A 129662-nucleotide genomic window follows, 5' to 3' on the forward strand; every position below is an offset into this window, starting at 1 on the left:
TATATACAACAAATGGCAAGGCGCTACGCGAGTTGTCGGAAATGTTGGGATCAGATAAGATTTTCATTGCTGTTGGATCAGAAGGTTTAAAAATGTCTGATCTTGAAGAAATTATGGAAGAAGTTCGTAATTTGCCTGGAAATAATGGCTCTATTTCTCATGGTGCATCTAGTTTTGGTAATAAAAAACCAATTTTAAAACCAATAGGCCAGGAAAAAAACAATCCTCAATCTCATCAACCTGTAAAAACCGATGATTCAACTAAAAGAGCCTCAAGAAATCGAGTAGCAGATACCGCTGACATATCAAGAGTTTCCAATGCCAACGATTTAACTAAATCCTCAAATAACAAATTAGCTGATACTACACAGAAATCAAGAGCTTCAAGTGATACACTTTCTGAAAAAATGCCATTAACAAATCAAAATATTGAGAAGGATACTTATGAAAACGAAAAGGATATTGATGAAAGTGAGAAGAATGAAGATCAAGTTGACAAACAAGCATCAAACGACGATATCTTTAGTCCCGTCAAGGATACGGTTACAGATGGCGATGTTGATACACACTCTGAAAAAATGCCATTAACAAATCAAAATATTGAGAAGGATATTGATGAAAACGAAAAGGATTTTAACGAAAGCGAAAAGGATATTGATGAAAGTGAGAAGAATGAAGATAGAGTTGACAAGCAAGCATCAAACGACGATATCTTTAGTCATGTCAAGGATACGGTTACAGATGGTGATGTTTTCGATGCTACTGCAGATATAGAAAAGGAGGAAGAAAGCAAATCGAACAAAGATAATCTAGATCGATCTTCTATCCATGGCGAAGATAATCACGAGCGATCCTCTGTCCACAACGAAGATAATGGAATAAATTTAAATCAAGAAAAAGCGGGCGATAACGAGGAAAAGGAAGACACAAACAACGTTAAAGATCCTGCTACGCCTGTAAAACTGGGGGATACGTTTATAAATAAAGTCAATAATGAAAATATTAATAAATCTGCTGGTAGAAATACCCCTGAAAATAATGAACCTTTACCTAATCGAGAGGGAACTTATGAAGATTATTATGTCAAAGGGAATATAATTGGGGATGGTAATTTTGCTGAAGTGTTTCACTGCGTTGAGCAAGATACATTGGTAGAATATGCCTTGAAATTAGTCCATAAAAGCAAAATCAAAGGCAAGGAAAGCATGATCCAAGATGAGATTAACATCATGAAAAAATGTCGTCATAAAAATATTATACGATTGATTGAAGTATTCGACACTCAGATAGAGATCCAATTAGTTATGGAACTAGTAAAAGGTGGTGATTTATTCGATCTTATCTCCGATGTTTCAAAATTTACCGAATTTGAAGCTAGTGGATTAATTGGAGATTTGGCGGCTGCTCTGCAGTACCTCCATAAACGAAGCATTATTCATCGCGATCTAAAACCAGAAAATTTATTAGTAAGTTGTGGTAATTCAACTGATTCTACTTGGATATGATAATTTGTGACAATCTGTTTGGCTGCTTAATTATTCGATAAGTTTATCCTCATCAATGCATGCTACTCAATAAAATTCTGTTCGTTAGTATTTGATAGACTTGTAGGATATAGGATGTTGCTCTATTCGATTTATTGCGAAAATTATTGTTAGTTACATCTATTGGTTAGGCAGACTTCCTATTACATTAGTATCATAATTAAGAGTTTACTAATAGATAAATAAGATATTGTAAACGAGATTGCAATAGTCACTAATCATATAGTGTTCGACTTCTTCTATACTCTATGTATTAGATACGTTAAAATATAAATATTCATAAATTACCGCTACGCTATTTAGTGATAAGATGTAGACTTCATTTTTACTAGGTAATTATTATAAAGTACCGTAGTAAGTTAAGACTTTATCATCGCAACATAATATTGTAAATAGATAGAATATCAATCACATAATTTACTATGTACATACAAATTAAATTAATATTACTTCTACCAGCTATATTGAATGTGTTGTCTCTGTTATTGCTTCATTACTAGATTACACAAAACTTTGACGATACTTTTACGTTAAAACTTGGTGATTTTGGTCTAGCAGTTGTGGTAACTGAGCCGCTATTTCAAATTTGTGGTACACCAACATATTTAGCTCCTGAAGTTCTTGCTGAAACTGGGTATGGTCTTCCAGCAGATATGTGGGCAACTGGTGTTATCAACTACATTGTACTATGCGGTTTTCCACCATTTCGTAGTAAAGATCGTAATCAAAATGAACTATTTAATATCATTAAGAAAGGCGAATTCGAGTATCTATCACCATATTGGGATGATATATCCGATACCGCTACCGACTTGGTTGATAACCTTTTGATGGTTAATCCAGTTGATCGTTATACCGCCGAGCAAGTACTAAAACATCCATGGATTGTAAATAGAGCTGGATCGATATCAGACGTTGATCTTAAGGACAACATAACCAATAATATTCGAGAGAATTTCGATCCTAAGAAATCATTTAAAGCTGCTGCTCTAGCTGTTCGAACGGCAAAATTACTTGATCAAACTGTAGAGTCGCGTGCAGAATCAAGACAAGACAACGATGATGACATATTTGGCGGAGATGACGAAGATTTTGGATTATAGTGAAATGGCTTGATTTATATTGTATGTTATCTCAATCCACGGTAAACATGCTCTAATAAAAATGATCAATAGACTAGAATTATGTATAGCTTTAGTTGAAGACCCTATAAAGTGATGTAAAATAGAGATGATTATCATGTAATGTCTATAATCGAACTCTATCTTGAATGCTGGCCTATCATTTAAACTCTTTTAATACAATGTTTCATTATTTGGTGATGTGACATCATGAATGATGCTAGGACCTCATGCTATTTATTGTTTTGCTATCAAAGAAACGATCTGAATTTATATTTCAGTAATTCATAGTGATACCTACCAGGTATTGGTTACTAGAATGAAATATGTCCATAGTGATATTTTTCTTGATATTTAAAAGACTCAAATTTGACTGATATTTAGACACTCTGATGGAAATTGTAGTTTTGCTGACTTTTAATAAAAAATCGCTACTTTTACTGAATTTGTTGTTATAACTGAGTCAAGGAAAGCTGGCAGTAATTGGCATTAAGAACGCTCCCACTGTAATATTAACGCGGTGTTGATTACAGTTACCGTTTATACAAAATATAGGCCAAGTTCAACGAATTACGGTAGTTTTTACTACACACAAAGCAGTAGAGAACTATTGATCGCAGATTTCATTCAATTTAATAAGGATAACATCTTGGAAATATTCACATATAAGTTTCCTGGCAGTCATTTAGTTACTAAAGTAATTAGTATCTTTATAAAATTATTTATTGCCATTGTTCGTTATAGTTGCGAGTCGTAAGTCTAACCTTAGGTTACGTATATTACGGTATATAGGATTTCATTTTTGTGTGAATCTTATACGCGTAAAAGACTAGGAGTTGGGTACGTAGCTCGATTCTGTATGTGTAATGTAACGGTAAGATTGATCCGTACAATTATTGGTCGTCTATTAGCTTTAGTAGACATTAATGTATTTGAGTGTTTAAAGTATATGGTTTCGCTTACTGACGAATGGGTAGAGGTTATTAAGGGAAATATATCCTTTGCATGAAATCTATAACACAAATACAACGCAAAAGACCAAGTATCATATCAATGTGCATTTATTTTTGTTTTACATCTACTGCTAGTACAACTGCTAAAAAATGCAACCCGATGATGCAATAGGAATATTATGCGAATATTATCTTGATAGAAAAGATACAGCGATGAATTAGCGCTTCATTTTAAGTTGATTGACAAGGCTTCTATTTCGGACAAATTGACTCAGTTTAAGCCTTAGCATTTCGAAAATTATTAGCTACGTCATTCCAATTAATTACATCAAATATTGCATTGACATAATTAGGCCTAACATTCTTATACTGCAAGTAATAAGCGTGCTCCCAGACGTCAATACCAAGTAATGGAACGTAGCCTGAAGGTAAAAATTTTTTCGATAGTTACTAACATGTTAGAATAGAGATAGTAAGTGGAAAATATTTTCATTCGAATGGAAGCTTAACCTGTCGTTGCTTGCAATGGATCTTGGTTTGCACACGTAGCTATCTTAAGAGAGTTGCTTTCCTTACAATATCCCTAAATCGAATAATACATTTTAAGTTATTGGCATCGATTGGGTACTACCGTATTGACCAATCTTAAGGTAAATGTCTGCTTCAATGTTATTTACCAGCCAACCCCATCCTGAGCCTTGAATAGCAATGGTTGCAGCAGATAATTTGGATTTAAAGTTATCAAAAGATCCAAAACAGGCATTAATAGCATCGCCTAGCTCTCCTGTGGAGTGATGAAAAGTGTTAATGAGTAATGATTCATCCCACTATGACGATGATCCAAATGTAGTACACGTATATACGTACTGTTGATTTTTAAGATAAGTGAAATTATGTCATGGCTATTAGTTCATGACGATATGAACAAGCATTATTGCGTTATCGCAACATTAAAATAGCGTATGTAGGCATTTGTAAATTAGCACTACAGATTACAGTATGAAGGGTAGATAAATGTTAACGTTACCTATAAGGAATTGTAATATACTGTACACTGATTGATTTACCGGTTGGTAGTCCGCCGCCATCATTGGATAGATTTTTCCAAAATATTGAATGATTGATATGACCACCACCATTGAATCGTAGAGCTCCTTGTAATGTAATGACTCCGCTGATATCATCTAATTAAGTTCAACAAATTAGTACGAGTTCTCCTAATCTTCTTAGAATAGGCTACTCAATATTGATATGACAGTGAAGCCGCTGGCACGAGTACCGAGCAAAGTTTTATTCATTCGCTACGAAATTATTACTAGACTATTACTACAACGACAAGAAGGATCATGGACTGCAAGATTGAATTTTATCTATGATATTCAATAGGTAAAAGGAGGAAAGATGATGCCTACTTTTGCTTGTTGCTTCAGCTAGTTTTTCTTCAGCAGCATTCAAGTTGGTAACGTAAGTTTGATGGTGCTTGCTGTGATGTAGTTCCATAATCTCAGCAGAAATGGTAGGCTCTAATGCATTGTAAGCATACGGCAGTGGCGGTAAATCATGCTTCCTTCTAGCTTGAGTGATGAGCAGTGCACTATGGCAGCTGTTTCTTCCTAAAGATTGGCGAAGAACGTTGGCTAACATTTCGTTTATTGTTTTTCACTCGCTTAGCTTTAGCTGCTTTTCCTGGCAAGAAAAGGTTCGGCGTATGTGATTTGTTGTGTAAGGCTGCTGGCTGTCATCTTACAGTACAGTACAGTACTGTACAGTATGTACTGTACAGAACGTACGGTACATTATTTTACAATGGAAGTACTGTACACATACATACGGATTGACGGACGTGCTCCAGGCATACTGTACAGTGTACAGTGTACAGTACATTACTCCAAGTTTTTACACACAACTGTGTACTGTACATTGTACAGTACATGGACGTCTTCGCGGTCTGGTCCGGTTCGGACCTTGGTGAGTACAATACTCTTCTGTACAGTACTGTACTGTACTATAGAATTCAAAGATGGTAACTGGTACCGGTTAGCTGTTTCTGGAATGTCGTCACAATTCGTGACATGGACATTGGACATTCGGATATGGACGCACTAGTGGCTAGGCTACTGACTACATGAAGTAGACTGTAGTAAATGACTTATTAAGTGAAATCCTATTTGGCCAAAAATGTCCAAGTGACTTATTGGTATCAAGCCCTACGAATGTTGTATTGCCACGATAGTACTATATAGTACTATTGCTCTACTTATCCTCACCTTCGATGCTCTATTTCTATTCACTTATTCACTACTATTCATTTCAAAACATTGTTGACGTTCAATAACCGCTTTCAAGCAGAACTTACTGCAGGATTCAATGAAATAATACTTAATTTCGAGGCTAAGTCATAAACAGAATGGAGCAATTCTATATACAGTATACTACAGTAGGTCTCGAACGAATAGAAAGTATTTGGAACACATTCCTTTTCAGACGAGATGAGTCTCCATGTCCAACTGTCCGAGGACCCATCGAGTCGATGGCCCAAGACAATAAAACTCTTTCTACAGTACAGTACAGTGTACGGTAAAGTACAGTACAATGTATGGTAAAGTACAGTACAGGACAGTTTAGCGCTAGCTATACTGTACTCTGGCTGCCTAGTGTACTATACGACGTCACTGTTCCATTCAAGCCAATACGGCCATATTCGCAGTAATGCCATTGGCATGAGATAGCACGTTGACCACCTTTTGTTGTTGGCCATGGGCCTTGTGCTTGTACCATGCCCAGTAGTAGTAGCATACAAATGTGACAATCTTTCCGCGCTTTAACCTAACTTCAGTGCTAATTCTACTGTATGTGCGGCGGTAATGGCTAACGCTTCTTCCGCCACCAACGGATCCGGCACTGCTAGCGGTCCGACCAATCCACCCAAGGTAATGTTGGCATAAATGGATTGAATATTCTATTTTTCCATTTGCTTACTGTTAGAACTGCAATATTGACGATAAGGATGAAGGTTAACTCATCCATATCCAAAGTGATTATTTCCTTGTTGGTTGATATACCTGACTGTAGTCAATTCCTTTGTCGTTTGCATCAGGCCATCCACTGCATTGTTGTTTCACTATCGAGAGATAGAGACAGTGCTTGATTCATCCATATTCCAGGATAGATCTGTTCTGATGGTTGTATATTCTACAGCATGATGGACATCAACAGTTGGATACTATACTATCTTCTCTTGCTAATGATTTCTAGCATATCAATAACTTACGTATTGTTCTGCATCCTTTTCATTTTTCTCATACTATCTTATTTTATCGTAGCTAAAAGCAATCACATCTCTTGACAGTATGTGTATGTTATTAGAAAGAATCAGTGGAGTTGAAAGTAACGTTGTTTTAAAGAATGAAATGATTCACTTAATATGCCTATCCATTTCTAGTATAATGATCCTAGAAATCTGTTGTAATATCTTGTAATGGCAAAAAGGATAATTTGATTGGATGAAATTGACTCCTGTTAAATTGCTGGAAATATTAATCAGCACTGATATATTCATTAATTGCGGTTGTTGTTTCTTTGAATGAACTTATAGAAACCAGAATATGCGCTAAAGTATACACTATCTGGGCATACTAAGGCAATTTCATCAGTTAAATTTAGCCCTGATGGGGAATGGTTAGCCAGTTCGTGTAAGTAATAGGGAACAGAATTCAATTGAGATGAATACGTACTGCTTTGAATGCTTGGTAAGCATCGTACGTCATCATTCATGCTTAGTGGCTTCATGTTTATACTACCATCGGTGATGCTTGTACATGCGATACAAAATTAGCGATCACTGCATCTTCATTCAAATAATCGTACTGCAAAGATTCCAATAACATTTATAAATAGATTATTCATGAAAATAGTGAATACATTTTATATTTCCTTCGACGATATAGCTGCTGATGCTACCATTAAAGTCTGGGGTGCCTACGATGGCAAATACGAAAAGACCATGCAAGGACATAAATTAGTATGTTGAGATATTTTAAAAAGACTTTGAAGTGAATTTCATCAGTAAATCATGACAATACTATCCATGATGATGACTATGTCAAACGTGATGATTGCTGTGATTGACTCATACAGGGTATTTCAGATGTGGCCTGGTCATCAGATTCGAGATTACTTGTATCTGCTTCCGATGACAAGACGTTAAAAATATGGGATTTTCCAACGGTAAGCTCTCATTACAACTATTGCAACATCATCATACAACGCGAGACAAGTCACAGCTTTACATTTTATTTTAGGATGATTACTTCTTACCTAAATATTTGATGCTCGTGCAATCTTTTATACATTCGATCAATAGTAGCTTTCAATAGAGGACAACTGACGTACTGCACCAAAAAGTCGTGTACTATGTCTAGCTGGTGTAGTATGAGCGATAGTATAATTAATATGGAGATGATAATGGTCTCATTATTCCAGTGAAGATTGATTACTGTATAATGCATGTACAATTTTGTCAACTTTCTATTAAGTTGATTATAGGATCCCAACGTTGATATTGAATGCAATAATCAAATTGTGTTTTTAGGGAAAATGCCTTAAAACCTTAAAGGGACATAGTAACTATGTCTTTTGTTGCAATTTCAACCCTCAGTCTAATTTGATCGTATCTGGTTCAGTAAGTACACTGATAACTTTACAAGCAATTTCTTGAGATTTATAACCCTTGGTATACACATTGCTTATTGTTTACTAAGCTGATGAGTGTACTATATTTGTTAATTTCTCAATTATATTCTATCAAATTTGGTAATAGTTTGATGAGAGCGTTAGAATATGGGATGTTAGAACAGGAAAAACGTTAAAGACTTTACCAGCCCATTCCGACCCAGTCTCCGCGGTAAAGTTTTGCTTATCAATGATATACAGTATAGCATAGAATGCAAAAATAGTTGTAAAGTTATCCAATGTTATTAGCATACGTTTCTCTTTGCGTGATTGATTGATTATTATTGTAATTCCTGCAATAGGTTCATTTTAATAGAGACGGAGCTTTAATTGTTTCTGGAAGTTACGATGGATTATGGTATGTACTGTAATGTAAATCTTTCTTTCTTACAAGAAATTACTCGATCTGGTGTCAATCTTTCTAATATTGCAATTTTGAATACTAGTCGAATTTGGGACACTGCTTCTGGTCAATGCTTGAAAACTATCATTGGTAAGGATGGATAATATTATTGTTTAAGGGTAATTCAAGATTGACAATATAAAAGACCAACATACACCTCTTATTTCAGACGATGATAATCCTCCTGTTTCTTTTGTAAAATTTTCACCTAATGGCAAATATATATTGGCCGCTACTTTGGATAAGTAAGCCTTTAACTGCAACACTACTTTGGCTAATCCGAGTAGTTATCTTCATTAATAATTTCTGTAGCGATTAACGATTAATCGTGAATTTTGTATTATTGTATCAACAATTTAGCACACTTAAGTTATGGGATTATAGTAAAGGCAAGGTATGTCGTTAAAATGAGATGATTTGACAATGGAGACTAAGAAATTGAATATTTATTCTAGTCAATGAATTCTTACTATCTTTGTCCAAACATATATTACTTTAGTGCTTGAAAACTTATCGTGGTCATAAAAACGAAAAATATTGCATTTTTGCCAGTTTCTCTGTTACTGGTGGCAAGGTTTGTGATAGATTTTATAGATGCTATGGCATAGTGTGTCGCAATTTAACAATATTAATAGATGAGGTAATAAATCTTGACATGGGACTTAATACTATATTCTTATCCTGATAAACCCTTTTCTTTAGTGGATTGTTTCGGGCTCAGAGGATAATATGATATACATTTGGAATCTTCAGTCGAAGGAAGTAGTTCAGAAACTTTCAGGACATTCTGATGTTGTATTATCGTGTGCATGCCATCCGACGGAAAACATTATTGCTTCAGCAGCGTTAGAGAACGATAAAATGATAAAATTGTGGAAATCTGATGTTTAATCTATTGGACTGATGCCGTGAATCTGAAAATGACCGGGATCTAGTTTTTAGATTGTGGTAAATGTACTATAAACATGTTGTAATTATCAGCTGTGGTAGCATAAAATAGTTCATCAAAGTGAGCGCCAGGACACGTATCATCCATCATACTATCATGATCTATTTAACTATATATGTTTACGGTAGATGATAGTATTTATTAAACTATTTGATAAGTCAGCAGCTATTGCATTCTTTATCAGTTATTATTAAAATACAATGAACTCTTCTGACGCTCCCTTTGATAGCAAGTAACTTTAGTTTCACTCTTAACCTGTGATAAATTTATAGTGTATAAAGATACGTAGACTCATTAACACGCGATTGGTTTATACCTTTAATAAACTATTGCTTACTTCGATATTAGATTCTGACGTTATTCTATATTATAATATGTATATTTAATATACTGTAGCTGCGTCAAAGTTTTTGATCCTATCGATGTATTTATTTATTGTTGGAAAGGCTAAGTATCTTACGGTAGTGCTGTAGCTTCATACCATCAGGATTAACCTCAACGTATATGTACGAGTATATATATAGTACATTAGAGGGTCTTAAGGATTTACAGTACCTACAGTGTGGTACGCTGCTGACAATAAAATTAATTGATAGTTATTGTAAAAAATGCTGCTGAATAAATGGATTATCAGTATTGCTGAAGATGAGGTTACACTATGCGAAAGAAATGCGAAATTTTTAGCTAATTTTAACTACTATGCACCCATGTATGCATAAACGTGTCTACGTACGTGTGCTAATGTTGGCTTTAGATATTGAAGTAAAAGAGAAGGCGTGTTATTGCTTGGCTACTGTAATATTACCAGGGAGCACAATAAAATGGTGTTTTCTTCCCCCATTACTTCATCATAGCTAAAAATTTTCCAGAATGATACGTTATAGACTTAAATACTTAGATCGATGGAAGCATAAACGTAAGGTACTGTATTCTTTATGTAGTGAAGTATGCTATTAAGTATTCATGCATTAGCGAGTGCAAATGTTAGAAGTAGTAGTATCCTGGTAAGAGATATTGTATACTGAGAGCAGAGACTACTAAAAAGAAAGAGACAAGATAGGAAGCGATCATTCACTATACTAATGATGTAGGGACTTACTGTTTTACGGGTCATTTCAACTGTATCGCATGTCTGCAATAGTACGTATACTACTGTCTATACTGTCCACGATTGACATCCAAATTAGCTACGATTAGCCTGCTAAATTGGTTTTGTGTAGTATGGCATACGGTTTCATTGGTACTGTATAGCAGAATGATTGAAAAAATGATAAGTCTTCACATTATTTGGCACTGAAGGCCGCTTCCTGTCCCGTCCCTGCGAAGTGTTAGCCAGTTGTAAAACATTATGAATTACAGGATATAACGTAGACAATCGAATAACTACGATTGTAATTGATTGTGTTGTATCGTAAAATATCGTTCATTACGATCGACTAAAGGCTGATCAATCGAATCGTTATTGTGCTGCTAGGTCGCTAATACAGTATATTACATGCAAGTATATTGGATATTGGACTCGCATTTATAGAAACTACGGCTGAAATTGCTAGCGTGATCACAACGGCATGATTGGCGTTCTTTATTATTATTACATCAATATGAGACGAATAGCTTTTTTAGTACTGGTGTGCTGTACTATACAAGTGTAGACAGTTTACAGTGCAGTGCATCAATGTAAATCTGAATAACAACCAGGCTGCCTTGAATTTGTACGTCGAAGTTTGATTCCTCGATTGGTTTTTAGATGCTGATTGCTGCAAAAATTGAAACTGAACGGCAGTTATATCCTGTAGACTGTACAGTGTACAGTACTGTATGAGAGCAAGTGTATTATCAGGACTGTACTATACTGTAGCAGTATTATGACCAAGCTGCACTATAGACAACTAGTTAAAACTTACTTTCTATTGTAAGCACTGAGTCACCGACAGCACACTTTACTTACACTACAATACAGTACAGTACTATCAAGCTGACCATGGTATTGTGCAAAATGAGCTGTCGCCCCTTGAGTCTTCTTCGGGAATTTTTATTCTCCATCCATAGCATTCATCAATCGGGTCAGACTATGGCAAATTTCCCTACATAGTTTTACCCCATAATCAAAAGTGGTCATAAAGTTAGAGAGGCAACGATGACAACTTATTTTGCACAGAGTAGTAGCATCGTAGGAGGTAATTGTCTTCCCTTGTCACATAGTGCACACGGAATAGATTGCAATTGTGGAATGTACTGTACACTGTACAGTACAGTAGAGACCCTTATTATTTGTATCCAGTACAGTAGGTAAAACCGCTCAAAATGGATGGAAGTCTGAATGACGAGCAAATTCAGAAGGTTAATTATTAAGTACTCTTGAATTGTAATTCTGATTTATTCCTGATGACAGATATAATGGTCTATTGCATTATTATCAAGTAGTATCTGCTCCTTGATATTCTATCCAAAGTGGAATATGTATGTATACTGTGCTAGTTGATGATATCAACTGTACTGTAGGCGTATCATATTATGCGATAGTCTACTATTTCTTATGGAAAAGCAACATATATGGTATCATGATGGCATCACTTTGCGAGCAGCATGCATTATAAATAAATTTTAAACAATTTTCGATCGTTATATAAATCATGTACAGTGATTCGGGGATTATTTCAGGTCTGTTGATATGTTAAATTCACTTTGTTTTGTTTATGATCTGATCTTTAGTTTAATAAAGATGGATGCTTAATCATCGAAGATTTCTGCAGTGAAGAAGAGGTCCGATCGCTTCAACTAGCATCGCAAGATCTACTTCATCAACTAGATATGTCCACTCATCCGAAAGCAGTTTTTAGTACCACGGTTGTTTAATATTTTTATAAATACGATCACCTATTGTAGCGTTATTTTCAGTCGTATGGTAATTGGGCGTTGATATCTTAATCTATAGATCTAGAAAGACTTTAGAGTAATAAATCAATCTTGTTACTTATACGCGTATACTACTGTACGCGGTACGTACATCTTGGATAGAAAAAATAGTCTATTATCCTAAGCAAGACTTTATTGTTTACAGTTACCGTTAGCTATGACAGCATATTCTAAACGCAAATTGTTTTTTAAATGCAATGTGATGATTCAATTCGGTATATACTCGTATTGTATGTACATTGTACACCTATCTATCAATATTAAATAGCCCTTATTGGATTATGTGACTGATTGGCCAATGATGATGATTAGGATAATATGCGAAGATCGGATGATTATTTCATGACAAGTGGAGATAAGATTAGATACTTCTTTGAAGAAAAGGCCTTCGATGAAAAGGGTGAATTAATACGTATACTGTACAACCAATACCATAATAAGATCTAAATAGTAAAGTTTATTATTGTATTGACTCATCAATGAGCAGAATATGTAAAATATATGATAAGTTAGTTATTCCTAATGGAGCACTATTCCTGTCTTGCATTTTGCTGAAGCCTTTATGCAATATAGCGGTCGTGATTGGTTGTACTTTCTTCTCTAATTTAATCAATAATCCAGTATTAATAGATTATGTAATGTAATTACCAATCATGTGTATAGATCTTGTTTGACAAAATTCATTTTTAAATTTACTTTTAAACGATGTAATAACAAATCTTTTACTGTAACAACGTTGCAGGTAAACTTTTGGTAGATAAATATGAAGCGTTGAACAAGATCGGTCATGGTTAGTCAAATGACATATTAGACTGGATAAATAGAGTAAAGGTTTCCTTAATAAATTTTTGACTATTGGCAACTTTATCTAATGATTGGAGTATTACATTTTACATATAATTCGGTTCCCAAATCAAAATTATTCCAGCTTATCATTTTATGGTATTATTAACTGACAAAGTTTATGTTATTAACTCAATTATGATAGCTTTACATGAATTAAATCCTACCGTTAAATCATTTACTTTCAGTTCCAAGATCCAAGTAAGTGATAATAAATTTAGATAATGTAATAGTTGTGGTATACGTAGAATGCCAATATTTACTGCTTTACTGCTCAACTTATAATATTAAGATTCGCTGTTTCTCCTATTTATACAGAATATTGTTAGGAGTCTTGGCTTCGTAGAACCTAAAATATTGCAGAGTATGTTTATCTTTAAGGTAAGAATACTTGATAGTAAAGAAAGATTGCCTTAACTATATCGATGATAATATTTAATTAATTTGTACATTATAATTACTAGCCGCCGCACATTGGAGGAGAAGGTAAGATAATCTGATCCGAAAAGTTTTACAGCTATCGTTATAATTTAAAACCAGATCTTTCCAGCGTTATCATACTGTATTTATATTTTACGTGCTTTCATTTGTATTACGCGTAGTTGTAGCACATCGAGATGCAACTTTCTTACACTCTACCCCTGTGAAATTAATGGGTTTATGGTTCGCTTTAGAAGACGTAACACTAACTAATGGCTGCTTATGGTTTATTCCTGGATCCCAAACAGGTGAAATATATTATTATGAATACTTTATATCAACTTTCTTGTCTATATATAATATAGACAATACTTGCTATTATTGTAGAGGGTACATCTCGACGAATGATAAAAAATCCTGATCCGAACGGTTCCTCCGTTATATTTACTGGTGGCATAGAAGACTTTGAGGAGAGCAAATTTGTTCCTTTGCCAGTCAAGAAAGGTTTATTTGCTTCGCTGCTATTTATTTTGTTTAATGTAAATTATTCTTACCACCCCATTAGCTAAATTTCGTTATATCTAAAGAGATTTAGCTACATGTATGATAATACAACTCAGTACAACTCTCTTCGGTGCATGAAATTGTTTCATTAATTATACGTATTATACTTATTTAGAGCTTTAAGCTTAATTTAAGAATATTATTAAAATATTTTACGTTTATTGCTTCTAAAATTTAACGCGTGCCTAATTTTTATCCCTTAAATTAGGCTCTGTTGTCTTAATTCATGGTGAAGTTTTACATCGTAGTTTAAAAAATGAATCTCCAAAAGCAAGACCAATCTATACTTTTCATTTATATGAGTCAAGAAATACTACTTGGAGCAAAGAAAATTGGTTAGTATTATTTTGTTTCACTTAAGCTGTTGATACGCTTATCTCATTTATAACTTGCTAATTATATGTCAGTGTAACTTTATAATAGATTCATTGCAATTTGATAATAGGCTTCAACCGACTGCTGAATTACCATTCCCAAGATTGTATTGAATAAATTAAGTTACAATAACTATATTTGTATTATACGCATATGTATTCATTTCTGATAAAGAAATTTTATAGTTTGCATATCTTGCTACATTACGTAATTATCGTATGTCGAGTTGCATATTTTTAAGAAGGAAATATTCTTCTGTAAACAGATGACTATAAATTTAATAGCCTTCCAGTAATAGTTATTATGACATATGATATTAGTTCTCACGACCTGCAGATTTATTTACATTACATATAAATTTAATTGTAAAGTAGATTGATTAGTAACTTCTGGATATACAGATTATAGTTATTATTACGGGTCTGATAGTGGCAAGATGTAAATGAAATAAAATCTGGACGTAAATAGATAAATTTTAAGTAATACTGGAATTCAGTAAGATGCCTGATTTCAGTGAATCGTTTGAATATGGTAATCAAATTCTGAATAATAATAAAGCTGGTTTTCTTAACTGTTGTCTCTGTCCTAAGCGCTGTTAAAATGGTTATTAACTAACCAAACTATTTAAATGATTCGTAATTTAATAGCAGCGACAGCAATAGATCAAAATCTGATGGTAGCAAGGTTTTCTTTCTAACTGGCTAACCAACGTTAAATAAGTCTTCGTTAACGATATACAATGACTATTTTAGTAGTTCCTAATTTTGTGATACTGTACCAAAATTCGAGTATTTCAGAATAATTTATACTAAGCTAACTAGGCCTAACTTTTGTAATTGTAACACTTTAATACCAGCAATAACAAAAAGCGATATCGTATACATTACATACTTGTATAAATTAAAGCAAATACGTCTTTGATTATAAGTTTATTCAGGCTGGTTTGTAACATTTTATCACCGTGGGAGTATCATTGTAAAAATATGTAGAAAATTTTGAAATCCTTACTTATCCAGCTTAATAATAGTCGTAAATTCCACTTTAAGAATAAATGATAGTCAAAGGCGCGGTCTGAATAGATTTTATTCTCTCATGACAATAGTTTGTATTGTAATGTTATATAGATAAAACTATAGATTAGAAGGTGATAAGCCGTGTATATCATGAAGATGATAAATTATGAAATAGATTTTCGAGTTCAAGCGTCGTTGGGAAAGTGTCTGTTCAGCCTAATCTTAGCGTTAAAATTTTCTGATTTAAAATCAATACTGAGATATAGGGTGATGATTATGAGTCAAGGTAGAATGGAAAGCGTCATCAATATTTAGTATCTACTTATTAAAATATTGACATAATAGAATAGCGGACAGCTGTTGATTTCCCATATAAAAAATTTTCTACCTATTCATTCGTTCACCTCTATTGGCCAACCCACTACTCATGCTAAATTTATAGGCTACCTTTTGATCTTGATATTATGAATACAAAGTTAAATGTTACATAACATCAATAATTTCGATCCAATACATCCCTAAAGGGATAGCTTTGATGTTAATCGATATCTAGAAATTTATCTTCCCTTAATTTCAACATTGTAGCCAATTTCTAACGAGATAATTACAGTTAACTTAGCTAATTTAGTGACTTATTCGATGGTGATCATTCAATATAGTGAACATTATAAGAAAATATTATCATTGTTTACACGTTAGATTGTGTAGACGGTAAAAAATTTTTAGAGGGCCGTTGCTAGCGTTGTTATTTCATTTAAAATGGAAGCGTTAACTGTATTATAAATTCTATCATGACGTCGTAACCAATGAAAATAATTAACAAAGCCAGCTGATTACGGCCTATGAAAAGGACTGCAAGAATGTTTTACAATCTTATCGAAATGATGATAATCATGCTTTTGTTGTTGATATTCTTTCTTTATGTCGACAGATATTGTTGAATGTTAAATAACCAGTATTTATTGATGATGATTCAAATTGAACAGTAGGGCGATACAGTTAAATGTCAGTGCGATTAAATTTAAATACGAGAAATCGTTATATCATCATCAAAGTTTTTCTATCGCTTGATCTAAGTTCAACGAATTGCATTAAAGGATGAGAATGCAGCGTAATCAAATGATAACTGTGCTTGGTGGATTATTATTGCTATCGATTGCCATCATTACGTTGACCATTTTCTGTTTCTCTACAAAGAACAAGTAAGTTTTGAAGTGATAGTTTTAAAGGTTAAAATTGTATTTAATAGTCCGATATTATGAAATCCAACTAGTTCTATCGATTATTTGATAAATGTACCTGATAGCATGAACAACAGGCTATATTGAGCATGAATCAATTGATATACTTGCTACATTTATATCTTCGATTTATTTTGGTATTATAATGAGTCAAGTAGCCAATGTGCACTATTTTAATCTTTGATAGCTTAGGTGTTGAAATTTAATTTAAAATATTAACATTGATATCACGATGATGTATTAGTTTATCTACTATTCAAAAATTTGGGGAAAGGCCGCAAAGTATTCACATTCATTAGTTGTAATTATGAATTAAAGATAGCTTTTTGTTGGTAATAATTTGAAACTAATCCACAGTGAAGTTCATGCTACAGCTAATTTACTATGATATTAAGGAAGAATCTTTATGATAGACAATTAATAGAATAACCACAGTCCAAAATCAATTTGTCATCAGTTTAGATATTCGTCATAGTGACTTATTATGTGTTTGTTGCATGGGATTAACTTCGATTATCTTTCGATACAATTAATCAAGTCTGAAACATTTTTAACTTTCAAGATAGTTGAAACTAAAATTAAATACTTTACAATCTGGATTCCCAGTCACTACAGTTCTTCTATCAATTGTCCTGATCGTATTCATGTATTGCCGATATTTGATTAGTCTGTCATGGGCCGATGGTTGATGTTGACAATTCATTAAAATTTATATAACGGATAAGTTGAATTATGTGTACAAACAATTTATTTGAATTACTAATTCAGTCCTAGTTCAAATAATGCTATTCTACGCGCACACTAGAAAGTTAACTCCACATACTTATTTCAGGCTTAAAATAAATCAAAAACCGAAGCAAGATATTTCTATCTATGGTGATAGTATCGCTTTTCAGTCTCAAGCGTGTAAAAAACTACAAACTTTCCTCTTTTTTATCGGTTATCCACGCAGTGGTCATTCCCTTATTGGTAGTATTATAGATGCTCATCCCCATGCTATTGTAGCGCATGAATATGATGTTATTGGTAAATGGCCGCAATTAAAGTCATCTAAGAATGATCAACATCAGCAATTACTATATCAGTTGTACAACAATTCTAGATATCATGCTGTAAGTGGTAAGCGCGCTCCAACTCTATCAAGTTCAAATATTTATTCCTACCATATCCCTAATGAATGGCAAGGGAGATATCAAGGAGACATCAAGGTAAGATAGCTTTTTCTTTATTTTTTATATAATATATTAGCTAGCAGTAGAGCTGAATAACGCAAATAGATTATAGAGGATTAAAATATTATTTTTTGCATAACTTTTCCACTGAAACTTTCTTTACTTTAATCCGATCGTTATGAGATAACCGCCAAGTATACGATCTGATCGCTCCATTAGCATACTAATCAATCAGATTCAAATTTGAACACAAATTTAATAATAGAATTATTAGGCATTTGTGTTTTATTACGTAAGTTCAATAGTTTAATTAATTATCGTAGCTGAAGGATCATCGAATGCCGTTTATTAAAGTAGACTTAATCCAATCTAACTGTTCGATGACTAAGAGAAATAAAACTATATCCTTTGTTACTTCCATCTAAAATAGTATCACTTTGTTTTTATGGCTTCTAAAACGATGCGATCATTTCAAAAAGTTGATAGCTAGTAGTTAAGTACCCTTGAAATTGAATTGATGGCGATAACAGTCAACTGGATATTATATGTCTACTTAAAACAAAAGAAAATGACAATTAATGTAGTCACCGTGGATTGCCGTCGGCAATGTCAATGCTAGTTGACTAAATTGAATTGTCTTTGGTCAATCTACGGGGCGATTAGCTTAGCCAACTTTGTAATTAATAAAACAATAAAATCGCCTTGGTTGTCCTATTGTATTTTGACAATTTCAATACATCAATAGAGATGAGGGGGGGAAAATTTCGAGACATTAAACTTGTTGTTGGCGTGAGATTAACAGATTGTGACATTATGGCTGCGCCATTCCAAAAGATATAGTGGTAGTTTCATAGCGATAGTAAAGTAATGAAATAGACTAAACATTTTTCTTTTCTCTTCTGTATTTATCCTAGGTAATTGGTGATAAGCAAGGTGGTAAAACTACTCGGCATTTTCGTCTCGATGAACAAAAATCGACAGCTGTTGTTGATTATCTCAAGTTAAAACTCCGTATTGATGTTAAATTTATCCACGTTGTACGCAATCCTTACGATGTTATCTCTACCGCTTATATCAGGCGCTATGGTAAAAGGCAGACGGATCCGACTAAACAACAGGTTAAAGATGCAACAGTAAAATAATGTCGACAATATCATATGTAGTAATACGGAGTGAAAGAATTTCATCCTATAATTAAACTGAGTTGAAAACCTTTTAATTTATGATTGTATGTAATTCTGAGTTTCATTTTAAGAAATGTGATATCATGGTTGTATCAGTTATTTAGAATTTTACGAAGAAATCTATCGTTTATTGCAATAGTTATGAAGATAATATCAATATTGCAGTATTATTTTATTTGAGATGGAAAATTTTAAGTATATATACAATATAGTGTTTTAATTACCTTTAAAAGAAAGAATGCCTAGCATGATATTGCTCTATCTTGTCGCTGTAACTTTGATTAATATTGTATAGTAATGTTGTGTTATTTCCACTTGCAATAGGAATATATTTCCAATGTTGATATGAAGAAACTACGTCGGATAATTAATCATTTCTTTGCCGATGCTAAAATAAATTGGCATCTTAAAGACCGCCTTAATGATACTGTCTTGGATATTTATACCTCTGATGTTATTGCTAATCCTAAGAAACAAGTTATGAAAATATGCCTATTCTTGCAATTAGAATGTTCTCAACAGTATATAAGTCATACTACCGGCATTATCCATGCATTTCAATCTAAAACAAGGAATTATATTTATTGGCCTCCTAATCTAATCAAGATGGTAGCCAAACGATTGATACAATATCCGTTTTTGTCACAATTTACTTTTAAAAATTGACCTTTAACAAGGATGTATATTAATTATATATTGCCCTAAATGAAGACCCAGTACGAAATGATAGAAATCTATTCCTTTTCCTGAATAGAGAGGTTATACATTTATCGAATTCAAATGTTAATATATGAACCTTCAAATACTGTATATACCTATATATACTCGAAAGTTAAAGAAATGGATATAGTAATAGAGTCTTTATAAGCTGATAGTCATGCAAAAAATAAAGTAACAACATAACACATTTAAATATTACTTACGCTGAATATTAATTGATGGTAATCTTTATAAATATTAGCTTTTCAGTCGATTAAATGAATTTATGATAGCAGTGGTTGTCATTTAGTAATATTTGCTGCCGTATACATTTACGAAACGATAGTCAATTGGATCTAAGCCATATATGCAGTACCTACATATAAAGTATACCGTCTATAAATATACACAAGTATCTGACTGTCTGTCTACATATTCGCTTGTCTAACTTATCTGCATATTCATGATCTATACGTATATATCCATAAATCTAATATTTGTAATTTATATCTAAATTATCATGATTAACAACTTGTTAATTTTCTTATCAATCATTACGACTAGACGATCTACGTCCATCTTTCCATTATAAAACATCAATGTTATCAACATTAGATATTGAATTCTACAATCTAATTTGATTCCGCCGATCGCGATCATCACAATAAATTTTGCGAATATAACAATATGACATGCTTTCTGTATAGATGATTTATTAGCACAGTATCCTGTACTTTCAAAAATATTTTATGGTTAGATTATCCTTACTCGTTAAGTATGCTTGCTAACGTCGGCATAACCCTACTTGCCTACAGTCCATAGGAATATGCATATGCCTATACAATTGAAAGTAACCAATTTTATAAACACCTAACAATATTTACAGTTAATATATCTCCAAGATAAAATGATTATAATCAACGCTATTATTATTAATATAGTTGTAGATCTACATTATTAAGGCTACACATTAGTATAGCATAACGCTATATAGAAAAAAGTCTGCATGATTATAATATTATCATTTGCCATAGATCTTTTGATATAAAACACTCGATACATCGAGTGACTGGAGACCCTACTTACTCTAATGTAGTGAAAAGTAGAAATCCTTGGTGAAGTTGATACAAGTTTGTCCGTCGTAAAAGGACGGACGATGGACAAAGAGGGAAAAAGGAACGGAAGGGACGAGCGATGGACAAAATTTATGGGGAAGTCTGGGCTCGGCCTGTGCTACAATACTACTATACAGTGTACAGTACTACAGTACAGTACAGTACAGTACAGCATTGTACTGTCACCTGTACCATAGTTTCATGCCTCTATGAGATTCAGGAAGGAACGGTAACATGGCGACTGAAGGAATTAGCTCATTGGAACTTGCTGCATTAGAAAGGAAAGGAAGATTAAAAGCTTTAGCAAAAGAAAAAGGCGATAGTCATGGCAATAGTAAGGTAAAAATTGTAAGTGATAGCTTTGATTACAAATTGCATGACATTGGATAGAATAAAATGATGTAGGACCAGTTCTTACAATGGAATACGACTGTGCTCCATTCGTGGCTATAATAAAATACAACAAGCTTACTTCTCGCCAGTGGAAAATTTCATCTTTATTATTCGTAGGAGCTTAGTTGATCTGGTTATTTAACTTTATAAGAGATAAAAATTAAGTTTTAAAACAAGCACTAGTAAAATAATCCGGTTAGAATAACCTACAGTATGTTGTAGTCACCACTGGAAAGGAAATCCATAACAACGTCGATGTTCAATCGCGTTGTCATGTGCTGTGATGAAACTTATTTTTTGTATATGTCATACTTGTTATAGCTGTTGATATATTTGTAATGTAGAATCACTGAGTCATCATTCATGATATGTTGATATTAATATTAATCAGGATCGCGGTGAAAAAAGGCAGCTAGAAAACACAAGTTCCAAGTAAGACTATCTGATTGAATAAATGAAATTAATCATCAATGACATTTCAAAAGAGTTGTATGCTGTCGATTGAGATAACTAACGTGAAATGTCCAATTTGGGCTATACATCTTGTTGTAACACATTTCTACCGTTCATTATTAGTATGCCGAGAGTCAAGTTTAGGAATTATCTACCCCAAGATGACAGTTTAAAGGATCAAAAAATGGAAAAGCCGTCAGCACCAACAGGTATTTTGAAAGATAATTTCTTAGTAGCCAATGCTCGTCAATGAAACGATATTGTACAGTAGATGTAGGCATTGCATCATTGTCTTGTAGAGTGATAATTAACCGATACTGTTATGGGAATTAAACACTGCTGAACGTTTAGAAAGTACACTTATACATGGACGTGATTTCTATCTTATAAATGTTTGTCTAATGTAATCTTATTCAATATCATAGCTCAGGAAGACGTTGAAGAGATTCTAAGTTCGACTAACGCGAACACTAAATATGAAGGAGTGGTAATGATAACAATCCCACTTTTCATATGAGACCCAATTTATATGGTTATAGGTATCCTCGAATCCTTATGCAATGATTTTTTATTCGCTTTTCATTCGATTTCTACCATAGGATTTGGTTAATCTAGCCCCGAGAAAGCCTGACTGGTTAGATTCAATGACCGTATCTTCATTTTGTCATACTATATTACAAATGGATACTGCAATCATTTAATATGATAGGGAAACAGCTAAAAATTTATCAAAATATCTACTAGATTTAATTTATTATAGCACTTTCCAGTCGCTTACAATTACTATCCTTCTGTTCTTTGCAATACTAATACCAAGGATTTATTTAAAAGAAAATTTATAATTTTCATTTCAATTTTAGGGATTTAAAACGCACAATAGAAGATAAAATGCAAAAATTGGAACGGAAAACACAAAGGAGTATCGTTGATATTATTAGTAAGTTAAATATTATTTACTGTAAACGAGAAAAGAATTCTTATTATCATTAGTTTTGGAAGACCCATTAATTTTATGCTTCATTTTGCAGGAGAGAGACTCCGAGAAGGCAACCTAGCGACTGCAGTAGAAACGGTTACTAATAATGCAGGTTATGAAGGCGACTCTGATTAATTTTTCGCTAATGTAAATCTCCCTTAAGATGTACATTTTTACTGTTCCGGTTTCTACTGCTATAAAAGTTATTGCTTAACAAGAATTAAACACTGTAATGTAGAATAATTCGAGATTGTATTTAAATGTATTTAATTAGCTTATGATATTTGTTTTTTACTTTTACTACTGGAAAAATTTTCATCTAGTAAAACCCTGTATAGATTCTAATGGCAAGTAAAAACATGTTACACTAACGTAAATACCATATACTATACATGCATATGTACCAATAACGTTACAGTACATAACAAAGAATTGTTAAATTTAGTTAAATGTTCTTGTATCTTCGTACTGCTATGTTTTTTACTTGCTTTATTCGTCACTACGAATGTCATTACGCGACCTAGTCCAGGGTACATTACTTGCTAACAGTTGATTGTCTTTTTCCGTACACACTACTGGTATTTACAATCACGGAATTTTAATAAAAAGGTTGCGAACTACAAGAAATGGTCTATTCCTATAGTTCTCGCTTTCAGAATGATAATGACTTTTCTCAATAGCCACGTACTGTTCATCATTGTACATATACATGCTTTGGTCGCTGCTTGGCGATAATGCAGCTTAATGCTGTATAGATGCGAAAATAGTAGTTGTGCAAGGGTAGCTAATACTAGTTAATATCGATGACATCACTTACATTAATGTCCGAATATATCGCATAATTGAATTGACTACTGTAGATGGTATAAAATAAAAATAATAGTAATTATTCCATGCAGTAATTTGAAACAGTAGCCCGAAAATAGATTAAAATACTGCCGCAAGCGTCTAACATAAAATAGATAGTATACTCCTAAATATGATACATCGTACCACTATGAGGTAAATATACAAAAGTATCACAGAGAAAAAGTTACGGTCTCTGGTAACCATTAGGGATAGCATTACAGTACTTACACTAAGGATATGATATCGTTGTAACTTTATAAAGATCTCAATATTATCTTGGAGTATTTTTACCATTTGCTTGAAAAGTTAAAGTTTCTTGAATTTTAAAATTTTATTATTTCTGAAACTGTTTCTGCCACAATACTTCGAGCAACGTGCAGAGTACATGAGGTAATTCTTTATTGAAAACATGTAGATATCACTTAAAAATAAAATTAATGCATCTTCTGTTTTATGAATTACGTGAATAGAACCAGACTTATTTAATTTCTGGATTTTATCATAAGTTCAACTTTGCATAATACAACTGATAGCTCGTAAATGGTAGTTCTATTCCAGTAAATTGTGCTTCTAGTTAACAGCTAAGCTCATGCGGATTGAGTATGTGAAACAAGGTCTTGATCCTAAATAGAAAAAAATAGGAAATGTAATTATTATATTAATAATCATATCGTCAATTTCTTTTTTGCTACAATAATCATTTATATGTATGTTAGCCATTTCGTTAAACTCTGCTATTATGTAATATTGTTCATTATTGTAATTTTAAAAAATTTAGATTATTACAGCAGTTAATTTAGAGAAATAGGAATGGTTATAAGCAATTTAACAGAAACTGACTATGATCGTTACCATGATGATATGAATATTAGGTGTGCGAAAGAATTAAGAGGGATCAGTAGGCTTTCGTTAGCAAAATAATGAAGTGATGTGATATTTATAAAGAATAGCCCACTTGTTAACAGCTAGCTATAGTGAATTTTATGTCATTAAAGGATAACTTACTATAGATATATGAATACCAACAATTATCTGAATAGTAATAACAAATACTATCGTAATTGATGTAAAGGTATATATACAGTATAAGTGTAATATCTTAATCGTATTATAAAACGGATATATTGAGATTGTAGATGCTAACTGTAATAGACTATTACATTTTATGTTGATTGTTCTATGTAACTTAAAATCTAGAAATCTAATTAAACATACACATGAAAGATAATGTTAGATAGATTACCTACAGTTAATGGGTAACTTTTATAGCAATTGATCCACTATAAAAATTGCGTATTATCAGAATAGTTTGATATGTACAAATACACTAATTAAGTGATGTATCGCGTGATTTCGTCATGATACAGCAGCAAAATGATGTTGCAATTAATAAAAGTGATTGCATTAATGATTTATACCTGTGCAGTGTAACTCCCAATTCCGCTTGCGTAAGATCAGTAATGTTTTTAGAATGGACTTTGTTTTCCTGGACGCCTAAACCGTTTGTGCTGGTAAGATGATACAGGGTGTAGGGCTTGTCGGACAATCCGTGAATTATTGGGGAATCAGTTATCACATTCATAATCAACTGTGGCAAAAATAATAAGCATCGTGCTAAGATTTAAGATTATGAATAAAATGAATTAATTACTCTCTTATATTTCTACATGTGCGAGCACAGCATAATTCGATGTGTATCGTATCTACTGATAATATGATTTATAACAGTATATGGTATCTGTTCGTTCTAACATCCTGATTAAAATTTCATTTGTAAAAGTAGCTAAAGTATCGTCTAATATTAACATGTTTTATGTCATAAATAAGCATGACCATTATTTCAGAACTAAATGCAAATGCAATAATACATGTGTAAGAAAAATTCTCGAATAAAAATTCACAACTTTGTTTTATTAATTTGTATTAAAATATCTATATGGGCTAACATAGTTGACGATGTTAATATCGTAGCTTAACGTTATCAACTGGTATGATAAATTACGAGATTAAAGATACGCAATTTCAGCTATCGCTACGGTAAATAAGAAGTTACCTACCCGGTTACTATCTGGAAGATTCTTGGCAATTAATTGATAAAGATTTTTTCGAAATTCTTGAGTGACCACTGATGATGGTAAGTTAGTTTCAAGGTTAAGGTAAGCCATGTCTTTAGTTTTAGCACGAACCTGATGAGAAATAGCTTGACAACTTTGTTAATATGCTAAACTCTAATTTTTCTATTATCCCTGTTTTATATTACATCTGAGCATGCAGCAACTAATGTTAACGTTAGTTTTTATTTATTTAGTTTTAATTACTTGAGACACGTGATAGATGTGGACAAGTAGTTACTATGACTCAATTATTAAGTTAAAAAATGATACCATAATATTATGTCACTCTAATAATCTAATGATACTTTATTATTATTTTTAATCGGAGTAGATGATGGACATAAATGGATAATAATAATAGCAATAATGTAAACATTGGATCTATTCATGGTACGAATTCTAGGCGCAATAACACAATAATGGTATAATACTTTGTTAATCGACTAATGATCTGCAGCATTGTTAGTTTTTTCATGATGCAAATATAGTATTACCATCTATTCAAGGAAATTAATAAGCTGATGTCACAAACCAGCTTCGTGACAAAGATAACGTAAAACAAATTTTGAAATTGCTATAGTCTCCGGGATTCAGTATCCCTTAACCATCTCACAAGAATTTAGACGCCTTTTCTTCTTTGTTAAACAACTATAGAACTCTTCTTTTATTGACTATCTGTCGAGCTCAAATACCCTTCGGCAGCTGCTATCATGTATGAGTCATAATTGTTCAAGAAATTTAGTTCGTGTTGGATAGCTAAATTAATGCAGAAATTATTCATAATCTTAGACATGTACTGAACGATTCTAGATAATTAGGTTACAGTATATCCATGCACAGAATTATTTATAGTACCATCTGTAATTGGATATCTTCAGGATATTCATCACAAGCGTTACAAGACATAGCACTATAATCAATTAACATTAGTTACCGTGTAAGAACTCTTACTACAGTACAGCATAATTTACTATAACAAAATAATAACTACCTTAGTTTTTACTGTACTGTAAGTCATTATTAGTTATCTCCATAGATAAATATTAACCACTAAATTTAGTCATTTACTTTTCACGGTAGTTCCTACCGTGACTGCTGAAAAATGCGATAAAAGCACTAAATGTTAAATGACAAATATTATTGTACCTATAACATTTCAATTTTATAATTTCGTGCCCTCATGAAAGCGATTTAATTCTTCAATGCTCCATCAAAATGATCGATTTCGCTCATATAATTAATATTTTCATATTTGAAATATGATAAACTATCGATCGACATTTGCGTTACTTTACTATTTCATTCAGATGAATGTAGTAGCTTTGTAAGCTTTATTAGCTAAAAATTCATTTGTATACTCTCACTTTATAGAGCTATAAGGTTTGGATATTTCTAATGGAAAGCCTCCAAATTGTAGCACTAGCCAATATAAATTTATATCTTCAATATGGGTACTATTAAAACTTTCATGCATTGCACTAATTGACCTTATTTAAAGATTACAATTTCGTATCTGAATAGTTATATTATACAGTGTTTATCTAAAATTTTGCCATTTTCTTTATGCTATAGTTTGTAAGCGCTTACATTAAGATTTGGTTTAAGGACGTAGTACTGAACAATTTCTGTACTAATAGTATGTCCTGTATTATCCGAAGCATAGGGGTATGAATTTCGATGATAAAATCCTTTAACAGTTCCGTACGATTATCATCATCTTCTGCCCATGGAAACAATGAATTAGTTGCTAGACGAATAAGCCAATACTAGGATAATGATTTATGTAATTTAATGACACAAGGTGTTTTCTATCATTTCTTATAGATTGGCGTTATTCGATTAGTTCAATCATTAATACCATGAATTCAAATCATATAAAACTTTTCAAGACCCACAATATTTTAAGAATTACACGATGTTAAGAGATATGGTTTTTATTAGTTATGAAGAATTGTAGTAAAGTTTATGATTAAGGTGGAAGCAGGTCAGTAATCTTTCTTTAAAATTACTGCTGGTATCCGATAAATAAAACAGGGTGCACTAACACTCTAATTTTTCAGGTGAAGGGTGTTTCTCGTTACTCCTATTAACGGATACAGTATTTTTACATTGCTAGTAAACGAATTCCTTCTTCAATTTCAAGCAATTGCCATATAAAGTCGCCTTAAGCAAATGTTGAACCACCATAGCCTATGTCCTGTTCAGCTACATCCAAAAATTGAATGTACATTCTAAAACGAAAAAATAATTTCATCCAATGTAGCTAAAATTAGTTGGAATCACTTGATATCAAGAATACGATTCTAAAATGTAGAAAATCTAAAACAGTTTGGCAATACTACGATTTTCTATTACTACGTTACCTCTTTGATGAAATTTTAAGGTGGCCTTCAATCACATCTGTTAAGGCTTTGCTGTGGAGTTTATTTTCTGCTTCGCCTAGCTGTCCAATTGATATCACTTTCACAAATGCTGCAGGATCATCAGTACCACCGAATATGAGATTAGCGCCACCTTTTGCCGATACCATGACGTACTAGTATACGTATAACGTGAAAAGCTCTTATTTAATAAACATCATAGTACATTGGTGAAGATTTTATTGATTGTTAACACCTAACCATAGTATAAAAATGTTGTAATCTCTTAATATGCTACAATGCATTGATAGGGATGACGTACAAAATGTTTTTAATCTGTGGATAAAAAAGACTTCAATTGGCTCAACTACAAAAAAAGTTAGATGTGAGGCGTTATATATGCCCTTCATTTAGAGTTGATCTAATATGTAATAGCGTAAATGCCTCAGGTTGTGACTACAATTTAGAATATAATGTAACATAGGTAACCCATACGCGTCTACTAATTTAATCTATTTATATATACAGTAAGAAGGCACTCTTTGATGGTGGAAACAGGTAAAAAAAACGAGCTCGCTTCATGACTGATGCTTTCTCCAATTGTAAGGTGCAGATTAGTTTGATAATTTGTAGTAACTAAGTGAAAGGATTGAATAGTGAAGTTCTATACGCGTATAATAATAGTAAAGGAAAAACGGGAAGGATAAGAGCTAACTGGAGATAATGTAGAACAATCAGAGAGTAGGCTACTGATTGATAGCTGCGAGTAGGCAGTAGCCCAAATAAAAGCTTTTCAAATAGAGAATCTTGGATGATTCTGAAAGTGCACTATTTAACAGTAGTGAAGTAACTGCTTTTCCTTCCAAAGATACTAGCGAACCGTAATATTTGCTATCGCATGCACTAAGAAGATGAAGGATGCTAGACCGTAGGGTATAATAGGTCAGCAACGTCATGAATGTCCAATAAAATTCTTGAAAAGAAGAAGTTACCTTCTATCATTTAACTGCAAACAACAGCTACTGTTGGGCACTGTAACTTGATGTTGAAAGGGACTATTCCAGTAACTAAATACGTCTATAAGAGTCAATTACTATTGTTTTTCAGGAAGAAATTGGCAGAAAAGAACTACTCTACTACGAGTACAGTATATATATCTTTTGCCAAGGTGTGTGACTACATGATTCAACAGTATTCTTACACTTTCAGGCTTTTGCAACGTGGCTGCAAGGGTACTGGATAGATCTTTAAGAAGCTTTGATGAGATCTGATCTTCAGGTACGTTGGTCTCAATTGCTACGATAGGCATTTTCGATTGATGAGGATAGAAAGGGAATCAGGTAAAGCGAAATTTTGCTTTTTCGATGAAGGTTTTTAGCGTTTCCAGCTACTGACTATAGTGCAAATCTGCAATCGCTTTCATACAGTTCTATAGGCGCTTGTAAGCTCCACCCTGGTTCTGTATGGAATACTGAGCGTTTCAACTTGGATATTTTTCTGTCTTGCTGTTGCTAATTAAACTGCTATTGCAGGTCATATTTGGGTAGGCAAGGTTAACTAGAAAATGCAATCGTCATCTCTCTCGTCGAGTGGTATGGCGAGAGAGACCCAAACATGGCTTTGAATACTAGAGTACAGTAGGCAAGAGCAGTAGTGTAACAAATTCAAAACGACAGCATAAAACCCCGATTCATTAATACTTTACGTCATGGACCTTGTTGACAATAATAATCATAATAGAAGTATCTAAAAGGTCCATGATATGATGGATTTTCTGTTGACTTAGCTCTTTTAATAGCAGATGAAGAGGATTAACCTCGTTAAAGAACTCTATCACACCAATTCTATCAAGTACTGTACAGTATTTAGTGATCAAATTACTCATAGCAAATGGAATTAGTTCACACTTTCCAGTACCGGATAAACGCGTACTGTACAAACCTCGTCTTTTTCCTCATGATTGGACTTATGCAGCTAGTTATGCTCTTCATAGTTCAGCATCTACAGACTTTAGTCTATCGTCATAGATTTTAATCATTTCTATAGCCAATCTTACGTATCTCTCACAAACTGAAGAGCTCAAGCACTCAATGAATTATTATACCCGTGCATTAGTGTTCCGAGTAAAGAAAATTTGAAAATTGACCCTATTTCCATGTTGACATTGAAAGACGATCTTAGCCACTATCTCGTCCCCAATACGTATATATCGATTTAACATAGGTGTATTTCAAGTTAAACTTCGAATGAATGAATTGGCCGATTACTTTATAAGTCTATGAGCTATGGGTTACTGAAGCAATTCAATATGAAGAGGCCATTAAATTTGCCTTGGTGATTTATAGCTGTATAATTCAAATTTTAAATAAGTAGAGATACTGTATTGAAGACTAGTAAAGACTCGTATATCCACCAGAAAAAGCACATGTTATAGTGACTGCCTAATGTCTTTATTCACTAAAGAACTGTCTACTAACGTAGGATACATATTAGCATTTTTCATTAGTTAAAAGATATAAAAGTAACATCTCAAAACTACTGCTTGTTAGTGGTATAATAGCATGTTGGATAGCTGAAATAATTTCTGTACAATTTGCATAAGGTCACTAAATGATAAGAGATATCAAGAACAGATGAACGAATAAAATGTGTCCATTTCTTCAGCAAATCTATATGGCCCACTATACGTCTTTACCGACCTTCTTCTAAGATTGAATATTTAACAACATATATAGCCAATAATGATGAAATAAAACTAATGCAACTATTAACGCCTACTGTAACGTAAGCGTGATAATAATTATATACGACGTATAATCACGAGCATGATATTCACAGGGTGCGGCTAATTTAGCTTGCTAGATAGAAATATGAATAGGTTATTTACTGTTGGGTTTATCATTAGTCAGTAGTAATAGTCGTGGGTAAATAAACAAAATCGAGATTGATTTCAGGTTTTTATTGCCTATATCATATGATTTTCAGTTTACATTCTTATATGCAATATGAAGCAGAAACATAGTGAGTTCTCAGTCGGGCAATGGCCAGTGTAGAGGGCTGTTAAGTCGAAGACAAAGACTATGCATACTTTTAATTCTTGAATAATTAATGCTATCCTATGATGAGCTAGATTAAATTAATAGCTCTATTACCGCCTACTAATATGTTGTTTTCAGTTAGGAATCCATCAGTTAACATTATTATTGTTGTGGATAAATCCTGTGCCCTATCTTAAGACAATGCATCTCAATGACTAATTGAATACATATTTTATTCAATAGCTACCACATTGAATAAATGATAACTAAAGGATTATACTTATATACTTATTAACATTATCGCATAATTAGCCTTTTAACGAGATGGTTTGGCGCAAAACGTTAAGTACACAAATGCTCGTTATCGAGTTAATAATTTAGCATAAATTTGCACTTTTTCGTCAGCGATCGCTTTACATCGTCAAGCAAACGAAGTTTGAATTATTGCAAGACTTCCCTTACTTAATTTTCCTAACTTAAATACGTATACCGAATACCTGATTAAAAATGTCTCATAAAGTTATATCTACTGTCTACTATGTAGGAATCTATAAAATGATAAAGTATACTATACGTAGTTACTGGCTGTACAGGATGACTAGAGATTTTTATCCCTTACTTCATACTTTATTCTTTTTAAGATTATCCTATAAATCAGTGGAAGATCGTTTCTTACGAAGTTTGATATCTTTAATAGTGCAATTATTACAGGTTAAGATAATCAATCATTATAATTATAATGCCAATATAGATATTTTAAACAGTTCAATAATCACGCTATAATAAGCTATAACGGTTGAATTACCCATTTTGGAAAGTTAATTGCTGTACTTACTACGAGTGAAGTGCGATGATATCACGAAAGCTAGAATTACATCTAACGTAATAGGACTATGTCTTATGCTGCAAAAGAGCTACTTTCACTCATAATTTTAACAGTCCATAAGGAAGATGTCCATCAGACGATATCATTGTTGAAGTCATCGTTTCATCGTAGTTTAATTTTCCAATTCTTGTTTTTTTTCTAGCTTGAAAGTTATATTCGCATTGCGTCCACGCAACAATACAGAACAAATGATTAAAACGTTGACTTCAATTAAATAATGACCCTTTACTGTAATCGATTAAATTGAATCATGCTAACATAATTCATAAGTTTTAAGCCAACAAATCCATCTTAGCTGCATTTCTATTGGCCATCTAATGTCCCTCCAAGTACTCCAACGTCTTTTAGCTGTATAGTATTGAAGTAGATGTAAAATCTGGAAAGACAAATACAGAGGTATTATTTATCATTAGTAGCCTAACTTGTACATCACAATGATTTGGCATGTAACGTTATGATATAGCATTAATTTTATTTGAAAAACATCAAGTTTGATTATGGTATTAATAATTGAACAATAGTAGTAAATCGCAAATCTTTTTACTATGCGTTCTTGTTTCGCTGTAATGTAAAACTGAAATATTTTTAAGTAATAGTTTAGTGAAACGCTGTAAAATCTTTTCTTTAAATTAACAAGTAACTTATTAACTACCTATAAACGACAAGATAGGTAGTATAACATATATATATATATATACGAGTACTAACGGTAAGGAAAGATTATTTCCTAGTGAATTGACATCTAATCAATTAATTTTTTAATTACAGTAACGTAAGGGTGAATCTATATTTTCAATCAAGACTTTAATTCTAATTACCTTTCTGGTAAAACACCGAGTTCAGCCTTCAATAGTTCGGATATAGCTTTAGAAGCAGCTTTGTTCTCCTTTTTGCCAGTGCCATTAACTGTTTTTATTTCCATAAAAGCAGCTGGATCCTGGGTTCCAGCGAAGATAAGCTTAGGATTATGATGGATTGTTACGGTGATGTACTAAAAAGTTAAATGTAGTCGGATAAGAAAGCAGTTATTACGCTTAAAGGAAAAATGACAGATAGTAACAATCAAACTGTTGCGGCTAGTAGGTGGATAAGCAATAGGGTGTTAGAAAAGAAATTGTTTCTAATTACCATAATAGGATTCTCATAAATTTCAGAAATTAAACGGCTAATTTTTTTTTGAAAGCCTTGATTGCAGACAGTGCGGTCTACATTAGTTTTAATGATGACGGTAGGCATGGCTGATTGCTGCGATCGATAATTTTTTGAAAGGAAGCTACCTACCTCAGGATTGACTAATTACTGTATGTAGGAAGGTATTTATTGCTTACGATGAATACTGTAACTATTTGTTTACTTTTTAATAAATTTATTGCTTTTTTAATCAACTATTAATGCTATTATTATGTAGATTAGTTTCGAAGTTCTTTCTATTCTTGGATAAGTGGAAGGAATATACGACAGTATATTATTTAGTTAAATTAGTCAAGAATTAGAGATTATCAACTTGAAGGAATACGTAGTAGTATACACCTTTGACAAAGATGTGTAACTCTTCTACTGTTCACCCTAAACTTATTTACTTCATTAGTGAGTATCCACAAATTATTTAGAAAATTATATACGCATAAACTACCGTAAGCAATCATTTTCGTCCGTAAAATTGACCAATGAATAGTTAACATATGGGCAATGCATACAAATGCCGGCGATAATCATTTTACGTGTTCCAATCAAGTTCTTGCATGATTTGATGCGAGAAATCGATGATAAACAAGCTAAAATAATTTGAATCCCATAAACTAATTTTATTGTAATGCTACAGGTAGATTGATATATTTATTGCTCATACGGATATACAGAAGGATTTTACTTGCTTAATGAGCTGATGAGCTGATCGAAACCTTGTTATAACTTCTAAAACTGCGAGTGCATAGACTAGAGTATTACTCGACCAGGATACTGAAATACAAAGTTGAACTATTCGATTAGCATTTAGCGTCCGTCTGTAATAGGTCGATCAATAGAATAAATACCATTCCATAACAGTAAGTATTGGATTATTAATAATGGAGTAAAAATGCCAAAACCGTGTAATTTGCCGATGTAATAATTATATGTAATGAATGAATAAGCGACCAATCTGGATGCTACAATACTTCAATAGTAGCAAGGGAATTCATGAATACGCCAACAATAGATAACAGAAGAGAAATACCTTAGTAGAACAATTAATCCATCAATTATTTCCGATACATCAGTCATTTAAATATATGATCATTTTGCCCATAACTTAGGTCAGAGATTCTTTAAAATAGAAAGAAGAGAAATGAGACCTGATTAAATAAACTAAGCTATGGTTGCATAGTACTGCAGTACCGCATACCCGTACTCTGTAGCATCGAACCATACCGTTACTGATCAGTAGGAACTCCAGAAGACATACAGACTACAATGTTAGTTCAATACGATAGCTGGAGAATATTGCACTGAATTAGCTATCGTTAGGATATGTCTTAATGAGTAAGAAGTTAGAAAGGAAATGTTTAGATGATATTGACCTCTGGATAGAGGAAGTAGCTCATAGGAGATCGATTATCATAATCACTTGTTGCAAAGGATGCATGTAAAATGATAAGTAGAAATTCCAGAAAGGTATATAGACTATTGTATTAGTTTGATACTACAGTTGAGGAATATTACACTGCATTAATTAGGTTAAGATGCTAAATGAGATCGAAATTAGAAAAGAAATGTCTGCAAATAATATTTAGCTATGGCGAGAGTAAGTAACATATAGAAAGCTAAAGCGACACTGTTACTTATACTGAATTGTACTGTAATAGGGTATAGTTACAGATGTCTAGTTATGCAGGTAGGGTAGTATTGCATACATCACTATAAATGATCTACTTTACGTTATGTATTCTTAGCCTAGAAGATTTCACTACCGAGTCCCAGCAAAATAAAGAAGATGGAAATATCGTTTGCGCATGGTTAGATTACTTTACGGTTGCTATGACAAAATGGGTTCCCTACGCCTTAACATCAACTACTACTACTACAGTAGAAGTTGGGCCCTAACTACAGCAAGGAAAAATTCTTCATCGTATATTCAAAGTAGTCAATTGAATTTTTACTTCGATATTCTAAGGCTGGTCGGTTAGTTGATATCGTGTATAAGTCGTTATCGAACGTTATTAAAGAAAAATGGCGTCAGGCGATACATATACCCTGGTCAGTCTTAACATTTCCTTGCCTTCTTAAGTGTAGACGTAGATTGATCTCGTAGTTACTCATTATATGTTACGTCGCAGACTTATAGTCAAACAAAGGTTAAAGAAGCAGTTATCAACATTAACTCTATCAGTACTATTGCAGTTACGATATGTTGTCTTTAATCTTGATTAACGGTGATTAGTCGAGAATGAAATAACAGATGCGCTATGGGTATTAAACGGTAAATTATGGGCAATATTCTTAACATGAATATCTTTTACAGGCCTTAATTAATTTTTACTGCCGTGAAAAGCTTTATAATCATGTTTGTAAAGTGGCTACCGATGCTATGAAAAAATATGGCAACGATAATATTTTACACTTTTGGCATGCATTCGGTCTTATTATGCAAAGTAAGAATGGCTCTAAAACAACCATCAGTCATTTCACACTTAATGATCATAATGTATTTCCTCATGATAATTTATTGTTGTTGCCAATTTAAATTGATAGATCGTGTATCTGAAGGAATGAGAGAATTACAAGAAATTGAAGATGACAAAAATGTCGTCTTATGTACAATTTTGTGCTTAGTTTATGCACATAAGAAGAGCAAACTCGTTGGTAATTTAAAAAATTCACACTAGATCAAACTTTTATTTCTGTAATATAAACTTCACTGTCTCTTATTCAAAATTAATTATTCTGATTTTTATTTAATGCTAAATTATCTACAGATCGTGAAAGTGTACAACAATTAGATGCTAGGCTTAAAACAGAGAGACAAAATTGTAGCGATAAAGTATGTTTCATTGCGATTACCTTTCGACAGCATAAGACTATCATCATACTCACCATCACTTTATCAATAGGCACTTTATTTTGCTGCAATGTATTTATGGCATATGAATAGAAATGATAAAGCTCGTGAATATATCGACAGAATGTTAAAAATATCCAATGGTGCATCAGAGGTAGTTCAATTTTAATATGTTTACAACAAGAAAGCAGCTGCAACTTTGAATCTTAAGACAAGTACAATCTCCCACGAGACTAACCTGACTTAATATGATTGATGTTTCTACATAGGGATTAATTTTACGAGGATGGATCGATATTACAAGTGATAAAGAGCAATATGTCAAAAAAGCTCAAAAATATTTTGAAGAAGCATTAAATAGGTATGAAATGAATAATGCAAATACTGTACGCTATCATCCAATAAAGTTCATATTGAAAACACGAAGTATTCTCTGTATTTAAACTGGAACTTTAATTTTAATAATGTACTTTAGATCAGAATCATCTACTGAAATAGATGCCTTATTAGGCAAAGCAAAATGTTTCGAGCTAAAACACAATTATACTAATTCTGTGGAGCTGATCAATAGGGTAAATAGAATTAATTCTCTTACGAGCTATCTTGGTTATTATTTATTAAGGATAAATGCTTAGATATTAGATGAATTCATTATATTACTTTTGGAATGTGTATCTAAACTGTAGACCATAGCCGCCTACCCAAAGTATACTCCTGCCCTAATCGAAAAAGCACGGATGCAATTAGCTTTGCAAGAATGGGATCAAGCCGTTGATACGTCTCGCAGGTAAATTAAATCTTAATATAGGTAATCATGTCACATTATCATATTTATTATCAAATGATGATTTTATTCTTTTACTTTAAATAAGAACTCTCATTCAGGATAGTGATAACATCGCAGCAACTAACGTATTGGTCTTGCATTCACTGTGTCGCATTGGTGATTATACACAGGCTGTTGACAACTTGGGAGAGTTAATACTTCGAATCGATAAAAATGAACCAAAGAATGCAGAGCTTTATTATAAATGCGCAGTAACATTTTCAAGATTGGTAAGTCATGTAAAGTTATTCAAATCACAAGGGCATATGTAGGCAATGAAGGTCATCAACTGATAAAATTCTATTCATTATGCACGTAAATCAGTGTGGTCGACAACTTCAAGTTATACATCAAACCTACACGCTAACTGAGCGAGCGATGACTCTTGCTAAAAATAACTCCAAATACACGACAGAGGTAATAGATAGCAGAAAGTATACTTGTATGTGAGAACTACTATATTTTGCATAAGCGATAACTTTTATTTGCATTCCGCTAGGTGGGTAATCAATTGCTATTAATGGGAAAAACAAAAGAAGCGATGAACTATTTTAGTAAAGCTTTAACACTTGATGGAACAAGTGTACCAGCATTAATTGGTAGGTCATAAAAGTATATATATTCTAGACTTAGAAATAATACACGTTAAGCAATCAATAATACATTCAACTTTCCCTTAGGTATTATTAAATGCCAAATTGCTGAAAATCAATTCGATGAGGCCAAGCAGCAGCTCGAGCTACTTCAAGAAGTACAACAATCAATAGGAAAAGTAGCGGTAATCAAAATTCTGGTCTCTAAAGTTAAAATAAATTAGTCATTCATGAACTAACTAAAATGAAGTAAACTTAATATAATTAGGAAGTACCTTATTTAAGTGCAGTCATGGCGCACAAGATTAATAGCGATATTGAAAAAGTCACCGGAATGTTAAATTCAGCGGTTGATATCCACTTTTCTTCATTAGGAGTAAGTTGATGTAACAAACGTTTTCCATAGTCGGACTTATTTTTGATAATTACGTTTTCATCTTACTAAATGAAAAATTATAAACAATTTTGATCAGAGGCTACCTCTTGGAATGGAATATTATATGAAGCTAAACCCAGATTTTATCATCCAAATTGCAAAAATGTATCTAGCTATCGGCCCCAGTGAGGTAACTGAAATCAATTGATAAATTCTTTTTAATTAATATTATCACTTTTTCCGCTAAAGTTAAATCATACTTTCATTTGCTTGTACAATTATAGCCCGATACGTTTACCCAACGTATTCCAGTTAGTCTACGCCGTTGTGGTTCAACATTGGATCCGATCTCTAAGGGGTTGCCTGGACTTCGTGATGGCCATTATCTGCTTGCTAAAGTAAAATACTATTCCGGTAAGTTACGTGGTTTCATTTATCATGAAGTAGTAAAAATTTGCTATAAAGTGAAGGTACTTACTTTAAATTGGATATTTTTTCAAACGATACGCTATGATAACGGGATTGAAAGAAATTTGGTTATAATTATGTTAATCCCTCTTATGTATTTATAAAAATGCTAATTTCTAGGTGCTTTCGATGCCGCTCAAGCTACATTACAAATATGTCTAGACAATGATCAAACATTTTCTGAAGGCCACTTACTAATGGCTCAGGTATTTTACTCATTGAATTGTGACTTCAATTATATTTCGAGTAATTCAAATTTGCGTTGTATCAAAGCTATTTATAAAATCCAAATATATAACAGTAATTAGCGGTAAATTTCGACTTTATACTTATCAACCTCTACAATTTTAATTTTTTTGTAGATCAATGCCTATCAAGGTAAATTTAATCTGGCAAACCAAGCATTAGATATGGCTTTAAGCTACAATTTCGAGGTATCTTTAGTGCTAGTTCGCCTTACTATTTCTTTTAGAGCTATTTTTACGATTAATTCATAGTTATTCAAGTATCCCTTAACCGTTACAATTAAAATTTTTGCAATCTTTAATGTAACTCATTACAGATTCGAGACTCTCCAAGCTATCATCTAATTAAAGCTCGTATTTTAAAGAAAAATAACGAGTACGAGGAAGCTCTAAAAATTCTAAAGACAGCCATGAATGTTAGCGGTGTCCGTAAATCTGGTAAGTAAAATAATAGCAGAGTAATAATACCTATAATTAATTGTAGCTATGTGTAAAATAATAGCAAGAATAGGACTAGTTTTTGTGATGTGCGGATGGTAAGCGCAGCTTAAAGATTTTTATTCTCTTATAATGCACTTATACGATATCAGATTGTGTAAATAACATATTTACAACGTGGAGTAAAAGAAGATTTTCCGTAAATGAATTATACTACTAATAGGATTAAGCGGAGAAAAACAACTTACTGAGCTATATTGCTATTCATAACGATCTTGTAATCGACTCTTTATATCTTTTCTGTAGATTCTGCGAATAAAAAAAGCAAAGCACCTCCAATTTCTATATCTGATAGGGCATCGATTTTCCTGGAACTAGTGGAAGTTCATATCACACTTAAACAGCAAGTTAGCCTACTATATTGCAGTAGATCGCCTTTTTTAATAATGTAGTTTTTATCGTAATTGTAGAAAATCTTACAGGAATGTAATATTCGGCTCTGATAATTGTTTTATAGCCCGAAGCTGCTAAAGTTATGCAAGACGCACTACATGAATTTGCCAATACATCCGAAGAATCCAGGTCATATTTAAATTCAAACTAAGTCAATGAGGGCTGTAATTAACTTTTATTAAAAAATTATTGCCCTAGACTATCAGTGAATGAATTCAAAGTTATATATTAATATTGTATCTTTACTTAAATAGCATTAAAATCATGTATCTTCATATTTATAGACTCAATATCGCTAATGCAGATTTAGCTCTGGGGCGTGGAGATATCGATCAGGCTCTTTCTATTCTGCGCAGTATTACGCCTTCACATCCGTAAGCCATTACTAAGCCTCCAAAATTTCATTAATCGTATGATAAACTACTGATGTCATGCATTTACATTAGTATATAATATCGACTAAATGAAATGACATTAAGCTGGATAATAATTGCCATTACTGACTTATCCATTACAGATTTTATGTTAAAGCACGGGAAAGGATGGCCGATATTTACCTTAACTATCGGAAAGATAAACGTTTATATGCCAGTTGTTACAGGTTTCGATTCTATTACTGTATACTTTAATGTCTACGATGTATGGATGTTATTATAATGAAACGAGATAGCATGAAAGCCAACATGTACGTATCTTCTACAGAGAATTAGCTGAGCAGGAGGCGAATCCTCAAACGTATCTTCTTCTTGGTGATGCTTACATGAGCATTCAAGAGGTAAGCCAAGAACAGTATTAGCTGCAATCATAGACCAAAAATTAGATTCCTAATTTCGACTAAGATCGTACTTATCGTAGCATACACTGTAGTACACAGTAGATCGTGGATATCGGATAGCCAGTGTAAAACTACGCGACAATTCATTAAGCTGTAGCCAATTCTTTTTCTTGTTGAAAAAGATCCAATACGATCGTCTAAAAATTGCTAATAACGTAGACAATATTAGTAAGATTTGAGCTTCTATTTACGGATAAATCTGAAAAATTTACTTTGTTTTAGCCGGAAAAAGCAATTGATGCATTTGAAGCTGCCTTAAGAAAGAATCCACACGATGCATCTCTTGTCAGTAAAATTGGTCAAGCCTTATTTAAAACTCATCAGTATATCAAGGTATGATTGAAATTAAGCTGGAGGAATATTATAAACCTAAAGCTAAGCCCATAAGCTAAATATATTACGATATTATTACATTACGGCCAATAATTATAATTAGTAGTAACTTTTTACTGTAATATCCCTCTTTAGGCTGTAAACTATTATGAAACGGCCATAAAATCGAATAATCAGACTTCTCTTAGGTACGTATGTCAACTACAATATCAACGTCTGGCATATTCGCATATTTTAATTCTATAAGTTCCATCATCTAAGCCGATAAGTTATTCTCAGTAGTCGTAGATATTGACTTTAATAACAGTTTGCAATCCTTTATGTTAACAGGATGGAATTGGCAGAACTTTATCTGAAATTAAAGCAATATGAAAAAGCCGTTAGCACCATTACGGCGGTTGTTAAACAAGAAAAAACCTCTCATGATATTAATAGCCTAATGGAAGAAGCTAAAAGTGTTATGCTTTTAGCTCAAATCTATGAAAGAGTCAACATGCCAAAGCAATCTCTGGAAGCTCTACATAAATGTATAGATGCTCAAGAAAAGTACGTTTATCATCAAATCTTTTTGTTATGTTTAATCAATTGTTGGCTTAATGATTTGATGTTGATCTGTTTGTAAGAATCCTGAAAAGAGTAGGTGTTGAGCAGCCGGAGGCTAGAGAAAAGCAAAGGGAAATTGCAGCAAAGTAATGACTTTTCGTTACAGATACAGATAACATAAGCTTTTCTTAGTTTCTACATAGATCACATCCTTCATAGCTTGTTAGCCTCTTTTAAATTAGCTATATCTCATGCGGCAGAATATTAACGGATTTAACGTATCATATGCTTACACGATAATAGATTTAATAATTTAATCTTCTCAATTTTTTCAATATCGCTTACAGAATTTGTTGTGATATTGCAAATCACCTAGCAAATGAAAGAAATACTGAAGATGCTATCTCATTTTATAAAAAAGCTTTATCTTATTGTAATGATCACATGGAATCACGCTTATCTTTAGCCAAGTTATATTTACAAAGAAACGAAATTGATTTCTGCCAAAAAGAATGCACGACAATGCTACAAATAGATGATGAAAATGTCGAAGCTGCCATGGTATGAATAGGCATTATTAACGGAAGGATTATTTTCCGTTATTTAGTTACATTTGGAATGCAACATTGATAATCTTTTTAATATTCTTATTTTAGATGAAGGCTGATATCTTATTTATTAAAGGAGACTTCGAAACAGCTACTTTTCAGTTTCAAAAACTTCTTGATAGAGTACCAAGTGAGAATAGCGAAATAAAGGATTGCATTACCGTATTCGCTATCGATTATCTAATTAAGATTATTGCTATTTATAATGTTTATGAAATTATGTTCCGTTTTTACCCTGACTACTAATGTTATTTTTCTTGTTTCTCATTGCGATTAATAGATCAATTTTCCGCTCTTGTACGATTAACTGATTTACTTCGTCGTGAGGGTAAACTCGAAGACTGCCTTCCCTATCTTGAACAAGTGAGAATAAAAACAAGCTAATAAATCTAATGATTAAAATAATGGACTATTTTTTTATTGCATTATGCTGATTAATGTTTCAGTAATAAATAGTAATTGCCTTGGTGCTTTGATAGCGATTCTTTTGTACTAAATAAGTAGTCGCAATCTAGGAAAAAAGTTGTCCAAATAATCATTGCAAATCATTGTAATTTTTACTTACTCTAACCTTTATATTTAATGCATTCTTGTCCTGTACAGGCGGAAAGTGCTTGTTTGAATTCATCAATTGATCCTGGATACAACTACTGTCGTGGTTTATACGAACGGTGAATATTCAGAAAATAGTAAGATCAATTGGCTAATTTACACTTTTTCTGATACTTGTGCATTACTATTGCAGGCACATGAATAATCCATCGGCAGCTATGAAACATTTTAACTTGGCTAGAAAAGATTCCGAATGGTAATTTCATACTCTAGCTACGTCTTCTAGGGTTGTAATTCATTACGCTTGATATACACTATTACTTAATCCATGTGAATTGAATGGCTTTAAAATAGGGGTGAAAAAGCAGTATTTGCTATGGTTGAGATATGTCTAAATCCGGACAATGAAACTTTAGGTATAGATATCTTACTTAAATATTATTATAAGTATATTGTGATCGAAAATTCTATTTATAATATGAAATAATTTCTTTAACTAATATTACAGGAGGAGAAACATTAGAAGCTGTTAACGAAGCGTAAGATTTTTTTGTTAGCATTTTTATTCCACTTACGGTTATAGCACTTATTCGTTACATGTATAAATTTTAGAGATGGCAATAAACAGAGTTCTGCCTTAAAAACCGCTAATAAGCTATTAAAAGTAAGTTGGAGTGCTATCAATTAAATTTTTACTGATTTCTTAATAATAAAATATTTGAATAGTAAATTAAGCTTATTAAAAATCTTTATGAAGTGCTAGCCCAATCACAACGAATAAACTACCATATAATAATCTATTCGTTATGATTAGGTTAGAGAATAAACCGTATATCTAATTACGGTACACATTCTAACATTAACCTTGTTAAAATTATGTGATAATAATTTTAATCAGTATTAGCATATCGACGACATTTGCGACTTAATCCATGTTAAATTTATTGCAATACAGTACAGTATAAAAATACCAGCATAGCACGTGCCAGCGTTTACGTTGACTGAAAAGGGCATAGAGCTATAACGATGTCATAAGCTAATAATAACTTATTTAAATCAGTCATATCAAAAATATAATTCTTATGTTACCTAAACTAAATAATTGGTGTTCCAGGAATTAAAGCCAAAATCAGCCCCATCTAAGAAACAATTAGATCTGTTGGAAAATTATGCATTAATCTCAACAAAGCAAAAGCAAAGTGTTGAAAAAGCGTTATCGAGTTTTATTAGCATGTTATCAGAAGACGTAAGTTTTCAGAGTTCATTAGCTTACAGCTTAAATCAACATTATTTACCAGATTTGTTATTATGAAAACGTTGTATAAATTACATTTATTAAATACATTGAGTACTATATAAAATAACGGTGCGTATTTAAATTAGCAAACCAATATTACCGCATTACTGGGAACTGCAACAGCATATATGTTCCTCAAGCAAGTACCTAAAGCGCGAAATCAATTAAAAAAAATTGCTAAATTGGAATGGAATTCGGCTGTAAGTAGATTCTATTCTTCTTGGTACTTATTCTGTTTAATATTGATATACTTAGCAATGCATATAACAAATCTAATAGAATGCAGAAGATTTTGAGCGAAGCTGGCTCTTACTAGCTGATGTCTATATTCAGGTAGATATTCAATAACTTCCCATTTCCTACACGATTACTTTAGATATTCAGTACCGTGCTTATGTATTTCTACCGGCTATGTTATTTTTAATATCTATTTCTGGATTTTATTTCTGTGGGCATAGTCTGGCAAATACGATAATGCAACTGAACTACTAAGGCATTGCCTAAAACACAATAAGGTAAAAACTGCCTTACTCTTATTTAGAGTCAATGCGATCATTTTAAGTCATTTCACTTTGCAATTACCCCTCTAGTTAGATTAGCTTAAATTATAACATAAGAAGTTTTTATTGCAGATATGTGCAATTACTAAGCACATCCGTCATAACTTAACCTTAAATTCTATATCTAGAAATGGTAGTCATGATATTAGTCTACAATTGCAATTCTACTGTAACATTTAAATTACATGTCCAATTTTAGTCATGTAGTAAAGCATGTGAATACATGGGCCACATCATGGAGAAAGAGCAAGCCTACAAAGATGCATCGGATTACTATGAATTTGCTTGGAAATTTACAAATCAATCTAACCCAGCTATAGGTAATTTTTATACAAAATGGTATTAATTTGGTAATAGTTTCAAAATTTTATAAATTCACAATTAAATAAGAACTTTAAATTGAAATATAAAGATTTTAAAGTAACGGCAAAGTATTAACTCTAAATTAAAAGGAATGACTCTATACTGATCTTTGCCATTATGCGTATGACTGCAGGTTTTAAGTTAGCATTTAATTATTTGAAAGCTAAACGATTTGTTGATGCCATCAATATTTGCCACAAGGTAATTGAAGATAAAATCTGCGTATTCATATTATAATATTAGTTTTAGGTTAATTTTATTTAAACTTGAATGTTTTTCTTTCTAGGTTTTGGCTGATAACCCAGAATACCCTAAAATAAAAAAGGAAATCTTGGATAAAGCTCGAAATAACCTTCGAACTTGATTTAAATAACATTATGTTAGTAATTGTAATCAATTATCGGTTTGATTTAAATCTGTAATATGAATTAATATATATAGGTCGTCTCTTAAACAATCTGCTGCATAAGCAGATCGTAATACACGTCTTCACTGTATCTAAGTTACAAGAATATTACCTAATAGGTATCAATTCTCTTATAATTAAAGTCTCTTTATTCATTCATATTTAAATTTTTGCACATCGGACAATCGGTTTGTTTTTAGAAATTGACTTCATATCTTCTTATATGCAATAAATAAATCTCCAAAGGACATACAGGAAATTCTGATCAATTGTAAAGACTTTGATATAGCTGATACAACCATCAATCCGGCTAATAGTATGTTAAAAAGGACTAGGATTGATTATACAATTATTCATCGTGCGTTTGGTAACTAATATTCCCTATAGAGTACTATAGAAAACCTTTCCTTGCCATTCTGGCTATTTTAAAATTTCCGAAACAACTTAATGACTAAGTAATTTCAATGTAAAGGTTATAGTAATAGTGGCAGTCGATAAAGTATACATCTAGCATCGTCTATGCTTTCCGAATTATCCGTGAATGATGGTCTCTTAAATCTGCTTCTAGTGTAAAATAACTGTAAGGTTTTCCATGAAGATTACAGCTCAAGTATTTTATAGTTATTACTAAGAAATGAACTAATAAATTACTGCCGAAAAGAATTTTAGTACATTGTAACATGCAATCTAGTAAAGCCAAATAGTGATCATTTTTTTATTACAGTTATACTTTATTTCAGGCTAGTTTTATCAGAACTAGCTAGCAATTAAATAGGGGCTTACAGCTATGTTACGGGATCAATTTTTATAGCAGCTACTTTATCGAGATCTAAAATCTATATTTAATAGCATAAGAGGACTCCTTCTAAGTTATCAACTTTAATTAAGTCTGCTAATAGATGATAACTTGACTTGTTTTAATAAAATGATCCGCTATTATTATCTTATGTCGTTCGTCTATAACTACCGTACCAAATACTGTATACGTCGCAAACTCTTAGCTGTAGAATGGATATAAATCTAAGGTTATTACTTTAATAATAATACTACAAGTGACTACAGATAATTAATCTACATAGCTAAAATAGTTAGGAAAAGAGTAAAGATAAAAGCGACAAAGTTGAATGTGGTTCCAACGGTGCCTGGTTGTATATAAAAATAATAAAATAGAATTAGAACAATAATTTAGACAATTTCTTCATTTTAAACTGTACTTTCTGCTTATGAGGATTGTCTTTAAGAAAATATTAACACATTTCAAAGTTATGCTTGACTGAAGTTAAATCCTATCTTATACCTGAAGTCGTAGTAGAGGTGGCCTTTGTTGTAGCTTGTGTTGGTTGTGTAACTGTGCCTGCAGCTACGGTATTATCGCCAGCAGCTTGGCCTAATGCGGTTAACTGCGGTCCACTAAGCTGAGAGCGTTGTTGCGCTGTAACAGCCAAAGCTTGGCTACTATCCATGCCTTGAATTTGGCCTGAAGTAAAAGCCTAAACGGTACATTATGGCCAAAAGTTTAGCTTAGCAGTTGTAGTAGAATCATGCAAGAAGTTAAAAGAAAGTTTATAACCAGGTGATATTTATATAAGCTTTGCATTATATAAAGTAGCCATAAATTATAAGAAAAAAGCGCAGTGAATTCATCTACATAAAATTAAGTTCTATGGATTATACATGAAGTTTAAAGAAAGCTCATAACAAGGCGTTGTTACATAAGCTTTGCATTATATATAGACTAGTCATAAATTATACGAATAAAGCGTGATGAAATTTCTCTTCTATAAAATTGCAGTTTTGTAGATTATGCATGAAGTTGAAAGAAAGCTTATAGCCAGGCGTTATTATCTAAGCAATGTACCACATAGACTGGTTATAAATTACAGGAAAATACCCTAGTGAATTTCATTTACCATAAAATTATAGCTCCATGGACTTTGCATGAAGTTGAAAGAAAGCTGATAAGCAAGCGTTATTATGTAAGCTATGTATAGTGCAGACTAGTCACGAATTATAGGAATAAGGTGTACTGAAAATCATCAATCATAAAAGCTCCATGGACTACGCACGGATCAAACTAGCAAGAAATTGCTGCGGCTGTATTCTATCCTACAGCCTTGTCATCATTTAAAGGATTTATAATTTAAGTTATTACTATAAATGTAAAGAAAGATCTTCATAGAATAACAACTTACAGCTAATTTGGCAGATGGAAATTGTGGAATAACCATAGTCTTGATAGCTTCGATGCTACTATGGCTTAATGACTGCAATTCTGCATTAGAACAGCCAGCTATGTTTGGAAGAAATAGTAAGCCAAGGTCAATAAGTTGAAAATGACGAGTAGATGGTAGAGATACTCAATATGAAACGATAATTAATTCTAATTCAAGACAATCATAGCCATCATACCGAGAGCAATACCAGCATCGCGTACTTGTGCTTGGCTCCATTGTGAGACGACACTGCTGTAAGATGCTTTAGCTTTTTCACACAATTTGCTTAATTGATCTAAAGCAAATTGTTGCACTTCACCAAGTACTCTAGCACTAGCTCTGTATAAAACAATATGAATGAGATCTTGTTGTATCTGGTTCTCCAATAGGACATCTAATACTAGGTTGGAAAATTAAAATTGATGATACATGGGGTCAGAGTAGCTTACGCGTAAGCATCGTTATTAATTTGTTGGATGTCAGTTGCTGACAAGCCTCGTGTTAGATTAGCTAAAGCAGTAAACATTTCGTCGGTCCAGCCAGAGATAGCAGCTGAGGTATGATCTTGTTGGAATTGTTTAATTAATTCGGCCAGCTAATATATATTTACATATGTAGATAGATAGATAGATAGGGATACATAAAGGTTAAAGTATTAATTACTTATTAGAATTAGCAGTTGTGGATATGAGAATAGATGCAAGAAATAGACTGTACCTGAGCTGCAGAATAATTTGCATATTGGCCCAAAGGTGTTACAGCATCCAACGAAGTTAAGTTAAATTTGGCAATATCACTTGCCATAAATCCAGTATTAATAATTCCTAATGATAGAAATTGATTTGGCTGGAATGTTGATGGATCACCCCATATCTAAAAAAAGTGAAAATATATGATAATAAATAATTAAGTATATACGAAAATGGAGGCAAAGGAGAGAACCAAGCTATGCGTTAACTAAAATATCATATAATTATATACAAGTAGTTTTACTTTTCATAGATTCTATATCGATTATCGATTATTGAAGTTATTTGATTGCATTCATGAAATAATTTAATCATAACAGAGGAAGGCATAACTAACTTGCTTTGCTTTATTAACGAGAGCTAAAATTTGATTATGAGATAACTGTGATACGCCAAGGGTATCGATCGAATTTTGGAAATCTTCAGCAGTCATGTTATTAATATCCGCAACCGTTAAGCCATTAGACAGATGATTCATAGAATTGACTTCTGAAGCTGTGATAGCGGATGCTGTCGAAATAAAAGTATGGAACAATTATTACCTTTTAGCTCAATCATTAATATTACTATAAATAAAGAGCATTGATGATTAGGAATATTTAAAACATTCTTACTAGCACGTCTACGACGAGATGATGTAGCCGCATTATTAAGAGATTGCTTATATAATGCTACAATTTCACGCGCTTGATCAGCTGTAAATGATTGATTTCCAATGGAATCAATGGCCCCAACAATTTGACTCTGCAAATAGCGTAGTAAATTTATTTTAATTTACTAATCAGTGTTACAAGACTTGGATATGATATTGCTTTAGCATTACCCCGTTCAGTTTTCTTAATTGACTAGCTAGGAAACCTTTCAAGCAGGGGCCAAGATTTCTCAAATCAGTCGAGGTAAATTTGGCAATCGCGTCGTCATTATCGACATTACTGAAATCAAGAAAGGGCAGAAACTTAGATCATGAATCACATCATTGTTACTATTTTCTTCACAGTATTTGAACAGACTTACTATAATTTTAATCGAGCAGCATTAGCAATCGCTTTGCGAATCTTCGATCTCATACATGGTAGATGGCATATTTTATATAAAGCATTTGAAAATGCAGTTTTGGAAATGGTGTTCACTTCTTGAGCTTCCATTCCGCATACTAGACTACCCAAATCTTCGATGTCATCATCTTCCAATGTAGCACCGTTGACTTTATTCTAAGTGATGATGAGGAAATAGTATGGTTGTAGCTAAATTGAATCTAAATTAGTCTATTGCTGAACTATTTAACTTAACGATTCGTATATCACTTTCGACTAAATATGAAGTATATGGTATAATATGCAATCCTACCTTGCAGACTAATGCAGCCAACAAAAGTTTTCTTATAGGTCCATGTGCCATACCTCTGAATTTGCCAACTTTACCCAGCGCTCTAACAGCATCGACACAATATTCTTTGGAGATATTGCCAAGTTCTTCATGACTAACGTTAAAAATGATTGATAATAAACGTGGTTGTCAGTATTACTTTATCGATAGAAGTTACCGTTGATGTCAATGTTCGGAATATATTGAATCAAATTGACGAAGAATTAATAATCAGTTACGATTTAATTCAGTCAAGACAGTTGCTAATGAAGATACTTGCATGCAATGGTGGTACTAATTTAGGCAATCAAAAATGAAAGGCGCTAATGCTTGTGCCAAGATATCGAAAATAAAAACGGAAAAGGTACTATTTCGCAGTAGATGACTTTACAACAAACTATTAAGGTTAGATTATCTGGCAGATTTAGTAGACAGAGATATTGAAAAGTAAGTAGCAATATTTACAAGAACCCTAAAAGACCTTTTTATTAGTACAAAGGAATTTTGAAAGTTAAAACTACCTTACCTAATTTGAGATATAAACTGTCCAATAGCAGCAATATCAATATCGTTGATTTGCGAGAAGTTGCGAGTAGAAGTAATTCCTAAACATGACTTATACTTCATAAAGATTTCTTTGGCCTAGATAGAACATGTGAGTTATTTTTTATTTCATAAATTTGTCAATCTTAAGATATTTATCAGTTATCGTACATAGCTACTGATTGTAGATTACCTGTCCAGTACTCCAGCCATCAGTATTTTTGAGTTCATTAACGACTTCGATGCATCCATCTAAGGATAAATTGCGAAGTTCTTGGCGGGTCATACCAAGAGCTAAATTACCAATTTTTCTATTATAAAATGGATTAAGTAGCTTTTAGCTTGCAAAACAACTTAGTGACGGTTAAATATGATTTATATATATATTATCAAAATGAAGCGATAGACAGGAGCTAAATTACCAATTTTTCTACCGTATGAGTAAAGTGAATTAATAAAATAACTGTAACTTGCGAAATTAGTTAGTAACGGTTAAATATGACATATATATTATCATCAAAATGAAGCGATAAACAAGAGCTAAATTACCAATTTTTCTACTATAAAGTGAATTAATAAAATAACTATAGCTTGCAAAATAAGTTAGTAACGATTAAATATGATTTATTATCAGAATGAGCAGATAGATGATGAAAGTTTGAGAATTTCGCACCTAATCGTTGCAAAATTATAGTTGTCCTGTTGGGCATTGCCTACGGCCCCAAGTTTCTTAATAACTGCTTTGCGGAATAGTTGCATAGCCTATTTGAATTTATGAGAATTGGATAGTATTAAATATAATCCAGGGATTATTACAACTAGCAGTATTAATGACCTACGGAAGGATATAATCGTCTCCCTTGTTATAATAGACATCGCAAGATTTGATTTAATTTCTAGTGTTTGCATACGTATATCAAGCGACGTGAGATGCAATTTAAATTTATGCTCACATTTCAATATCAAAATCCCTTTTAAAGTTTAGTTATAATTTCATCATACCTGTATACTGACTATTGCTATATTTACGCTTATAGAAATAGTGTAAACTAAACTGCAGCTTGATAGTAAAGCACTGTTTATATTGTGTTATTATACTGTATACAGTATAAAATAGGTTTACAGTACGTATATCAACAGCACAGATACGGTTAGTGTACAACTAAAGATCGATCATTAATTATAATTGACGTTCTACACATCGATTTATTCCAGTCAGAGCTACAAACTTGGGTGTAGTTATTTTTTCGATAAAAATTTAGAATAAAATATTAGGATATACGATATCTAAATGTGCAATCATGATTCCTATTTCAGTACCTGAGCACGTGTGAATGGCAATCGGATGCTGTCATCGTCCAGGTCTGCAACAGTTAAATCATCGTATGTAATATTATTTAAGTCTTTCATACGAATAGCACGGACCAAATTACCAAGATTTCTAATGTTTGCGCGGATATTGCTAAGAGACAACTGTAAAATAGAGGAAAGGTAGATTAAATTCTGTATTATTACTTTAATCGGATTATACACTCGTCAAGGAATACTAAAATTTATGCTTATATTGTTGCTTAGATATTTATATTTATAATATTAACGTATTATAAAGTTTTCAAACTATCGATTAATTTAGATATTATTATACGCAAAAATGCTTGAATGTAATATGCTATTTACATCTTAAAAATTATTTTACTGTTTCTAACATTCAATGACCGGAAATAACTAACGCTGTATAGGATTCTTAATTGTTAATCTATTTAAATATAACATATAGATATTTTACTTTAATTATCAAATAATTTTTGGAATACATATAAGGATAAACTAGGCATTATCTGGTGTATTATAACAAAATCATGCTTCGTTTCGTTTATACATTCCAGAAGGAAAATCATGTACAATTTAACTTATAATTAGATTACTTTTTTAAGAATTCTCTTGCGTTGAACGCGCGACCAAGCTGCTAATTTTAGTTGACTAAGTCCACCAAGAATTGCTGTTCCATTTAGCTGTTGTAGTTCTTCTCCTTTCAAGCCTCTGATAAGATTTCCAAGCATTTTAATTTGATCCTTAGACCATGTCTTAATCTAGATATTAAGAAGTGAAAAGAAAAGGTCGTCGTTATTTTTGACTTGGATAACCTATTTTCCTATAGATAGAGATTAATCCTAAAGCAAATTTTATGGTAAATTATCATTCAAAGTAATAGAAGAAAAGAATTAATAGCGATATAAATATCAATTTTATAATAAAATCTTCTAATTATGGAGAGCTCTAAACATGATTCTTGTCAACAAAGGCCTAAGGATATCATCAAGATCTCTTGCAATGTTAGTTACCAAATATTTTATAGCGACATAGACATTGATTTCTTAATTTAATCCTTCATTCATGATATTAATTTCTATATGTTGATTCGTGTCAAAAATCTAAGGATTTATCGATATCTCTCAAATTATCATTTTATAGCCATGAGACAGAAAGGATTTAATAGCGATAGAGATATTAATTCCTTATTTGAATCATTCCTTCACGATACCAATTTCTACTCGCTCATATTATAATAAAACTCAAAAATATCAATAATTTTTCACGGAGAAATTAAATAAACAAGCAATATCATAGCTTCTGTTCATTTTCCATTAAAAAGTAGTAGGAATAACTGCGGCAGAATATTGAATTTAATGTACGTAGAACTGCCGATTTATGGATATTGAACTTCTATCTATACATTTGTGCGTTCTTACCGCTCCCCATTCACTCCTTTTAGCGGCAATAATTTTCTTAACCAGTAAACGAGCCTAAAATGGTCAAATCGATAATAATTTTTAGTTAATACAATCCACAGAATTTTTGAATCAATTCTATGCCTTCTTTACACACTATATTAGACTTTGAGAATGAATGTACCTTGGCACGATCCAAGCGAATATTTTTTATGGTGCTTAAAGCATTAGCTAACTGCGTTCCATTAAGCTGATCCAATTCTTTACGACCAAAAGCTTCCAATAAGTGGGAGGCATTTTTAAGTTGATCTGCAGTCCAAGTTTTAACTTGACCCCAATTTTTTCGTAATCTTTTAACGATAGCGATACGCTATTGGCAGAAAAAAATAAAATAAATTCAATTTCGTATCAATTCTTATCAAAGTAATCATCGTAAAATTTTTCTACTCAACTGAGGCACAAAATACGATAAATAGTAAAAACTGGTACCTGACCATTAGGCAATGTAGATTCACCAAATTCTTTTATAGAACCTAAGAAAGTATCAGCGGATAGAAATACCATCGATTCTGCCGGGAGGAAAGTTCTTAAATTCTTGATACTATAACGAATCAAGTTGAGAGTAAATTTTTTTACTTGTAGTTTAATCTTAAAAATTGATAGAATACTAGTTTAGAGAAGTATTATGAAGCAATATCAATTCAAAAATGAATTACATTGATTCATATAGAACATAATATATATCGTTATGTTCTAGGATGTAATATTTGAACCGGTACTCATTTTTATTTTATATTTTAGAAATATTTTTAGAGTCTGATCAACTATGCGTAAATTCCATGCTATGAAATGGTTAGTATTCTTATTGATTTTTACCTAATTCTATGCATTTATAATTTGATAGAATGAATTAATATTATTAAAGACTAACCTTCGCAATTGCTGCTTTGTCCACTGTCGGATAGGTCCCCAAGTTCGGTATAAGACATGTAAAACTGCATGAGCACGATGTCGATCCCATTGGTTATCGGCAATATTCTGGATAGCAGCTGCCAACTAATATTATCCAATTCGTCATCATTAGCTCATATGATTTTCCTTATTTTAAAATGTATTACCATCCTCTTATTTTTATGATAGACTAAGAATTGATTATGATGTACAGGAAATTACGCCATGTACAGTATATGATTAAACAGTTCGGTGGATTATAATGTCATATTCTCTCAGGATATTACTCTGAATTTAATATTGGTTTGCACTCTGTCTTGATTTTTTTGATACAAAGCAACTACGGTAGTGCTTACATACTGGATAAGAACTTATTTTATTAGAGATTCAACTGTACCACGATAAATTAAACTAGTTGGTTAGATCTCGATAAAAATCCAAGAATAGCCAAGAAAAACTTACGGCGGATGCTTGCAGTTTCTTGATGTCATGAGCTCTTAGAAGAATAAATAAACGACGAAGTCGACGTATTTGTATCGCTGTCCAGGTACTTAATTTACCCCATACTCTCTGAAGTGATAGTAAGATAGCACGACGTTGGTTTTCGCTAAATCGGTTTATTAAATAATTATAGTGGGCTAATCTATAAGTTAAATTGCAATAAACGAAGAGATTAAACATTAAATCGCTTTATGACTTTAAGATCATAGCTTATGGTACAGTCTATTTTACAAAGATTTTGGATAAACATAACATTTGATTACTTACGTCTTATTAAAGATATCTGTTGTAAATCGTTTAATATCTCGCGGAGAAAACCCAAATAACATGCCATTAATCATGTTGACTTGAGCTAATGTCCATTTAGCGACATCATTGCCATAGCGGCGTTTCATGGCATCAATGACGGCAGTAGCTTGCTCACGAGTTAATCGTTTACTATGATTCTACAAAGAAATGGGTAAATGTTGGGTACAATTTTAATTGATGCTGTCAGTAAATAAATATGACCCAAAGTATCTAGCTAATATTAGTAGTAGGATATAGAGTAATTTAAATTGAATAACTAAAACTAAGTATGATAACTACTATCTATGGTCTTATTAGATTTATTTATTGGTAAATTTAAAAATATTATTTCGTAACTCAAAGGAACTAATTTGGTTAAGGTGATTTATTATGAAGGTTGATCATAGTAGCAGTTGATTGTTATAGGTAAATGTCTTACTATAATGTCGAATAGTAATAAATTATTAGCCTCTTCGTTGAAATAGAAAACTGTCTGATTTTGGTCAGAATTTTTATACCTGCTTCAATTATGCAGTGACAAATTATAATTTATTATGACCTATAATCCAGAAAATGTAATAGTTTCTGTTGGATCCTTTACTATTTTTGATCAAATAGTTTAAATCTAAAAATTTTATGGCTTCGACGATTTAGTAGCTGAAAGCTCACCATAAATTACAAGTGACAAATATATAAATGATAATCGGGTATCTTGTGCTCTTTTAACTATTACGGGCTAATAACAATAATTAATTAACGATTATCGCCAGGCGTTTTTATCTTCTATTTATTCGCTGATAAACGAACTAATTACATAATTGACAATTCAGTTTATAGCTAGGCTAAGGAATTAAGCAATCAGATTTTTCCACCTAAACTATCTAGGAGATAACTCTGAAACGCATTTATTATGAATCATTAGTTTGAAAATTCAGTCATGGAAAGCCATTGCTTAATTTCTCATTGTAAGTAATTGAAATTATTAGCTTTACTTACATTTAATTCTCTGATTGCAAACTCAAATGTTGATGTGTTTAGAGATGCTAATACGCGAACTAGAGTTCGACTTTGCGAGTTAAGCATTTTATAGATGATAAATCGCAGTTGGACTTCATTGAGCTCGCGGATAACTTTGGCCTAGACGTAGACAAAAAAATAGAAAGAGTTATTCAATTCTGTAAGCATTGGATAATGATTCTATAGTAATTCTTATTTGATCCTCTAATGCTCGCTTAGCTAGGTTAGAATATATCAAATATTGTAAGCTAGTATCCATACAACAAGGTGAATAGAATTGCAAGCCGAAATAATTGGGGCTGTTAATCAACTATAGAAAGGTAATCAATACTTGAAATAGGGTACTAGGTTACTAGTTGTAAGGGGATAAATTATAAAGGATAAAATGGTAACAAAGCTTAGTCTACGCTTGATAATAATTGATACTAAGCAAGGATGGCTTAATTTTTGAACGGATTGATATAAGTTATTGAAGTCAATTTTCTTACTGGGATAACATTAAAAAGTTCTGGTGGGATCTTATCAAGCTCCTGAGTTGTTATATTCTTAATAAATGTAGAATTTTGAAGTTTCCTTTTGATATCAGCTGGCAATTTCTGAAGGTATGCCAAAAGACGCCTAAAAATGAAGAATTATTCATTATCAATTTTATTCCGATGAAATTTCAACTTTATCGTTAAAATAACCAACTTGTATGATGCTAGTATTGCTTGGTTGTTGGTTAGATTACGATTTCCAAATAGGTCTGACGATAAATCATTCCAGTTGAAACCATTTAAATCACTTGGAAGGTTAGGCAGGGTAAAATTTTTATCACGAGCGGCTGAAAAGATCAAATATCGAAAGATAAGAAGGAATGCTATCTTGATCATCTTAATTTTGTATTATTTAATAAACTGCTAAAAAATTAACTGTCAACAGATGAGAAGGAGTGCCATCTAGATCATCATAATTTACCGTCATTATGTAATAAACTGCTAAAACATTGAATGTCGACAGATGAGAAGGAGTATTAGCCTGATGATCCTAATTTAGCATGATTAGTTATTTGAAATAAACTGCTAAAATATTAAATGTTGACAGATGAGGGGTGCTGATCATCCTAATTTAGCATAATTATTTAATAAGCAGCTAAAATATCAAAAGTCGACAGATGGAATATCGGCATAGTCATAGTCTCAACGGAAGATGTCGTTTAATGAAATACTAAAGTGATCATTTATCGAAAAGACAAGAAGTAGAACCGAAATGATCACTGTTTTAACTTAATATAACCATTTAATTAACTATAAGCTACGATGATATTGATGATTAACATAACCAATCTTACAAGACATAAGTGAAATATTGCTGTATAATACTGCATGATTAATTACTATCGGTTTCTGGTAAAAAAAGTTTAATCATTCTTTGCTATTTCCGCAATGCCACAGTAAATTAGTAGTATAGTGTTTGTAATGTATTTCACTGTTATACTAGTTGCAGTGTATCTAGACTTCACTGTAGTCTTAAGCATATTTTTAAATATAGACATTTCGTATTATACCAAATATAGATAGCTTTACAGTCTATTTCTGCTATACTTAAATATAGCTTGTTGTGTTTAGTTATTTATAGCACCTACACTTTTCGCTGTTTTCTACAATTATTTGCTATTACTCTGTCTCTTTATGGTAGATATCATAACGAATACTATAATCCTGTTCTCTGCATACGTTCTATCTCTTACTCTATGAATATTGATGATTTCTGACTCAGATTTATCAGTTACACTAGTTGCAGTAGTAGTACTTCTTCACGTTACTTCACAACAGCTTACGCGCTTGATCTACCGTAATTACCGCATTGTACATCCGTTACTATCTACAATAAAGTATCCAATTTTGTTAAAACCCCTTGCATAATTTCTGTTAATGGCTACTAAGTTCGCAGTCGCTGACTCTTCGAATCCTCCATCACAGTGTTTAGTGGTCCTAATAAATTCTATTACTGTAGATCTCTTAAAGTAAAAATTTATCCGTACCGTAACTCTCAAATAAGTGTCACATGCACGTATTTCCTGTAAACTAATTTTAGCAACATCCAAATCTGATTTTTACGTCTACATAATGGAACTCACTAACTGTCATTAGAAATACCATCACTATGTATTTTGCGGTAAATTGCATAATAGGTAGGCTCTAATATCTTACCAACTAATATTTATCGAGCAGAACTAATCTAACCTACGAATAAAATACTAAACTACTGAATTATTAGAGTTATCTCTGTAAAAATTGTCTTGGCAAAATGTATTTTATTCTAAAAATGAATAGCTTACTGCACTGTACAGTACATGAAAAGCTATATAAATCGCCATTGTAAAAGCTTTAAACTCTATTTATCATGTGAAAATTATTTTCGGTAGCTTTTTACTTATAATATCTCAAGTGTCTATACAAGATTATAAATGTTACTTTTCACACATTTTTAATTGATATCATATTGATAATTTCAAATTTAGATCTGTCTTTAAAATTTGTTGACATATCATGATACAGCCGGCATCTAATCAAATTGAATTTACAGGCTATCCATTGTATACGTCAAAGGCAATTACAGCCTCTGCTAGTGATAACGAAAGTTTTTACAAGTACGGTATAAGGATTTTTTAGACGTGATGATATTTTTAATACGATATCTCTTCTCCGTTTGAGTATATATCTAGAGCCAATTTAATGTGTACTGTAGACTGGCTATTATAAATTTTATCGGCAATTGTAAATGAAACAGATTTCAACTAGAATATAAATCACGATAAGAAAGTTATCCTCGACAGACGATCGCTATTAATACAAGCATCTCACTCATATTTGATTTCGATGTCAATAAGATTTTGAGGATTATTGACTACAAGTCCCGTATTGATATCATATTTATATTGGAATGCATGTGTTTGGTTAAAAGGGTTCGTAGACGTATTACATGATAAATTTTACTAGGAAAGAATTAATTCAATCCATAGATTATGGCGGCTTGCACTACCAATTGTAATCTTAACTAATTACAGCCCTGAATTGTTATATGGGGCTATTACATCGATAAATTTTTACTATTAACTATCTTATTTCTATTTAACTTTTATTAAGTCAGCCCGTGAAATTTCGTCGAAATAGTACATCGCAGTTTACCTAGCAATCATAAGCTTAATATATAGACAATCTGTTACTGCTTTCATACCTTCATTAAAGCTGGCGACTGGTTTTGATAGAGTTAACCCATGTTCCAAAAGGTTAAGGTTCAAGGTTAATGAAATATAGGGTAAAAATAGTACTTTAGTATAAGACAGTAGCCTATTTTACGTGATATATTAATATTATCATAATATTGTTATGTATTTAATTAACAGCAAGATATCATAAGCAAAATTAAAAATAAAATTTTAGAAGATTTTATATTTGAAAGCATAACTTCATCATTATTTTTATGAAATCTTGTTAGATATAAAACTATGATGTTGTGTTATATCAATCACAATACTAAGTCCGGTGCAATTATAGTAATGACTAATCTTGCATACCCATCGTTTAATCGATAATAAAATGATATTAGGGTAATTATAATAAATAATATTAAGCATGACTTATTGCAATGAGTAGCAATATTAAGATATTTTAAAAGCTTAATAACCTTGAATCCAATAAAAATACTAAATTCTATTATAAATTAATGATCTAGGAACCGAAAATAATTCTTTTTCTCAGTACGTGTAAAATCTATTTACCCTCAATTATCATCAAAATATGCCGGCTATTGCCGGTATAACGTAATGAAGTCTGGAAACAAAACACTCAGTAATAATAGACTAAAGATCTATAGCATTGGTGGCAACAAAATTTTAACATTTTATTCTTCTAATCATTAAACTGGAATTACTGATTGTGAATCAAATACTATATACGATAATAAAGTGTAGTTACGCAATAATGTTACTTTACAAAGCTGTAACTTATCCGGTGTCTCGAGTCCAAAATTGTTATAGGGGAAAAATACTTTTAATTTAATGTGATACTTATTTTGTCAACAGTGTCATAGTCTATACGCCGAAGGTACCGGCTTTAGTCATCACTTGCCATGATCTGATGTTATTACACTCGTCTACGTGTACTAGGAAGCAAGACGGAATTCAGTAAACACTTTACGTAGCTAGGGTAAATAAGACACAGTTTTAGCCATCCGGCTACTAATCTGCACTTTATGCGATATTTCTGAGCTAAAATATAAATATATCCTGTAATAAGATGCCTATGACTTAAAAGGCATGCTAGAATAATCGCTATTTTTGCCATGAGAGATTAATACTAAGCAAATTACGACTAATAAAATGGATGAGAACATACGATTCTGATCCTTTATTTTCAGAGCAATTCGTTAATGCTAGCTAGATAAAGTATACCGTAAATGTACCAGATCACATGCCTTTATCGAAGTGATAACTCGTCAAAGTAGCGATAATTTAATTTTGACAATAGATTCTCTCCACCGTTGTGGATTGAAATAGAAAGAAATATGTGGTCCAGATAAAGATTAATCTATTAATAATTTTGTCCACTAATAAATTCTTCTGAAGCTATAGCTTATATCGTTACTGATAATTACTGAAATTGTAAAGAAGTAAAAGAGCAAAGAATTTGTCATGGTTAGTTGGTCAATAGAGTTACAGCAGTATCACCATTGATATCTATGATGATAAAATCGATATCTACAGTAATTATCGATAATCGGTAGGAGCTGGAGTAATACTGTATATACTATCCATTAGGTCCAGATGAGAAACTTCTCTGATAGTTGAGGAAAAAATTTCGGTATCTATTTCAGCATTTTACGATAACTGGTTTAATCAGTTTCGACTAGTAATTATAATTACTTCACTGGTATCAAATCCATGCGCTTCTAGCTATAAGACTTACATCCGGCAACCAGTAGAAGGATTACCAAAATATTCTTCATGATTTTAGATAAATCGGGCCGTTTGTGCTGGTATAATATTTATTATAACTGAAAAGCAAGGTGAAAATCATTGTATTTGTGTTAAAATAAAAGCCTATATCTCCATCCATTCAAAAAGCTCAATCTTGACATCTCTGTTGTAGACAACTTTCTCTAATATTAACGATAAGTTATGATGATAAATCTTGTTCAAGTCGCTGCATTACAGATATTACAAGAAGCTTTCATACTTACCTTCCTTATGCGAATGAAATAGACTTGTCAGAATTGATAGGAGAGTGAGCTACAGATAAGAAAAGGATTGAAGTATAATCGATTAAAGGCGTCTACACGCTCTTCCCGTTAAGTCAATAAGAGCTAATCTAATTGACTCCCTTATGACGTCAATGGAGCTAAGTTCATGAAGAGGCGTTCCTGTTACCACCCTTTATTCAGCTAGCGATTTAGCCTTATTGATGAATCAACAGTCAATCATGATCAATAATAACGTTTGTTATTTTTATAGGAAAATCTTATGAATAGAATTGATAATAAGCTTAAGGATAGATTGTATCATTTTAATTATCTTGATATATCGATATCATTTAGCTCGCTTTCTGTTTGTTCGATCAAAGCCAGATGAGCAACTGATTGAACAAGGCTCAAGACTGATAGCTTTTGTAAATAAATAAGCTTACAAACAACAGTTCTCTCCATCATCCTATCCATAATATAATCGGTTCAAAAAATTTCCAAAACTTTTGATTGCAATTGTCATCATCATGCGAGCAAATTGATATACATATATCATATACGTATCTATCTTCAAAAGATCATTCTGGCCATAATAAAAATAGAGTATAACCATGCCTAAGTTAATTTACTACTCATATTTATAATAGTGCTAAAATATCTGTGGTTCATTTGTATTATACCAGAATAACCGGTAACGTAACGTCGTAAACTTTTACAACTCCAAACAAATGAATCATCAACAGTGTTAATTACCAATAGAGATATGATTCCTGGAAAAAGTTACTACGATTTGTACTGGTTTATTTTGGCAATAAGAGACAAAATTGGGTTAGATGGTGACGTCTATAATCTTGCTTTTTGATATCGTTAGACGAATCGGAATTACTGAGGTGCAAAAACGCTTTGATAATCGAGACTTACCGCATTGTAAACAATGCTTACTTGTATGGTAGAAACTGACGGATCATGAATATCAAGGTGAAAGCACCATTGTACTCAATTCCGTCATAACACCTTACTCTGATTCTAAGGATTGACAGCAGCATCTTAACAAAGTATTACAGTTAACCTTTGGACTGATGTACAACTTACGGTATATTTCCCCAGAAGACTTTAATTTTATTTACCATGTAATCGCACTAGCAATAATTGTTTAACATTTTGCACTTGGATACAGGAAAGCATTATCAAAATTTTAATGATCTAATTTACGGCTAGTTTTTATTCGATTTAATATACGTATACGCGTATATTGTGGGCTTAGAAAAAATGAGGATAACATGTAATTGAGGTAGTCAATATTTTGCAGTCGCTATGATTAGCTGCAAATTTATAAAAGTCAAAGCAACTCATTGAATTAATAAATTACTGACAACTGGTATTATTTTGTACTACATTGATTAGCGCTAGATTACTGTGTGTTATCAAATACTTTCTTAATTAAAAGAAATGACCTTTTCCATTAAATCGGAGATAGACGTTAAAATAGAGTATTACGTTGAATATTAAAACCAACTGGAATGATGTAGGGTCGTATAAAAGATCTGATGCAACAGTGACCTAAATTCTTTGAATGGCTATAACATATTAAGATTGAATTTAGATACGCTTTCATTTGCAACATAGTTATAAACTTCATCTGGATTAGATTATGTGTGGAATATGCGATAATTCGTGGATTAAATTCTATTTAATTCCGATGTGGTAAATAAGGCTATAAGTACATTAACAGCAGACTTTGTGTGGGGAATGATATTAGTAGTCCTTATTGAAGTATCTAAGATGATTACTAGTATCTACATTCAGTATTTCTTTCCAAATGAGGCAAACGATCGTTGATGTGGATAAGGAATAAAAATTAAATTAAATATTACATCATCTTGAACTATTCTGCTGACTACTTTTAAATAAGACATTACAATTGTTGGAATAACTTATTCGGAAATGTAACTTTATTTCATATAATAACAACGGCCACATTGTAATGATTAGGGCAGTAGTATAACGGATACAAATAATAAACGCAAATAAAATAATGCCTAGGTGAACTTAGATAGATTAGAACCTGTGATGTTCATAAAGAAGTACATCAAACGATTCGAAATTCATTGACCTGTTGTGCAGAAGCATTCATGATATGGTAATACATTCTTTTTTTGTAACAGTTAATTAATTTAACAAAAGCAATACCAGTAGTATTGTTATAGAAATCAAAGACATCAATTCAGGAGCAATACATTAAATGTACAATGAAATAGCAGAAAGTGACGCCAAGACGATATAAAAAATTTGTATTTAAACATTGCATACATTGTGATACGATTTGATTATAAGTAAAGGTTTAAATTAAATTTTTGCACCAGGAAAAAATTGTGTAGATTGTTGAATTTCAATCTACGATACTAATTTTAGTCATTATTAGCTCAATCACTTTCGAAATTACACATTTATAGCCTCGTTACTAATGTGAAGGGAATATAAATTATTTAGAAATGATAAATAAAATTTAATTTACGATATTAGATTCCATGCTTGATATCAACCATTGGCTTTTCTTGATTTTTTATCTAAAATAAGAATGTCCTTATTAATGACAACGCCATCGAAATACGATAAAGCATTTCTTGTCAAGTGACAAGTTTAAATTTGGTATTAATTGATAATTGTAAATATCTCATTGCGACACTATGAATAGCTCCGTAGGATCTACAAAATTTTTGTACACTAACTCTTTAGAAATGCCTTCTTCCAAGTAATTGCATCAGGTGACAGCGCTTGCATATTATGTTTGCAATCCTATACATAGCATAATATATAAAGTATGTTTACAAAATTATGGTTTACAGCAATTGTTTAGTTACTACTTATTATATCATGTGCTATACTTTGCTTCCAAATGCTAATTTTCGATTTTTGACAATATCAAATTTTAGTAATATATCCTAGGTATACTATTCACTTTTGCTATCAAATTTAGGAATAACTATACAGCTGTATACAGACTAAGCTTGATAATAGATAAATATTTTGTTTACGATAAGCGTGTTAAAAAAATCACTTGATTTATACAATGTACGATATGTATTTTGCAATTATAGCGAGAGTTACAAACGAAATTAAATAGTTAGATGGTATTATAATACCTTGTGTTTAGAGCAAACCAGGGTAAAATTATCTTCATCCAAGAGGCAATCTAAAAATTGACCATATAAACACATGAATTAAGTCATCTGATATAAATCTTACTCTCAATAGCCTGAAAAATACACTAGTCAATCAAAGATCTTGTTCGAAACATTAGTTCCCATAATTTTGCGTAATAGGCAAATTTTTAACTCTTTTGTATTACAGGAATCCAGAAATAAAAAATGTTGGTCTTAACTATAAACTAGTCAAAAGACATTCTGCATGTTGATAGTAGCGCATCATATTGAAATCTAACTATCGCATTGTATGAATAATAAAGTGTCACTTTACGAGAATAGGAAAGACTAGAATTTTATTGAAATATTAACAGCCATAGTATCTTACCGCTTTGCCTTGAACACAAGAAGTGATATTTACGACTGCATCCCTTGTACAGACAACCTATCGTACCTCCGAATGTACCACAAACGGAGCATTTCTATCATAGAAAATAAAAAAGAATATTAGACATTACTATTTCCTAGCTGGTAAATCGTATATTAATACTTGATAATTTCAGTTACTAGTAAAATGACTGTTTAAGTAAGGTGCAATTCTTATACCACTCAAGGACCTGAATTTGGATTTAGTCGATGGCTATGATAGATCAATTAATTATCTATTATACGCGTAATGCAGTGTAACAAATAATTCAATTAATTTTTTAATGTCGCTTGTATTAATTATATAATTGGACTGTATAGATCAACTTTATAACTTCTAAATTAGCTCGCTATCAGCATCTATTAGGTATCTTACATTAGTTCGACCAACTCTAACAGCGTCAACTAGACCGACAACTGTGTCTCCTAGCAGATAGACACCAGGCGACCAAACTATACAATCTTCGTGAATCCAGATTTCTTCTCGTTCTTTTTCAGAGAGAGAAGTTACATTTGCAATATTACTACCTGCATTTCGGTTATCAACAATACCAGTTGAGTCTAGTCGTCGGTTCACTGATTGTTGAGATTGGTGATTATTTTTAACAAAATGACCATCCATGTAGTGGAAAGGACCATATAGGGCACCCAAGATGGAATAATTACTGGGAAACCCACATAGCGAGCAGATCCATTGTTTAGGTCGTACACAAGGTAGTAAACTACTTTGACTGCCAATGTTATTGTTTTGAGAGATAAGATGCGATGATGGTAATATATGATTTGCATCTGATGGCGCACTGTATCTATTATGACTATCGTTAGTAGTCTTCTTTTTGGATAGAATCGGCGATTGCTTTATATTTTTGACTTTCATAATATTACTACTGTGATTTTCGCCTTTTCTTCGATGACTTGATGTCGTTTTACAATTATCCATTATAATTGGAATCGTATTTTTTCTGGGTCTACCTCTTCCCCTCTTAATAAATTGCCCTGTTTCCGGATCAATGACACCAAATACCTTTTTACTACTTGAATTTAGTATTTGTTCCTTAGTTCTGTTTTTACTACCAGGCGGTCGACCTCGCTTCCGCTTTACTATAGGCGTTGATAATTCATCTTGTTGTGTAATTATCTGTTTAGAGATTGCTAAAGTCAGTCCAGTCCTCGCTTTATTATAATTATATCAAAGTTAATCAGTGGTTCAGAGATAGCATTCTAATCTTGAATCGATATGGATGTATAAAAAACACACAGATTTTAAGTAACAAAAATTGGTACTGAAAGTAGCATGCATGATGGTTATCAATCTAGATTTCAGAAGAACGCACTGTAAATGTCCTGATTCCATCACAACTCGCGTATTTACTATTACTTGCACTTACGGTAATAGAAACAAATAAACTGATATTTGATAATGTTTGTAATAGTATTATGCTATTTGTAAAGGGGTTACAGTTGTTTTTACATGTGCTACAGTTGAAAAGATTACTCTCTTTCTGTTGTACGTTACTCGTATGATACAAATTATATTGATTTAGCCAGGCTTACCTTAAACGTAACAATTATAACTATCTAGCTGATACGGAGATACGCGTATAATTACCTGATCAGAATTGGTAATAAACTCTTCCGGCAAAGATTCCGATTGTTGATCATCTGATTGCATGATGTTGTCTATCTTGTTAGAGATAAGTTCTTCGTCACCAATATCAACACATTTCAGTAACGACTTCACTTTATGACGTGGTAAACATCGCAGCTAAGCAAGTGTTAAAAATACGGCCATCAGGATACATCTACTACGACATCGAAAACATGATAAATTTATAATCATAACATCTGTTTGACTCTCTATCTTGCCGATACTATTTTGTAATATTTGTTCTATACCTCACATGTCAGCGGATACAAGGTAAATCATCTTTGCATTCTTTAAAATTCGACATCTACCGTACTGTAGTAGTTTTCTAGGACTTGTTGATGATGATCTATTATTACAGTTAGCTTACTACAAAATTGTTCAATAACTAATATTGTGATCCATATTGCCTTGATGTAAGTAGTTTTAATTGTAGAATGTAGTAGCTTCAAAGTTTAAACGTGACCGAGGCGAGCCTTTAGTAGATAGGTAATGGCTACATCTTTCATGCCATATAGAGTAAGATTTAGATTAAAAGACAAACAATGTCGTTGTTGCACTGTACAGTGTACACTGTTCGATAGTAGAAAGTGTGATGATTTATAAAACAATAAGTTTTGCTGACAAGTGAGCAAAATTGGCAACGATCCAGAGGTTCCACATGATAAAATGATATTGTGTATTACCATGCTTCAGTAAAGCACTACAGTATAATGTGCATGCATACAGTAGGTACGTACACATTGAGTTAAACAACATTGTACAGTAATGTAATCGTCTAAAATATTGTTCGTTTCTTAAGTGATCGGAAATTGGTTACTGGCTCGCAGAGTATTATTGATAGTAGATTAGTTTAAGGATCATTGAAAGGGCGAATTTCTTTCATACGCTCGTATATACATACAATATGCCGTTTCGTATCATGTTGTGATATAACTTAACAAACGGAGAAGAAAGTTGCATGGACAATAGAATAGAATATATATGGTTCTGCACCATTTAATGTGGTAGAGTATGCTTTGCTATCGAGTGATACCTTGACATGATATCGATTAGGGTAACAAGTCTGAGTGATATCAGGGTGAAAGATTTGAACTCCTGTACAGGTATATGCAAAGTGTGGAGAAAACCTGATATTACGATCCACACAAAGTGAATTGACAAGGTGAAACACTGCATAATCTATCTTTCTGTATTAACGGTGATTCAGTAATTTTTAAATCTTTCTATCAGCTACCTAGGCATGGCAGAAAATTTGATTACCTCTATATCGATGTTGTCCAAGCTGACGAATAATTTAATTTGAATGCTTTAAAACTGCAGCTCCGACTAGATATACTTACGGTACTGTACAGTGTACAGTACAGTTCCGTAAGAGAGATTACAGTACATTGTACTTGGTACTGTACTGTATTGATCAGTCCTAGACCTGAGAAAGGTCCGGTCCGGTTCGGTTCGGTTCAATACCTTTATGATCTACATATATATTCAGCCCGGTTCAATACTGTAGTACTGAGTGTTATTAAGTTCTGGTCAGAAAGCGAAAAATGAAATAAAACGTATAAATATTACACAGTTTGGAGTAAAATTGGTATCCATCGATATGTCCTTATGGAAATATTTTTCAATTAGTCTTCAAAATTAGTCACAAAGATATGTGCTGATTTTTCTAAAACGAAATTAATCACGCTATACAGTACAGTTACTGTCCAGTAATTCAGAAACGCGACTCAGTGGATACTGTGCTATACAGTGTGTTAAACCATCGCTTTGTACAGTACTGTACTGTACACCGAGCAGAAAATTGAAAACATTTTTATTTATTTTTTCCATACTAACAGTGAATATTATCAATCCGAGGATTATAAAATGCAGATACTGTAAACTAATGCATAAAATATAGTGAATCAATGCATAATATTACAGTCTATTTTTAAATAATAATCTAGATGTAATAATAATATATCTATTTTATTATGTAAAAGTAGAGGGGCTATTAAAAGGGGAGAGGCAAAAGTTGTGCACGATTTAGATTTATCATTTATTATAGGATGTCGCAATGAAAGCACCCAATTTAAAGTTGGAGCATTTTTTGTCAAATGCTGTAAGTATGTAGATTCTATGTTTTGTATATATAAAGACAGGAATTGTTCGAATCTATAGTAGTACAAAATTAGGAACTACATTACTACCCTATACGTTATCATGACGTTATAACCTTCAATTCTATGAATTGCAAACGTACATAATTTTTTTGCCCTGGGTACCCGTTTTCAATTTTTCGTTAAGATGATCAATTATACCCATTAGCATCAAGTGTACAGTTTACATGTACGTATGGTACAATAAAGACCTGATTATCTAATTAACTACGTACTGTAGTACACTATTGACTACAGTACTGGTGTCATAAATTCCTCAATTTATTTATTTATTTACTAATCACGGCCATACCTTGTACTGTGCAGAACTACTCAGTTTCGCGAATGATATCATTAATTAATGCAACATCACACACTTAGTATGTACAAGTACAGTATAGTAAAAGTATTTTTTTTGTTTACATACCAGTGTTGAGTAATAACTATTTTATGCTAGCAGCATTCTAATGTATTGTGCTTGTTAAAGTATGATGTAGTAAATTTGAAACTACGTTTTTACCCTCATTATGTTGTGAACGCAGTGTGAGGTAAAGTGTAGCAAAGTTAGGATTGCTATGAAATAAATATGTATTTTCTAAATGTCTAATGACTTAAATGATTTAGCTTCACTACTGTACAATTATAAGCATACGCACTACACGATACTTACGGATTGAAATGATAGAACTCCAGCTAATTCAAATATTCGACTGTACTTTCGACAGTGGAATGAAGATAGCCAGTCTTCAATTTCCTTCGTCATTCAAAGATATACACTTATAGTCAGTGCCTTCCAAAGTACCTTCCTGATTGTAAACAAGAGATTAATAGGGCTACATGCATGTATATGTTGGACGAAAATAAATATAATAATCAAATAACTAGAATGGCTAATAAATTCCCTTTCAATTCCTACTCTTGAAGCCGATGATTGAATTTACCGTTAATTTACAATATGTCTATGCGTCATATAGACAGTATTTGTATTCAGGTAATACAGTTGCCAAGTTAAGTACTTTAACTATCGAACCACCAGCAATCTTCTATTTACAGTCAGTATGGTTAATAAGCAAATAGTTTAAAAAGTTCCAAGCTGATCGATATAGCAATCCTTTCATACAATTAAAATATCTGTGAACTTACTGACGTGTCACAGTTTCACTAATTAAAATTTTCGATCTCAGTACTGTCTTTGTACGCACTTCTATGATGAATATACTATAATTATAGCGAGAGTAGACCATCGATAATTCCCGACAACAAAAAAGGACTTTCGAAATTTGAAAGCTTTAAAATTGCCTTAGTGGTTTTTTAGAAGTTTTCTACTTTACTGTTGAAGAAACTACCCAATCCATAGCTTACGCCATGGAGATTTCTATGGCAGGCAGGTAAGGCGAATCGTTTGCATTAATACGCGTATTCAAGCGTTTTTATTACGGTATTGCAAACTGAACGAACTGAACGCCGCGCCGTTAAACCGTATCACATTGTACGGACTAACGGACGGTACTGGTCCATACTATTGAATCTATTTTGGCGTGATGTCAGTAATTCTGCACATGTCCTGCAAGGTATTAGTTTTAGCTAATAATTATATTTTCTATTTATTGATGGCTTACTTACTTACTTGGGAATAAGATACTAATTTATTTATTACGGCGATATACTGGTATTAACTACTGTGGTGATTCATCCAGATCGAGCCAGCCCGGTGAGTGAATTACTCGTGTGATGCATAGTCCATACTATTGAATTCATTTCGGCGTGATGTCAGTAATTCTGCACATGTCCTGCGTGGTATTATTTTTAGCTGATAATTATATTTTCTATTTATTGATGGCTTATTTACTTACTTGGGAATAAGTTACTAATTTATTTATTACGGCAATATACTGGTACTACTGTGGTGATTCATCCCGATCGGTGAGTGAATTACTCGAGCGATGCTAGTCCATACTATTGAATTTATTCTGGCATAATGTCAGTAATTCTGCACATGTCCTGCAAGGTATTAGTTTTAGCTGATAATTATATTTTCTATTTGTTGATGGCTTACTTACTTACTTGGGAATAAGTTACTAGTTTATTTATTACGGCAATATTCTGCTACTACTGTGGTAATTCATCCCGATCGAGCCGGCCTGGTGAGTGAATTACTCGTGTGATGTATAGTCTATACTATTGAGTTCATTCTGGCGTGATGTCAGTAATTCTGCACATGTCCTGGGTGGTATTATTTTTAGCTGATAATTATATTTTCTATTTATTGATGGCTTACTTACTTACTTGGGAACAAGTTACTTATTTATTTATTACGGTGATGCATTGTTGCAAACTGCAACGTGGCAGCAGTGATTAAACGTTTAATATTAATTTGTATATCTTCTTGACGTTGAGTCGATCGTCTTGGACAAGATTGCGCACATCAGCAGTCCCTCAAAAAAAGTCTCCTTTTATTAAGCATTAGGATAATCCCTTGTAGTTAAGAAGAATTGTGCTCAGCATTGTTAAAACAACATATTACAATCATATGCTACGCTTATCTGATTAGTTCGCTATATAATTTATCTGTCATCCTTTCTAAAAATTGTAATAAGTTCTATGCAGTTTAACTGCTTGCCTTGGAGTTTGCAAAGAAACCTTTCCATAATAAATCTGTGCCGTCTGATCTTACACGCATATGGAACGCATGAAAGCCTTAAAGCCGATTCTTAACTGTATAATAAATCGCCAAATCTGAAAAGACTTATCATTGCTCATGTCATATATAAAGGATGTTTATTTTACTTTTTCTTCTTCCAAACATCCATGAAAAGATAATTAATCGAAATATTTAATTTATTTACAGAAGTACTGACTGTTCAGTACTGATCTTAGTAAGTTACACTGTCTTGTGTAGTGCAGTAGTCAAAGGTCAAATTTTTTGGTATTTGCATTGTATAGTTGCATAGTAATTAGTTCGTTTAAACTGTATTTATATTTTACTTGCAGCTGCTGTACTGTCTTTATGTACTAATAAACACTACTGACCCTAACGTCAGTTGAAGATGAATTAAATTAAAATTTGCCTTACCTAATCGTAAAATTTTTTACTTCGGACAATGTACGCCTATGCGAAACGAAGTAATGATATGTTCAATCCGGTAAGGTATTTCAATCTCTGTATATATACACTTTTAAATAATAGAAATACTCGGTTAAAATAAATCTTTTATCACCTTTGAAATGTAAATCACCGTAAAAACCTAGAAAATAGGCTGTATATTTATAACAGATATACGCATGTATTTATTGTATTCTAAATTTGTTTACACTTAACTCTTAGGACTTCCGTGATTATTCTAACTGTAACTCAAATCAGATTGTCATATTTAATAGTAAATACAGCATAGTGCTGATCATTACAAGATGCTGTACTCACTTTCTAAATTTAGATTATACTGTACAATAGTTGCTCACAAAATAGAAAGTTTGCTATGATATATCAAATGATGACTCTAACCGAAAACGAACAATAATTTTCTTGTTAAAACTCTGTATAAGTTACGGGCATATCGGGCTTTATCTAACAGCAATTATAATGCATAATACGCGTAAATGCATAAAGGTATAAAATGTGGAAATTTATCCACTAAGTCTGTCTATGTATGCAAAATGAGTGGCAAGCGACTAAAGACACATTGATAAAGAAATTAATAATTAGCTTTCTTGATATCCAATAAGGTTTAGCGTTATACAACATCATAACGTACTCAAAAATTAGTAGATTAAATGCACCTGATATAGAGAAGTCGGATTAAATCATTTATGATTTAGTTACCATGATTTATTCAGACTAAAGATATTGACTTACCATAATGATGACATTTGTAATTGTCATTAATGATGGCGAAAACACCTGCGAACTCAAATTAATACTTCGTCAATGAGTTATAGCTGTCATCTGCCTTTCTTATTTTCTACAGATGCGTTGTCAAAATGATGCGCCATTATCCCTATGTTGTGTTAGCGTATAACATTTTAGAACATAATATTTAAATCTTAATGTTATGTTTATCACTGATGTCGATACCTTTATAGATACAAAAATAATATAATAATAATAGGGTTAGAATCGTGCAGTAAATTTTATTCGACATCTTAGCAATATACGATGTAAATCAGATAACTTGATTCTGAACACTTATCACTTTAAGCTGCTAAACTGGTTCGGCCAACTCTGACTCATTACAGTCCTAGATCCCAGATATTATACTCGATATGGTAATACATCACTGAATTATCTAAAACTGATTTCGTGTAATAATATAGTATTTATTCATGAAGTATTATTGTTGCTGTTGCTTCCTCATAAATATATAAATCGAAATTCGATATGTTAAGCTGGCTGAATAACATTGTCATTTTATGCGAAAGAGCTGCATAAGCTAACCTATAATTGTGGATATAAAGTCAATTTCATTGGTTCTTAATTGTATCATAGCTGAACAATTACTAAATTCATACCAAAGTTTATGATTGAGTGACAGATTCGATGTTACAAGAAATTGTACGTTATTAATATTTTATCAATCCTTTTGCAAATCTGTACCTGGTACACATTCACTACTATTGTGTCGAAAATTCACATTAATAGTAAATAGATATGGCATGCTGTAAATATCGTTGCAGTCGTAAACTCTATGATCTAGGAGTAAAATAAACAGATTGCAGCGATTGGTGTTGAAAAGAGATAAAGTACAAAGATTGACATATTTGGCGATGTAGAGTATACTACAAGATTCTTTTTTTCAATATACGCTGTTAATAGTAACAGGAGTATGGATTTGTAGGGTCAAAATTTATACATTTGCTTACATTCATAAGCAATTTTTCAACTATGTTAGGAAAAAATTTAAATTATATTTAAGTATATTTTAATAGTTCGCTAATTCATCGGATTTTGTTTAATTTCAATATGGTTAACGACACTACATCAAATATTACCTCCCAGAGCTATTCTACCGTTACGGTTATATCTGTTCTAAGTTACGTGATTTTAATGATAGTCACCGTTTCAGGAAACGCCTTGGCGCTGAGAGTATTCCATCGATATGTCGAACTTCGAACACCGGTAAACTATTTGTTAATTAATCTAGCCATTGCGGATATATTAAAAGGAGGAATACAAGATGGACTTGTTCTTTGTGGATTATTAACACCTGATTGGGGGTATAATCGGGTTATATGCAATGTTAGTGGATTTATGTTATCAGCTTTCCACGTCGGGACAATTTTCACATTGACTTTGACAGGAATATTCCGTTATCTTATTGTTGTAAACTCCATGAAACATTGGATTACCAGAAAAGTGGTAGTTGCAGCTATTTTAGTCATTTGGTTATATGCTTGTTTAATAGCTTTCTTACCCATTTTGGGATGGAACCACTATACATATGATAAGATGCAACTTTTATGCTTGCCTAACATTACAATGGAAATCTCTTATCCGATATTTGCAATAACGGTGGATATTATGGTACCCATCTTCCTTTTAGGGTATTGTTATTTAAGGGTTTATATGGTCATGAGACAAAACATGCGGCGTACCACAGTCACTTTACATGGAAAAACTCGATCTAGATCGTATTCTCGCTTGCATAAAAGAGAGGTACAGATGACACGAATGATGTTTTCCGTTTACTTAGCATTTGTAATATGTTATATACCTTATGTAATTCAGGCATATGTTCTGATACCACTGCAAATAGATGTACCAAATGTTATAGTCTTTCTTACAGGTTATATTTTAAATACTAATAGTGCTATAAATCCGTTTTTGTATGGATTCACTTCGGAAAAATTTCGTCAAGTTTACAGTGCCTATTTATGTTGTTTATTTTCGTGCCGAAAACGGGTTATGCCTAGTCGCTAATTTGATTCTTTGCGATGTACTGAACTTGTCAACATGTTACAATATACGTACAGCAAATAGTAACCGACCTATTTTAAGATTATTTATTGCCGTAATTTTATAAATTCTCGATAATAAATTAGTAAATGTACATACAAATTGCGTATTTTATTCACAAGATGAGCTTTATCAACATAAAAGGCAAAAAAAAAGGAAAAGAAAACTAGATTTCCTGTTGAAGTTTTCGTAAACCGCAACATACACGTACGTTGCTATGGGCTAATTTGTTAATTTGCAGTGAAGTTAAATTCACAGTAGAATTTAGAATAATTGAGATATGCTCATTGTGATGTAACCATAAAAGAGCTTAGTATAGTGTAGATGTCCTATTTCTAGTGATACTGCAATAATAATAAGATACTATAAATAACATGAGTGAATTTATGATTTACAGGGTAAAAAAGTTTTGAATTGACCGTAAATATTTTTGACTACAGTATAGTATAGCGTAGGATATACGTCCATTTTTTATCGTAGCATTTAGAGGTCAGAAAGAAACCTTTCTGCTGTAGCATTTGACAACCTTGGTTTGGTAGACTAGTTTGGCTCGAAAGTTAAGCGTACTGCTTATGTTATAATTAGATTAGTCAATTTTCTCGGATAGAGATATGGCTTTCTTGTATAGTACTTCTATGGACATGTTTTATTTCAACAATCTATACTTGTAATACTGTACCTTAAAATACAATTGGCATTGTATAAGTACGAACTTTAACTACTGTATAGTGTACTGTACACCTACTCATGTACTGTACAAATTAAATTAAAATTTAATAATTTAATTTATAGTCCTGCGTTATAACCATACATATATTATATATTAGATAGTGATTCAATATTAGCGACTAATTGTGTATTAAGAGTATTTAACGTATACATACTGTATAGTAGTGTTACAGTACTAAATATGTCCTTTAACCATGCGACTAAAAACACATACAGTAAAAGATATCTTAACAGTAGTACTATTTACCAAACGAATCCTGAAAGGAGCCAACCCTGCAAAGACTTGGGTAATCAACAGTACAGTTCGTACACGTATATTTGATTTTCCGAAACGTACAAACATAACAGAGCGAATTTATAATGTATATTTCATATACCATATTTATTATTGTACATATTTCTAGCTTGTCGTAGAATCACCGTAGTTAAACTTATTGAATTTATAGTATGGATTATAATTATGAACTAGTCTCCTGTAAGTAGTCCATGATTATACATATATTGCACTGTATTTGACATGAATATACTATCTTGTAAGTCCATGTTACTGCGCTGTCCTGTACTGTATAACAGTAGTGCAGTACTGTATGCTATTAACTAAATTAAAGGGAAAATTACTCACCAAAAAAGCAAGTTTCGATTCATTATTAATTTCGAAAATTAATAATCGAAATTAATTAATAATGAATGAAAACTTGCTTTTTTTGGTGAGTGATTTTCCCATTCAATGGGATGAAAGTGATACAGTACAGTACATGATAGCGTATAAATAGTACAGCGTTACCGTGATGATAGAGACGTTGTTTTTTTGCTCGTGCTAGGCTAATATTCCTCACTACGCAGGCGTAAGGAATTTTTTAATTTTAAAAAAAATAACCGCCACAAGTCAACTGTAAATACTCGATTGTACCCATACCGTCGTCGTATTGATGTTGTAACAACGCATGTGTCACTACGTCACCAACAGGACGGTAAGGTCAATCATTGGCGTTTCAGTCAACACCACCAGTCACTCCATTTTCAACCATACCGCAATATCTTGTCATCACTAAGGGCTGAATCGGCCTGAATGACCAATCCAACCGTCTACAATATTGATGTGATAGAATCTACTGGGGAAGACTGGACTACCTTCCTTAATCTTCCAACAACTTTTGTAGCTTTGAGTTTGCAACACAGTGATAATTTGTTAGGGAAATTTGACCTGAAGGTGTAAACTATAAAATTGACAGAAGACTTGCATCAAGAAGAAGTCAACAAGATTCTGCATTCTTCTCAAGATATTAGAGCCAACGGGTATGTTAGTTTGTCACTTGTGGTCATTCTTGTCGACGTCATTCACATACTAAGGAGTATTATTGCTACGCTCGTACATGCTCATCCACGCAAAGCGATCCCTATATTGGATCGACAAATTCTGTCAAGTGCCCGGAATCTTGATCAGAAAAATAGTGTTCATAAGTAGAAAATCAATGAAAAATGACGCTAGTTGTGCACATAGTCAATAACGATTGAATATTGTAATGTTATAGTCCTACTTACTACAGTACTTGACTTTTAGAGAAGAAGATGAATATATTGTAAAATTAAATAGAACGATCGTTTTTGAAAATCAATCTAAGTTCGATAATGACTTTATGGTATCGTATACATATTCAGCAGCCTACACTATAATACAACTCGATCCCAACTAGCATAGATTGCAGCTGTCCAATGTGAAATGAAATGAAAAATAGCAATAGAAACCTACAGTACTCTACAATACACTAGTACAGTATGTTATGTTAAGTGAAGTAATCGAAGTTCTGCTCATTTTTCATCCAATAACTATCAGATACTGCGATAGCTAACTACAATACAGTATCCTATACTTTCTATGCTTATCGATACAGAAATAGCCGTTACAGAATTCAATTTATCATTGATAGTTATACAAGTAAAAATTGCTACATATCCAAACTTTCAATCGATTTATATAAACTGTATAGACTGCTAGGATATTCATAAAAAAATGCCATTCGTTTCAGGCAAGAAATATCATCTTGGTTCAGTTCAATTATGCATGCGTATGTGATTATAAAAGTGCTACTATTAACTAATTAATACACCGTAGTATAGTGCTGGGTTGGCTAAAATTTAGCAATACTTACTGTGTACAGTGTACATCTTTAAAACTGATACAGTCCTAAACAATGTAAGTATGACGATTAGCTGATACCCACCTATGTCTATAAAACGAAGCTAATGATTGCAATTTATACAAAACTTCTCTTTTCTTATGACTAGCTTCATCTAGAGTGAATTACATACGCAAATAATTTAGATGATTTCTGACCAATCTCGAAACATTATGTTAATTTACCATAAACTCCTAAATACTTACTCTTGTCTAATATTTCAGCCAGCGACGATCGAGTCATGGAGTAGTCGTCAAATTACCGAATCCTAGAGACAAAGGTAACTTATGATAACAGATTGATCAAATCTTTAGTAGCTAACATGTTCAAGAAATACTAATAGATCAATGCCATGTATAATATTTCTTGTAAAATAATCATGCTGCACATGTCTTCGTTAACGACGATTAATCTCATCAGTTCGATTCTTTTTGTAAATTAAACACAATTCTCATTTATTGCTTAACATGAAGGTTATCAACAACGTTGTATCAAGAAGTTGATGGAGGTCAGTTGATAGTTGCTTTTGCAAGTTTAAGAATATTAACCGTTAAAAATGTTGCGCTACGGCTGCATAATTAATTATAGGCATTTGTCAAATGCCAATTCGTTTTATATCCTTACAACAGGTATACTCTTCTAATACTGTATATTAACTTTTAACCATTGTTCTCGCCATTAGTTTCTCATTGAGAATTCCTACCCTCATCAAGTTTCTACCAAGAATCTAATGTCACCTAGCTCTAATGATTTCATACGTGTATTTCAGGTAATTCATCTATATTTATTATACTTAATAATCAGTTGCTACTTTATTAGAACATGCTTATCTATTAGGTAGCATAATTCTCGAGCTATTTACAACTCCGATGTTTAGAAGTATTTTTCTAATTTATCCTATCAAATTAAGCTAAGGTTTTCCCTACTTAACTTAAGACATTAATTTTTTAGTTTATATACCAATTTATAATTCCTAATGTTGCAATTGGTAAAAAATATGAAGAAGAGGTACCAAATATATTCAGATCGTTAGGGTGAGTATGCTGCTACTGCTGTATTCTATTAGTATAATTAAAAGTAAAAACGTCAAACGTTTTGGATAGGTGGGTACTATTATTTTAGGTAGCACCTGTGTAAACTTCAACTGAAACAGAGTAACATAACTAGGCCTAAATATTACGCTGTTATCATTCACTGTAGCTATCCAGTTACTATTTCTAAAAGTTTCATGTTCAGTGTTGGCACACCCCATACATGGCCTATACTCCTACAAGCACTAACCTGGCTTACAGAAATAGTTCAGGTAATGTTGATAATACCCTAAATTAACAAAGTTATTACTATTAATAGTTTTTATTGGATTCTGTTCACATTACTATAACAGCTGGCACTGCTCTTTGAAATTGATGAAATTATGCTTCTTGATAGCGATCCAACCAGTTCATTGGCTGGTGAGGTGGTTGCGTCGGATAGAGCCGTAAGGAATAACTCTAAGTGTTATTTATTCCGAGATTAATTGCTGTATACGGTACTTACAATCGGTTACATTCACAGTTACAATATGATTATATGACAACTGGGTACAATGAATTTCTCCTTGGGAAAGATGACTACCCGGAACTGCAAGAACACTTGCAACAAGAATTAGGTGTTTTTCCTGTTAATTAATTACTAATTCGTATACTGCCTATAGTCGTAGATATTGTGTATTTACAATGAACGTTAGTAATTAATTGTTTATGTGTACTTTTTTAGATAGAAGATGGAAGTCTGTTCGTGAAAGTAAGTTGCATATTTGTTTCTTTGTCGGAATTACGCAGTAAGTTAAAACTGTCTTAATGTATAAATTGTTAGAAATTAGCTCTATTGAAACTCATATTGAACACCAAATGGAAGAATTATCTATTCTGGAAAATGATCCGGTATGACCTACTTATTACGTTATGTACGTATTTCCTTGATATTATATGCAAACTCAAACTTTGTTACTTTCTACGTGGTAAACTATTTACAGTTATCTGTAGATAACTTACAGAAAAAGCAGGCTATCCTAATCGAAGACAGGTAATCTCTAGTACGAACTAGCATTTGTGCTTCTTGATAGTAATACTATCGTTTCCTGTTCAAGAAATAAATTCAAGAAATATATACAAGACCTTCAATTACACAACAGTCGACTTGTAAGGCTAGAACAGAAACAAGTAGAGGAAAAGCAAACTTTAGGTCAGAGTAGGAAATAATATCATAACTTTAGCTTGCCTAAATATAACCTATTAGTATAATAAAGTCACCTACAACCTAAATTCGTTTATTAAACAGAATCCGAAACTCGGTCGCTGGAGGAACTCAGTAAAGACCTTAAAGTAGGCATATTTAGTTTAGTATAAATTTCTTCATGAAAAATAATAACAAATTCTAATCTTCCCGATAACGTCAATATAAAGGCAAGAATTAGCGAACAGAAGCTAAGTGCAAGCGCTGCTGAAAAGATTAAGATGGCAATCAAGGAGAAACAGAGCCTTTGCAATGTATTACAAAAAGAGCTAGACGAAGGTAACGAAGAATTGTGGAATTCGGAATTAAAACTGACGAAGAGACGCGATAAGGTATTAAGCGCTAAATTAGTATCGCAATACAATATGCTATTCCATAAACTTATCACTACGATATTATAGCAAATAAAAGTGACCTAACTGTTATTATCATGTATGTATTAAATATAGTATGAAGAGGCCTATCGGCTGTACTTGAGCCATGTTAAAAAAGTGCTACCCTCTACTTCGGAAAATGAATCAATCGAAAATTATGAGCTGTGCATCAATAAAAATCTAATTAGTCAAAAACGGAAAGTTGTTAAGGTAAACCTTCCTAATGTAGTATGAAAACTCAATTGAAATGGATAACTCTAATGTATTTCTGTCATAAACTTATCGTGTATGCTTGCTTGCTGTATAGAATACAATTGCATGATTATTTCGTGTTGTTGCAATTTTAGCCTAAAATATCACAAGTTAAGCGAGAGTTCTCGGACAAGATTCGCCGTTGCAACTCTAAAAGAGTGACGGAAGAAGCGAATGTTGAAGAGGTTATTTATGTACTTAAATATTATTTACGTATAGTTTCTTTAGTTCACTGTTGCATAACTTATATTTAAATTATTGCCGCATTTAATCAGTAGAAATATTGATTAATACTTTAAATTGTATTTCACAGGTTCTGCGTTCCCTTGCTAATACACAAGACCGTTATGAAGGATTGGAAGCTGAAATTACATCCATTAAAGAAAAGACTCAAGCCGAAAAAGTGGTTCGTATCTAATTTTGGGCATGGTATTTTCAATAATTTTAAAGTTTTAAAATGATATCTGCCTTGTTACGTAATTAATGAAATGTTAGGATTTCCGTGATCGAAAGAAAGGCTTAAAAGACAAGGTTACAGATATTGATAATGAAATACTTCAAGATCGCAATTGCGAGAGTAAATGTGATCGCATCCGCCGGGAAATAGAGCTCTTAAAGAAAGAGTAAGATCAAATTTCGAGTCAAGTGCTAAATTATCACTCCCAGTATTTGTTATTTTTAAGTATAATTGCAAAGATTTTTAATCCTTGTAACCTCTACTCTCGTAGGCAAGAAAGAGTTAACCAAGAGATAATTATATCGACGGGTGACATGGATCGAGAGATCTGCAAAGTAGCAGAGGTCGTCGCTAAACATAAGAGCTATATGAAGGTTAGTGATCATAGATCTTCTGATAAACTGACTAGTGTAACTAATTTATATTAGTCAGGCTTTTCAATTAGCGAAGTTTTAGAGGAATTTCATTTCTTCATACAAATTATTAGTAAAATAATATTTTAAATGCTTGATCGCGTTGCGTAACTTTAATAACAAGTACTTTTTGATTACCTGAACTATCACAGTCTTTAGCTGACAACTGTAGCAATGAAGTTACTAAAATTATTAAAAAAAGATTGAATTCATTAACTGAATGCAAAGAAGAAATTGACCATCTTGTGCTGGAACAATAAGTTAACCTTGTATATAAAATCTACTCTGCTACTGGATGTTACTTGTTATAAAACTTATTTGAAATGCTGTACAAAGGACAGTTGTCTAATCAACTATGGCTAATGGTAAATATATTGTTGTCGAGATAACTAACATCCATAAAGAATTTCAATAGCACCATCTCAGTAAGATAATATTTTTTTAGTATGCACGCTATGATTAATGATCTCCACAGTCCACTTTGAGCTAATTTTTATCGGAGCAAATATCTTGTGTATACTGTACGATTCACTGTAATTTATGATTTGTGTAAACTTGTAATATGTCAAAAAATTAGATAGTGACAATGAATGGAAATGACTTCAGTTTCTAGAATCATCTTTGCGAATACCATGCAGTAAATTCACACTTATATGGTTCGATCTTTTATATTTCATTGTATTATATTTGAGTGTTTCACAGTGATGTAACTCACGCTGACAATATTAGTATATCTGATAACGCTCGTTAATGTATGATTTATACGTATTAGATTTTATACATTGTTATCTTGTTTATGTTCTACTTTTTATGAACATGCATCGCGGTTCAATTCACCTGCAAACGACCATAGGAATATGGTTCATATGTAATAATATTTAGGTATAAACTTCAAATATCATATAACTTTTCATCTGTAACACTATAGTAGCAGTTACTGCGCACTTTTATACATGAGTTGTTGGTTATCGTCTGCTTAACAACTTATTAGTTGCGATAGTTGGCAGATGGAATTATACAGTAATTGTAACGTTAGTATAGGTTGTATTAAAGATGCGAGGCCTATTCAATTTAGATTACTTTATATTTGTGATCGCAGAAGAGCTTGATTTTAAACTTGCATTGTATAGTGCAATACTGTACGTACGCGTATATAATATTGATTGCATCCGATCCCATTATACCCTGAGATTCATATTTAAAATTAATAAATTGCAATACATATAATAAAATGATCTGCCTCGATGTAGTGTTAGATGAATGCCACAAAACACTTCATTGATTGTTACACGTATTACTCTATTATAACAAAATTACTTGTATTTAAAGTAAATTTATGCCATTACAGACCACTATAGCAGCTCGAGCACCGTACCATAGTGCGCAATCAACCTTATATGTGAAATACGGATAGTTGTGCAGTATAGCAAATTTTCTTTTAGCATGCATGCGTACGTAGTATCATACATTTGTACAGTATTTTTCACTGGATCTTGATTTATTCGTTGGTTTAACTGAAAGATTAAGCTATCTATAGAGAATTACATTCATTAAGCAAAATGAGATTAATTTTAAATATATTTCGTTAAATACCTTCTAGTTGTAGAACCTTGAATATCAATCGGTTTTGTTACTCCATATACGGTGTCTATTAAAACATTACCTTAACTATTTACACTGTTAACTTTATCACTTCATTCGCATTTGATATATGATCAGTGTTTCGTTTTCAACTATGAGAAGGAACACGACCTAACACGCGCATAACGTGGATCTCTATGGAAAGATCTGGCTTTTCATCAAAATTTAAGTTTATATAACTTTAATTTCATACTGTTCCTCTAATTGTGCAATATACAGTACAATCACAAGAGTAGTACTTCGACTAGATTTGGCAAAAGGCATCGATCTGTATCAGCATGCTCGTATGGTATAACATGCAATGGTGTAATATTATAACGTATAGTAAAATGGCTACTTGTTAATCGCGATGATTATGCACTGCACGCATTGATTAAGACCGTTAAATTTAAGGTGAACAGAAGTTGGCTAGAAATAGCCTAAAATACAGCGTTCCAGTTGAAACATATTCATACTTTTCTAGCATCGAAGTTATTGTGTGGATTAACATTACTGATCGACGTGGTTTACTACTAAATCCTTAGTACTGTATTTGTACCCACTTAACAAAAATGTTTAGATCGACTAACTCTTGTATGTAATCAGAGATCATTTGAGTTAACGGCATTATGATTCTAGCACATCACCGGCCGAAATGCTTTACTGTAGCTCTTCTTATAGAACGTTATCTTTTACAATAAAAGCTGAGCGTCTGTAAATGCGCTGTTGTTAGAATCTTGAAACTTGTAACAGTTACACACGGCTCGTGTAAACGTACCTTTTAACGTAAGAACTGCTGCGTCCATTTTTTCTATTTTATTTGGGAATACATCAAATGCAAGATACATGATAGCTTTATGTATTTGATATAATATAGCAAAATTTGGCGCCACGTTTGTATATTGTAAACTGTAAAGTTACTTCAAGTCATTACTCCGCAAAAAATAATGATAATTGTGACACAAGCCATAGACTACTAAAATTTTTTTTTCACCAATCCATACGCGAGCCTAAACATCTCAGAAGAATTAACCTTGTACGAGGATCCTAGCGAATACCCAGAATTTTATGTTTACTTAAGCTATTGTTACAATCAAATCTTTAGTGATGAAATGTACAGTATAATTCATAGACTAAGAGGATTCTTGCTTATGGGACAACTATCCCTCGACAACCAAACGCATTTACGATATGGTGGAAGCAGAATTAGCTTTATGAAAGTTAATTCTTCATGACAGTTATTCAAGGAATTGCCCTTAATATAACATTAAACATATACTGTAATAAAAGGTTCATTTACCAATGTTAATTCAATTCCCCGGACAACTATCGCCGATAACTAAACGCATTTGTGATATGGCTTAAATAGCTTCATAAAAAACCAATTCTTTATGAAAGAGTTATGAAGGCATTGCCGCTAAGTTACCATCTCTCTTTACTTGTGCATGTTTGAGATATCTACATTAGTCTCACAAGTCGCGCTGCCTGTTCATTAACCAGTACTGTATTTATGTTACGGCCAATGTAATTAGAAATCGGGCATCGTATTTAGACTACATTTTCATGGGCGTGGTGAGACCTTGGTTGAAAGTTGAAAGCTGTTCAGTGTTCAGCCTTAAAACAATATTGTAGCCCTTAATTAGGTCTTCCAATTTTGAAGCTATTTACTTTGAATTTGGCTAAAATTTCACGAATACAAGTCACTACAACCTTGAGCAATTGGTAGTTCATGTTTTTATTTTTGACTTTTTACTGCGTTATTGAGTTATTTTATTTATTTCTTTGCAATCTTTAATACAAACTATCAGTCACCGGCAAGTGTACGGTCAGTTCAACCAGTTCTACACGCTGAAATAATGGTTTCTTGTTCGACCGGAGTTCAGTACAGTACAGTACAGTAACTATATCTACAGTACATGTACAGTACGCGTAGACCTGAGAAAGGTTCGGTTCGGTTCAAACCGTTTTGATCTGTACGCGTTACTCGCTGGTTACCGAAAAGATTGCTACTGGACCTACAGTACACTAGTACAGTACAGTCCGTACAACAGAAGAGACAGTAGACAGTCAACGGTACGAATGCCGCAGTGCATTATGGACTGAGCACCGTTTCCATGGATTTTATGCAAAGTAAAAAAAGAACCAGATGAAATCCTAACATAGTAGCAAAATGTCATACAGAGATCTACGAAGTAAGTAAATTAAATATGAAAATGCTTATCACTACCGTACATGATCAAAATTTCATGATAGTTTTAATTCTAGTACTAGTTAAGAGAATATATCGACAAGGACTGAAATTGATCACTACTTTAACTGTGTAATGTAGACTTTACGGAGATGATGCGAAGCTTAGGTTATCCTAGGCTTATATCAATGGAAAATTTTAGACAACCAAATTTTCCACTGGTAGCTGAAATTCTTCTTTGGTTAATAAAGAGGTGAGATTAGTTGTTTTAAATCTATCTTAAATTGCCAATAGTATCTGTGAAATACCGGCCAATATCGTCTTGTTTAATTCGGCTTTACGCTAAATCTTCTCGTACATTGAATCCAGTGTTACAATGATATACAATAAATAATAAAGCAGGTACCGATACAGAATATACTTATCATGAAACGTTTCACGATATGCTGTTATCAGTTTAATTAACACAGTAAGACAAATTGAAACTTTGAAGTATTAGGCGTACACAGTAGTACATTTTTGATTATTTCATGTAGTTATCACAGAATTTGCATCACTTTAGTTGCTATAGCGATATAATATCACCTAAAAAGTTCAAAATTTGAAAATTATACGTTGAATCGATTTCCGGTGATACAATTCTCGAATATCATAATAGCTAGCATTATGGCTTACCAACCCCTAATGTATAATGTTTTTGATATCTAGCTACGATCCTAACCTGGATTTACCTTCCGATATTGATACTGAACAAGACAGAATCTTTTTCATTCGATCTACGGCCCAACTTATGGTCAGAATTTGAATGATCATGCTATATGTGTTGTGGTATTGTAAGTTGCTTTCTGTGATAATATATTACAGAATTATAATATATCTTAATTATCGGATAGGCTACCAAAGCACACATTAAATTAAATACCAAGAAGCTATATGGAGCCGACGGTTATGCTGTCAAAGAAATTTTAAAGATTACAACAATATTATACAATGCTATGAAGGCAAACAAACAGAATGAGGTTGATTAAACGCTCAGTTAGCAATAATTGTCGATGCAATAATGATACTAACTGAGATAATTTATTTAGGAAAATAATTCTTCTGAAAATGCGAAAGCAAAATTTGATATTTCTAATAAGGTAAAATTCTTGGCTCATTTTGTCAACTTTCGTTTTTCCTTATCGATAGTTAATCTTAAAATATTATTATCATCAATCACTGAATATAGATAACAGATCTAAAGCAATCCCGGCATTTAGCGTCGGATATTACCACGCGCGGAGCTAGCGTATACGATCTATTGGGTGAAGAGCCTGATTTAAGAGTAAATAAACCGTTATATGCGACAGTTCGTTTGATATTTATTGACGGTAAAAGTAAACCTACTTTTTTTATTTATGACATAGGATCAGCGTACAACAGCACTTGCAAGACCTCTAGAATTGGATGATCTCGAAGATAGGGTATCCAAAAGTGTATCATCCGTCGAGGTAAGTTAATTATGATGTTAAACATTTTCACCCAGCAAAAATTAAAATTATTCATTATTAGGAGCAACATCAACACACTGAAAGAATGCTCAACAATATTGCCTCAGATGAAGCTAACTTAGAAGCGAAAATACAAAAAAAGAAACAAGAGCTAGAAAGAAATCAAAAACGATTAAAAAGTCTTCAGGCTGTTAGGTAGGTATCCTAGTTATGCTAACGAGAATTCAGTTTTATCATGACTTCTTCCTTACTTCCCTTCCTTTTACATTTAATATCACGTAAGATTTTAAAATATATACTACAATCATTTATATTTTAAAAATTTGACTTTAGACCAGCATTTATGGACGAATTTGAAAAACTAGAGGCCGAACTACAAAAGCTTTACACGGTATTTTCGATAAGTTCGAAGTTCAGACAACATTTTCCTCAAGTATGACACCTAATATTTTAAGCTAATTACACTTATTTAACCTATCTAGGGATATTTTGAAAAGTATAGAAACTTAGTTTATCTAGAGCAACAATTGGAAGAGAACAATAAAATTGAACAAGAGAAATTTGAGGTACATTTCTGGCAAGCTTAAATCTGTTACTATTACAACCTAAAGTAACAAATATATTTTACGGATATTTCGTTAACTATGAAGACTATGCTGCTTTAACAAACTTTACTTACTTAAATGATGATTATTACTTGGAATGATAAATTAGCGAACAGAGTTGTCGTTAAAGAGAATGCAAGATGACAATGATGGAGATTACGGCAATTATCAGAAAGGTATTAGAATTAACGGAACAGGAGAGTTAGACGATCACGATGAGTTAGAACTTGACGACAGTACCAACGAACAAGGTAAATTTATCATTCGAAATGATTGCATTTTGTCTGACGATATTTTACAGATTAATTTCATCCACTAATAAATTATCGCGTTTATTAAGTTAACAACAATGCGATGTACGGAAGAATTGGTAATGGTTCAGATTCTGAAGTGAGGACTTATCAATAACTTGACCACATTTGTATATATTGTTGGTATAATAATTAAATACATCATAATAATAGTAATTTCACATCACTCATATACGTCAAAATGATTTACTTCGTTACTACAGGAAAGTGGTACATTATCGTCTGAAGGTAGCGGTTTGGAAGTAGAAGTAGATGAAGATGAAGATGATGAAGACATTATTGACGATGACGATGATGACGATGACGATATCGAATCTAAGGATAGATCACACAGTCTAAATGATAGTGACAACGATTTTTAGTACTGTACTATAATCGCTACTTTGGATCTATGACATCGGTAATCATTGACAGGTTCGCCTTTCAGGCAATACTTTAGAAATGGTAGTCTCAGTGTTCAATTTTTTTTGATTAGATCCTATGACGAAATTTATGCACATCGGTAATGCTCTACGCCAACTTGGCTATGAATAGCAAATACACAGTATTTCAGCGATTACCGTAGATAAAATTTAACTATCGAGTAAAGTGATGTTATAGACTATAACTGTAATTACATTACAATGTTGTATGATACTACGAGCGAATTTGTAAAATATTTGAAAAAGCATCCAACACGGTAAATTTGGGTAATACTTCTACTATGACAATAGAAATATGCATTTCAACATTTATTTACCAATGTCAGTATCGACACATGTCAAATTTATAATACCGTCTGATTAAATATGAAAGTTTGTCAAGGTCGGTCGATGCAAGAGCAATTTTCAATCTTAGGAGATTATTTTAAAATTGAATTTTTTGCTGCAAACTTATCGCTCATAGTGCTTAAATTTATGTGTATACCGTAACTATTGGCCATTAAAAGGGACAAGATCAGTTAACTATCAAGATACTCTTAAGATTTTGTATAAGAGCCAGGGTAATATAAGAGTATCTTCTATTCATTAATTATAGACCTGACCGACAGCGATGACATGATGTCAAAGCCAAAACTTGCTTCACGGTGTAAATGATATTCCCTTGATTCTACAGACAATGTTAAATAAGCGTATAAAAATCGTATCGTTTGTTCAAAAATTCATTGCTATATCACTAGTAGGTATGCTGTCTAACGTCCGCTGATCATTTGTAATCATGATTATTTAAGAATCGACGGGGATGATTATGTAAGAGAATAAAATTATCCACTAGACTATTGAATTATTATTGGTTTCTCGATTGAAGTTAACTCTTTCGGCAGTATTACGCCTGTATCAATATAATTTTTTAGTAAAATTATAACCAAGCTAAATAACATTTAGTATTTTTACCAACTCAGTACGTGTTCAATTTCTTTCGAGTAATTTTTGTACTTAATGATATTATTGAAACTTCAAGCACGCAACTGTGCATTAGTCGATCATCACGTGGAATAGAGACGCTTTACGTGTGAGATGGTGATTTGATCATCTTCAAGCTTATTTAACGAGTCATGTAATGGAAATTTATCGAATCATTTAAATCCTAAGTTATGCCGAGTTTGCAATCAGTGATCAACGTCATTATATGCATACTGTAAGCAAAAAATGAATGAAGCAAGATTTAAATAGCACCTAATTGATCATCAACTATTGAGTATTGCAGCGAGTATGATGGAAAGATTGAAAGGGGTTGTTCGTTGTTACTAAAGTTACTTATTCATTCGTCCCGACGCATTATATGACCGAATGCTGATCGTAAGGACCCTGTATTGACCTTGTAGGATATTACAATGTTGAAAAAGCGCTTGCTTGTTTCACGTTGAAAGACTTCTAGAATAACCAGAAGTTTAGTTCGGTATTAACTTTTCTCGTTTTTCAGCCATTATTACAGTACACTGACAACGGTCGTATTACTAAGAGACCCTCCTCATTTCAATTAATCACCACTAGCTACAGTAATAAGCAGAAAATAGAATAATAAACACGTGATAGTTGATCACAAGTACTGTATATAGAAACAGACGTGTGTATTTGGAAAGTAATTTCACTTATTTACAGTAATACATTCGAACTTGATACCGTTTTAAGCTACGCTAGATTTAATTGCTTAAGGTATCCTTCATTTGTTCTTTCTTTCTCTATCCGTAAAACTTTATTGATCAAATTGCATTAACAACACTCAAATAGGGAAGCCTGATATCACACTAGTGATGTTGGATTCATTATTAATAATTGAATTCTAATCATGATGGTACACTTGTTGATGAAGAGGCCATCTGTACTGTCTACAGTGGGGTTCAGTGCGATAAAAGTGGAGCAAGAAGCCATTGCTGTGTGGACGGTATTTGGCCAAATTTACCGGTCATCCGTGGATGACTGCTCTCTTTACCTGCATTTCACCCACTGCAATCAATGACTGCAGTATAATATGTACACTTGTACAGTACGCTTTTAGTCACCATTTTTTATGACTGCTTTGCCGCTGTTGTTTTTTTCTCTTTGGACTGTGTACTGTACATACACTACACTATACTACTGTACACTTGTACAGTACAGTATACTGCAGTATATTGTACTATAGTGTCGTGTACAAATCCACTGTACACTGTACAGATGGACGGTACAAATACTGATGTAGTCGTGACATGAACATGACTGGCTACACTACAGTACAGTATGTGACAATGTGCGAACATGCCAACAAGCCCAATGTTTATTGACGGCTTCGCTTTGATACACTGGTAGCGTCAAGGACGTCAACTTCAAGCCAGTGATGTGTCTAGGAGTGGACTACTGGAATGCTTGTACCGGTGTTATGAGTTCGTGGTACACTTGCTACAAGCTAACCAATGTCAATGCAAAACGTCACACAGGAGGCTTGAACCAATACAGTACGGTCAAGCCAATCACACTGTAACCAAGCAGATCAACTACCAGTCTGACTCAGCCCACTGTGCACTGCATTAAAATCTTTTTCACCGCTTAACTGCAACTGTACCGACTAACTACAGTAGGAGGAAGACTTTGGGCAGTAGGATAATTCTGTGAAAAGAGCAGTAAAAAAGATTTCATTTCTAGCTATTTTTTCCTCTTTTCAATCTTGGACTGGACTTATTCAACCTTGTATGGTAGCCTAATTCTGTATTGGTTAATGGTATCGATCCAGTTGTAGTATATTCATTACGTTCAATGGTTGATTATCCTTTTTGTAGGTATCAAGCAATTGCTGTTTATTGTAAAATTGTCTTCAGTCAAACATACTGTAGATGACTTCAAAGAGTAGAAGGTTACTCACGTAGGAGGGATTTAGCAGTCGGTAGTTTGGAAGAGGAAAAAGGATATTGCCTAGTAGTCCCTCTTCAATGTGTGGATTGATCAATACTGTAGAGCATTTGGATTATAACGCTGTGTACGCTATGACTGGCTGATCAGATCGCGTCCCTTTCCTTTTCTTTCCATTCTTATCTCTTATTTTATCGCCATTCTCGCACTACAGTACTGTAGAAGGGGTATCAAAGAAAGATTGCCTTTGGGCGATATCACTGGACTAAAGGCGTCATTGAGTGTCCTTCTACTCACTTGACTACAGTAGTGGTTCAATGTTATAATATTACCGTCGCATTTTATACTTTTGTACTATTTTACTCATGTATCGATTGCTAGCCTCTATCTTAATGGATTACAATCTTATATATGAGATCAAGCAGTTGCCGATAGTAAAAAAAAGAAGAAGAATGACAGCCTACACCGTAACTCACAAGTACAGTAGAAATTGTCCTAAATAATAAACACTACGATACAATCGACGCATGATAGTATTGAGTATCAATGATTTTGACGAAGGGCATGGATGCATATTATCATACTGATCAATACTAGCGTATATATATACATTTATTCAAACCCGTATTTTTTCGTAGTTTACTGTGAATATTTTTTGGGGGGGACAGAGATAGAAACTGACTGAGCTGTTTTTGTTATTTATATTTTTTTGTATCGATGACTATCTTGATGCTGTACTCGTATTCAAATATTTCTACTTTTTGTTGTTCATGTTATAAACAGCTCTATGCTCCTGAACAACCCGTTTTGACTACTGAGTAGCAAAGGCATTAATCTTGTCTCACAATATGGACCTAAGAGTAGGCAATAAATACCGCTTAGGCAGGAAGATTGGTAGCGGATCCTTTGGCGACATTTACTTAGGTAAAAGATAATTATTACGCGTACTCGTATATACAACACTTTAATAATTACAACTTCATGCGACTCTTCCATATATCTGTTATAACTACCCTCCACTTCGCTATCAACAATACTACAAATGACTGTACTCTTTAGTTTTCTCTTTCTCTACTTAAATAGAAAAAAAAAAAGAATCATCGACAACTAGCCTAATGTACTTAAACCCGTCCAACTTGTTTGTTTGACTATACTATTAATATTAGCTATGTATATTGTACACAGTACAGTATGTTTGTTTCCTTCTCTATCTCCAGCTTGAGTATGATTGTAGTCAGAATGATAATTTTTCTCTTTCTGTAAACTAGAAATCAATTTAGACGTCACCGTGCATGTTACAAATCCATCCAAGTATAAAATATACATATAAATGCATTCGAGTAGAACTTACAGTATATAATACTTCACGAGTGCATATTCATTTTTCACTGTTTTTTTTATTTCTCTCTGGATATCGTACTGCTATTTTAATCGCTGTTAGTCTAGTGATTAATTCTATATGGAATAAATTAGCAAATATGGTTTATGTACAATTTACAATATTCCGTACAAGTGTACACATCCAAATCTCAATATGAGTGGACTAGCTCAAGTGATTCAATACAATGATGCACAGTAATTAATTAATTATTAGTGATATTAAATACATACATGATGGATTTAGCTCGAAAAAAATTGGTCCATTTCAATATGTCTTCTTGATTGCTATACTATTGCCATTAAAGTATATGCTGTATAATGAATTATAATTTATTAGGCACCAATATTATTACCGGTGACGAGGTAGCTATCAAGTTAGAATGTACTACTACCAAACATCCTCAACTTCATATCGAATGGAAATTTTATAAGATTATGGCCGGTGGCGGTAAGTGAACTTGCACTATATTGTGCCGTTCTAGTGACGGTCAGTCTGAGAATAACTGTGACACATGTTACACAATTTCCTTAATATAAATCAAGTTCAAATTATCCAACCTGATTTGATTGTATAAATACGCGTATTATAATCATTTTATGTTGGCATATACTAATATTTTATGGTCTGATCTATCTCAATCGGATAGAACACCATATTAGCTGTTAATTTAACGTTGAGCCAACCATAACCGAAAATAAATTGATATTACGCCGCAATATGATTATTATTACGATTAACTTTTTGGATGGATCGGATTAATTTTTCATACGTTATTTGCCTTACTTTTGAACACAGTTGGCATACCTTCTGTAAAATGGTGGGGTACTGAAGGTGATTACAACGTCGTTGTGATGGAACTTTTGGGCCCAAGTTTGGAAGATTTGTTCAATTTTTGCTCCAGAAAATTTAGCCTGAAGACTGTGCTTCAATTAGCAGACCAATTGGTTAGTTATTTTTCATTTTAAAATATCTTTAATTAACATATACAACAAAAAAAAAAGCAAAGGGTTATCAGCTTCCCCATCATGATGAGAATAAATTACGGTATTATCAGTATTGTTATACATTCAATCACATCGAAACAATAACCCGCTAGGATATGTGCTGTACCTCCTGTAACGTTAGTTTTATAACTGCAGACAAGATACCGTTGTTGGGTGCCTACTCTACCATAGTCAAAGCTATTCATTGATTTCCTTCACCGATTATATATTGTACTAATCACTTAACTTAATAGTATATTAAAGCACTGCTTTGGATCGATCTTTTCAAAATTAATTTTCTCAACATCTTTTTTTATCCTTTTTTTGAACAAATCCGTCGCAACTTTCATTTGCTTTAAAGTTGCGAGGTATTTTCAATTTTGCGTTATCCGACCGTACTAAAGATACCCTACGACAGAAAATCTTTTGTGCTTAAATTTCTATTGTAGACCCTATTTCCAATCTTAATTTGTTACAATGATTCGGTTATCTCATGTACTATACAGAATAGTACATATGTAGATACCATCAACTGATAATAATTATTTTCTGCCAATAGGAAGTTAATGAAGAGCTCTATCACATTCCATGATACTGTAATATAACCATGGAGAGCTCTGATTAAGAAATTTTTGAATTTTTAACCTGCAGCTTACAGTAGACTCTATACTATTACTACGCTATACTGTTTGTATAGTCGTTTGCAACACCACCGATATCATATGGCAGTTAAATTAATAATAAGAAGTAATTGTAATTGTGTACTGCATTACATGTCGATATGTAAGTAGGTTTACACCAGTACTATAATTATATTACTTTAAAAATCTTATAGAATAATAATCGTAATCGTACTAGTTTTGCACCAATTTGTTAAATCACTCTTACATAGATCATCTTTGATACGCCTTCAAAGACTTGAAACGAATTACAGTACATAGTATATTTTTAATTAATTTTATTACTTATTTTTAATACTCTCCTGATTACGCGTATTAGAATATGTCATGTACTGTAGCTTATCCTTATTCGAATATTCGAGTTTATGATCATCCTATCATATTATTTGCCAGGTATGATATTTGTGCAATTGGCACCTTATTGTGATTTCCATCGGACGAAATGATACATTTTTTGTTTTTAGAAATTCCTTAGCTAGGACAACATATATCGACTATAATTAGCTACTCATTTCATTGCTTCGCGAGTACCTAAAAATGACAGTAGTGGTTCTTCCCCACTACTTGAAATTAGTGCAATTTCGTAAAAACGTACAGAACGGTATATAGATTTATTACCATTAAATCCAAAGTACAGCAATACGTAGTTGATCCCACAACAATAATAATAATTACAATAAAATTTCATATTTCCGGCTTCAAGTTGCTATTAAACTGAAATCCGACCGTTGAATTTTAACGATACTGAAACAAATCCCATCATTGTTAGAATGTAATTCCCTATCAGATATCGTCATTCTTTCCTAATTTATTCTTCTATCATTTAATTCGTAATTTTGAATACATCAGAATGATGGTTTTTTTACTATATAGATGAATTATTTTACAACACTAATTTGTAACCTCTTTTGATAATAAAATTCCATCAATCTTTTCTATTCTTTTCAGATAAGTCGAATCGAGTATGTTCATTCGAAAAATTTTATCCATCGGGATATCAAGCCAGATAACTTCTTAATGGGATTGGGAAAGAAAGGCAATTTAGTGTATATAATTGATTTTGGATTAGCAAAACGCTATCGTGATGCTAAGACGCACCAGCACATTCCTTATCGGGAAAATAAAAATTTAACTGGTACTGCACGATATGCCAGTATTAATACACATTTAGGCATTGGTAAGTATTCCTTGGTAATATCTCAAGGCATTAATCGTTTCATAATTGTTATAATGTAGTTGCAGCTGCATTTTGTTCTACAACGTTAAACAGCAATAGTAATATGTAATGTTTCACTACGGCAAAGAATTCTTAAGTGATGTGAATTGATGAATATCAATGACTTCGGGAGCGAAAGCAAGAGTCGACATTATGACCAGATCTTGTAAATGAATACTAATTTTAACGCCTTAGCTTATGTTAGCGTCATTTTATTTTTATTTATAGAGCAAAGCCGTAGAGATGATATGGAATCACTTGGGTATATGTTTATGTATTTCAGCCACGGCAGTTTACCTTGGCAAGGATTAAAGGCTGCTACTAAAAAGCAAAAGTATGAAAAAATTAGTGAAAAGAAGATGGCAACTCCAGTTGAAAAATTATGTAGAGGATATCCCCGTAAGTACTATAATCTTCAGTTAGTCAGTAATTCTTCTTAGTATAAAAGTTATTTAATTTTTTGAAATGGGCTAATTGATATTCTTCTATGATATTTTTAGCTGAATTTGCGACTTATCTAAATATTTGCCGATCATTAAAATTCGACGATAAGCCAGATTATGCATACTTCAGGCAATTATTCAGAAATTTGTACCATCGATGTAGTTTTACATATGATTACGTTTTTGATTGGAATGTCTTGAAGGTAAATTTTTGTTGATATTATGTTAATAATGTCATCAACACCTTATTCAAGTTGATAGAAATAAATTTAACAGTTTTAACACTTACGAATTTTACCATACTTACCTTACCGTAGGGCGAAACTCGTAAGAATGATACCAAAGATAGACAAAAAGAGCGACATTCTAATCAACACCCGGATATTGGTGATAACATTGATGCAGGCGCTACTGCTACGGATAATCACCGATTGGTAACCTATGATGCTCATGGCCGTGGTACTAATACTCGATTATCTAGCGCGAACGAGATTAATGCTCAAAGTCGTATGCAGTCTGTCGATGCTGGAGGTAATAACGAAATATTTTAGAACAGATTTTTCGTATTACACGAGATGATGATTTAAAATATTATCAATTGTAACAATTCCTAGTAAGAGCTTTCGTTAAAGAATAATTAGTTAACATGCATTAAATTTAGAAGTTAGTAAATTATTTCAAGTTTCTATTCTGTTGCTATAAGTACCTAAGGAATCTATTCTTAATTAACTATTATAACTATTATTTTCGCAACAGTTCGACAATATCAACGTAGTCGGGGCATGATCTCGAAAGCTCGTGAAGGTATTTCGGCCACAGCAGAAGCGGCAGACCATCACAAATATTATCAATCACATAATCATCGTATAAATTCACCATCCGTAGACGTTACATCCCGCCATGTTCTCCCAACGTCGGTTGTTGCTACTCCGATTCATGTTTCTGGAAATCATAGACCTCAGCCGCCACCAGCTAAAGATCGAGAAAATCCAATTAGTTCTAGTAACGATGTTTATGCTGTCCGACAATCAAGCCGATTAAGGAAGCATTAACATTTTGTTGCTGCAACTGCCTTATTATTATTTTTTTAATGTTTCAACTATGAATTAAGTCTTGAATATTTTCCCAACAATTATGGGAAGCCATGACCATCAAAAATTTTGTCTTATCAATTGACGTTACTATCAGTTTAATTGTATAGAATGTGATTGATCTTTTCGGTACCTGGTTGCGTAAGTGATAGTGCCTACGAAATTCATAAAAGGACGCTGTATGTTGCAATTAGTTGTATCGTACTCTTTTAAGACTACTTATACCGTATTGTAATGCGATTAATACTCGTATACCAAAAAATTTGTACTATGACTGTTTCTATCACCGAATTGTATATTTTTCAGCTCTATGTATAACACTTATAATTAATGTTTTTGTATTTGTTTATTAGCTGCCGCATTTAGAGAACTTGAACGAAATTTTAATTTTGACGTTATCAACTACCATCAAGTAAACTAAGATGTTATTCTACAATAATACATGAAAAGTCTTGTTATTGCTGATGCTACTTGTTCAAAAAATCTACATTATGTAATACACAAAATCATTCACAAATTTGATTTTATAAAATAAAGGCACTTAACCGCATGAACTTGAATAAGCTAACGATTCCTAAGTGCAACATACTACACTAAGATACGACAATGCGTTTACTTTACCTTAGTTATAATCCATGGTTGCTATACTTATTTATGTAGCCACATACGCGTACTGTATATCAAGTTTTGTTTTATTGTTCTATCTATCAGAAATATTTTAACGATTAGATAATACTGCCGATGAGTAAATATACAATATAGCGCTATACGGTACACGGTATAATAATACAAATGAATTTTTAATCTACTAAGTCGGTTTGATTATTACATGAATGATTGATTAACAAACGGCTCAATATCCGATCTTATATTATCAGATTATATTCTACTTTATTATTTTGCAACAGAACCACTAAAGTGTATTTAGTAATTTTAATTTCGATAGCAGTATCCTATAGAATATTATTTTTTATGAAATGCCAGTGGATAGTACCATTATGCGAATGTGATCAATTACGTAAATATAGTGTACTCTAGCACATCTTACTAAATGAAAATCATTGATCCTAAAGGAAATGTCCTAGCAAATGCCTGTATATCTCACGTTTGTATGTAAAATACATGTCATCTTACTGTCTTACTGCGTTAGGCATACGTAAATGAAAGAGTAATCATATAGTAGCTTAAGTATAGATCCCGTACAGTAGGTTATATTGATTATTTGAGAAAAATGCCTTTAATAATGATCCAAGTGTAATTTAGGTGATTTTGTGGTTGAGAATAGATTGAGCTCAATATACGTATTTAAGATCAGCAATATAAGCTCATGATTCATTCTAACTCAGGATACTTTATAGCAGATTCTTGTTTATTAGTGAATTATAGCTCTCGTATTCTAAAACATTGCAATAGCAGGCTTTATTATATTCTATCGAGACTTAGACTATTGTTTTATAAGAATTTAATTACTGTACATTTAATTTAGATAGAACAGCTGGCTAATTTTGTTACGAACTCCTACGAGCAATGTTAATTGCCATCATCGCTACATAGTCAAGCTTTATATTAAAATTTGTGAATTAACGGTCCGAATCGTTATGGAATACGTAAGTAGTAATCTAGGACTGCTTGTATACGTATGACGTTTTACGAGTAAATGGGTTAAAGTAATAAAATAAAATAATTGGGTATAATTCACGTAATCACTGCCTTATTTCGACATAATGTATATCGTATATAGCATTTATGTGCTTGCTTATTACTGGGGTATCACTTTGTTCGCTATTATTAGATGGAAATGTAATACAGGAATGATTAAATTCAGTTGTTCTATAATAGTATTTCTCACAATGCAGAATTACGGTCACTAGTCCACATAATTTACATACTTCTTGGCATCAATTGTAATCATAGTACCTCATGCAGCAATGGAGTCTAATAGCCGTCAAATTAGCAAAATTTATTCTTTTTTAAACATCAATCAATAAACATTAGTAGGAACTAACACCGATAAATGCATTGCTCTTGTAAAATATTATAAACTTGGCATGTTATCGCTTGCTACTAAGACACTTTTACATTAAGCATTGACAGCTATTGCTATAGTATCTTATCTTGACCTTAATTCATTTAGCTTATTTTATTCGTTGCTGTCAATCTTTTTAAAAAAAGGAATTGAAATAATGTCTATTTTCAGTAAGTGCTCATCTACCTATAATATAATATGTGAGACGTTAATATTTGATATCTATTGTCAAGCTACTGTATCAAATCTAATACTGTACCATTTAGCGATAATTATAATAACCTAATATGAAATTTGCAGTATTGCCTATTTTCAGCAATTAGTAAGCTTAAATTTAGCTTGCAACATGCAAGACGATAAAATGTTTATATCTACGTATTGCCTAGATACTTTTTAAAATATGATTCTTTGCGATTTTACGATAATCAAATATTCATTCTCATTTAAGCAATATACGATTAGTAATTATGAAATGACGATACACTATATCTACTCTCTAAATATATTCGTATTCAATCTTACCAGCTAAATCATGCTAAAGTGTTTCATAAAATCAAAAACATTCAAGACTTTATAAATAATTATTAAAAATTAATAGGAATATTTCTCTATTATGACATACTGCAAGCAGATACATCAAATTCTATAATGTAGAAGCCTTCTTGTGGTTGAAATTCTAGCTTTTAATTACATTCCAAACAATATACGGCAACAACATATTAACATTTTAAATTTTCAAAAAATTCTACAATAACAGAGGATTGAATACCTTGAATTACTTTAATGTTTATACCAAAATATAACTATTATTATTATTGGATAAGCGCCAATTTCAAATTCATGGACCATGACTTACGACTTATCATAATTTTAAGAAACTATGTTAAATTATTATTTCTCAGAAATTTTATCATTTTAATGGCCGATGGCAGACCGGGTGTTTATTGCTGTCCTTTATTTCCGAATAAATTAATTCCAAATTCAGGTACACTTCTATTATTCACAGTTGGTAGCAGGATAAGGATCTGATTTTTAAGAGTTAGTATAGTTAATATCGCCATTAAAGAACCTCCTTCTATCCTGATATTTGTTATTTTTTTAATGATAACTGCATTGACCTAAATAGGGAATAGACAATGATATCTTATTATCTTAAAATTATACCATTCTACAGAGTAACTTTAAATATTACATAAAGTCTTTCCTTTATTATCATATTACAAACGCTCACTTTATCAATTAGACACGAATCAATGACTACAATGAAGTAAACACCTGCCCCACCATCTTCATGTTCGTGATATCTGGCAATTCTCGCCCTTATTACTGTACAATTTTTCATTTAGGTTGATATTCGGAGAATTGATGATAGCTACAGTATAACTAGCAGGATAAATGTTTAACCAGCTATGAAATAAACAATAACCACCACTAGCTATTGAGCAGTTAAATTTTGAAACATTTCATTTTTATCATTGTTTTAGTAATAGTCGATTTTTTTCTGGATGTACATTTATAAATAATAATAAAATTTATATTCTGGTTTATTATTACTTATAATATTACAGTAAAAGTAAATTGATGGTTAAATTTACACTATTTTCTGTCAAATGACTCTTAAGAGGTCGTTTAGCTACTTAAATTTATCAAACACTGATATAGACTAAAGAAGTATGATATTTAATAACCTAACATGAAATCATTAAATTTGTTAGAAGAACACTGTGGTGATTTCTATGTCAAATGATGTATCAAAACCCATTTAGCTACTTCAATTTATACAATATTAATAGAGATTAAAAGAACTATTAAACAGTATAATATAAATCAATAAATTTTACGACATGAATAATTATAGTGATTTTATGTTAAATGACGCATGAAAGATCATTTATTGACTTAAACTTATTAAATGCTAACAAAGATTAAAGAGCTATTAAAAAGTATAGCAATATCATTTCTATAAATCTGTGGCAAGAGTATTATTGCGATTCCTATGTCGAATGATGTACAGAAGGCTTCCTGACTACTTAAACATATTAAAAATCAATATGGACTAAAGATACCTATTATAGTATTATAGTGAAATTGGTAAATTTATAACAGGAACACTATAGCAGATTCTGTTATCTCGACGTTAATGAAAAAATTTGTTTCGTAACATGCTAGTAGAATAGCAATTATATTACTTCATTGTTATCGTACATTCAATTAGACATTTATGTGTAGGTATACTTTACGTTTTGACATCAGTCTGAAAAGTGTCTTAAAGACTTACTTACTTAACAAAATAGATGAACTTGTACATTAAATATAATTAAAGAAATTACTCTTATACAGCATATTTTATTACGCTATTGATAGGTTATCAATCTTTTCTCCTCAGCTTTAAGTAATATTATTCTATTTGTTTATATCATTGCTAATTCAAATGCCCCTACAATCTTCACAAGTGATAATGAGAAATAATTTTTTGTGGCCTTCAGTTCGATAAAATAGACTATATCTATAATACAACACATATCCATATCACGATTAGTCTAGTGCAAGTTTTCAAGGATATAATTCAGATTCATTAACCTAAACCTTTAACCCTTGATTTTAGTTCTAAGACTTGAGACGATGCCTGCTAACTTCTCTTTTCAACAGTTAATACTTCATTTTTTAACATTAAGCTAATAATAAAGAAATATACGAATGTGTCTACCTTAGACATTCAGAGATATATCCAATTTTGGTTTACTTATTTTTAAAGCATTACACATGTTAAGAAAACTATTTGTCATCGCTGTGAATAAATGATACTACAGAATTTTAATAAATTTAAAACCATATCCTTACACTACAAAATTAATACAATTGTAAGAACACATAAGGATAGCCGATTGAGTAAATGTTATATCTCTAAGGTAAATTTAAAATTAAGTTCTTACGATTAGTATTAGTTTGTTGGCATTTCAGATTTATAATTTTATTAATTAACGAATATATTATTGTAATTCAGTTCTTAGTTATCTTATAGTTAGGCCTTGTTAAATTATTGAATTGTTTGTGCTCTATCGAACTTTTAAACTAAGATCCCAAATTGATGTGCTTGCTGATTTTATAATGACATTAAACACGAACAATCTTTATTACTGCAATATTTAATATATCTATCAGAAATGAGTTACTATTTAATTACGTCGCTTATCAAGTTCAGAATGAATATTTTTATTAAAGTTCAATGTCCAATATTAAGAAAAAGAGAAATTGCCTTGCTAAAGGTAAAAACGGAATTGAAATACATTTTAATCAATTTCAACAAGGAAGACGTACAATCATTAAATCTTCCATAAATTAATAATGATAGACTAATGCAATACTTAAAGATATGACGCAAGTAAAAAAATAATTTTCATCAGGAATGATTATTCCAGTTTGTAGTGAGAATAGTCGATATACATAGAATAATTATAATGAAATGATGAAAATGATACCATTAAGAGTCTAAAGAAAGTCTATCTAGATAGATAACGTTAAAATGGAAAGGAAAAGAAGTGAGAAAATGATTTTAAATTACTTTGATCGTTGATGATGATTATTAATTAAAAGTGAAATAAGAACGATCAATTACCCATAAATAACAACGATACACCGATCATCATGCTTGATCTTCGTTGATATCTAGACAACTGCAATATAAATAGTTATGCAATAATAAATAGGCAAGGCTTTCATTACTTTCTACATTCACCACAGATTAGCATAGTTGTAACCAATAGTAATAACAACATATGACAATGATTAAAACAACACATTGATTAGAGTGGCAAATAAAAACGAATCCATTCATCCCCTGTCAATTCTTGAAGCAGCTATGACAGAAATAGAAAATTTCTAGGTATAATGAAAGTAAAATGATCACTTGCAGTAAAACTTGATCATTTTTAAAAGTCAAAGGCGATATTTCATTATCGTGAGTTATGTATTAGTTGATCAGATTGTCAAATCTAGCTTTGAATGAAGAGTTGAAATTAATAAGAATATATACCATTACTATAACAATTACTTAAAAGTAATCTATTCCTAAATCAGGCTATAACCTTTTAATGTAGGTATACAGGTTGAATAGATGTTGACAGATTAAATACAAAAATGAGTACTTAATCGAATGTATACTTTAATTATTAAAATAAGTTGTCAGATAATAAAGTTATTGCCGACTATTTTATCAATTAATTTAATTAATAATATATAATTCATCGTCATCATGGGTAATTGTATTAATCGTTACGTATATTTCGATGAAAATGGCATCCATTTAAGTGTAGTATTTAAAATGTTAATAAATTAAAAATTAAGTCCAAAACAATTCTGTACAAGCATGTTATGAATCATATCTAATGAAATGTAATAGAAATAATGTCTGATTAATATTGCGTTTATCTTCAAATAAAAACAACTTCTTACAAATCATTTTTAATACGATACTCCATCTTCTCTTTTATCACTTCTTATACGACATGAGTACTAACAATTTAATTATTACTCCTGTTTTCATGGCAATTTCTTATTGTAAAATTTACTATAGATGTTGGACATGATCAATTACTATCTTAATCTATGGCTATTGATTTTTCCGATTCTTTCACATCAACAGTAAAATGATATCGATGCAAAACAGGCCGTCATTGAATACTTCTTTTTCAATGAAGAGTTGTACAGAAATTTTAAGAGAAAAAATTTGGCCTGTTAATTAATTGATTAATGACTGACTTAATTAATTCACTCAATACCATTAGTGATAAAAACTTATAGGAATGCTATTCTTTCTTGATTAGTGAGTCATATTTAAAAATTTCATAAATTAAGAATTAACTGACGTGATTGATTGATGGACTGGCTAATTTATTGATGAATGGATAATAGCTATCTATCTATATATTTATGTATAGCAGAAAAGCAAGTTATTGGATTTATTATTAAATTTTTATTTCTTAGAGATAATACTTTTAATGACAGTTACTTATTGATGATAGACATGTAGAACCATATGAAAGAGAAAAAATGACAACTTACTGTCTTGCGATTGATTAATGACTGCTTTGATTTTATTCATTACTGTCATATTGCATGATATTATTGATTTTGAGTTGGATTTTGTTACTTCTCGTGTGAATTATTAAATTCTATACTTTAAATCGAATTCGCTAGGAATATTGTAATTTAGTGATAGATGATTCCATTGAAAATGATCCTTCAGTTGTCAGGTAAAACATCTGCGTTACTTTTCAACATAAGAGTAAATCAATCAAACTTGCACTTTTAAAATGAAGGAGTTGTTGTATTCAAAGTCAACGTATGAACGTTGTAGCCAACAACAATATCGATAAATTATTATTTACCGATGTCGATCTTGTTATTAATTATGGACCACGATAGATTGATGCTATAAAGAAGGAGCAACGAGAATTACCAATAGGACGATAATTTATCCTGATCGATTTGTTCCTCTTGGCTGCAGGTGATTAATTAGGCCAAGCATGATTTTCAATTCGTGTTTCACCATTCCTTCCATCTTATTATTAATAGCTAGAAGATTGTATTTTTATCTAGGGATAGGGATTTGCATAATTCCATGGACTAATTGAATCAATCGCTATGCTACTGCCAATTATAAACAACTCATCATCATTTTTTAATGACATTATTATTCTGATTGTTGTTGTTGTTTGCTGCTTAATGAAGTTTACGTGATGTTTTTTTAGCTCTCCATTGCACACCATCGTACACTAGTACAGCACTGTGACTATGCTGAATATGGATGATACCCAGTGCTCGTCATGAAAGTTAGGCAGCAACTGGAAGGTCTTTTATTGATAGTATAACAACACTAATACTTAATTGGCGCTCATCGCCATGACTATTTCCTACAACAATTAAAAATAGAATATATAGGAGATGGGGAGGGGAAAATGAAGAAAAAAGGATATCAAGATGTAAAATAGAGAATATCAACATGATGATAGCAGCTCCTTTCCAAATTGATAAAATAAGGACATTGAGGATTGAGTTGAAAGATGGAATAGTATAGAGAGCGAAATAAAGAATAAGTTAAACTGTTGTATGCTGATCATGGTAGACATGGGTGTGGAATTCAAACATAGGATTTAGAGTAATTGGGCTGATTAAGGATGATGTCGGTGTTTTTGCTGTGCTTGATGTTGGTGTTATAATGCTGCTTAAATCTTTGGATGGTGATGATTGTAAACCAATTTTATTTAAAAATAAGTTATAATTGGATACAGTAGTACGATTGATACGGGTATCATGGGAAAGTAATGATTGTTGTGTAGGTGATTTCGATCGATCATAAAGATATTTTAATAACTCTTTCCTAATGTTAGCAGTAAAGATAGCGAATAATACTGGATTAGCAGCTGGATAGATTAATAAAAAGCGTATACTAATAGTAATAAACTCTGTCAAGATAGGATTTTCACGATCTTTTTCCGTTATATTAATCAAGACGATAAATGCCGCTGCACAGGGTACGCATAATAGTATGAAGACACCAATAAATGCAACGGCTTGAATAATTGCTTTTTTCTTTTGCAATAATCGTTGAAGTATTTGATTGCGTTGCAAATGATCATGTTGGCTGGATAGGAGAATACATAAGATTCTCGAATAGCCACAGAGTAAAGCTAGTAAAGGTAAGAAAAATAAGGCGATGATAACCACCGTTAAATAGATTTTATCTACGCTGCCAACGGTGTTGCGAAAGGTGCAATTGCTTGGATCGATCGATTTCAACGGGATCATTGGAATGACAATGGATAATGATATAATCCAAATGACTAAGATAGCAATTAAAATTTTAATTTTAATAACATGATGTTGTTGATAGCTAAATGGATGAGCAATAGCATAATAGCGCTCAATAATGATGATAAAAAAATGCAATGATGTATTACAAAATGCTGATTGTTGAAACATGGGGATAATAGCACATATGATGGGAATGCGATAAATTTCTCGATAAACGGCTAATAAAATCCACACTGAACCTGTTAATATACCACAAATTAGCATACTACCCAGCAAGATATTAGAGGTAATCCTTAATTGCCGCTTAGAAAGGATAAAAGCTAATAGTGCGGTATTGGTTAGAATTACGATAGAGCCAACAACGACATTATAGACATCAATGTCGTCCTGCATGATCTTGATCGTAGAAAGATTTTGACCTATCAAAGAGGGTCACCAAAGTATTAATAGAGCAATAGAATTGAAATAGATTCAAGAATATTTTGAGCAGATCAATGGGTGAAGAATTGACTCAATCAATGGAATCGAGTAGCGATGACACGATCAAAACAACAGATCGATTAGGTAGGGTAGAAGAGGCGATTTAATGGCAACAGTAAGCAAAGCAAATAGCAAAGTTGCTCAATTTTCTTCAGTGATGACTGAATCTGCCTTGGCTGATATTGAAATAAATGGGGAAAAAAGAACAAGATAGACCGCCAGCCGTAAGGTGAAAAATTTGCAAAGATCGATCCAAGAAAGAGAACTTGGAATGGTAGAAAATCGATTTCTTCACTTTCCTGTACGGCTACTAAATGGGTAACTACCAACTGAAGAAGGTAGAGGGTATTCCAGTTTGGCTATCAAGTAGAATATCAGGAATGAAAGTAATTTCTTGTTATTATTACGAATATTACAACTAGGTCCAGTTTTGCGAGTGCAGATTTTGGGAGATTTTCTTGAACGATTATTAGGTGTATTCAAATTTTTCAAATAACCCAGCAATGGAAGCGATATGCAATAGGTTGTCGTCGTCAGGGCTTGTACGATAGCTGTATAAATCGATCTAGGTGGACGATAATTCCAACGAAGATTAATTTCTTCGATCAAGGATGTGAATGTCGATGCCAATAGAGCACGGATTCACTGACGGTAATGATTTTATGCTTGCTTACGACAATGAGGCAGGCCTTTAAATAGAAAGTCCAAGAAAAATATTCAAGTTAGTTCAATTATAGGATAGAAAGTAGACAATGTAGAGTACAAGGGAATGGGGAAAAAATTAATTAATTATTAATCATGGCGAGTAGTCAGCATGCATAGCAAATCAAGAAGTGCATTAAAAGTTTTTCAACAAAAACGATTTTGTGAAAACAGAAGATAAATAAAACCTAAACTATCAGCACAACAATCAACGCTGTAACTTGAATGCGATGACGACACAAAAATAATTGCCTAGAATAAATGGAAATTGCTAATATTGTTTTGGAGGCGTAAAGAAATAATTCCTTAATGTAATATTAAAATGATTATATTGCTAAATGAAATAAGAGAATAGAAAAGCTTGTAACATAATATGATGAACCTAGTATAGGTTAATACGTGTTGACTCAATAGCAAGGAATCAAATTGGTAGGGGAGATAGAGTTATGATGATCCTCCAACCTGGCGGCAAGGAAATTGAAAAATTTTTTTTTGAGTTATGCCTTGTCAAATTCAGAAGATAAAACTACCTGAATGATTTGATATTCCCTTTATAAATAGCCAATATTTTAGAAGAATGACATTGGTCAACGTTCTATTTAAAAGCAAGTAATCAAACAGTTCCTGAAAATGGAATGTTCGAATTCATAGTAGATCCGTTTTGTTTTCATTTTATGAAACTAGTCAATGGGACTGATTGCTCAAATTTAAATAGATTTAGTTTACTTTTACAATTTATGGAACAAGTCGATGCAACAGAGTTTGTACAAGGTTAGGTAGAAGGGAAAGGAGATTTGATCCTCCATTTCCAATAAGGAGAATAGCAATTCATCGAAGTAAAACTAAAAGTACGACATGATGTAACATCCAGATCACAATGTCCTCATGTCCATAAATAAATTGTGAAGCAATTTTCTACAATATCAATAATTACTCATAGGGTAGAGAAGGAAAAGGACGATCAAGCTTTTGAAGTCAAGTAGGAACTTCATTGAAGTAGAGAAAATAAAGAGAAAGCAGGTGGTAGTTCATCAAATATCACGCAGACAGTCAGTTTGGCGAAATGGAAATGGCAGAAATGCAATTGTTGTTGATCTACTGTCATGGATAAATATAGATAATAGTCGGTTTCTGCTCTTAGAATAGATTGAATGGTGAGTTAATCAACTGTAGCTAAAATAGTTAATTAAACAATCTTCATTCAGTCAGAATAAAATGGCAAAAAAGATCACTGAGTAGACAGTTATCAATAAACAGGCAAAGAATTGAAGAGGATTTTATTGATTCAAGATTGCAAAAGTGAGAGTAGGTGTATGTCAGCAACCTGGAATCAAAACAAGTTGAGGCCGACTGGATGGTAAAAGGAAGAAAAAGTTCAAATTCGCCTTATTGGTTAGTCAAAGTGAATAGTCAATTAATGAATCAGTTAAGAAGTTCAAAGAAAACACAACTCTATCCATCAATCCATAGATGATGATGGATAAAAAAATTCTCTATTGAAGGATTAAATGGATCCAAGAAAGAAAGGATAAAGTAGTGAAATAAGAGTCGAATTAATACAAGAAAGTCAATAGAAGACAGTGTGAAAAGAGAAAATTTTCTTAGCGCTTTTTCTCTGTGTACCAAATCATTGATTTTGTTGATTCATTTTATATCGACCTAGCCTATCAAGTAGCCATTCTATCGAATGGCAAGACTATCATTCTGATAGTTAATTTTGATATTACTGTGTGCTGACTATTTCAATTAGATATTGTTTATTCAGATACATAAAGAAGAATAGAGTTGAACTTTTTAGAATATTTCTCCGCTAGTTACGAATTGAAAATGCAATGATAGAGTAGTATAACATAGCAAATAAACAAGGCAAGAAAGAGTTACTTTAAACTGATCATCTCCGTCTGCTGACCAATCTGAACATAAGGAACGTTAGCTTTTAGTCAAGATTTTTTCACTAGTATATAGCTGCTGGGAATTTTAGGATGTGAAGAAGCAATAAGGATAAAATTTGCCTCATTAAAGTCCTCATCCTCTATCTGAAATTGGAACATGGAATTATCCTTCGAAAAGATTCGTTCTTAGTCTAGATTTTTTTCTTGAGTATACAGTCGTAAAGAATTTTAGGATACGAAGAATTATTCCGGCTAAAATTTGCCTTCAAGTCCACTTTATCCATCTTAAAATTGGAATATGAAATCTCCTTTAAGAAAGTTCATTCTTAGTCAAGATTTTTTTGGCTAGTATGCAATAGCAAAGAATTTTAGGATATGAACTAAGCTAAAACTCGGGTTAAAGTCCTCATCCTTTATCTAAAAATTAGAATTTGGAATTATCCTTCAAATGCTAAACCTGAAAAATATTTTTATTCTACTAGCGAGTGTTAACAAGCTATAAAAAACGATAAATTCATTTTAGCGTGCTATTATTCATTAGCTAGCCTAGTTTGAATAATGATTAGCGCTGATAATTTAATTTAAAGTTCCACTCATAAAACTTTGACTGTTAATGAATTGAAAAATGATGCAAAAATTAACTTGAATGCATGATTATTCATTAACTAGCCTAATTTAAATGATATTGAGCCATGAGATTTTATGTTGCTGCATTTTCCTTAACATATATGCTATCTAAGGATTAAAGAAGTTATATTAATCAATAATTAGCTTTTATGTATTATTATACATTGACTAGCCTGGCTTGAAAGGTATTTAGCATAGATGATTGTATTTATAGCCGTATCCTTATCGCTTTGATAACGAAAGGATTAAAAAATTCTATAATGTTATCGAGAAAAAAATTCTAGCTCTTGTTTTATGCGACCAAGAACTAAAGAAAATTAGAAATTAGCTTTAATCTACGAAATGGTAATCTACTTATAAACTAGATTAGAAATAGTAACTAATCGTAGTAAAAGTGGTTTCATTTTCTACCTACAATTCCAATTCATGAATAGTATGATGACATGAATTAGCTACAGTGATTTTTGTATTGGTTTCATGAACAGCTAAAAGCGACCGTGGCTTGCTTTTAAATCAGGTTACAAAAACTACAGGAATCAAGGTTTAATTTCCTAGAATTCTATAAAATATAGCATGAATTAGATTAATTATTGCATAGGTGTCATAAACAGCTAGAAGCAATCATGATCTACTTTTAACCAGTTGCAAGCTAAAGAATAGGTTAACATAGAAGAAAGTAAACTAAATAAAAAACAACTGAGTAGATTGACTTGAAAAATAGAAAATAACAGTAATTCTGATTCAATGAAGACAATCTCGGACATTCTAGTACTAAAATGGGATTGATTCATCATTGAAATGGATCATAGCTTGCTATTAAAACGATAATATCCATTCATACGAATTGAAAATGGATGCTTTAAAAGGTAGAAAATGGAAGAGAAACCTAGACAAATAGGTGGATCGATAGGAAGAAGCAAAAGAAAAGGTAAATAATATTGATAAAACTAGGATATAATGAACTGATGAGAAAAGGATGCCCGTCTCCAGAGCGAGAAACTGCCGTTGTAAACGTTTTAACCATACGATTTCGGTCTAGAAAAATAACTCATCCTCTAAAAATAACAACAATTGTCCATGCTGATGGAAAAGAAAAAATTGGATCAAAACTATCGTTAGGCCTAATATGTCCTTGCTCGATATTCTCCTGTACAAAATAAACATCTTTTCATTCAATCCACCTTCCATCCATTATCATCATAGCCAAGCTATTGAGAAAATTGAATCAAGCCGTTGCTAATTTAAGCGAATCCATTATTATTTTCAATTTTCAGCTGTAATACATCATTCTATTCAACTGGTTAATTCAACGTAATAACAAGCAATCAAATAAAAGGTAAATTAAAATTTAATCAACTAGCGTGAATTAATGGTATTCAATAATGCTATCTTTAATTTATGCGTAGTCGAGCGCTTTAATTGCCGATATATTTTCTCACTTCATTCCTAATCTTGTTGATCACTAGAGTGGAAATTGGGATCAAATTGAAATGGTCAAAAATGAATTTTGCAAGTCATATCTCCTTCTATTCCATTTCTATCATGTATTGAAAATGGAATAATAACATCGCATTGAATTGCTGCAAGGCGATAGTGTTGATCTAATTGGAAAGAATGGATTCTGGGTAAGAAAGGATGAATGATTTTACTGATAGACTAGTCAAAAGATTTTCAAAACTGATACAAAATAAGCCAATAGCCTTATGTCGGCCATTGTAAAGCTCTTTTAATGCGTTTGCATAACGACAATAACGGCAAGAATTAAACGAGATACCTTGTTCAAGTAAAAGAAAATCAATCAATTATATTTTCCAATAATTCTGTTTCATATTCTAGTCTTGCAGGAATTAAGAGAAGAGCAGTTTGCATAAGAATATTTAGCAGTTTGAATCGTTGTCGCTTCTTCTACTTAGCGTTACTACCTTAATGGATACTGTAAAGGAATAACATGAATAGTAGTGACAATTGGATAGAGGAAAAAAAAATAAAAAAAATACTTTCTCGAATAATGAGTTATGCAGCAAGGATGCATTAAAGACGATTATGAAAAACATAAAAACAGCTTGATGTTTTATTTATCGATACCCCTATCCAACCTTTAGCATTCTAAAGTAAAGTAGTTCTAGCAATATTGAAGAATGGTCTTTATTAGAAAGCTGTTTTTTATCCTACTAGCCAGTAGAATAGGATAACCAATATCATATCGATTGAGATACCAAAAGATTAACGCACGGTATTGAATATTTATTTTGATTTTACATTGGATCATGAATAGAGCTTGTAACGATTTCAGAGATGAATCGATTGTAGTCCATTTGATCATGAAATAAAAGTAATTTTAGGAATGTTAAAAAATTTCCCTTTGGGGTATCAGTAATTAACTATCTCATCCTACAAGCGAGTAAAATATCATCACTGCGATGGAATACCAAAGGATTAGCGTAATGAGTCAATTAGTCTAGTTTTACATTGGATGATGTCTAAATAGAACTTGTAACGATTATAAATATTATTTATAGATCCCAAACAAAGTAATTTTAGGAATATTCTAGAATTACCCATCGCAATAACGGTTGAAATTTGCTTTAGTCTACTAGAGCGTAAAATATCAATTTTTGGAATATCAAAAGATCAACGGGTTGAGCTATTGGTATACCGCGTAGACTAATATTAGCTGATGAATAGAATTTGTAGGATAGTGTTTGCTCAATATTGAAAAATTGTCCTTTACGGCCATAGCTGAAAAATGCTTTCTATCCTACTAGCGTGTAAAATATCAATCATTGGAATGCCAAAAGATCAACGGGTTGAGCTATTTTAGTCTGGTTTTAGATTAGCTACGGTAATGAATAGAAATTTTACTGTAGGAATTATTTGCTATTATTCAAAATTATTCTTTATGGCAATGTCTAAAGACTGTTTTTATCCTATCTGCGTGTAAAATATATCTCATTGGAATACCAAAAGATCAACGGTTTAGCTGCCGGTATTTAGTCCAATTGTAGATTATTTGATCATAGAAGTTGCACGATAGGAATTGATCTATAGTAATGAATTATCCTTTAAGGTAACACCTGAAGACTATTTTTATCCTACCAACACGTACAATTTCATATTGGAATACTGAAGGATCAACGAATTAAAACTATTGGTATTGGGACTGATTGTACATTAGCTGATGTACAGAATTTGCATGATAGGAATTGCCCCGTACGAAAGAATGATTGAAAACGATTTTTATCCCATTAGGGTATAGAATATCCATCATTAGGATATGAACATGTTTGAGTTATTTACAGTTAGTCTGATATTGGATTGTGAGATGAAATAGAATTGGTAACGTTAGGGATGGATCGATATTGGAGGATTGCCTGTAGTGGTAATGGCTGAAAACCGCTCTTATCCCATTGGTACATAGAATATCCATTATTGAAATACCAAGGCATCAACATGTTAAGTTATTTAGTGTGATTTTAGATTGAATGATCAATAGAGCCTGTCAACATTTCAGTCATATACATACTGTAGTGAATAGATTCCAAAATAAAATCGTCTTAGGGATATTGAAGAATTACTCACCACAGTTACAGTTGAAAACTGCCTCTAATCCTACTCGCGAGTAGATTATCAATCAGTGAAATGGAATACCAAAGAATTAACTTGTTAAGCTATTTAGTCTGATTTCGGATTAGATGGTCAATGGAATAGAATGTCTAATAGGGGGAATGATTAGAGTCTATTTATCTTTTAAGGATTGCATAACTCTAATCCGATAGGCAGTTTCAAGTAGAGAGTAGTACTGTATTTACTTTTAAAATAAATAAAACACTTATTAAAAATGGAAGAGTTGAACGACACGGGTAGAAATAAAGGGGAATCTAATTGCTCCAACTCGAACTAAGGTATTCTCCTTTTTAGATATTAAAATGTCATAAGGGTCTAACTTGCTGTCTAGACTAGTATAAACAAGTGGGATATTTAACTTCCTCCAATCTGTCTCACTCTGTTCCATACAGTAGTCTTGTTCAATTCTTCTTGTACTTTAATATTAACGTATTCAAAGAGTCTATGTTGGCCATAAATTAATTTCTAAACTGCAATCTTACAAATATCATATCCTACTGTCTAGCTTATAAATCAGTCGATCTGTCTACGATTGCTTACAACAGAGAAATAATATCCTCCATGACCGAAGAATAAGATATAAATAGATAGAACTTTGAACATCCTTCTGATGTTCAACTATTTGTAATAGTACTTTGCTCAAACCGGTACAGCGGCATTTAGGTAAAAGAGCCCATCTTTAATGAAAATCTCCACTAATGTCCTATAGAGGTATACCCACTACAATGGATCAACAGGATAATTATAATTATTACAATATAAAGTCATTGTCAAATGAAAAGTAAAAGGAAATATTCAAGACTGTCAACGATTATTTGATGTCAGCTTGGACGGGAAACCATTCCATTTTTCCTTGTAATTTGTCTTTTTCAACTTCCTTTCCTTAATTTACTTGATTGAGTATATTTTCAACATGAAATGCATGGATAGATAAATAGCATAGGACAGATAGCTGCTACTTGAATCGATCGAATAACTCGTTCTTATGGTTATAAACACCATTGAAGATGAGAAGAATGGATCGAGCATCTCTTAACTATTGCCAAATAAAGAAAAAATGACGTTTCTGTTCCTCAGACTTATACCATACTTCCCAGTTTAAATTGAGTGAGGGGAAATTACGAAAGAGCTATAAATTACTACATAGAAATAAATAAAAATTGGGCAATAATAACAAAAACGATTCCAGTTCTTAATGAGGGAATCATTTCATTGGGCGTTTCAAACCAATCTATTTTAAGCGATTTCATCAAGGGTGATTACAATTCATTAATTTTTGATGAGCTAAAATATAAAATAAATCGGTCTATGCATATTAAAGCTGATTATCGGCCTAAAATACGAACGATAGAGGAAGAAAAAGTAGTAGAAAAAGTTGGATTAGAATGCAGGGGGGCAATGACTTGTTAGGCGAGCATACCTTCTTCATACCTAGCCTACACAGTCTTTCTCTTAGCATTATAGCATCATGCATTTTCCAGCATTGTATCAAATACTACAACCTTCCATAAATAAAAATATTGAAAAGAAAACAATTTCCTACTACTTGGAAAAATCGATCGTAACAAGATCAAAGTTGATGAAATCTTTCATCCGTTTAAAATCGATTATTATGTTTTGTTTTACTTTAATTTCAAGTTAATTTTACCATCATAATGAGTTAAAAAAATAAATAGAACAATCTCAAGCTCCAACTATTTTCTACTCTTAAAATGGCCCAAAATCAATACAATGCGTATTGAAATAGCTCATTTTTAATGGACAGAATTAATGATGCTATTTCATCCTCTATTTTTCTATTGCTTGGAATTTTTATCGCTTTCTATTCAATCGTTTTTTAATGATAATCCTGCCAAGTCGCATTTTTCACTCTCTAATGTGGAAGATAATAGATATCCTAGCAGCCATAGTCGATGATTCAATCAATACCTATTTCCTACTTGACTAGCAACTGTAATAAGTTACGATAACAATCCAATCTTGATTGATTACTTACTCAATATCAATTTAAATATCAAATGAGTTGGATTAACCCAATGAAGGAGAAGAATGAAAATAACTAAAGTAAATAAAAAGTGAGAAAAAAAAATTCAACAAGTTTAAGTGTTGCATCTGATTAAATAGTAAAAGGTAACCCGATAGAATAAATGTGTCTGATGAAAAGGATGAGGAATGAGTGTTTGGATGCAAATCATTCTAATCTCAGCTAATGTGAGTATTTCATAAGATACCAGTAACAAGAAGAAAAATAACAAGCTTGAAAAGTAAAATCAAGATGCTTTCATTAGATCAACAGTTTATAAACACGAAGAATATCTTCACGTTAGGAAAAGAAATTTCTAATCCATAACACGATCGAAGGTAATCTGTATTGGATTAGAAATTAGACGCAGAAAATATAACATCCGTCGGCCACTCTGTATCATCATAGAGTTGAAAATAGCGATAGCGAATTTCAACATTCTTCTTCAGTGGATTCGAAATCCGGCGTAGTAAATAAAAATCGACCTTAAACCATGCAGTATCATCATGGATTACCTTTAAAGTTAGAAAATCGCGGTAGCGATTCTCCTCTACAATAGATTAAAAAGTAGACACAGAAACTCAAACCTGCATCAAGCCGTCCTGTGTCATGATGGATTATATCAAGAATTGGAGAAATAACGATAACGATTCTCCTCTACAATAGATTGGAAATTCAACACAAAAAATAAAAAACATGCAGCAAATCGACCTGTGGTTTGCATCAAAAGTTAAAAAATAGCGGTAGCGCCAAATGTGTAAATTAATTTATCCCAACAAGTTATTGGCATGTCATAATTGTTGGTATAGACTGAGAGAGGGGAAAAGATGCGGTTGCGAGCTCATCGATCATTGGTGTTGTTTTCATTTCTTGTCCTAACAGAACAACTTACCACAGGATAGAGAAAGAGTTCAAAGGTTGTCGGTTTACTTTATCAAACAAGTAAGTTGGTCTTGCAGCGGCAACGTAATGAATTGAAATCCTTTTCAAATGATGTTGCTCCTTCTTTTATAGCCTGCTGACACATGCATTTCCTTTGAATACAGTTCGCCGGGGATCTTAATATAGGAAGGTGGAGTCTAAAAACTCATAAAAGAAATAGGGATTATCTCAATAAGAAATAAGTACCATGTCAATGATTGTCTGTTAAATACACTTTCCATTTGAATATGCTGTTTTGGCAATGATATTGTTTCTGTATAGCTAAATAAATACAATAAACTATTCCATTCAATAATCAATCTGTCTTTAATTTATTTTGATTGTCTTATGTTACCATTTAACTTATTTTCTTAACAAACGCTAGTCTAATCAATGGTATTTGGGAGAGAGAGAGAGAGAGAGAGAGAGAGATAATGGATTCAGCCTTTTGCGACCCACTTCTCATCATCTTTAACTGCCCCCTCAGCAGGAAATTCATTCTTGCTACTATTAAATCAGTCATTTTTTCCCCTTCATTTTCTATTGATTGTAAGTATTGCTATTATTAATTATTATTGATTTTCTCTCTCTTACAGCTACTGCGTTTTTGCCCCTTTTACATCATCTTGTTTATCGTCAGTATTGGATTTTATTGTCTTGCTTATTCAATCTTTCTACAATCCAGTTTTTTGGACCTCTTTTACGGACGACCGTAGAATGATGCCATCAGCATCCATGATTGCTACTGTACTCCATTAATGTTATTACTATTATTCTCTTGAAATTCGTCATGGATTCATCAGCATAGGCATCATTACATCAGCCGAGGACAGAAACGAAAATAACGATCCAATCTCTCTTGTCTTGCATTCTTTCTCTTATTCTAACTCTATCTATCATGATAATCCTATCTTACTTTGATGGGTAATGCTATCAAATTCTAATTTTAATCCTATCCAATCGAGATGTTATCCTTAAGGCGAGAGTGTTATCATCCAATTAATTATTGTTCACTTTTCAACACCTCCAACAGCTATTTCCAATAGCATCATAGCGATAGATTTTTCCCCTCTCACTCTCTCCCTCCTATTCCTTTATTTGACGATTAAAGCTTGTTGCTTTGCAGCACTTGTATTTGATGAAGAATCGATAGGGTTAGTGATGATCGTTGGAAAAGAAGAAGGTGGACAAATCAATGATGTGCATTTTAGAGTTCGACCCCTGAGTGGTTCTAATTTAGAGTAATATTGCATGATTAACATCAAGCTGATTGTCAGTAATACTGCCAATAACTATTTTATACCATTAAAATAGCTCGACTAGTAATCATACTGTTCTATTACAGGCTATGGCTATCCATCCAGAATGAAATAAAGATTGCCTTCGTAAAACTCCCCTTTCTATTTGCAAATTAGCTACAACATCGAGTTCCTTCTCTCCAATTCAAATTTCTTTCACAAAAAGGAAAAGAATCTTTCTCTATTCAATGAAAATCGACTGTATTTTTCATCCACGACTAAGATCGATCATGTCAGTGGTGACAATTATTTCATCGCCTACTAAATGATACAAATAGAAACAACATTGAAAAGTCAGAAATAACTTGATCTATGCGATTTGATCCTCAGCTCTATACAGTACTTTGTCTTGAAAAGAATGGTATACCATTCTATTCTTTCTCTCTCAATCAACTACTTTTGATCGCTTGCATGATTTCCTATTGCTATTTTAAACAATTTACTCAAAGCGTTACATCTTGAATTTAGAATAATCGGAAGCTATTCCTATTCCATCGCCATCTATCATATGTTTTCTTCATCATGTATAATTTCAATTTCAATCACTGTATGCCCAATTTTGACTATTCCATAACGCTATCCATTTTACTCCATGGTTATGGATCACGGGTAAAGATGGGCTAAGCGAAATGGTAGTGATCGAGGCCAACGTTGAGAATCAACATTCAAATCCTTCCTTAATTATTAATTATTAATGGACAAAATAATTTTATTGTTGTTCATCTTGGATAGGATTGCTAGTCTCCATCCTACTCTATGCTCATGTCTATCCATCGTTTCAACCTTGTTTCAAATCCATAGCTTGTCTAGCCGGATAACGATTTACTAATTGTATTGGGGTAGAAAAAGTAAAATAGAAATAGAGAATAATAAGGATAGATCGATATTATTAACAGGCTAATCATTGTGAACAATTTAAGAATCTATTTATCATAGTAATCTGAGTTATCATCTTATCAAAATAGTTGAATCTCTTTCCAGTGGATGAATCATTTAATTGTACGATAACATGTTGTCAATTTAGTTGATATTTTTTCAACAAAGAAATCAACATGAATAAACAATCCTTTTCCCGTCCTAGATGTCTACTTTATGAAAAGCCAATGCAAGGCATCAATATTGTATTTGTTGGATACAAGGAAGAGAGAGAGGAGAAAAAAGGATTAGATGCTGGGAAATGTTATCGATGACATTTTATTGACTACTGGTCATAGTCACTACGACTATGACTTTTATTATTTATTGTTGCTCTACTCTTTTTCTTTCCTTGATGAGCCATACTACTGTCGATAAAATTGCAACATCTCTTTCCATCCAAGTCGCCATCTTGTCAATTATTTTCTTTCTTTTGATTATTACTCATTATGACCCTGCTCTTTCTCCATCGATGATCCGGTTGTTCATGAAAATGGCACTATCTCCTTCCATCCAAGTGGTTATTTTGCCAATTTATTTTTCTTTCTTGTGATTATTATTATTATTTGTTATTGCTTTCCTTTCTTTCATTCTCCATTTAATAGAGCTGTCCATTAAAATGGCAATATCGAATTCCATACAAGTTGCCATCTTGCCCAATTAATTTTCATTTTCTATTGATTCTTATTTGTTATTCTTTTAGCTATTCATCTACTGTTCATTTGAGCCATCAAGTAAAGTAAATTACTCATTGATTTCATCATCAATGTCATTTTTTCCTTGCTAAGGCATAATTTGAGTTCTTGTACAACAGCATTATGACTGATAGAGCAACATGAAATTGATTGTATTATCGTCTTGCGTCATCATCAGACGCGATCATTCTCGGACGTATTGATCAAATGGGATTGAAAATGATTCTTTCAACTATTCTCATCTCCCTCATAGCTCTAGTAACAATTTCACTCAGCTGTGTCCAATCTTGGACTTACTTATTCATCAACCTTTTGCGATGTGAAAAGAATAAAATAATCCATTAAAGCAAGAGTATCAATCAATCAATCAATGACGAACCGACTTGCAGCTGAAAAGTCAAAGTCATTGTCATTGCAAAATTTAAAAAAAGGGGGAAAAAATAAAATTCGTTTTACTCCCTTAACTAGCTTATCGATTCTTTATTGCTATCCATTAATTTATCATTTTTACTACAATCTATCAAGCGTTGATGATTTTAAATGATGTAGCAATCTCTTTTATTGACTCAGTGTTGATATTGACACCAAGACATTTTGTTTGAATTATAACCTTTTGATTAATATCACTTTGGTTTTCATCTTATTGACATGCACTCCAAAAGGTGATGAAATAGAAACTCATTCTTATAGCAAAGGGTTGCTCACTATGAGCCTAATGTAATCTACTTTTCGACATCAACTATGGCATAAAATGGTTTCTCGTAGAAATTCATACAAATTGTCAATATGGTAGTTTAGTAATAGGGTGCTCATTATCAGTCCAGCTCAACCTATCTCCTGTGTCCACACCTGTAAAATAGTTTTTGACACAAACTATCCCATGGAAAAATGGATTGTTAGATTAATATCGAGCGTATAGTCATACTAAAAATCAAGAATAGTTTGCGACACAAACTATCCCGTAAAAATGGATCATAAGCCTATCATAAAAAATAGCCAATTAAATTTCAAAGTATTCTACCCAAGCAATATAGTCTCTTCAAGTGGTGACTATCCAGCCAACTCTATTTATCATCAAACATAGTCAGTAATATTTCAATGTATTCTATCCATTCAAGAGTCTCTTCAAGTGCTGACTATTAAGCTAACTCTATTTATCATCAAATATAGCCAGTAACATTTCAATGTATCCTATCCATGCAATAGTCTCTTTCAAGTGCTTATTATTAACCCAGCTGTATTTATCATCCAATATAGCCAGTAACATTTCAATACATTCTAACCACGCAATAGTCTATTCAAGTGCTGACTATTAATCCAACGCTATTTATCATCTAGCATAGCTAGTATCATTCAAATAGATTCTATCTATGCCATAGTCTTGAGGTATTGACTATTAACTCAACTTCATTTATCATCCAATATAGCCAATATCATTCCAATATTTTCTATCAATCGCAATAAGGTCTGACTAATACCATAACTCCATCTGCAATCAAACAAAGTATCATTCAAATATATTCTATCAATGCAAAAGTCTTCAGGCATTGGCTATTAGCTTAGCTCTATTAATTAACAAACATAAGCTGGATCATTTAAATCTATTCTATCAATGCAATAGTATTAAAGCGTTAACTATTAACCTAACCTCAATTTATCATCAAACATAGCCAGCATTATTTAAATCGATTCTGTCAGTGCAATAGCAGTAAGGCTCTCGAATTAGCCCAACTCTATAGATCATCGAATATAGCCAATATTATTCAAATCGATTCTATCAATACTATAGCAGTAATCTGAGGGCCTAGTATATTCAAATAGATTTTATCAATGACATAATCTCGAGGCATTTACCCTTAATCCAACTCAATTTATCCTCAAACATAGCCAATACTATTCAAATAGATTCAGTAAATGTCATAGTCTTGAGGTATTTACGATAAGTCAAACTTAATTTATCCTCACCTCAAACATTACCAGCACTATTCAAACCGTTTCGATTAATGCTGTAGACTATAGTCTGAAGGTATTTACGATTAGCCCAACTCAATTAATCCTTAAATATCCAAATAAATGAATGCAATGGCAATAAAGTCTTGGAATTAGCCAAACTTAATCTATCTCTTACCCTATGTATTAAATATCAAAACTTGTAATAGCTTTTTAAATTATTCCATCAAATTAGATCGTGAAACGATCATTAAACACAGGCAGTATTTCATAAAAAAACCATTGTATCAATGCAATTAATTATCGGCAAAGGGGAAAATTTACCTTTTGTCTAACTTCTAATCAATGCTACAATATCTTGTTATTACGCATTAAAGTGGAAAATATGCGGAGGTTCATGATCAAGAGAAAGAAAATGAAAGAAAAAGCCATTTATTACGTGAGTTACAACGTAAAAATTGTCCGATATTGTATTTGATTGCACGTAAACAGTACAACTTTGACATCATAAATTAGAAAATATAGAATTGTATTCTTTCACTAAAAATTGCCTAAAGGAATATACCGCACCCTTCATTTATAAAGAGTGTAAATTGCTAACATTGAATAAAAAGGATAAATGATCAAAGTCAGTATATTTAGGAAAGGAAATGGAAATGACCGTCTTACAAGCACGGTTTTGTGCTTTACTATCTTCAAGTGCAACTTCGACGTCATTAAATAAACGCTGATAGCTAGAATTGGCAATAGATTCTAGAATCAATGGCCAATATTTATCACCATTTATCCATCAGTGATGATCCTCTATTTCATGAATTTTTCAAAGTAGGGTAACATGAGGTGGAAGATAGTCTTTTCCATTTTGTACAATACTTTATCCTACGTTAGAGTGCTACATTATTGAGTCCTTTATATCTCATACTGTTTCAGTTCATGAATCTCCATGATGATCAAGTAGCCGACTTGGAAAAGAATACAATAGAAGTTCAAAAGGACTTTCCTTGTAATTCGTAAAATGGAGCTATTAAAGTTACTTTTAAATTCATTATTGATCAATAGTGTAAAGAATACAGTACTTGATGACGTTTGCATATTTCATGATTACGCATTAAAAAACGATAATAACTTTTATTATATAGCATGTTTCTATCATCATTCCCCCTTCCTACCCGCATTTTTTCTTTCTCATTTTCTATGCATTAAGATTTTAAACAATTAATTTTTCAAGAGTAATCAACTGTAGTCATAAAAGCAATGGAAATAACGTTGGTAAAAAAGCATATTGTCAATAGTGGAATCAACCCGGGCGTTGAAATTCCAATAGATAACCAAACAAGAAAAGAATTGCGGAAATGAACTCTACTATACAACATATTTGCTTGATATTTATGCCTCAAGTGATAATTGATGACATCATGAAGACAGAAAGAATAAATAAGATCTAGCTAGGACAAGATGGCAGGTAAGAATGGATAATGCTTTCGGAGAAGTTTCTTGTTCATTTTGATTGATATTGAGATTGTATTTATGGGCTACAGACAGGATATGAATTTATCTATCCATCTATCGATCGAAAGCTATCACGATGAGGACGTAAATAGAATGAGGAAAATCCAGTAGATAATGTACTACTTTTAGATAAGTTTCATGTCCATAATATTGACATTATATTGTATTGGAGTGCTACTGTTTAGGATATTTAACTCATCTATCCATCTATCAACTGACAACTATCATTGATTTACTGCAGATATAAAAGATAGATATACAAAATATTCATAAAATTCTTCCTGCATTCTCTCTCAATAATCAAAATACACCGACCACATTTCACAGACCCAACGAATTAAAAGAAATTCGTGGAGAATAGGATTCCAAAAATGAATTCCCCATTTATGTTTTGAAACAAACTTCATCAAATGCCAATTTAGACACAGCTTGCTCGATATTGTCTCAAGTATATTGAATCACGCCAATATCGCTCGCTAAATTACATATTATCGGTAGGTGATTGTTGCTCAATACTACTCTACCCTTCTCTCTCTATCAATGTTATGGCTCTAGTATTGACAAGATCATGTCAATTAGGATAACGACAGCAACAAATAGGATAATAAATAGTTGCACTCGACACTCGTTACCATGGTTCAAACTTGAACAACCTGGAAAAACAAATTACATCTTCTACATACCTATTACAATATTAACTAAAAAATGATTTGCTAAGGACTATTTTGAGTTAGCGTCCAATTAATTGAAAACGTTAGTAATGGGTTATCATTCATATCGTTAGACTGTAATAGGAATTAAAAGAAGAAGATGGTAAACAATATTAAATCTATTATAATTCAATTGGAAATAATGAAGCCACTTTGTTATAATCAATGTCTGTATTTTGCGTTCTTTTCGCCTATCAGTGGGCATCGACCAGGACTAGGATCGACGTATCTTTGTTTCTAGTTGAATAGTTTCCATTGAAACGCATTAAAACATAATTTTCTACCTGCTGCTATGGCTATTGCATTGCTAATTCATATTTCGAAGTTAATGGAGCTTAAAATAATAGGATAATAATATTTATTTTTTTATCTAACGTTAGAAAGTACATTATCGCATAATATAAAATAGTACATAAAAGGTTTGAGCCTAATTTAAAGCGTTTGGATGACTCATTAATGTTCTAATTGTTTTTAAATGAGCTAAATAGCGTAACAGAAGAATTCTAATATTTTTCTTTAATCATAAACTAGAAAAGGCAGATAAAGGATCCATATCCTAATTTTAATATCGATACCTGATAATACCAATCGAATCTAGACAAGAAATCAAATCAGAGTCAGCTCAAAAAGACATTAGTTGTAAATGCAAACTGAAAGTGAATTAGAGCCTTAGAGCTAAATTAAACAGCAGCAACATGTATAAGAGCGGTGTACAGCAATAATATCGTGTGAATAGATAGATCAAACTATTACTCACAACTTTATCAATCGATAGATAGGGGTAGACTGAGCGATCGAAATGATTATTTGCAAAACTTTATTAAATCGATAGATGAAGATAAATAGATCGATCGAAATGATTAATCGAGCTTAGATGCATTGAAATCAAATAGGTCGAAATTGAATACACTAATATCAAATGGATAGATAGATCGAAAAACTCAATTAAACTTGGATTGACTGATGTCCTATAGATAGATGGATTGATATGATTGTTTGCAATATTATCCAATAGTTAGATCAATTAAAACAATTATTCGAACTTGGATATACACTGACTACACATATGATACCGGTAGGATATCGAAAATGGATAGATCGATCGAAATAATAAATCGAATTTGCTTACATTGATATTAAACAGTTAAATGGATCGAAATGATTAATCGAACTTGGTCATGTTTTAATTAAAACAGGAAATTTACAAAGGCGATCAAGGAAAAAATAATCATAAATTTCCGCTATTTTAAAGCAGCTCAGAATCATGGAGTTTATAACTGATTTATAACGCCGTCCCATTATACTACGCTATAAGCTACATTTAAACAATAAATTTCTATTTCGCTTATCTGTTAAAACGAAAATTATTTCAAGATTACGCTATTAAACAAATAAAATCTCATCGCTTGCGTTTTCTGATGAAATGTCAATCTTACATTTAGGAAATAGAGTCATTTGCGGTATAGGCAACAACATAGTCGAAAAATTGTCAATGCATTTTCAGATATTGTTCTGGTCTTCCACTAGAACAAATAAGACTTAAGTTATATTTGGCTATTCATTTAGTAATACAATAATGATATTACACCTAGTCTTTGCTTTATTTTTGAAAAAACATACCATAGTTTATATCATTTGATAATATTTACTAATACCAGTATCCGATAGCAGACGGTACATGGAAGATAGCAACCCTTTTCACATCTTCTATCTGCCACAATCAATTAAAATTAATACAGTAGTATATCATTCAATAAAAGGATATTATTCATTAAATTTCTGCATGTTACTTTAAAATGTTAACAATATACTCTATATACTCTATGTATCTAAGAGAATCAACTATCTACAAGAAGTGCAATAAATGAATGCTTCTCAATAGCTTTAAAATTTTAATATATTTTCAATGTTTTAATATTTTCTTATTAATATTAATGATTCGATTGCATCAAAATAGCAAAGTTTTTTCGATAGTTCGAATTTGTTAAGATTTAAATTCTACCAAACGAGATAGTATTAGAAATAGAGTATAAAATCTTTCTTTAGTATATTTAATTTTAATAATTTTAATTTCAATCAAGTAGTAATTGTGTACTTAGTTAGAAATAAAAATATACTGTGAATATTAGCCCAATTTTAGCCGCAAATCAGCATAGTTTACCGGTAGCAATCTTGCATAAAGTTAATAATATAGCGTGATTTTCAATGAATGGTTGAAAGTGTTACTCTTCAAGCTTGTAGACAGAAAATGTAATGACAGCATTAGAAAGGTTTAATAGGAACGCTTATTAGTATTTTCAATTAAAATTAAAACCATTAGACACAGGCTGATAGCTGATATAAAGTTTTATTAGTTATTGTTGAAGCATTTAAATCAAATAAAAGAATCAGGATAATCCAAAAGAAAAATAAGATCAGTCAATGAAATCTATACATATATTGTATCTTAAAAAATATTGAATTATTGTCATAGTAACAATTTGATTCAAAGATACATCATGTTTAGCGCTATTTTGTCTTTCATGGTTATTCTATTATACCTTACATCTTAATTAATTAAAGTATTAAACTATTTCTTTTAGTTCTAAATCGTATTGTCGATATTTTGCTATTCTCTTCAAAGCATTATTGATTGTTACACCATCTAATAAAATGTACTACTAAACATAGTCACTGGTGAATTCAATACATTGTCAATCGACTTTATCGGAGATGATTAATTTTGACAGGTGCATCACTTTGATTTTGCCTTGCTAATTCAAGGTCACGCTAACAAAATATAGGAGGCAATTTGATTGCAGTGATTATGATCTAATTCGATCCCTTCAATCAAGTAGATGGATAACGCATTTAGAATAGATGATAAACATGAATCCATTGAATTAACTCTACGTATATAGCTTTCATGGTTATACCTTATCATCTTATAGTAAATGATTAAATTAGTGACTGGCAACTACAACTAAATGACTTATTGATTGCAATATTTACAAGATTAATAGTATAGCTTATTCAGTAAAATAATCTCTTCTAGCCTAATATTGTAATACTACTCGAACTAACTATTGATAATTATCCAAATTAGCTGTCATATATACAGCAGGTCAAGGTTACGTGAGAATTACAATTTTAACATACAAGTAGTGATAAAAACCAGACCATCTCCAATACTAGTAACTTAATCAATAGCTAACGATAACCAGGCAATATTGACTTCATGTCGCCTTGATAGTATAGAATAGCGTCAATCAAATAGCGAGCAAAGGTTGTCAATTATCTCTTCATAGGATTGTGAGGATGTAGTCTGTCTAGGAATATGAGCAAAAGTGGTTTTGTACAGAGAATAGATCTTGAAAATAATTAAAAGCAACGGAAATAAGATTTACGATTTGTTAACACTATTAATAAGACGACCAATGAATAGGATAAACGGCGCTTTGTAATTGAAAATAAAATCTATGTATAATAGCTTCCAATTAATATATCGATCAGTTCTGTATCCTTATATTTGAATAGAAAATGCTATATTTTCAGTAATTAGTAATAGTTCCTACTAAAAAATGACATTACTCATCATTTTCGCAATTACATTTAATTTAAGGTAACATAGTATTCAATCCGTGTAGAAGAAATTTAGCACTAAAAATACTAATAATAGTTTATAAAAATCGTTTAGAAGCAAATACTACGATTTTAAATGTTATCAAATCGTATGCAATCATTCAAATCATGATTTTCAATTTACCTATCCTGCAAAAGCTACTGTTTATTTGATAAATTTACATGTTTATCACATCCTATTGTGAGTCAAGAAGACGTGACTGAAACTTCCTCAAGGGTTAAGAGAAAAATAATGTAATATTGTTATAATGCTAGAGTGACTAGACAATTTAAATTTCTGAAACCAGATTAGATAAAAATAGCTAGATTATACCAATGCTCTTATGATATTTGCTTACATAACAGCAATAGTCTTCGATCATTTTTATGGTACAGGAGCATACTTAATGGCTTTGATGTAATCATTATTTTCTTCAGTTGATTGAAATCTAAAGTGGTATACTTATGAGTAGAATATTAAATTAAATAAATTTTTCAAGGAATTGCTGGTTAACTAAAAAAGTTGTATAAATGCGTAACGACAGCTTCTGGTAATAAAATTAAACGTATTTATTACTAATAGAACCTGCAATTAAAGGTTACCTTTCTAATAAATGTATAAGTTCGATATCAGTTATTTGCCAACTTAATTAAGAAGTCATTATAACTCTTCTTTTAGTCTATAAAGATCATAAAAATAGAATTGAATCATTACACTTGGCAATTAATGTCACTTTATCTTTTCATAAGTTTTGATTGATGGTAAGGATAATATTTTTATTACATGACGAACATCAATTTAAGTAGTATTCCGATATTATTGAGGTTCTTAGTAACTGTCAAACATTCATAGCAGATTATTGTTCACTCTTTCTGAAAATAACCTCCTCGAAGAATAACTATATTTTCATTACTTATTTCCTAATAATTTCATGACATGAAATAAGTTGCATTAACCAGCTTTAAAATATGAAAAATGATACTTACTTTTAAAATCAATTTAGCATTGTCATTTTTCATAGGCAGTCTTATTGCATTTCTTAATTTCACCAGAAGTCATACTTTGATAAGACATAGAACTAAATTAAATTTGATTGGTAATGAGTCGATTAGTTACTAAGATCCCGACCTTTGATCGTATTGACTATTGTCGAGATTGAATTCCATTACTACCGTATTATTTATATTCTAATAAATAATGACTGCTGATGATATGAAACTAAGCATGTCACTACTTATTTCAAGAAATAATTACGTTATAAATTTATATTTCAATATCGCGAACTAAAGCGTTATTTACAACAATAATAAAGAGAATTTTTAGCTTGGTCTATAAATGTATAACGGTAAAATTATATTCCAGTTTGGTATCTTATATTTTGCCCTAGAATTGAGCGCATCTTCTAACAAATATTGGATATTAATTAAATGCAACTACATACCTTTACTGTGCTGTACTCAAGGGTTTTTGATGATCGATATTATTCATATCCGTTGGTCACGATTTATAGAAGAATTATTCAGGATATTAATTAAATGCAACTACCCACCTTTACTATTCTCAAGCACTTATTGATGATCAATTCTATATTCCTATCGATCGGTCATAGTTTATGGAAGAATTGTTCTGTAGGCTTTGCTTTTGCAAGCAATTTATAGCTTCACACAGGATACTTTTGATGGAAAAACATTGTCCCTATTGACTGGCTTTTGTTTCAGATTTAAGCGCTCGAAATTACGGCAGCAATTTATAAGATATAATCTAGGACAAAAATAACCACGGGTTAAAACTTTCCAGCTTTTATTTCTAATAAGTTGCAAAAAGCTTTCAAAGGTACAACGCGTAATATAATTATATATTTTGGTATGTTTTTCGTTTGATATTTTCGCAGCAAAAAAGTAATTTTTGAAAGTATAGCACAGCAGTTAATCAAGGTTAGTATTTTCATAACTGCTGCAAAATGACTGTAAGAGCTTTTCAGCCTTTTCTATTGTAGTATAGAAATAATTCAAGATTGACTACAACTTTTTAAATTTAACAAAATAAAGTCTATGTGGACAACAGTACTGTAGATGTTTAGAATTCTCGTTATTAATAGTTACAATTCGTACGTTATTATTAACAAGTTTTCCTTTTAATGATGGAGTAATATTTACTAAATTGCTATGCTATTCCTTCTATTTATTCTATGAAGTTTATAATTATTAAAGCTATCACGTCCAAATTCTGTGTTGAAATAGTTACCAACGTACATAATATCGTATATATCAATAAATGCATTTTATGTTTACGATGGTAGGAAAAGTGCGATGACAACGTGTCAGCAAATGTATGTGTGTCCTTCCATTAAATCAAGAATTCTTTATGTAAATATGGAAACAAATATCGTTAAAATATACAGTATTGTGCAAATATATTCATTATATATAATAAAACGACGAAGGTTATCATATTAAATGAAATGGAAGACGAATGTAGATAATTTTCACAAATACGGTATAGTGATAGTATCTAAAGTAGACGCCGTCTGGAATTCATAGAAGAATGAGTTCTACTATAAGTTATACAGTATATATATATATAACATCTCCCAATTACGTGTATTTTTTGTTTACATGCCTATATATAATAATAAAGGTGTGATTTCTAATTCTTATTTCATCAAGCTATAATAATCGGCTACATGTTGGTAAAATGATACCGTTGTTAACAACTGCGGCATCTACCAGTAAGGATAGTAAAGATATACAAGATAGATATTTCCTTGTGCGACTTACGGTAAGGTAAAGTACTTCTTCATGCAACATATACTAATATGTGTGTTTATTCATTAAAAGAAGGAATGGCATGACAAAATAGTCAATTTTCAATTTCTAGCTATATTAGTGAACGACACGAGTGAACAAGATGAAATTAGCTGAGATTTCAAATGGAAATCGCATTATCTTATTGGCAGTCAGTACTATGCAACAGGATTATTCTATACTATGGATATTCGTTAAAAAGAGAATGACATGAGAAAATAGTCAATTTTCAATTTCTAGCTATACCAGTTCACGACACGAGTGAACAAGATGCGATTAGCTGTAATTACGGATGCAAATTGCGATATCTTATCGATCGCTATAGCTTTAAGTGATTGCAAAGTTAGCAAAATACTGTACTTTAAACAGTGAGGAAAAATAGGGCAAGTTAATATGCAATTTTTGCTTCTTTTCTAATTTCTGTCTTGAACTGTTTCATTGCCTTGAGCGAAATTGGTACTTTGTGTTTAGGATCGAATAAGGAATTTGCAGTCACTGTCATTACATTTCTTCTAAGTACAAATTTTGTATAATCGTGAAAGACTCGAAATTAGTGAATCTACAGTAAATCGGATGTTATTACATATTCTTGATCGAATTAAGTTTCTACTTGACATAACTAGTTCTGACAGACCACAGCATCAAATCAATAAGAGGGTAGGCCACTCGTATGTTGTGAACTCGTGACAGTTGCTGTTGAAAGATTTCAAACTAAATGTTATATAAGCGTTTATGAATTCGTCAGTACCCGATACAGTGAGCAAAAATCAATACATCTGCAGTCGAAGACATTGCTACTGTCTGCACACTGTAGAGAGAAAAATGAGAGTTTTTCTACACCGAAAAATTGATGCTAACAAGCAAAAACATATAAGTGACGAAGATACGTGGTGGAAGAATCATCTGGCCTAAAACGACGTTATAGATATGCCATTTCCCCCCCCCCCCCCCGGGG

At 32.1% G+C, this 129662-nt stretch overlaps 15 protein-coding genes across 15 annotated transcripts in view; 9 read left to right on the plus strand and 6 right to left on the minus strand.

The window, feature by feature from the left end:
• Positions 1-2647, plus strand: part of TRIADDRAFT_21151 (uncharacterized protein) — a gene marked incomplete at both ends in the record, with an annotated part of 3238 nt that extends 591 nt beyond the window's left edge. Inside the window, 3 exons of the mRNA XM_002109461.1 lie at positions 109-663; positions 943-1466; positions 2045-2647. Of these exons, the coding sequence (XP_002109497.1) occupies positions 109-663; positions 943-1466; positions 2045-2647 (1682 nt within the window). The remainder of the gene's footprint in view (positions 1-108; positions 664-942; positions 1467-2044) is intronic.
• Positions 2648-3894: 1247 nt separating this feature from the next.
• TRIADDRAFT_21084 (uncharacterized protein) lies at positions 3895-5262 on the minus strand (the record flags this gene model as incomplete). Its single annotated transcript, XM_002110017.1, has 5 exons — positions 3895-4040; positions 4129-4201; positions 4296-4402; positions 4686-4802; positions 5031-5262. The coding sequence occupies 5 exons, from the start codon at positions 5260-5262 to the stop codon at positions 3895-3897; spliced, it is 675 nt and encodes a 224-aa protein (XP_002110053.1).
• Positions 5263-6482: 1220 nt separating this feature from the next.
• TRIADDRAFT_53600 (histone H3 recognition and presentation By the Wdr5 module Of the Mll1 complex) lies at positions 6483-9643 on the plus strand (the record flags this gene model as incomplete). The annotated part of the gene is made up of 12 exons (XM_002109462.1): positions 6483-6548; positions 7214-7310; positions 7566-7639; positions 7756-7845; positions 8210-8299; positions 8438-8521; positions 8652-8707; positions 8796-8842; positions 8922-8997; positions 9113-9146; positions 9252-9326; positions 9455-9643. 12 exons carry the CDS (start codon positions 6483-6485, stop codon positions 9641-9643), a joined length of 978 nt encoding a protein of 325 aa, XP_002109498.1.
• Positions 9644-12413: 2770 nt separating this feature from the next.
• On the plus strand, positions 12414-14804 carry TRIADDRAFT_21825 (uncharacterized protein; the record flags this gene model as incomplete). Its single annotated transcript, XM_002109463.1, has 9 exons — positions 12414-12551; positions 12930-13017; positions 13360-13407; positions 13606-13661; positions 13779-13841; positions 13925-13946; positions 14063-14188; positions 14268-14384; positions 14653-14804. Coding segments are annotated over 9 exons (810 nt in total), but the record flags the coding sequence as incomplete, so codon positions are not given.
• Positions 14805-21477: 6673 nt separating this feature from the next.
• TRIADDRAFT_53602 (uncharacterized protein) lies at positions 21478-23200 on the plus strand (the record flags this gene model as incomplete). The annotated part of the gene is made up of 7 exons (XM_002109464.1): positions 21478-21582; positions 22028-22068; positions 22213-22298; positions 22515-22576; positions 22689-22723; positions 22950-23026; positions 23118-23200. 7 exons carry the CDS (start codon positions 21478-21480, stop codon positions 23198-23200), a joined length of 489 nt encoding a protein of 162 aa, XP_002109500.1.
• Positions 23201-24254: 1054 nt separating this feature from the next.
• Positions 24255-26079, minus strand: TRIADDRAFT_63671 (expressed hypothetical protein; the record flags this gene model as incomplete). Its single annotated transcript, XM_002110018.1, has 3 exons — positions 24255-24537; positions 25333-25502; positions 25972-26079. The coding sequence occupies 3 exons, from the start codon at positions 26077-26079 to the stop codon at positions 24489-24491; spliced, it is 327 nt and encodes a 108-aa protein (XP_002110054.1). The 3' UTR covers positions 24255-24488.
• Positions 26080-32615: 6536 nt separating this feature from the next.
• Positions 32616-33548, minus strand: TRIADDRAFT_53604 (uncharacterized protein; the record flags this gene model as incomplete). Its single annotated transcript, XM_002110019.1, has 3 exons — positions 32616-32688; positions 33131-33303; positions 33441-33548. 3 exons carry the CDS (start codon positions 33546-33548, stop codon positions 32616-32618), a joined length of 354 nt encoding a protein of 117 aa, XP_002110055.1.
• A 1971-nt stretch (positions 33549-35519) lies between these two features.
• Positions 35520-45202, plus strand: TRIADDRAFT_53605 (uncharacterized protein; the record flags this gene model as incomplete). The annotated part of the gene is made up of 42 exons (XM_002109465.1): positions 35520-35546; positions 35812-35941; positions 36042-36152; positions 36266-36330; positions 36401-36502; positions 36618-36709; positions 36824-36920; positions 37035-37135; positions 37221-37404; positions 37499-37591; positions 37674-37773; positions 37855-37952; positions 38036-38143; positions 38241-38333; positions 38428-38557; positions 38732-38817; positions 38974-39045; positions 39174-39294; positions 39601-39701; positions 39812-39876; positions 40032-40121; positions 40265-40348; positions 40450-40522; positions 40805-40915; positions 41051-41103; positions 41246-41461; positions 41539-41604; positions 41806-42019; positions 42115-42196; positions 42347-42429; positions 42670-42737; positions 42812-42874; positions 42973-43034; positions 43127-43157; positions 43231-43282; positions 43733-43864; positions 44002-44115; positions 44195-44248; positions 44374-44430; positions 44675-44795; positions 44972-45039; positions 45125-45202. 42 exons carry the CDS (start codon positions 35520-35522, stop codon positions 45200-45202), a joined length of 3948 nt encoding a protein of 1315 aa, XP_002109501.1.
• A 1074-nt stretch (positions 45203-46276) lies between these two features.
• TRIADDRAFT_63672 (uncharacterized protein) lies at positions 46277-56472 on the minus strand (the record flags this gene model as incomplete). Its single annotated transcript, XM_002110020.1, has 26 exons — positions 46277-46386; positions 46542-46734; positions 47437-47534; positions 47654-47796; positions 47907-48052; positions 48175-48330; positions 48544-48716; positions 48749-48772; positions 48821-48950; positions 49030-49138; positions 49221-49417; positions 49554-49686; positions 50098-50213; positions 50308-50425; positions 50788-50876; positions 51435-51587; positions 52040-52204; positions 52865-52918; positions 53028-53213; positions 53333-53444; positions 53775-53899; positions 54257-54437; positions 54563-54741; positions 55580-55720; positions 56089-56218; positions 56291-56472. 26 exons carry the CDS (start codon positions 56470-56472, stop codon positions 46316-46318), a joined length of 3504 nt encoding a protein of 1167 aa, XP_002110056.1. The 3' UTR covers positions 46277-46315.
• A 7075-nt stretch (positions 56473-63547) lies between these two features.
• Positions 63548-67282, minus strand: TRIADDRAFT_53607 (uncharacterized protein; the record flags this gene model as incomplete). The annotated part of the gene is made up of 7 exons (XM_002110021.1): positions 63548-63619; positions 63967-64016; positions 64355-64448; positions 64769-65530; positions 66002-66157; positions 67074-67167; positions 67275-67282. 7 exons carry the CDS (start codon positions 67280-67282, stop codon positions 63548-63550), a joined length of 1236 nt encoding a protein of 411 aa, XP_002110057.1.
• A 5853-nt stretch (positions 67283-73135) lies between these two features.
• On the plus strand, positions 73136-74092 carry TRIADDRAFT_53608 (uncharacterized protein; the record flags this gene model as incomplete). Its single annotated transcript, XM_002109466.1, has 1 exon — positions 73136-74092. One exon carries the CDS (start codon positions 73136-73138, stop codon positions 74090-74092), a length of 957 nt encoding a protein of 318 aa, XP_002109502.1.
• Positions 74093-75801: 1709 nt separating this feature from the next.
• Positions 75802-81064, plus strand: TRIADDRAFT_53609 (uncharacterized protein; the record flags this gene model as incomplete). Its single annotated transcript, XM_002109467.1, has 21 exons — positions 75802-75828; positions 76090-76157; positions 77259-77314; positions 77508-77542; positions 77717-77803; positions 77986-78068; positions 78235-78337; positions 78419-78511; positions 78589-78682; positions 78790-78816; positions 78889-78956; positions 79049-79098; positions 79163-79257; positions 79354-79397; positions 79479-79640; positions 79758-79892; positions 80030-80119; positions 80248-80340; positions 80430-80557; positions 80663-80765; positions 80957-81064. 21 exons carry the CDS (start codon positions 75802-75804, stop codon positions 81062-81064), a joined length of 1749 nt encoding a protein of 582 aa, XP_002109503.1.
• Positions 81065-84594: 3530 nt separating this feature from the next.
• TRIADDRAFT_20699 (uncharacterized protein) lies at positions 84595-86689 on the plus strand (the record flags this gene model as incomplete). Its single annotated transcript, XM_002109468.1, has 10 exons — positions 84595-84616; positions 84754-84865; positions 85321-85405; positions 85506-85631; positions 85701-85751; positions 85841-85936; positions 86019-86102; positions 86164-86297; positions 86436-86493; positions 86585-86689. The coding sequence occupies 10 exons, from the start codon at positions 84595-84597 to the stop codon at positions 86687-86689; spliced, it is 873 nt and encodes a 290-aa protein (XP_002109504.1).
• Positions 86690-91171: 4482 nt separating this feature from the next.
• Positions 91172-95244, plus strand: TRIADDRAFT_20995 (uncharacterized protein; the record flags this gene model as incomplete). Its single annotated transcript, XM_002109469.1, has 6 exons — positions 91172-91247; positions 92041-92151; positions 92500-92648; positions 94316-94544; positions 94812-94982; positions 95084-95244. The coding sequence occupies 6 exons, from the start codon at positions 91172-91174 to the stop codon at positions 95242-95244; spliced, it is 897 nt and encodes a 298-aa protein (XP_002109505.1).
• An 8995-nt stretch (positions 95245-104239) lies between these two features.
• TRIADDRAFT_53612 (uncharacterized protein) lies at positions 104240-105349 on the minus strand (the record flags this gene model as incomplete). Its single annotated transcript, XM_002110022.1, has 1 exon — positions 104240-105349. The coding sequence occupies one exon, from the start codon at positions 105347-105349 to the stop codon at positions 104240-104242; it is 1110 nt and encodes a 369-aa protein (XP_002110058.1).
• Between the last annotated feature and the right edge of the window lie 24313 nt (positions 105350-129662).

The sequence above is a fragment of the Trichoplax adhaerens genome, genomic scaffold (assembly GCF_000150275.1).
Source record: "Trichoplax adhaerens TRIADscaffold_2 genomic scaffold, whole genome shotgun sequence".
Lineage (NCBI taxonomy): Eukaryota > Metazoa > Placozoa > Uniplacotomia > Trichoplacea > Trichoplacidae > Trichoplax > Trichoplax adhaerens.